General features: G+C 35.9%; 9 protein-coding genes across 12 annotated transcripts; 5 read left to right on the top strand and 4 right to left on the bottom strand.

The window, feature by feature from the left end:
- Nucleotides 1-3,672: 3,672 nt before the first annotated feature.
- LOC124538410 (serine/arginine repetitive matrix protein 1-like) lies at nucleotides 3,673-4,697 on the bottom strand. The gene has a single exon (XM_047115460.1). It carries the CDS (start codon nucleotides 4,603-4,605, stop codon nucleotides 4,177-4,179), a length of 429 nt encoding a protein of 142 aa, XP_046971416.1. The 5' UTR covers nucleotides 4,606-4,697; the 3' UTR covers nucleotides 3,673-4,176.
- Nucleotides 4,698-4,992: 295 nt separating this feature from the next.
- Nucleotides 4,993-12,045, bottom strand: LOC124538408 (zinc finger protein 585B-like). Of its 3 annotated transcripts, none has more exons than XM_047115456.1 (7): nucleotides 11,742-12,045; nucleotides 10,995-11,201; nucleotides 10,376-10,525; nucleotides 8,854-8,981; nucleotides 8,555-8,713; nucleotides 7,238-7,293; nucleotides 4,993-6,095 (listed from the first exon to the last, which is right to left on the bottom strand). In XM_047115456.1, the coding sequence occupies exons 1-7, from the start codon at nucleotides 11,800-11,802 to the stop codon at nucleotides 5,069-5,071; spliced, it is 1,788 nt and encodes a 595-aa protein (XP_046971412.1). In that variant the 5' UTR covers nucleotides 11,803-12,045; the 3' UTR covers nucleotides 4,993-5,068. The 3 variants fall into 3 exon arrangements, with proteins under 3 accessions (XP_046971412.1, XP_046971411.1, XP_046971413.1); XM_047115455.1 differs by having other exon boundaries at nucleotides 5,826-7,171; XM_047115457.1 differs by lacking the exons at nucleotides 10,376-10,525; nucleotides 10,995-11,201; nucleotides 11,742-12,045 and adding an exon at nucleotides 9,254-9,473 and having other exon boundaries at nucleotides 5,826-7,171.
- Nucleotides 12,046-14,455: 2,410 nt separating this feature from the next.
- LOC124538409 lies at nucleotides 14,456-16,431 on the bottom strand. The gene is made up of 3 exons (XM_047115459.1): nucleotides 15,161-16,431; nucleotides 14,775-14,944; nucleotides 14,456-14,593 (listed from the first exon to the last, which is right to left on the bottom strand). Exons 1-3 carry the CDS (start codon nucleotides 16,386-16,388, stop codon nucleotides 14,495-14,497), a joined length of 1,497 nt encoding a protein of 498 aa, XP_046971415.1. The 5' UTR covers nucleotides 16,389-16,431; the 3' UTR covers nucleotides 14,456-14,494.
- A 6,317-nt stretch (nucleotides 16,432-22,748) lies between these two features.
- Nucleotides 22,749-111,794, bottom strand: LOC124538509 (serine/threonine-protein kinase D1). Of its 2 annotated transcripts, none has more exons than XM_047115592.1 (15): nucleotides 111,585-111,794; nucleotides 30,981-31,128; nucleotides 30,217-30,361; nucleotides 29,993-30,133; nucleotides 29,569-29,756; nucleotides 27,778-28,015; nucleotides 27,537-27,661; nucleotides 27,089-27,168; nucleotides 26,722-26,851; nucleotides 26,254-26,386; nucleotides 25,849-26,165; nucleotides 25,545-25,775; nucleotides 24,664-24,847; nucleotides 23,351-23,533; nucleotides 22,749-23,266 (listed from the first exon to the last, which is right to left on the bottom strand). In XM_047115592.1, the coding sequence occupies exons 2-15, from the start codon at nucleotides 31,101-31,103 to the stop codon at nucleotides 23,076-23,078; spliced, it is 2,409 nt and encodes an 802-aa protein (XP_046971548.1). In that variant the 5' UTR covers nucleotides 31,104-31,128; nucleotides 111,585-111,794; the 3' UTR covers nucleotides 22,749-23,075. The 2 variants fall into 2 exon arrangements, with proteins under 2 accessions (XP_046971548.1, XP_046971549.1); XM_047115593.1 differs by having other exon boundaries at nucleotides 27,089-27,165.
- LOC124538510 (juvenile hormone esterase-like) lies at nucleotides 56,675-67,496 on the top strand. The gene is made up of 6 exons (XM_047115594.1): nucleotides 56,675-56,763; nucleotides 61,950-62,119; nucleotides 62,343-62,704; nucleotides 64,605-64,817; nucleotides 65,093-65,896; nucleotides 66,167-67,496. Exons 1-6 carry the CDS (start codon nucleotides 56,715-56,717, stop codon nucleotides 66,336-66,338), a joined length of 1,770 nt encoding a protein of 589 aa, XP_046971550.1. The 5' UTR covers nucleotides 56,675-56,714; the 3' UTR covers nucleotides 66,339-67,496.
- On the top strand, nucleotides 68,797-70,983 carry LOC124538512 (carboxylesterase 5A-like). Its single transcript, XM_047115596.1, has 5 exons — nucleotides 68,797-69,104; nucleotides 69,306-69,520; nucleotides 69,607-70,308; nucleotides 70,398-70,652; nucleotides 70,783-70,983. Exons 1-5 carry the CDS (start codon nucleotides 68,928-68,930, stop codon nucleotides 70,961-70,963), a joined length of 1,530 nt encoding a protein of 509 aa, XP_046971552.1. The 5' UTR covers nucleotides 68,797-68,927; the 3' UTR covers nucleotides 70,964-70,983.
- Nucleotides 77,674-92,251, top strand: LOC124538532. The gene is made up of 12 exons (XM_047115619.1): nucleotides 77,674-77,739; nucleotides 81,114-81,283; nucleotides 81,507-81,820; nucleotides 83,688-83,900; nucleotides 84,145-84,948; nucleotides 85,278-85,444; nucleotides 89,645-89,648; nucleotides 89,934-90,204; nucleotides 90,414-90,628; nucleotides 90,815-91,516; nucleotides 91,606-91,860; nucleotides 91,990-92,251. Exons 1-12 carry the CDS (start codon nucleotides 77,691-77,693, stop codon nucleotides 92,168-92,170), a joined length of 3,345 nt encoding a protein of 1,114 aa, XP_046971575.1. The 5' UTR covers nucleotides 77,674-77,690; the 3' UTR covers nucleotides 92,171-92,251.
- LOC124538511 (neuroligin-4, X-linked-like) lies at nucleotides 97,435-99,515 on the top strand. The gene is made up of 3 exons (XM_047115595.1): nucleotides 97,435-97,797; nucleotides 97,871-99,057; nucleotides 99,140-99,515. Exons 1-3 carry the CDS (start codon nucleotides 97,537-97,539, stop codon nucleotides 99,390-99,392), a joined length of 1,701 nt encoding a protein of 566 aa, XP_046971551.1. The 5' UTR covers nucleotides 97,435-97,536; the 3' UTR covers nucleotides 99,393-99,515.
- LOC124538531 (esterase FE4-like) lies at nucleotides 99,804-103,640 on the top strand. The gene is made up of 4 exons (XM_047115618.1): nucleotides 99,804-100,001; nucleotides 100,909-101,084; nucleotides 101,802-102,815; nucleotides 103,439-103,640. The coding sequence occupies exons 1-4, from the start codon at nucleotides 99,804-99,806 to the stop codon at nucleotides 103,638-103,640; spliced, it is 1,590 nt and encodes a 529-aa protein (XP_046971574.1).
- Nucleotides 111,795-112,733: the final 939 nt, after the last annotated feature.

Genomic DNA, 112,733 nt, shown 5'->3' with positions numbered 1-112,733 from the left:
ACCCGCATTCCAGCACCAGCGTGTCGTCCGCGTAGCAGATGACGCTGACGCCAGCGAGGAGTTCGACACGCAGAACTGCGTTGTACGCGAGACTCCACAGGAAGGGTCTTAGAACCGATCCCTGTGGAATCCCCACAGTACACTCCGGGTCCTCGCACCGTCCTGGCCCACGTACAAAATCTACCTGTCGCGCAAGTAGTTCCCGACGATCGCCTGTAGGTAGGGACGGTGTACCACCGCGTGCGGTGGTACACCAGGGCCTCCCTGATGGCGATCCAGGGGAAGGTATTAAAGGCATTGACGATATCGAGGCTTATCGCTAACGCCACGCCACCCCACGCCACCGCCTGCTCTGTCAGGGACTGGATGCGCATGATCGCGTCAACGGTCGAACGGCCCGCAACACCGGGGCCTTGTAGGTGCGTTGCGGGCCTTTAAGGAAGAAGTACGCTTTTTTTTTATGAGCGACGACACAAATTCACGGCCCCCAATTCTCGGTAATCGTACTATTCCTGGCCACGGTACCGGCTATAGTAACGGTGCGATGGGGGGTGCTAAGAATCCCCGGGCTTCGGCAGGGTACCACAAACGGCCATTGTTTCTGGCCACGTATAATGGACGCTCTCTGCGGCTGGACGAACACCTGACGGAATTGGAAGTAGAGTTAAGTCGTATTAACTGGGATATAGTAGGTCTATCAGAATTCCGAAGACAGGGCGAGGACACGATGACACTAGATTCCGGTCACTTACTCTACTTCCGAGAAGGACACCAACCATCCCAAGGTGGCGTCGGCTTTTTGATCCACAAGTCACTCAGAAGCAATGTCGTGGAGGTTGGCAGTGTGTCGGCAAGGGTGGCATACCTTGTCTTAAAGATAACCGAGAGGTATGCCTTGAAGGTAATACAAGTGTATGCCCCAACGTCTACATACACTGACGAAGAGGTCGAAGCCATGTACGAAGACATAGTGAAAGCTATGTCTCGTACCAGTACCTTCTACACAATTGTTATGGGTGTCTTCAATGCCAAAGTGGGAGTACGAGAAGATGGTGAATCGAGGGTAGGAAAATTCGGCTATGCGCACAGGAATCATCGGGGGCAAATGCTGGTAAACTTCCTTGAGGCTCAGGGATTATTTCTGATGAATCCATTTTCCAGAAAAAGCCCCAAAGGAAGTGGACCTGGCGAAGCCCCGATAACACAGCGATGAATGAGATCGACTTCATTTTATCCAATGAGCGCCAAATATTCAGGGATGTCTCCGTGATCAACAGGGTAAACACTGGAAGTGATCACCGCCTGGTAAGAGGCACCCTGAATATTAACACTAAAATCGAACGATCGCGGTTAATGAAGTCGACTCTTAGACCAACTCAGCCCCAAGTCGAAGCTGGTTGCGAAATCTTCCAGTTGGAACTACAGAACCGATTTGCCATGTTGGAAACCAGGCAGGACATTGACGACGCCACCAATAGTCTGGTGCGTGTCATCCGCGAAGTGGGCCAAAATTCCTTTCGACAAAAGAGCAATGGACGTAAGTCGAAGCTCTCAGGCGAGACTCTGAACGAGATGACGAGGAGACGAGAACAGCAGAATATGACGCCATCTGAGTGTCAGGCACTTAACAGGAAGGTTAAAAAACTAATAAGGCGTGACACAAGACGAGCTAATACCCGGAATATTGAAGATGCCATAGCACTCAATAGGGGCTCAAAGGTTCTTGCAAAGTCACATACCTCCTGTTGTCACCTGACAAAACTCAGAACCACACGAGGCACAACCGTCACCTCAAAACCAGAGATTCTCGCTGAAGTCGAAAAGTACTATGGCGATTTATACTCATCACGAGTACCTCCACCTGAGTCCCACAGTGCGGATGACCCACGAGCCAGACTGACACGCCACATATCAGACGATCTTCCCGACATCGATTTGGGCGAGATTAGGATTGCTCTCGGACAACTTGGAAACAAAAAGGCTCCAGGAGATGACGGAATTACCTCAGAGCTTCTTAAAGCAGGAGGCACACCAGTTCTGAGAGAGCTGGCTAACATCTTCAATTCCGTCCTCCATAATGGTACTACACCGATGACATGGAGCAGAAGTGTGGTGGTTCTGTTTTTCAAGAGGGGTGATAAAGCTCTTCTGAAGAACTACCGCCCCATTTCACTTTTAAGCCATGTTTACAAGTTGTTTGCGAGGGTAATCACAAATCTTCTTGCCCGGAAATTCGATGACTTCCAACCCGTTGAGCAGGCTGGGTTTCGAAAAGGCTTCAGTACCGTAGACCACATACACACTTAGGCAAATAATACAGAAGACCGAGGAATATAATCAGCCTCTATGCCTAGCATTTGTGGACTACGAAAAAGCCTTCGATACCATTGATACCTGGGCTGTTCTGGAATCCATGCAGAGGTGCCTTATTGACTATGGGTATATCCAGGTGTTGAAGTGTTTGTACGAAGCCCCAACCATGACCGTCCAAGTACAAAATCAGAGCACAAGACCAATCCAATTGCATCGCGGGGTAAGACAGGGGGATGTAATCTCCCCAAAACTTTTTACTAATGCATTGGAGGACGTCTTCAAAACGCTCGATTGGAACGGATGCGGCATTAATATCAATGGCCAACACATTACACATCTGCGATTTGCCGACGACATTGTCATCATGGCGGAGACTCTGCAGGATTTGGAAGAGATGCTAAACAGCCTGAGCGATTCTTCGAGACGAGTAGGTCTCGGGATGAACATTGAAAAGACAAAAATTATGGCAAACAATCATGTATCCCCGGGACCAGTGGTCGTAAATGGCTCTCCACTTGAAGTTGTGCAGGAATATATCTACCTGGGCCAAACTATACAACTTGGACGGCACAACTTTGAGAAGGAGGCTAAAAGAAGAATACGTTTGGTCTGGGCGGCATTCGGGAAGTTGCGTCATATTTTTGAATCGTCGATCCCACAGTCGCTTAAGACCAGGGTCTTTAATCAGTGCGTCCTGCCTGTAATGACTTACGGTGCCGAAACGTTGTCCACGTTTCTCACCGTATTGTTCTCACCGTAGGACTGGTCCACAAATTTAAGGTCGCTCAGCGAGCGATGGAACGCGCGATGCTTGGGGTTTCTCTGGGCGATAGAATCCGAAATAAGGACATTCACCAGAGAACTAAAGTCACCGACATCGCGCGGAGAATTAGGTCGCTGAAGTGGAAGTGGGCTGGTCATGTCTCCAGACGCATTGATGGCCGATGGAGCCGACACGTGTTAGAGTGGACACCGAGCTTAGGCAAACGTAGTGTAGGGCGCCCTGTGACAAGATGGACCGACGATTTGAAGAAGGTGGCGGGCACGGGATGGATGCGGACTGCCCAAGATCGGGATGGTTGGCGTTCTATGGGGGAGGCTTTCGTCCAGCTGTGGACGGCAAAAGGCTGAAAAAAAAAGACCTGTTGCCCTTAAAAGAGCCGAGATAGCCCAGTGGTTAGAACGCGTGAATATATCAACTTTCCTTAACTTGGCGAAAAATTTTGTTTGAACCCCCAAAACCCCCCCTGCCTACGGCCTGTATTTAACGAGGTCGTGAATGTACTGTCGTTTTTTTTTCATGTTTGCATACTAAAAGATATGGCATTTTACGAAACAGGCACAAATCAAATTCATAAGTTTAATGTTATATTTTATTTCTCGTTTCAATAGAATCAACTTCAACTTATACTCTAATAAACGCATAATCGATACGGCAGTGTTACACCGGTAACAAATACAGCGATATCGGTTATGCACAGCTGTCGCTCAACACATGCGCGCAGATAAGGGATGACATTACTGACACACGATACGATTGTTATATTGCAACATATAAATTTTTTCTTTATTTTTTACAATTTACGCATACGATTTGTATGGGCGTCCGGTCCTGTCTGGGGCGACCAATTTACAGCGACAGCAGGCCGTGTCTGTGCAGCGGGTCATGGGTGGAATACTCGGTCGGGAAGGTCGGTCAGCAATCGCTCGCTGGACAGTTGACAAATGGCAGCCGGTTGTGTTCATTTTGAGTTGTATTATTGTGATATGTGCTGTACATATGCATATATAATATATTCAGTACTGCTGAGTTGTCGTCTGTCGAGACGTGATCACATAACATGGCGTCCTTTTTTATGCAGATTATTTGGGCATCGCATCTCTACGAATGCGCAAATAGTAATCGTCCCTCTCAGAATTGGTTCCGTGACCTAGCGGGGCTCGGCTGCGGGCGGTCAGCTGGGCGCGGCGGGTGCGGGTGCGGCGGCGTGGCGGCGCGCGTGCGCGGCGAGCTGGCTGCGCAGGCGGAAGGCCTTGCCGCAGGCGCACACGTGGTCGCGCCGGCCCGTGTGCACGGACTCGTGCGCGCGCAGCTGGGCGCGGCGCTTGAAGGCGGCGCCGCAGCGCGCGCAGGCGTGGCGCGGCGCCGCGTCGTGCGTGCGGCGGTGCATGCGCAGCGCGGCGCGCGACTTGGACGCCTTGCCGCACACGTCGCACACGTGCTCGCGCCGGCCCGAGTGCGCGTCCACGTGGTCGCGCAGGTGGCCGGCGCGCGAGAAGCGGCGCGCGCATAGCGGGCACGCGTGCGGGCGCAGGCGCCGGTGCAGCGCGCGCAGGTGGCGCGCCAGGTTGGCGGCGTCGGCGAAGGCGCGGCCGCACGCGGGGCAGCGCAGGCGCGCGGCGCCGTGCGAGCGCGCGTGGCGCCGCCAGCCCGCCGTGCGCACGCGCTTGCCGCACACGCCGCACTCGCCGTAGCGCTTGCCGCCCTCCACCACGATCGCCCTCGGCCTCGCGGCGCTCGCCTCGTCCTCCGGCGCCTCGACCTCCGGCACCTCGTCGCGTTTCGAGGTGCCTACCGCGCTGAAAAGCAAATTGAGAGTACGCTCCCTGTAGTTCCGATCCGAGAGTAGCTTGTCCGATATGGAATACGTAGCGGGGGGGTCGAAATAACGAGAAATATTTACGGAAATACTTTATATTTATTCGACTGCGTCTGGTACGGTTCGGTCCTGTCAGTGGCGGTGAGACGCTCGCGTCACTCGTAGTGTCCCGCGTGGCCGTAGACCATGTGCGCGGCGTCCCCGGCGTGGGGCTCGTGCAGGCGGCGGCAGTGGTGGCGCAGCGCGCGCCGCTGGCGGAAGGCGGTGCCGCAGAGGGCGCAGGCGTGCGGCTTGGCGTCGGAGTGCGTGAGCGCGTGGCTGGCGAGCTCGTGCCGCTGGCGGAAGGCCTTCCCGCAGAGCGCGCAGGCGTGCGGGCGCTCCCCCGTGTGCTTGAGGCGGTGGCGCGCGAGGCCGGCGCGCAGGCGGAACTTGGCGCCGCACTCGGCGCAGCGGTGCGGGAAGTGCTCGCTGTGCGTCTTGAGGTGCACGTGCAGCGAGCCGCTCTGCGTGAAGCGCTTGCCGCAGTGCGCGCACACGAAGGGCCGCTCGCCCGTGTGGATCCTCATGTGCTGTTTGAGGTTCTGCGAGTTGGCGAAGTTCTTGTGGCACATGACGCAGATGTACCGGCGCTGCTTCTCGTGGGTCTCGGTCAGGTGCCTCTGCAGTCCGTTGGGCGTGCGGAACTGCTTCCCGCAGATGTGGCACACGCACGGCCGCTCGCCCGTGTGTATGCGTTTGTGGAATATGTAGGTGTGCGTCGAGCTGAGGTTCTTGCCGCACGTCGCGCACGTGAAGTACACCTTCCCGTTGATCTTGGTTTGCGCCTGGCTGAGCTCGAGCCGCGTCTCTTCGTCCATCTTGTCCTTGCGCATGTTGCTGTGCGTCAAGTCGTCGAAGCTGTTTAAACTCTCCTGCGTCCCCGTCTCCTCGTCATCAGTCGTGCTGGAATCCGAGAAGTCGGAATAGGTGTGGCCGTCGTGTTCCGTCGTGAAATGATTTCGAAAGTTTACAAGGGCGGCATACAGTTTTTGGTAAAGATCTGTTTTGGCATTTTTGGTCGCTATGCTCGCGAGAGGCCGGTCGTCATCAGAGGCGCCGCCCGCGGTCTCGTCCGAGTCGCGTTCCTTTACTCTCCGTTCACTAAATATGACGATATTCGGAACGTCGCAGCTGGGCGTCAATCTGCAACAAATATAACGCCAGTTATTCACTTCTTCCTTTCGTGTGTTTTTAAATGGTAGTCGAGGTGGGTTCTCTTCCTGAACTTCTTGGGGCACAGGTGGCACTCGTAGTTCCGTATATTCAGGTGCATGTCTATGTGTCGACTGAGGGTGTTCTGGGCGCGATAAGACTTGTTGCAGTAATCGCAAGTGAACGGCTTCGCCCCCGTGTGGATGCGCGCGTGTGTGTCTCTGGCCGTGCGCGACGGAAACGCCTCCCCACACATGGAGCACAGAAACGGAAGTACCCCTTCGTGGACCACTCTCTGGTGATACGTGAGGCTGCCGCGGCTCTTGTAGGTTTTGTTACACTTGATGCACATGAATTTGCTGGTGGAGAGTTCACTGGTGTGGGTCTTCATGTGAGTGAGCATGTTGTATTTGTTAGAGAACGACTTGTTGCACTCCGGGCACACGGCCGGAATGAACTTCTGGCATCGGAGGTTCGGTTCCGTCTTCTTCTTTCGCTCCTCGACGTCCGCGTGTCGCTCGATTACGTGAGCTGCCAAGGCGTCGTGATCTTTCTCGATTAAACCGCAAGTTTTGCAAATCAGAGCTCCCTCTGTCGATCTGTTCACGTGTTTTTCTTGCAAATGTGTGACGAAAGATTTCTTATCGGCATACAGACGGTCGCAGCAGAGAACTCCATCGTCGATGCTCACTTCGATGTGTCGGTTTAAGTGGCACACGAGGCGCGTGGGCGATGAGAACGCACTCTCGCAAAAGGGACAAAAATAATTCGGTATTTCTGCCACTTGATCCTCCAGCTCGTCGTCGATGACGGCGTCATTTGCCAGAACTTCCTCGAATGTAATGTTTTCTTTGATAAACGCTTCCACAGATGTCATATCATTAAGCTCTTTGTGATTTGCTATCAGATGCTCACACAGGCTGTGTACTGACGTTGAAGCAGCTTTGTCGGGGCACATTTGGCAGACATACATTAAGTCAGAGTTTTCTTCATCCATATTCATTATCTTGAAGTATACATTGTTCAGGACTTCTTTTATTATTAAAATTAAACAAGGGGCTGATAACCTGAAAGATCACATGCCAACTTTGTGAAAGTTATAACAGAGGTAAGGGTGTAATTTATGCACATACCTTTCACGAGCCTCTCCATGTGTAGCGGCTGAAGAACTACCTGCTTGTACATTGTTCTGTAAGGAAACCAATAAATTAGACATTAAAACAATTAAAGAAAACTACTAAGTACCGGTGGTAGAGCTTTGTGTAAGCCCGTCTGGGTAGGTACCACTCACTCAACAGTTATTCTACCGCCAAACAACAGTACGCAGTATTGTTGTGTTCCGGTTTGAAGGGTGCGTGAGCCAGTGTAACTACAGGCACAAGGGACATAATATCTTAGTTCCCAAGGTTGGTGGCGCATTGACGATTTAAGGAATAGTTAATATTTCTTACAGCGTCATTGTCTATGGGTAATGGTGACGAATTACCATCAGATGGCCCATATGCTCGTCCCTTAACCTATACCATAAAAAAAAACTACATAAATGGAGTCAGTGGCCAAACAGTTAGAACGCGTGCACCTTAGCCGATGATTGCGAGTTCAAACCCACCACGCACCACTGAATATTCATGTGCTAAATTTGTGTCTATTTTAAAACTAATTTTTAATTAACAGTGTGTTTAATTCATCATATGCTCGGCGACGAAGGAAAACCTTTAGAGGAAACCTGTATGTGTCTAATTTTATAGAAATTCTACCACATGAGTATTCCACCAACCCACATTGGAACAGCGTGGTGGAATATGTTAGGAACCTTCTCCTCAAAGATTGAGAAGGTATACGCTAAGCAGTGGGAAATTTACAGGCTGTTAATGTAATGTAAAATGTATTTACATAAATAAAAACAAATAGTTAACCTGAGATAGCTTTGGGATTGTCCAACGCTATTTGAATCAAGGATTGCAGGTTATTCATGTAAGTTATAACTTATCTAGTGCTCAGCAGTGAACAATGAAAAAGTTGGTTTACAAGTATATGACCAACCAGCACCGGAGCAGCATAGTGGAATCAACTTGACACCCTCTCCTTTAAAGTAATTAATCAAATATTAATCAGGTAATAATACTGAACTTCTTCTCGGTAGAACTACTACTACTACTTTCCGAACCGGTGGTAGCTTCACTTAATCGTTCAATGACGATTCAAGAGTGCTTGTAAAAGCCCACTTGAATAAAGTATACTTTGATTTTGATTTTTGATTTTTGAACTAAGGACTACTAAATTTTTATTTTACTAGTACTGTACACTAACCCAATAATGTGTCAGAATGGTCCTTTCATGGCTTGTTTCTTAAATTAATTGATTTATTGCATTAAAAATGTCCTCTCTACTTATTTATATAATAGGTTAATATATTTGACTATTCATTAGACTATAATCCGAAAACTCACTTGGTGTCCACTGCATTTGTCAGGCTGTGTGCTCGCCTTCAGCTTTGAAGTCAGTTCTTTTTCAGTCTTAATACAGCATTGTGCCAGTTCATGCCAGTTCAGCACTGTGCTAGCACAGTTTTGGCATATTCCCAGGGGATAACTGTCTTGTTCGCACACCTGTTACAACCAAATTTAGATTTTGTAGCATCTTTTTGTCTATATTACTGAATTTCTAGTTTAAAAAACTATGAAAAGATACATTGAAACGTTAAATTGAAGTTTTTGTAACAAATGCATATACTGAAGGTCACACTTACCGTTATTGGTAAATATTTATTTATTTTCTGGACAAGTTCATTTTTCTGTGCGTCCTCGCCAAACAACGGTATGAGAGATACATTAATAACCCCGCAAATACGACAGATGTTTGATAAATCGTCCATTGCTGAAACAATATAACAAGTTCTTAGTATGTAATATTTTTGAATATCAAATAATTAATTGAATATAAGTGTAAGAATAGAATTTGTATTAAGTATTTAGTCCGAATATTCTATTATTGTCAGTTGTTTTTCATTAGTTTTTTTTTGTTTTGTTTAATAAGTTCTGCAATGGAAGACGCGTAACTTTAATTAATACGCGCTAGAAAACGTAATTACAATGTGTTTAATAACTTAATTTAAATATCGAATCTGTTTATTGTTCTAAAATACTTGCCATTTAGACTTGGTGACAGATAGGATTTGGGTGCCGTTTCATATATCATATTTGATGATTGGAAGAGTTGAGAAGTCATGGCTTATAATAACGATATATTTATTAACAGAATGTGAGCGTAACTAATAAATTTTGTATTTTGTTTCTAATCAATACTCGGCGCAGTGTCCATCATAGATTATACGTATAGACATTAGACTGAAGTCTGAAATGGATGCGACACTGACGTTTCACTTGTTTACTATGCTCCCGCCCTTTCCGCTAGATGGCGTTAGTTTCTTAGTGTGTGTATGTGTATGAATATATTTACATTTTACATGAAACTACAATTCATTTAAATTTTCGTCGGTTGTGTAAATGTTAGAAAAATATTTCATTGTCTTTTCTGGTTTAGTAGAATTTTACTTGTTGTATAAGATAATTTTAGCATAAACAATGGTAAAAAGTTAGAATTAAAGAATGGAAAATGGTACATTAATATAAAATAATCAAAAGTTGCTTTTAACAATTAGGAATAAAATGCTTATTCAATTCTTCAACTAAGAGTGGCCTCATTCATCTGTCTTCTATCTTAATAGCATATAATTTTTGTCAGATCCCTGGCACGGTACTATTTTAAAAGCGTGCTGTAGTTTAAATTACTGCTATTTTTTACGCACTTACATAACAAGCCATAAGTTACGTTTTTGCGACAACCTCATTGGGTTACTTAAAATCATGGTGTGTCCGGAGCACCATACTTGCCCATACAATTACGAAAATCACATTATTTATGATTACATAAAGTACTTAAATACACAAATTGGTAATAGTTTATTACTTAATTAAAAATATAAATAAATAATAAATTATAATGGTACAGTATGTAGTATACATAGACGAATATAGAAAACATAAGCTATAATTAATTTTTAGCAATGATCTTTCCATTTATAAAAAAACAGTCATGTGTGTTTGTGTTAGTTACTGATATATCTAAACACTGTTACTGATAGACAGTTTTTATTTTTTCACGCTAGATAAGAAATAGCAGGAATATAATTTAATTTTATCTTTATTGCGCCAATATTTTTTGGCATGTGTTTAAAACAGATAGAGAAATTATTAATCCTTTGAACCAACCTGGCACATATATTTGTTGTATGTCAAATTTAGTAATTTCTATAGCAGCCTCATCCATCAGAACTTGAAAACCGTTGAGATTGGTACCGCAGGTATCAATATCAACAGAATTTTCTGTGGATATTGATTGACTAATAGACATAATATCATCTGTAACAAGAATTATGTTATAATTTTTCTCTACAAGTAACATGGTGCATTGAGAAATAAAAATTGTCTTGCATATATAGCAATATCTCGTAACACTTTTATGTGGGTGGTTTCATATTCGCAACAATGAACTGCCTATATTTTAATAATGGTTATAAGCTATCTTTGTGTCAAATGTCATGCAAATCCCTTCCAAACAAAAATACAAATCTTTAGTCTTTATAATATTAATTTGGATAATTAAGAAGAGGTACAAATAAACCACTGAAAGTACTGTAATCTTCTGTACTCTTCATCTTGTGTAACATGCATTTGAAGTTATATATATGTCATATATATTTACACTTCTATTGCTGAGATTAATGAAGGTTTTGTATGAAGTTAAATTAATAATTTATTCTGATTCTCTAAATGTATTAATGAGTTACTGCATAAAATGTTATTTAAAAGTATGTCAACCAACTCTCACCTTTCTTAATACACAGAGTTGGAATAGCATTTCTTGTTAGCCTGTTGCTTGGTAATACATAATAATTTTCGAAATGCTTATTGCATAACCGCAGTTGGTTATAGATGTAAGTGTTTCCTTTTTCTTTAGCGTCATTCTCCAACACTGCCTTCCAGGTTTCAAACCTTTCTACATCTCTTTCAGGCACAGGGAAATGATGTAATGGGCCTGGTATTAAATATAAATATTTTTTATTATATCAGAAAGTTTAGTTAAACATGAAAAATGTAAAAAGATAAAAATTAAAAAAACAAATATACGATAAAATGTTTAATGGAAAACTAATTTTTGGCCGTTATGTAGTTATTTATTTATTTATTTGAGCAAAAGGCAGGCTTAAAGCTATATAGCCTTATCTACCAGCCAAACTTTAGCACGTGCAAGAAAGAGCGTACAGTAGATGCATAAAACCATCCTTATATTGAATTACATTATACAAATCCACACATACATAAATATATATATATATATATATATATATATATATATATATATATAAACATACACACACTTACATAAATATATATTATAATTGTTATTAGTATATACAAACTAATTTAGAATGAAATATTGACTAAACATGAGACCGAATGTAAGAGTTTGGAAAAACAAGTGTTGTACCGAAAGAAAATGGACTTGTAATTTTTATATAAAATGAGGAACAACAGCAGTCGTCCTATGTGTTAATAATTTTAATGTATTACTTACCAGCAACTTTACACCCGAAATAACAGGTATGTCGTGAGTTTTTCGGTAAATCCGCCGTCATCACATCTAAAATTGTTGCCGGGGTTGGTCAAGTAAGGAGTATGATATGATAATATCCTTAAAAAAAACAGCCAAATATACTTGAAAAAAGCACTAATAGAGTCCGTAAAACACGCAAAGGTCAAAATTAATGTAAATAAGGTATTAATTAATAGAGAAAACAACGAATGTACAACACACGGAACGAATTCGACAAGAGTTTTTCAAACTTTTCTAATTTCTATGTTTACAGTTTATGTTTATAACTTAACTTCGACTTAACTTCACACAGTACTGCCATTGCAAAATTGTGATGTTGAATAAATTTCATCATATAATAAACGTACAAATTATCTGATTTTACTTTCTAAATAACATTTAAAATGTGATTTTAGCAATTTGGATATTTAAAATTAAAAAAATAAGGAATTAAAGATTGTGCTCTGTAGCGACATCTAGGTAGTGTCATTCAAAGGGTTTTGTGTGTCTTAGATGACTCGTCCTCTTTGTAAGATGGTACACGGAAAGTAATGTAAGTTTCCGTGTAAATATTTTTTACAGTCACTTGTACTAGCATGTCACCCCCATGCCCATTACATTGTACATTTTATAGGCTGCACAGAGTACGCTGTACAAAAAACAACGAATACGTACCAGGTTTTATTTGTAACTTATTTCTTTTAAAATAAACTATATTTATTTGTACTGCTTGCAAATTTCAACAGGGAGGATGCGATATTTTTATTTTTGTGTTTATTTTAAAGAACTCTATATAGAATAGACCACAAGTATATTAAAAATTTAAAACACTGTAATTTACTCCAAAAAATATGGTTTCAAAATGTCAATTTAAATTTTCGCGCGAAAACGGAACTATATGTCGTGTAAGATTTTATTAAATTAACATGGTTATTTTTATCATTAAAGTTATTAATTTCGGGATATTTACCATGTTTTTTATTTTTGTTCGGTGGAGCTCGATATTTCGACATTGTCTACGAATGTCTTGTTCACGAGATTGAAGTTTGCGGGTAGATGTTGATAATGTTAGAAGTGTCCGTATCGAACTACCTCCTTTAGCAAACGTACGAGCGTTTGCTGCGTAAACACCGGTCCCCACTACTATTGTCACTTTCACCCCTACCATTGTCACTAGTTGAATTTATTTTATGTACACTCGACACTCGATTTTTGCAGTGTTTTGCAGACGAAACTCACCGTATCGATTCGCGAATTTTTTATTTCATTTTTATTTTGCGAGGGTTTGCATAATGTTATTATTGGATTCGGGTCGGCATTAGAAATTCGCATTCCGAATTTGATGATAGTAGGGGTTGTTTCTTAAAGGGGTTGTTCCCCTCTCTCGAAATTTACCACTACCAAACCGCGGAAACCCATAGTTTTTTTAAATGTGCGTTTAAAGTTACGTGTAACGGATCGATATTTTACATTATAATTAACCTTAAATCATTATTTTTATGTTTATTAGCTTTTTTCTGTATTATATTTTAACAAATACTATATTAATTTATAGTAAAAAAAACGTGTAAAAATTTAATTTAATTTTGTAGTGTAGTGATTCTTTTGTAAAGAAAATAATAATCACCCAGAAGATTTTACGAACATGATAATAGAATACAATATAACATAAAATATAAAAAAAGATCCATTTATCGCGTTATTAAATGTAGTCAAGTATATATACAGATAAATGGTTATTATAAATTTCTAAAATATACCTATTGTTGTTTCTATTTTTCACCCAAAATTAACAGCACAGGAGTGGCGAAGCCACTACGGCAACAAAAATAGTAGATAGTTATAGTAGTTAAGGATAGGTTAGGTTAGGTTAGATTTTATGACCAAACGCTGCGCAAGCCGAGCGAGCGAAGCGAGCGTGCAGCGGTAGCGGCCGGCGCAGCGCCAGAAATCACAATGTATACCAATAATTGGAATTTTATATCTCTCCCCTTCCAAAATTTAACTAACAGTACGAATTTTGATGATTTTAGTATTGAAATTTAAAAATTGAAAAAAAAAACTAATGATTTCCGCGCGGGGGGAGTGGTGGTAGTACCTAACTACACCACCCCCCCTTACCCAACCTTAAATTCGGGATGCGAATTTGTAATGCAATCCCTTGGATTCCATAATCTCGACAGTTGAAACCCAAAAAAAACATGGTAAATATCCCGAAATTATTAAGTTTAATATATGTCGTGTGACGTCACTCTTGTCTGTCACTGGCCCTCGATAGTACTTATCGCCATTGGCTTTCATACTTATGCATTTTTTCAAATTAATTGTGTTTTACCTTGATCTTCTGATACAAAACTGAGACAAAAGTGGTTTCAAACTGTGAAGAGGAATTTGAAGTCTTCTTTGACAAACCCAATGTCTAAGAATTTGTTTTTCCTTTTACTTTAGGAATGTTAGACTGATAAGAAGTCTCACCCCCAACCCTCTTTCCTAGGATTTTTCAACTGCTATTGATACTGAATACTAAAGTTTACCCTTAAATTCATAAAGGCTTCTCATCGTTTAATTCCTTGGTAAATCTTATATCAGTTGTACTTAAGAAATTTTTTACAAAGTTTTTTGTTTTCTTCCATACTGACACGATTATGAAGAAGATTCACTAAAAAGTGTTATTTATACATAAGGGGCATATTGAAATGAATGATAAAATTAGAATATATCACATTTAATCAACATTAGTTTTGTTTTCGAATGGCAGCTGCTGCGCGTCCTACCGCTGCAAATACCGCTGGGGCAACCATCATCGTTTTATTCTTGTACGTGTGGATTACTTGCTGAAACCATTATACAATAATATGTAAATTATAAACGAATAACGTTGGGACGACTTTCATATTTAGAGCACGATGTATTAATTGTTATCTTCATTAATAAAAACATTATACTTAACTATTTTGTCTTATATGCTCTTATGTTTAGCATATTAAACATTTGAGAAATATGTCAATTTCTTACCAAAACCAACTTTATGAGGAAAACCGCAAACGTGAGAAACGATATGGTCATGAGTGTACTCTCGGACGAGGGGAACTCGACGTGGCCGCGCGCCCCATCAGAACGCGCTCGTCGTTTTCTGGAACCTCGATGTTCTATGTCATCAGGCCAAATATTCTCGACTTGTTCCTCTGTTGGATAAATACAGTCACATAATTAGCTGTTATATTAAATCTCAATCAAATTTCTTTATATAAAATCTTCTGTCAAAAAAACTTTAATCGGTATAGGATTTATTACTTGTCATTTTAAATGCTAAAATAGCCTGTACTGGTCACTCACTGGTGGTGGCTCACACGATTATTTCATATGCATATTTAGTTTAAAAATGGTGTGGAACGTCTTACCTATGCTTGTTAGTATAGTAGTCTTTAAACCCTCCAGGTATTTAATCTTACTCTTGAAGGTTCTCTGTGTATTTTTATAGATAGTCTCTGTAACAACTTTCATTAGCTTCCACATTCCACGCAAAGTCTCTGCCTTGGGCACTATATGGTCGTTATCAATTATATTTTCTTCTTCATTAGCCATCGATTTTTCAGGAGCATTGTTTTTTAAATCAATTATTTTTAATTTAGGTGAAGATGTAGAATCTACTTTAGTTATCTGATCATCGGTATTTTTAAAATGTATTTTGTTTAGTCTTGTGTTATAAAAATTTGGTGTCGTCGTAATCGAGTCATTAGAAAACTTATAATCATTCAAAGAGACTCCTTTAAACTCGTCTTCATCGAAATTTTCTATAGTGTGGAAATGTTTTGTATTGTCTGTACGGAATATATCACCTGTTCTTGTTACTTTTGGAATAGAAGTATTACTAAAAATATGAGTTTCTCTCAAGTTGTTTACGAAATTAAATTTATTGTGTCCATTGTGAGGTATTCTTTGAAAATTTCTGATAATTTTCACGTTACCGACGTGGAGATTACTGTCTTCGATAGCTGTATCGTCTTCGTCAAATTCTTCTTCGCTTTCTTGATCCCTGTAGATTTTATTTACACCAGATTCCTTAATTGGAGAGTTGTTAAGATTTTCTATGACAATTTTCCTGTGGTTTGAAGGAACTTTCGAAGATTTCACTAGATTTTTAACATTACTGTTATCTATTACATGCGAATGCTTTACAAGTTCTTTGTTACTTGATTTTGTGATAAGATCTCTATGTGTTGCTTCGATCCTTTTTGTTTCTTCAACTTGAAGTGGACTATATATCGAGACGCGCGGTAGTTCAGAATTAATATTATGACGATTAATTAAGTCTATTTTATCACTGGATGTCTTATGGAGTACATTTTCGGTGGGTCTCATCTTTATCGATGGTGTTTTAACACTTGGATCTTGTACGCGTTTTATGTTACCTACGTTAGTCACTCTATCGATTATAGCTTTGTTCCATGGATTTTGAATAAGCGAATGGTTTTTGCGATCAAGTCTGCTGTCTTGGGGTTTATCTTCATATCGAACGTTAACTGCTTGTTGCACGGCTCTTAGGGGAGGTTCCTTCCTGTAATTATTCTGGGATATCTCCACCCAGTCGCAAGATATTTGAGATATGAGAAGTAAGACTACTAGCATGTTTGCGCGATGCACTGTGTGTAGTCGCGTTATTATTTTCTCATCTGTGAGCCTAGTGGAACGAAGTTCAAGGTGCGTAGCGATGACTCTGATAGGGCTGTCTATTCTTTAATATTATTTATTCACCGACTTAAAAAATCATATCATTTTAAGCACTTTATTATATTTAAAATGTATTATTTAGTACAGATATAAAAGAACGCCAGAGTGAACTAATAATAAATAGAAAAGCCCTACGAAGGAAACCTTTTCAGATTTTTTTTCGGAACTGATGAATCTTCAAGCAATCAATATGTATTTTATTTAAAAAGATATTATTATTGCAAAACTCTGTCGTTTTAAATCATAACTTAGCGATCCAATACAGTAATAATTTCGATCTGTGTCATAAAATAACTCGGCGGAGAATTAGAATAAAAAAAGTATTTGATGTATAATATGTTGCAAAAACAAATAATTTTTTAATAATAATTTTTTATTCAACTATCAGCAACTTATGTGGCTTATAAAAGTTTGGTTATACAGCCCTGTGCCTCGATATATAGCTCAGCGCTCACGTTCAAAGAACCATGAAGTTAACAGCGCTGTAAGCACGCGACAAACTGCTCGACTATTAACGGCGCTGTGTTCAAATAAATTCGTGTTAAACTTCCAAGTTAACAACTATAGATAAATACGTCACTGCTCTCAATCAAGAACTGTTACAGCATCTTCATTACTTTTCAACCGACTTCAAAAAGGAGGAGGTTATCAATTCATCTGTATTTTTTTTCTTTACACTACAATTAGATGGAACTTTTTAATAAGTTGAAGTTATGTTTTTTATTTGGCAAGTGATGTATTTAATTTCAAAATAAATGCCAATGCGCCATCATCCTTGGAAGCTCAGATGAAGGGTCCCTTGTGCCTGTAATGTACAGGGTCACTGGGTCACTTACCTTTCAAACCTGACCACAATGATACAGAGCTCTTTGGCGGCAAATACATATATTATAACTATATGTGATGAGTGCTACTTACCCAGACGGGCTTGCACAGACCACTTTTTAAAGTAATAGATCATGTAAACTTATATCAAAACGGTTGCAGTAATTTATTGCTCCAATATACTGTTTCAATTAATATTTAAAGGATAAAAAAACAACGTATAATTTAAAACAGTATTTATTATGAAATTATTAATATACTCCTTTTACACTTATTAAAGTTATCAATAGAGTTGCCATATAAAATATTTTAACATTTTTATACTTAATAAAATACAAAATATATCAAACGATTACATAACAGAAATATTAATTAATATTATGAAGCTGTTTTATTTTTATTTTGCATATATACGTAGGTATGCTTGAGCTGCATTCTTCGTTCGGATTCTTGGTGTTGAAATAAAAACGGTATAATATTATGTCCGGCGAGACACGCGTTTTGATCACATATACATAAAGGTGAGTCTAGACTAGAGCATTACTTTACGTTACGAATTTACTTCGAAAGCAACGCTCGACGTATTGATATGCCCTGGTTTTAAAGACCATTGAGTTCAAAACAAGATGGAAAAACATTACCGATAAACGCTAACTTGCCATGAGTATAACGCCAAACGCAGCGTCGAACATTAGCAAAAACGCTAAATTACATAGAAATGCTCGAGAAATTGCTCTAATTTATACTCCCCTTCAAATTTAACAGAAATAAAATTGTCGTCATAAACATTGCTAGTTTTATTAAATAAGGTAAAATATACTTAAATGTTTCCAATTATGAAATATTGCGGATTGGCACTGATTCCAAGTTCAGAAATTGAATCTCTTTAAAAAAATAGATTTATCGACTATCACGTTTCATCGCATGCTTTAAATTTAAATTCTTATTTTTAAACTAGCATCGTTAGCGCAAACGAACAATAATCAAGGATTTGACTATGTGTGAGTGTAGTGGAGCCATAATATTTTTGTTTTTTCTAACGAAGTTGACACATTAACTTTGTTATTAATTAATAAACATTAATCTCTATGATTACCAACCGTAAAAAATTAAATACTTTATACAAAAAAATGTATAATATATACAAAAATAAAATATATGTTATCTGTGTTCTTTTTGTTTTTACTTATAAAATCTTTTAATAATATTTTGCCACTGGTTAACGTATTTGCCACTGAATTTGAACTGTTATTAAAAAAAAACATTATATAAAGAAGACGTATTACATTTAATATTTAGTATAATTAAAAATAAGTAATAAATGTGATGCACAGATAATAAATACTATAGTCGGAATGAGTTAAAGCTATTAGAATTAATAAAAGTGTCGTCGGCGCGAGCTCATTGTTTTAGAGCCAACAATTACTCACAGTCACAAAAACTATATAGAAAAAACGATTTGTCCTGTTGTTCACAGCCGTCTAATGAAAATTTATTATTTTACTGTTAGTACAAAATAAAAACATCTATACAATATATAATTTGCATGTAACTTACATTAGTGTCTATGTACTTACATCATTTATAATTCTACTGGATTTATGTAAACTAAATTGTAATTAAAAAAGATCGATAAACAAAAAATATAAAAAAAAATACTTAAAAGTTATATATCAAAAAGTCAGAGATCACAGAAAATGGAAGTTGCATTGTTCAAAGAACTATCGAAGAAATTTAAATAAAATCTCAGTTCTTTTATAAATATTTAAATTACACTAACGTAAATATCTGTAGCGAATTACAAACTTATTCCCTGCTCTAGTAACACCATTCATATTAATATTTGACACCGAATAAGGTCCTGTACACATTTGCAAGACGTAAACTTTCCGCCTTTAAAATTATAAGTTATGTGCAAGCAGCCAGAAATTACTTTTTAAATAAAGCCTATTATAAATTATACTATACCTCGCTACCATAAGTATTAGAAAATCATTAGTAAAATCATATAATATGTATTGTAAAAAAATTTAAAAGTAAGGAGTAGTACACAGCAGCGCACCGCGAGCGAATACTATAGACGATATTTTATAAAGCTAGAATCACACCTCTGAAGCCAACTAATTTGTCACTTGTATATGATTGTAGCCTGACAAGTAGCGCGTCACTAGTGGTCACGCTGGTGTGTGCAATCCCTTAAACAAGAGTGTAGAGGTACGTTGAGGGATACTTGTGTATAAACATCGTCCCTGTATGTAATCAATTTAGATATCGCTGAAGCAAGAAGGTGGAATCTGAAGGAACGCGCAAACACCTCGTAGAGTAGATTTATAAAAAATAAAGTTAGACATACGTTAAAAAACGTTCTTTAAATTATTCTATTAATCATATCAAATCTATAAATCACAAACAAGCGCATATTTGTTAGGCAATACCTTCTTAGTACAGTAGCGCCATTTCGGCAATTTATGGAACCCTTGTACATCAGTAGCCATTTTTTTCGTATGATATACTTCCTCTTACCTCTACACTCCATAATAAAGTAATATTAACGTAACTAAACTGAAATCAATCTTTTAGCTGTTGGCACAGATTAAAAATCGGTAAATGGAAGATACGTTTTATATTTTATTATCTAATGGTTATATTCGTCTTATTAAAATACGTTACAACATTAAACTTACTTAGGCCGTTGTACGAGACGCGAGTCCCTTTACTTATCTATACGAGAGGAAATTATTACAAGTGGCTTATAACTATAATATAGACGTGGTGTTTGTATTCTAGACATGATTAAACGTTTACTACTTCTGTGATTGAGTTACGTTTATTGTCGCCCGTTGAGTTGTAGATATATTATATGATAAACGCAAATCTACGAATAGTTTGTGACTTTAATGCAATCGATTCGAAACGTAGTTGCGTTGCGATGATCGAATTCGAATCGGAAACTAATCGTAAATTTGTAGTCTGTGGCTCGCAATGTGACAGATTATGAATATTTCAGCAAAGAAGATCAGTTGAAAAAAATGATACGTGCTCTTAATATACGACAAAAATAAATTCAAGCTGTTTAAAAAATAAAATTTTGCTAATTAATTGCTGATTTCACTTATTCGCTTATTATTTCGTACATTAAAAGATTACGTTCGGATACATTAGGCGTTTAGCTGCTAAGTGTCGAAATATATATAAGTGTAATATAAGGGGATTTAGACAACATAACATTTATCTTTTTACTATTACAAGATAAGTGAAATACAACTACTTATTTTAACCTATTGAGGCCAATCACAGGTCATCCTGATCACATTTGAGCTAAATCTCTGTAAGCGATGTCGATGTGAATATAACATACGGACGGAATCTAAAACGCCGTAAGTACCAAAACAAACCTGTTGTGTTCGTTTTGCATCTAAAAACTGTTTAAGCTGTTTGGTGTGTTCCCTTGTGAAGAGATCCGAAAAAAAAATTTAAGATGTGTTAATCGCGATTTCGATTTATTGGCGATAGTAGAGCACTACCTACCTAAAGGCCGGCAACGAAACTATGCAGATTAGTGTTGCACATCGATAGTCCACTATCGATATACTATCGATAGATTATCGATAATTGAGGTTTTAGCGATTGTATCGATTTTCTTTCGATTGTATTGTCACGTGTCAATACTATCGATACTATCGATAGTATTGGTCAAAACGATACTATCGATAGTACTATCTGAATATAATATAACCTGAATAGTTTTCGAGGTAAACTATCGATAATCAAACTATCAATAGTTGACCTCGAAAACACAGATGCAGATATACGTGCGTAGGTAGCCATCGGTGAGGCCTCTTATATTCTGGCTCCATATCCAATACAAGAAAACTTCCCTTCGGGTGCAAGGTGTGCCATAATTATATCTTGTCATACGCACAACATCTGACATGTTGTGCGTTCGTCAATTTATTGCAACTTGAAACTGTTTTAATATTAACTAAGTCAAACATTTTCTATATAAAATGCTTTCGTCTCACAGGCATGTACATTGCATGCCTTCTTTTCCAATATAACTACGTTCTAGGCGTGTGTTCGATATATTGTCCGAAACGAAAGCGGATGTTGTCGGAACATCAGATATCATCGATTTAATGTTCACGAGTAACCGTTTCCACCGCATCTAAACAACTATGATTATCGTTCGGGTACATCAAAGCGTCCAAAGTACAATAATATTCGCCCTATCTCCCTTTAACTTAACTGTAACCCATCTGTTAGAAAGAGATGAAGCGACTGTTAAACCGATTTCGATATCACATCCGTTTGATCTCTTTCTCACATATCGTACAATGTTAAGTTAAACAAAGACAGGGCAATATCCGAAAACAGATGCCAACACCGATATTCAATCCAAATATCCTATACACAACCGACGTCCCATGCCTAGTACACTCAAGTACCCGAAGGTCTCTAACTGACCATACATTGCGCGCATATTGTGTTGCCATTTAATTATATACTTAGATATAAACACCACTTTATTGACGTTACATGTCTCTCTCGTCTTGAGGTATACCATTTGTTAACGATTAGACCACTCACATCACGTTACGCACGCTACACACACACACATACATTTAAAAACATTTTAATTCATATAATTTGTCACTCATTTCATATATCTTTATAATTTCTATTTAACAATTCTCATTTAATAATTTTAGAATAAAATTTTATTATTATATTTTAATGATTGAATTCAACTAACGACTCGGCGCCGTGTGTTGCGGTATCTTTATAAAGCTACGACCGCATCGCCTACGTTGGGTCATCTAGTCGCTATTCTAATATCACCTGGGCGTAATGTGTGACTGTAGCTTTATAATATTTAAGTATTTCCTCTTGATTTGACGTCACATAATTAACGACTAACTTAAAATAATTAAATTAATATTAAATGCAAGTTATTGTTATTACGACATTTTTTACATCTGTTGATTTTAATTTCATTTTACTCTATGATAATAATAATAATATCTTACATTATATAAACACATAATATAAGCGTATAAATAAACGCATCTTAAACTATAATTAATTGTAAATAAATTAGAATCTCATGTTCATTGAAATACTTAATTATATTAAGCAGCTATAGCGGTAGGAATGCTGTGTTATATCAAATAAATACTCTGAGGGTATAACGCTTTGTTCGTTCGTATAGTTCATGCGTTGTTACATAGTTAATGCAAATTTGATAAAATAAAACAATGTGTTAAGGGAAGCTTGTAGCCCACTCCTAACCGACGCGACAAATTCCTACAGACTGCCAAAAAATATATAGTTCGATGTCATTTAACGATTATTGAATATTATTTCAGCGGTTTTTTAAAATAATAATTATATTAAAAAAAAAACCGATGAAAAGATATTCGTTTATAATATTAGTAAAATTGAATTATTTTTAAATTATAATTAGATTAAATAAAATTAGGCTGTATAGTTGATTCTTTTGTCATATGACAAACGTCACTGCATTAAGTAGGAAACATTTTACTGGCGGGAAAAATGCAACATGGCGGCAATGTGTCAATGTCAGGGAGAAATTACTTTTGCAAAAAGATTATAATGTACTGCGTTACCGACGGGGGGCGGCTTCTGAAGCGAGTCAAAACACTTTCAGGGCCCTCAAATTGTCTGTACAAGCTTAGAACCGTGAAACAAACGATAGTGTCGCAGGGAGGAGATTCGGGTAGAGTCGGGTGCGGGCGGCGGTCAGCGCTCGGCGCGCTCGTAGCGCGCGTCGTCGCTGGCGTGCGTGAGGTAGCGCGCGCGCACGCGGCGCTCGAGCGCGCGCAGGTCGCGCCACGCCTCGGCCGTCTGCAGCCACGCGTGCGCCGCGCACTTGTCCACCGACAGCCGCTTGCGCTGCTTCACTTGCAGCAGGTTGTTGATCAGGTCGATGGCTGCGGGCGGAACGGGCTGTAGTGGGCACGCACACACGCACGCACGCACTCGCAGGGGGGGGGATGGTCTCTACACACACTTACCCTCAGCGGAGATCTCCCTCCAGGGCGTCGGCGGGTACATGAAGGCGGCGTTCTGGATCTGCTCGTTGATGTCCTCGTCCTCGTTGAACGGGAACGTTCCGGACAGCGACACGTACACGATGACGCCGACCGACCACATGTCCAGCGAGCGGTTGTAGCCCTTGTTGCGGAGCACCTCGGGCGCTGCAGGGCACACCGTTAACAAAAAGAAAAGTTATAAAGTTTTCAAAACACAAACGTTACGTATGATAAATGATTAATTATTATTATACTGTTACGATCACTTTATTTTCTAAATACTCAAATTAATTAACAACAACAAAAACAAATGAAAATCACACAAATTCCTAATTTGAATTTGGAAGTGCCTTCTTTAAAATTAAAACTTTATAATGATACCAAAACCAGCCAGATACAAATGGTATAGCCAAAGAGATTTTATAACAAGTTCATATATACTATATGCGAAAAGACTTTTCCCCCAACCTAGTATTAAACAGATATGGTAGGATATGTTCAGTGGAATGGAGTGAATACAAGTTCAGATAGAGCTAGAAGATATGGGAAAGACAGAGCTTAGTACGGAAATCAGAAATGGATTATAACAGTTTATAAATATGCTACTCGTTTTGTGTAACGCCTTTGCAACGCCTAATGGAAATAGTTTGGTAAGACTACTTGGAGACGTTTGTCTAGACTATCTTGATGATATTATCGTAAGCGGTCGATGCTTTAAGGTAAATATCTAGAAAACACGGAGAACATTTTTGTACCTAGTTTATTTATTTTTGATAACAAACCTTGTTCTTAACTTCACATAGGTCAAAATGTAATTTTAGTCAAAATTAAGATGTAGTCTGCTTGCTTTTAAATTGTTTTTTCTACGACTAAATAATAGTCTACCGATCAGTTAACGTTAACAGTAGAACTTTTTTTTCTGAAAATTGTATCGACATTCAAACGATGAGCTGAGATGGCCCAGTGGTTAGAACACGTGCATCTTAACCGATGATTGCGGGTTCAAACCCAGGCAAGCACCACTATATATATATGTGCTTAATTGTGTTTATAATTCATCTCGTGCTCGGCGGTGAAGGAAAACATCGTGAGGAAACCTGCATGTGTCTAATTTCATCGAAATTCTGTCACATGTGCATTCCACCAACCCGCATTGGAACAGCGTGGTGTATGTTCCAATCTCTCTCCTTAATGGCCTTATCTCAGCAGTGGGAAATTTACAGGCTGTTACTTTACTTTTTACTTTATTCAAACGATCGTTATCTTTTGAGCGATCGTTATCGTGTGGCACTCACCCAGGTAGGCGGGCGTGCCGACGACGGAGCGGCGGAAGGACTTCTCGCCGATGATGCGCGCGAAGCCGAAGTCGCAAAGCTTCACCTGCGGGAACGCCTCGTCCGACGACAGCAGCACATTCTCCGGCTTCAGGTCGCAGTGCACGATGTTCTTCTCGTGCAAGTGCTTTAGCGCCACCAGGATCTGCCGTTGGTGATCGTAAACGCACATGAGCAATTATCATTAGTTGAGACGCGCGATGTCTAAAGCTAAAGCTATCAAAAAAACCACCAACATCAAATATACTTAGTAACATATTAACAATTATAAATGATCACAATAATTATTATTATTTTCGGTCTAGGAAAAACAGATATGTTTGCGAACAAACAATAAATTATTAAGTAAATATATGTTAATCTCATATTTCTTACCTCCGCGATATGTTGAGTCATTAATGTAAATGAGAAAGATAAATGGACCAAGAAAGTATCCCTCAAGAATCCTTTATTTACTGGATCCCCGAGAGATAATTTGCTCATTATTTAGCTCATTACATCTACACTCTACAATCAATTTTATAATAAGATATAAAATTTGGAGATTGAGACCTTTGATTGTTGAGTACCGTAGTCTCATAGTTTTCTGACTAGTGTTTCATATTGCAGAGAATAGAAGGCCTTAGGTAAGTCTAATATATTCAATATGCTCCATGCGTAAATACTTGATTACATTGTTTGTTAGTAAATCGGAAGTATAAAATGTAAATTTAATTTATTAATTACTTTTTCACTGTTCGTGCTAAAAGTTATTACAAACATATGAGTTTAATTATTTTGCTCTGAGTTCTCTAAGAACATAAGTTTGCCACTGAAGTGACGCGGCAGTTGGGCACTCATACCTGTGCGACGAGGAACTTCGTGATGCGCTCAGTGAGCCGGCCCTTCTCGTGCGACAGGATCATCTCGAGCATGTCGCCCTTCAGCTTCTCCATGACCACGAAGATCCGCTCCGGCGTCTCGAACATCCGCTCCAGGTTGACGACGCCCGGGTGCGACAGGTTCTGAAGGATCGCCACCTCGTTCTTCAGCTGCGCCTCCTGCTTGGTCGGGAACCGCAGCTTGTCGATGACCTGCCGAGGGCGGGCGGTGAGTGGCGGGGGCGAGGGGGCGTGGGGAATGGGGGCGGGGGCGGGCGGCACGCACCTTGATGGCGACGGGGCGCGCCGTGGCGCGGTGCAGGCCGCCGTACACGATGCCGAACTGGCCGGAGCCCAGCACCTCGTCGGGGTGGATGCGGTAGAGCTGCGCCATCTCGGCGCCGCGCTCGGGCGCGCCGGGCGGCTCGGCGCGCGGGTGCGGCAGCAGCGCGTGGCGCAGCGCCGTCTCCCACGAGCGCGCCAGGTAGGCGCCCACGCCCGACTCGGGCGGCGGCAGCGGCGCCGCGCCGCCCTGCCACGCGGGGTCCACGCCCACCAGGTAGTCCACGTTGGCCGTGCGCAGCTCGAAGCAGTGCATCACGTCTGCGGTCGAGCTCGCGTTATTAGCGGCTCGGTAGCGTCGAAGACGAGGAGCCGCCCGGTACCAGAGGATAATTAATCTTTGACGTACCCGACTGAGGAGTCCTCGCAGTGTCGACGGCCAAAATCTCGTTGAGAGGAATCTCCTTGTAGTACTTGGTGCCCTGTTCTGATGTGAACAGCGTGATGGACTGGCTGTCCAGTCGCCAGTAGTGGCGTTTGATCTTTAAAGATTGATATTTGATGTCATTACTAGTTTATTCCAATGTTTTAGAATTCGTGGATAGTATGTTCATTACTTTGTATGGAATAGTCTATGATCGATAACACTACTATTTGCTAGTCTACTTACCTACTTTCGTTGTTTTTTTTACTATGAATGTCTACTCAGCTTGTCTTAAGACATGCGCGCCATCAATGGTACGAAATGGTAAAAAACACCAGTAATATCGACGCACATATCAGCAACGACTGCGCAAAGTTACCGCGCGGCTCGTACATCTAATGATTCACTAATGAATGGACTCCAGGCAATGAGCCGCGCCGGCCACCACCTCACCGTCTTGTCCTTGTTGGTGAAGTGCACGAGCCAGCCCTCCTTGAGCCACTGGCCGTCGCGCTTCTTGGTGTGCTTGACGGACTGCACGATGCGCATCAGCGGGATGTTGGCGCTCGGCGACGACGACGAGCTGAAAGCGACACGCGCCACATATGATACTCTCTCGAAAAGAAATCTGCAGTGTAAAGTCAAACTTATTTAGCCAATTATGATACTCTCTCGAAAACCAATCTGTACTGTAAAGTCACTTTGTTTTAGTCTTATTTAACTGACATTTATAGATTGACTCGAGGGCAAATGTTGTATGTGAGAGTGAAGGAACAGAAAGACATCTCTAAAAAGCATTGTGGCCGATCTGTAGACGTACCTGCTAGGTCTGCTGGCGGAGTGTTCGGGGATGGTGTCACGCTGAGGCTCCTCGTCTTCGTCTTGTCGGTTCTCTCCCTGCTTCAAAGCCAATCGGTGTATTGTTGACATAACAATGTAATCGAACCATTTAAGTCTTAAATATATCGTAACAGAATCTTTAATTATTAGCATTTGTGACAAATATCGAAAAAAAAAAATTGTAAAGAGCAATTCATCTATCACAAAAACTTGTAAAACAATGGAGATTAAAAATGTTCAACAAAATATTTGTCTTAATATTATTCAAGAGTTATAAGGAACATGAAAATTCGAGGATACACTTCCAAACCACTTTTAAATAGAAATGCCCAAATTATGACTGAAATGGACCGTCTTCTTGGGCACCTTTGCTTATGACATATGGCCCACTGCTGGGCACCTCGCACCCAGGGCGCGGCGCACAGTACCTCGTGGTCGTGGTGGTTGTGGTTGTGCGCGGCGTGGTCGTGGTCGCCGTCGTCCGAGTCGTCGTCGTGCGCGGCGCGGGGCTCGCTGATCTCACTGCTGGTGCTGCAACTGTCCTGGTTTTCTCCTGTTACCGTAATCAATACCTGTTATTGAAGGCACAATATTCCAGATTCTCTGGAATGAACTAGTAATCTGCATTAATTGTAAAAAAAAATATAGTTCGATTTTGGAAAACTTTACCGTGATGATCTCTGATCTCTCCGCCGCAGTCTTTGGGCACGAATGGAAGACACTTGCGATGCGCATTGTAATGACAGTCACCACACTGCAGGCCTTGCTTGAACAACCCTCGCAGCAGCTTCTTACACAGGCGGCACACTGTTGGTCGGGTGTAGGTGTGCACTTGGAAGGTGTGGGGTATACCCAGAGAGGACGCCCAGGCGCCTGCTGACCGTTTGGGACCTGTTCCTGCACCGACCTAATAAACCAATCTTCTTTAGATTGGATAATTTATAAAACTAAAAGGAAATTATTTATGATCTCAAATTGTACTGTACTTTTTAATATAATTTTAATTCAAAAGACTAATCCTCCATCAACATATTAATAACTATTTTAAAATACGAGTTCAGAGGAATGTAATTATAAGGAACAATTTCGACCTACTATCATGAGTATTTTAGCTAATATAATTCGCGTATTGAAATGGATGTAGGTAGTTATTTTATCTGTCATGAGTAATTGCTATTTGTGCAAATATTTAACTCAAGGTCCTTATATTAATTAAAAGTACGAATCCAAGAGATTACAATACAATTGAGATTTATTATGATTCGAGAGTACTTCATTAGGGTTTTTTTGGTACCAGTGTCAGTTAATTTTATGAATTTCGATGGAATCAAGACAATTCACCCAGCTAGGGTTAATTGCCAAACAGTGGACTTCAATGTTAAGTAATTTTATATATTAATTCAATAAAATATACGCATAAAATTGTCAGCGCGGCACCGGATGATGGGTAACATGGGGTTGGAAATAAAACTCAAAGATAGAGAACATAGTTTATTACATATACAAGCGTTACATACCTCCAATGCTACCCACCACCCATTTGTAGCGTTTGTTACAAAAACTAACCTAAAATACTACATTTTACAAGTAATTGTATATAATTCAATACAATTTAAACGAACTACAGTAAACCTTAGTCGCATGTACGGAACACATTCTTAGATTGATTCATTTATTTTGAAAATATTTTATTAATATTTATAGGTTTTAAATTATTTTGTCAATTACGGAAAGATCATATCCAATTAATGTTATATGGTATATTAGCGAACATTCTTTTTGTTGATATAATTAATAAAAAAATAGTTGACTGATATTTCATTTCAAGTTAACATTATGACGTCACAAAGATATCAACCAATCATGGTCCGTTTTATAAAATTTTATCTTGTTGATTTACGTGTCGTGTTAATGTAATATTAAATAACTATTTGTATATTTATATTTATCATAATACTATAAAGTAAATATATTTGTGTAAAATAATTGTAAATGCTTAAAATATAATTGTATAAAATAAAATCAATTATTTAGTGGACGGATTACAAAACACGTAATTGTTAATAATACTTCGTAATTGTTAGTATATAATATGCTATGGAATGTAAACGTGGAAAAATTGTATAAAAGAGACGATTGTGTAAAACATTACTATAAAGAGATTCTTAATACTTGTGCTTATTTTCAATTGTTTAAACAACATATAAATTATAAATGTCATTATGATAATTTTGGAACCTTGTCTTTTATCTTTGTATTGTGTATAATTTCAACAAATAGCAAATGAGAGTTCCTAAAAAGTATTGATAGCTATTATGATATTATTTTGGCCGTCAGATCAAAGTTAGTCGGGGAGTCCTCGAGGATACGAGATCTCTTCGAGAGGCGCGTCAGTGACAGGTCGAGAGTGGGCTAGGGGGTGGAGCTGTTCCCGGTGACGAGGTGCGCGAGCCTCCTTACCAGCGAGTCGTCGTGCGAGGCGTGCGAGGCGTGCGAGGCGTGCGAGGCGTGGCTGTGCGCCGACGAGCGCGACGGACTGCGCGGCGCGGCGGACTGGCGGCGGCTGCCCGGCGCCGCGCTGCTGGCCGGCGACTCGCAGTTGGACGGCACCTTCACCGCGCAGCGCTTGTGGTAGTTGAGGCCGCAACCTGCGCGCCAACGGCTCCGAGATGAGTTGGGGGTTGCCGGCCACAGGCAGATAGAGCAATTAGCGGTAAACGCTGTGATGCTTCACTATGACTTTCATACTAAATGTAAAATCTCCTGCATGGCTTGGTCAAAAATTTTTCTCAAAGTCTCTGAGATGTCTATGTAAGGCTAATATTGTTTTGAATGAATACAAATCAATCAGGCAATGCTTTGGATTTTATACATCTAGTCTTACCTTCACACTTGAGGCCCTGTCGCACGAGGCCGAAGAGCATCTCTCCACAGAAGTCGCAGAAGGTTGGCGCCTTATAGGAGTGCACCGCCAGTGCGTGCGGGCGCGGCGCCGGGGCGCTGTCGGCGCCATCGCAGAGGAGAGCTGACGAGTACACCGGCAGTTATACAAGTTGTTAAATATTTACGAACACGGACGTTGAGCCGGTGGTGTTACGCAGCACTTACGATTGGCGGTGAGGACGATCTCGACGAGGGTTTCGTCGGTGACGTCTGTTGCCGAATTGATGATTTGCAGCACGTTGGGCGAGCAGTAATCGTGACGGAAGAGCAAGATGCGGTCGGACAGCCGATTGAGACCATTGTCCGGTATCTGTCGAGGGAACACGAATACGTTTTAAATATCTTGATAAAATTCAGAATACACGTGGGATCTCTGCAAGCCGATTACATAGACAAAGGCAAATTGGTCTGATAAAATCAATAATCCATATAATCTTTATTCAAGGATGCTCGAAAACCTTTTGAGTTGTCACGTCATAGTATTAAATTAAATGTTTATCTCCTATCGGGACAAACAGTAGAACAAAGTCAACCGTCAAGCCTTCCATTGTCCACCATTTTTATGCCAGAGTTTATGTTATACGCAGTACAATTGCATTTATACGTGTCATACCTACCAAACATGGGATCCAAGATGGTATGCCTATATGACAAATGATATGTATCGTTGGAATTAATAAGCAACATCAACGTCACGTCACACAAATTAAAAAAAAGGCGAAACATTTGCTTCTGCCACATTTTGGGTCGCCATTATGATTATTACTGTGTAGTGTGATTATTGAGGTTAGCCTACTTCCTACTTCTGGTTCTATAAGTATATATATGAATGGCATGGCGTCTTTCACTCTATATACCAGATTAATATTGAGAAAATCTTTCTTTTTCATCTTTCGTCTTTCGTGTTTATAAGTTTTTATCAAGCTTACCTTTTCTTGGACGAATTTGACAGCCAGTTCCTTCAGATGTGCGAGCGTCAGTATGTTGACGGGCGCCGAGACCGCGTCACGCAGCACTCCCATCTGGAACAGGAACGTCACCTCGTCCTCCATCGTGTGTACAGCCTGCAGCTACCACCTGGAAACAAAACAAATAATTTTAACGCTGTTTTGATTTACAATGCAATAAACTTTTGTAAACGAAGTTTGTATGGAAAATTGTTGGAGCAGTTAATTAAAAATAAAATTAGTAATTTATTTAATTTTGTCGTTTATTTTTAAGGTTCGTAAAGTAACATCTCCTCGAGCATAATATTTCGTATTGTGTTCATTTATAAAATGAATATTGTGAACATAATTTTACTTAACTTAAATGGCTTAAATTAAATTAAACAAAAACGATGTTTTCTTCATACCGGGACAACAAATTCACAATCGAACATTATTATTGAAAAGTTTGTTTAAAAATATTACAACAGTTTTATAATTAACAATCATATTATGAATATCGTACGGGTTTCGATAGATTGATTTTTTTAAGCAGTCTTAATTAACTCGACCCGGATTTAGGGTGAGCCTTTCCTTATATAATCGACTGACGAATATAATTATGTATTTATAAAGGTGAATCGAACTAATCTGAGCTCAGGTTAAACGGCCATTGCGATTCTTTAACGTCGCTCCGATAACAATATCACATACTGCGTACGTACGTATGTGTATTCGAGAATATATTGCTATGAAAGTGGAATCTAGGCTCACAAACATGTAGAGATGATGCAAGCGTGCGGTGACACTGCTAGTACTATGATTTATTTGGTGGTATGCAAGTAATGAGAGCCGATATAGCTCAGTGGTTAGAGCGCGTACATCTTAACCGATGAATGCAGCTTCGAACCCAGACACTGAATTTTTATGACTTTCATTTATATTATAATTCGTCTCGAGCTCGGCGGTCAAGGAAAACATCGCGAGGAAACCCGCATCGGATCAGCGTGGTGATGCTCCTAACCTCATCTCAACCTCAAAGGAAGAGCTGTTACTATACTGTACTATGCAAGCTTGTCTGGTTAGGTGGCATCCACACATCAAGAATGAGTACGCTAGTGTACGCAGACACAAGGATATAAGGAAGTTTTATAGGGCGCAAACGTATTTTTTTTTATAGTATACGTTGGCGGACGAGCATATGGGCCACCTGATGGTAAGTGGTCACCATCACCCATAGACAATGACGCTGTAAGAAATATTAACTATTCCTTACATCGTCAATGTGCCACCAACCTTGGGAACTAAGATTTTATGTCCCTTGTGCCTGTAGTTACACGGGCTCACTCACCCTTCAAACCGGAAAACAACAATACTGAGTACTGTTGTTTGGCGGTAGAATAACTGGTGAGTGGGTGGTACCTACCCAGACGGGCTTGCACAAAGCCCTACCACCAAGATGTGGACAGTTGACAAATTATATCATATAATCCGTCTGAATGTCTTTTCTAACCAGTTTTCACATTATATTCATATAACTGTTCATAGATACGTTATGAATATGGAATTGGATGTATTTTTTTTAAATCGGCTAATTCTGAGCGAAGACGAATTATGATGATTGGTATAAAACGCGAATATTGACGCCCTTTGGCCGATGTCGGTGGGTCACGACAAGTCACGTGTTAGTAGTTTAAGGGCAATCGTACTAAGGCACGAGACGATCCCAGACTCCAGTTCCAAAACAACATGGCGGTCACGGGGATTATCGTTTTATGCAATAAAATTAATCGCAATATTGACGTGAACCTTCCGATAAGCGAAGTATTTCGAGAACGGGTCTTGGCCAACAGTTACGTCGATATTTATAAATAAACTTCACTTTAATCAAAAAACAAATACTCCAATAATTAAGGCATTACCAGTAATGGAAATTTCTAGACGTTTAATTTTATATTTTTAGTTAAGTTTATCATTTAATCATCAACAAGTTTTGACAAAGTAAACTAGTAATAACTAAGTTGGAGGGTAGGTGTAAAAAAATACCAATAATTGAAATATTGACCAAAAATTATGCTACTTGAGTTATAAAGATTACATTAACAGCCTGTAAATTTCCCACTGCTGGTCTAAGATTTCCTTTACCTTTGAGGAGAAGGTTTGGAACATATTTCACCACGCTGTTTCAATGCAGCTGGGTGGAATACAAATAAACACAAATTAAGCACACGAATATTCAGTGGCGCTTGCCTGGGTTTGAACCCGCTATCATCTATCAAGATGCAAGCGTTTTAACCACTGGGCCATCTCAGCTCGCTGAGTTATAGAGATAAAATATATTAATGTCTGTGATAAGATATAATAATGTAGGTGCAGTGATTCCATTGCATTGGTACATAAAATATGCGACAGTTCAATAGATTATCACATCTATTAGAGCTGCTGTAACTATAGCACTGTATTTCAATTTATTTTGTCTTCTGCATGTCACGTGAGTCTAAGTTGTACAGTAATTGAAATAGTCTCATCTTATCACGACTTATCTTAGACTGGACTGATTCACAGTGCATGGCTGGAAAATATTACGAAAAATCTTGCATATATTGTTTGAATTCGGCCACATGTATATTCAATTGGTGTGGAGGAATAAGCTTCTAATCTTGTCCACAAATGCAGAAGCCTAAGCCCAGCAGTGGGTCATTTGTCAAGAATAAACAGAAAATGACCTACCCATATATATAAATAATGTTTCTTTAATAAATCACCATTTGTTTAATAAAAAATAAATCCGAAACTTTATTGACGAGTTTCCGGGTTTTGGGTGCGAGATCTCAACATCTTCGGGCAAAGGTTACAAGTTCAACCCAATGGCTAATCTGAATTAAAAGCCACTCGTGAATCAGTAATAAACAAATTGACATAAATCTCGACTAAGCGTGCGATTTAGCCGGTAACAACCGGATTAGTTGAATCAGAGCTTGATTCTTGGACCAGAGCGCAATTCAACACCACGGAAGATTAACTCGTCGCGACGTTGTAATCAGACCTTGCGGGTCTTCGTCTGGGCGTCCGTGTTATTCGTTACCTTGATGCCCCTCGATTAGTGATTCGGACGAGGTTTACCATCGTAAAATTAAAATTCGCTTAACGGTACGGTGTCCTGTAACAGATTGCGCGAAATATTCGTACTGTGCAATTGTGCTTGTTGTGACCATTGTTCGTTTAACATGGATTAATTATAAAGACAATCTCTAAAATTTATTTTAAGGTATTACAGGTCTATCAAACAACCATTTTTGTGAGCAAAGTGATAGAATGTCACGATAACACAACAAAGCACGGACAGCAAGCCTGAAGAGATCAAAACAAAGAATATATTACTGCAAGTTAAAACTAAACAAGTAATAATAGAGTGTACAAGTATGAGCGTGAATAAATAAGCACTCAGTATCTCTTAGTGTCATAATATAATGAGATAATCTGACACAATAGTTCGATCGACGGATAGTTTTAGCGCAAGACCAATAACTAACATGCAGCTTCTGCCGACATCCCAATTCCGGCCACTGCTGAGGATTTTTGAAAATTACCTTTATTTGATTAAGGCAAGAATGTACGATAATATCAGGAAAATGAGATCTCATTAATAAAATAGTAGAATTGCATATGTTTTGGTATCATTGTCTTTGATTAGCATATTTTAGTATGTGCAGAATAGCTATTTAATACGTGTACATATAGACACATAATAAATTAGAAGATAAACAATATTTTATAACTTAATAGTGATAACAGTACCTATATAAAGAACGCCAAATATCATACTAACGACAAAAGGCAAATGTTTACGTTAAATATAACGTAATACGACTGTACAGAATACTTTTTATTTAGTATGAAAATAATGCAAATAATATATTTGAGAAATGCAGACTCATTTCGCTTTGCAGCGTCAGTTCTAATTTATAAAGCCATTTTATTAATTCAAAACGTGCAAAACAAAACTCAAGAACAAAACGACCTCTGCCGTCATGGGACATAGACAAAAAAATGTTTAAGTATCAATTTAGCGTGTTCGCGTTAAGTTGGTTTCAAGTACTTTTTTCGGAGTTCATTGACGAAGTTCATTCTTATATAAAGTTACACGTGTGCGAGTATATATAATAAATAAATAAAAATAAAATAAAAAGCCTTTAATTTCTTGTTACAAATACAGATCTAGGTTAAATAAAGATTAACAGTTTAAAAGAAAAAGAAAAGAAAAGAAAATATATATATATATATATATATACATATACACGAAACAGTTTGCATGCATTAATTAATTATGTGCGAGTATATATACATATACTTAAATTGCTTACTAACTTTGATATGTTTATATATATTGCAACAACAACAACAATAGCCTGTAAATTCCCACTGCTGGGCTAAAGGCCTCCTCACTTTTTGAGGAGAAGGTTTGGAACTTATTCCACCACGCTGTTCCAATGCGGGTTGGTGGAATAGACATGTGGCAGAATTTCTATGAAATTTGTCACATGCAGATTCCTCACAATGTTTTCCTTCACCGCTGAGCACGAGATGAATTATAAAGACAAATTAAGCACATGAATCAGCGGTGCTTGCCTGGGTTTGAACCCGCAATCGTCGGTTAAGATGCACGCGTTCTAACCACTGAGCCATCTCGACTCTTATATTTTGTATTATATATATTGGATATATTTTATATTACATATATTGGAAAATGACGAATCAAAGGTTAAGAATAAGGGACTTATAAAAGTGTTTAAAGCCCAGTTACTATGATGTATGCACAAGGGAGTTTGTTTGTTTCTTCATTACATTCCTATAAAGCGACCAACGGACAATTTTGCCCAAACGTTGGCATAGGCACAGAAAACAAAAAAAGTGTAACTAGCGCTCATACGCAGACTTAATTTCGAAAATGATCATAAACCATAAAAAAAATGTAATTGGTTAAATGCAGTAGCGGGCGGGACGACCAATGAGACTAGTAAACGAATTAAAAAATAATTCGAACGCGCACGAAGACACGAGCACAGCTAGTGTAAAAATAATTATGTACAAGTACATGTATTAACATTACATAATTTTCGAAGAATATAAATTACACATGTACCTATCTACTGGTATTGTTTTGTGTCTGCTCGTCTGTGCACCTACCGCGTAATTATCTGTGTCGCTCTACACGTGTCATTGTTTCCTTCGTCTGAGTTCTCACGGTGGGTGACGCGCCGACAGTAGAAACAGTTAAACATTAGCCCAATGCATAACATTAGAGAATTAGACACAAAATGTTATTTTTGGTACTAATGAGAAACTATTAATATTTGCTGCGACTTCAAGCGCGTTGGAATTTAACAAAAAACTTTGATTTGACTTTATCTTATTAATTCTGTATTCAATGTAAAACGAAAAATAAGTATAATACTAAGATAACAGCCTTGATTGTTGTCTTCAACGACAAAATAAGTGAGATCTAAATGGGTGCCAAGTACAGTGGCCAGTCCTGAATGTATTTATAACTACATAAAACATAATTTATATCCATAACTTAGGATAATATACTGTAGTCTAAGGTTTGACTTGGCTAGTTCTCCTATGTAGGGTAGGGTAGTTTCTACCGGTAAGCCAAATCTTGGAAATAATAAAATGAGAACCAATAAGTTACAGAATAAGATCTTGGTACAGACGATGCTGCTCGCCAATACTGTTAATAGTACTTGGCTTTTTCGCGCTGCCGCGTGTCTAGATTGGGCAGCTTTTGTTATATTAAGTGTCGACGACAAGAATAACTAAAAACTCCTCTCTCAAAAACTTTGTTGTCTTCGATGAGAAATCATATCTCCGAGGGTCACATAATTGAAACTGCAGCGCTATTACATTTGAAAAATCCAAAATCTTTTTAAGATGATTCGGAGCAATGAAAACGCGGCGAGTCTTTCCAATTGTTTTTGAAGTTATTTTCAAAATCACCCGTAACGTGTTAATATCCTTGAGCTATACTTACTTTTGTTTTGAATATGTTAATGTTAGTAAAACTGTTAATTATTTACTTATCAATATTAAAGGATAAACGCTAATGTTTTCTGTCAAATAATATCTTGTTTTAATTAACCTCATATTACAAACAAGCAGTTTTAATCGTATTCAAACATGTGGATTTATCAACACGGAGGAGATCCCGCGGGATTGATATTTTGAACCCCGCGGGATCTCAAATTTACAATCTCTGCGGGATTGCATTCCCTAGTATTTAGGTCAACATTCATAATATGTAATTATAAAAGGAATAAACAATAATAATAAGAAATAAATTATGTCTTACCTAAAGTTTATCACGATATTAAAATGCACGACAATATCTGACATATATGTACATATATATCCACAGTATGTATACCCTACGTTTCATAAAAAACTTGAAAGTTAGTTCATTATCAAAGTCGGAATTAAAAAAAAATCGGATCGTCAGCCCAAATTCGACTGCTATGTCATGTACATATAGATATAATATATATTTTTTCACCATCGCGAGTGACGTTAACGAAGGCAGTGACCCTCAACCCAATTGTATTGTCGGAGGCGTACACGTGCCGCCGCCGCCTTGACCTCTTGTTTCTTGTTTATGCTTTCGATAAACACGAGCTTCTGCGAGCCGACCGATGAATAATCTCCAAAAAAGTATAAAGCTTAAAAATCGAGACAAGTCAGAAGCTTTTGAGTTAAGAAAGACTAAGAACAATCATTAATACTTTCAACGTCTGACTGACATACACATGATCTAACTCCAATCAAATCAAAAGAAACTTTATTCAAGTAGGCTTTTACAAGCATCGTCATTTTACAATTAAGTGAAGCTATCACCGGCTCGGATAGTAGATTCTACCGAGAAGAACCGGCAAGAAATTCAGTACTTACTCTTTTTCAACTAATGGAATTCGTCTTGGAACGAGGTGGTAGATTCACTTAATGCAGTTATAAAATGATTTTCCTAAAGTGCTTGTGAAAGGCTACTCGAACTGAGTGTATATATGTATATATGTATATTTGTTTTTATTGTTTTTTGGGTCTATTGTCTTGCACAGGTACATCAGGCCCATTATAAAGGGATAGTTTGATTTTGATTTTTGATCGTCTGAGAGCCCACGAAAAGATTTTGCAAACTCCACCTAAGGTTAAAGATGAGTGGGGGTGGTTTCTAATTTCGAACCGGAACACAACAATACCGAGTATTGTTACCCTACCACTATCTAACTTAACTATAACATTTTTGCTAACATTTTTATTATTAGTGGATACAAGCGATACCTTATAAGTTTAACATATAACATACTAGATGTCGCGAATGGCTTCTCTCGCTTTTGAGGGGGTTGATTGTCATGTTTGTGGAAAAAAAATAGCCCACGTCCTTCTTTGGACTTCATGTTTGCTTCATACGAAATTTCATCAAATTCGGTTCAGTTCAGTGGTTTGATCGTGAAAGAGCGACAGATAGACATAGTTATTTTCACATTTATAATATCATAATACGTTCATGTATTGTAGGCGTACTTAACAATTTCCATGTTACATAATGTTTCAGCTAAGGCTAAACGATACGCACCGTTCGTAATCTTTCGACAGCTTACAATCCGTCAAGATTTACGATAAACTAGCGACCCTTACAATTTTACGGTTGTATATACATAAAACTGTTTATTGTCGTATCATTACAGTGATTGATTAATATTCATTGTCAATTGATAACATTTTTAATGGTGTATCTTATCGTGTACTGTGTGTACTTCTATAACGAGTTGGGTTGACCCCCGAGGCTACTGGTTCCTTAGTGTGTTTGTATTTAATTCAGGGATTTTCGCTATTGGCCTTTTCTCAGTATAGATGAAGCTAGCCAAACGATAATAATAAAGTATTGTTACAAATAAAAAAAAAACGAAAAAGAAAGAAAAGTTTTCTTTCATTCTGGGTCATAAAGCCACATGGTAACATCAAAGTATTGTGCAAAGTTTATACCCAATGAGCCACGCTGACTGATTTCATCCACGTTAAGTTCCGTGTTGTAAGATTACAGCACTAGTGTGTTTATACCTTAAAAATGCATAACTTAACCAAAGTAATTAATAAGCCGAATAGGCTATACTATTCTCCGGTACCGGAGTTGTTAATATTTACATATAAACATACATTGCTATGAATCGTACCATATCATCTTAAAAGTACTTTCGTCAGTCTGCCGGTTAGAGACTAACCTCTAACTGCCTTTTATTGCTTGATTAATTTCATGCTTATAGTTACAACCTGTAAACATCCCATTGCTGGGCTAAGGCCTCATCTCCCTTTGAGAAGAAGTTTAGGAGCATATTCCACCACGCTGCCCCGATGCAGGGTTTTTCACGATGTTTTACTTGACCGCCGAGCCCGAGATGAATTATAAACACAAATTAAGTACATGAAAATTCAGTGACGTTTTGCCTGGGTTTGAACCCGCTATCATTGGTTAAGATGTACGCGCTTTAACCGAATAATCTACACTAATTCAATGTAAGTTAAGTAGCTACAGCGGATGTTGATGCGAGGATGATGTCATCGCTGTCTGTTTGTTTACCTTCGTGCTAATTGGATCGAAACAGGCGTCGAACATTCGAATCAGACTTGACTATACTTCGAGGAAAAGCTACTTCAAAGTGTAACACAATGTTACAATTTCTTATCTCCAGACACAATTAGGTATGTTTTCAGAAGTGAAATTATTACTAAGCGTAAATTAATTTTATCATAACTTTTCATTAAATATTAACTTTCATCCGAGTTTTAGGAGAAGAGGTTAGATTAGGTCGTCAGATGTCAGGGCGTATCATACGAAAACGAACCCGAGGCGCCCACAGAAGAGACGGAGAGGGTACCGCTGGTATTTCAGTGGTTATTTCGGTGTACCAGGGCGCACTCGGCGTCCAGGCCAACCTATGAGTCCCACATACTCACTGGAGATACGTTTAACGCGTTTTACAACTCGACAAATATACTATAAATTAATAAATACATTGTATAGTATTGAACTATTTAAAAGCCCCTTGAAACATTATTTTCTCTCACAAGCTAACCCTTCATCTTAAAGATACTTCTTCCCCATGTTTTTTCTATTTTATTTCGTATAATAAATTAACATCGATTTGTAAATATGTATTTATATAGTATATATTGTTGAAATAAACAAGCAACATCAGCGTCAAGTCATACAACTTCCCTATTAAAAAAAAAAGGCGGGAGATTTGTAGTTGACACATTGAGAATTGCAATTATATATTTTTATTATTATATATAATTATAATTATTACGGTGTAATGCGATTATTGATGGTTATTTGTGTTGTAGACTAAATGTTTTTCTTTTGTGGTAGATTGATTGTTAATATAAATTAAAGATAATTGTTTTAGAGGTTAACCTACTTCCTACTTCTGGTTCTAAAAATATGTATAAATAATATACGTAGTATGTGTATTGTATTTTTATGTATTATATTTTTATTTATGTAAGTATTTATATTTCCATATTTTTCTATATATTTTCTACACTACGGTCTGCACTATTTTGTCCGCTACATCACCCTGTCACTCACCTCCACAGGTTGACTGGAAGAAATCTCTTTTAGAGATAAGTCCACCTCTGCCTGTACATATATTACTGTACCATCATTGTAAAATATTTTAGTGCAATAAAGAATATAATAAATATCATACAAAAAGTGCGCTTATTTTGTAAATAATTATCTAATAGACAATTTTTGTAAATTCTAGGTAACAGCGTCTGTTGAGATGCGTTTATATATTAAGTGAATACTGAATTGTATGTACTTCAATATACAAAAATAAACAACTACACGTGATACTTCAAAATCACGTAAGATGGTATGAAACTATAGTATATATACATTTTACATACTTAAAGAAGCTTTCTTTGTACTTTGTTTAAAGGCAGAGGCCAGTACAGTGAATGAATATGGATGGGTGTATTGCGAATATTCCCTCGTCAATTTTTACACGGGGATGCTCCTCAGAGTATAATAAAGATTCTTATTTAAATATAATAATACCTATAGACCGAGAACCACGTGGCGCGAACCGCGATAACCCTCAGTAGGAAGTGGCGCGCTGATTGGCTGGCGAGCGATAGGTATCGCGGTACATGAATCAGAGTAACTAGACAGTTATAAATGTTTCTTGATATCGTAAAACTTATAATATAATCAGGATCGTTCAATCACAAGAAAACTTTTAGTGGATGTCAAAATCTCAAGTAATAGTTTGAACCCCGATGGTAACATAGTATATGTAGGTCTTCGCGACTTTATTTCTTATAATTTATTTTTGTAAAATTAATAATAATTCTTTCAGCGACAGTTTTTTAATATCCTCTCTCTCTCTCTTTTTCAAAATTGCAACATAATGCTTTCTTTGATTCTATAGGGCATTGGTACAAAAGGTTGTATCCTATTAAAATCCAAGTTTGATGCGCTTAAGTTATATAAACACTTGACTTCAGTAGCTTATGGCAAAAGTATGTATAGCAGTGTTTATGAAAAAATTGTAATCTGTCTCGTTAATTATCAGGTCTTTAAGAAATTTAAATGAGATCTTGTTTGAGAGTTTGGAAAAAAACGAAAATATTATGTCAAAACATTTATGTGCCTAATCGCATTTTTTTGTTATTATATATAGTTGTTATTTGGACACATAATCACGTTTATTTCACTATGTTTCTTTTTACCGCCAAGCGCGATATAAAAAAAACCTACATAAATTAACTTTTGGCGCTTACGAGTAGCTGAACCCGCGACCTCCGGTTACGACTCATGAGAAAAAGTATTACAAGAGTTCCGACTTTCGGTGTTGCGTTTGTGACTTTGCCGATGTCAAGTAACGATGAGGTAACTTAGCGGGTTAACTATTACAAGTTCTGGATTGTCGCAAGATACGATGGCATTGTTTTAACGCTGAGAGCTACCGGATTTCTAATATTTTAAATAACGTATGCAAAGCACCGACTAAAACCATGCCCAAATCCGATGATTTATAGGATAAAATATAATGTACAGCAACAAAAAAATCAGCATGTAATTTTTCCACTAATAGGCTAAGGCCTCCTCTCCCTTTGAGGAGAAAGACTGGAACATATTCCAATGCGGGTCGTTGTAACACACATGTGGCAGAATTTCTATGAAGTGAGTCTACTCATGCAGATTTCCTCATGACATTTTCCTTAACCGACGAGCGCGAGGAGAATTATAAACACAAATTAAGCACATGACGATCAGTGTTGCTCGCCTGGGTGTGAACCCGCAATCATCGGTTAAGATGCACGCCTTCTAACCACTGGGTCATCTCGGCTGATATTATGATTTAGAGGGTAAGAATACAAATTACAGCATTGCAACAAAATTCAAATACAAAAAGTCCAAAAGTACTAAAGTATTAATCGAGTACGGTCATAGATATAATGATCATAATTGTACCCATGGGTGCGCGTGTTGCAACACCAAGGACCACTAAATAGGTTCCAGGCTATTAACTCGTCATATAAATTATACACTGCGAGATCTCGTTACGGGTTCCTGTTTACGCTAACGAAGTTATTTGCTGCCAGTGTTAATTTAATCATAGCTTATTATAGTGAATGATAATGTTATTGTTACGGATAGGATACCTATCTGACTCGTATATGGCTGCAGGTCATGAGGTCCTAAGTTCAAATTCTATGTCAAACCCATAAAAAGTTCGGTTAACTGGTTCAGTCTTGGAAGAAAATCCATTCCTTCAATGAAAAGCAAAGTTTTAATTTAATTTGATTTAATTTAAGTTTTAAAAAAGAACTTCACAATGAAGCGTCTTTGAATTGTCGATAGTTAATTACTACCACGCTAAAAAGCTTGTAGCGAAACGGCAAGAAACTCGCATAGTTGCTCTTTTCAAATAGATTTAATATATTCTTATATAATAATGCTATTCTTTACAATAATAATAATTAGTGTCCTGTGATGAAATCCGAGCAAAACCCAAGGGTTTTTTGTTCTAAAAAGTATTCTTTTAATGAATAATAAGATTTATTTATGAATTAAGTCTTAATGAACTGATAAATCTTCTTATTTTTCTCTCTTCATTCGTTTTTGATTATATCTCGTCAAAAGTATGAAAGTAAGGCACCCAGACACACAGTTACCTATGTTGGTACACCAATGTATATAATAATATTTCCTTACTATTACCTAGGATATATTTAGCCGTCTCAACGGACTGATCGCTTGAATAGATCTTAAGCTTTAACTGTACTTACTGCTGTGATGAAACTTTTGCTAACTGTTTATCAATGGTAACATTAAACGCTATGACGCTATAACATGACGAAAGCTCGGAAAGGTCAGACTGGGAGCCACACACGAATTACTTATCAGTCGTCCTACGAATGACGTGTGAAGCGTACTATTAGCAATTTAAGAAAAATAATAACACTACTTCTTCGTTCAGGTCAATGGCAGATAACAATTTTGTATGTTTATTTATTAAATATACATAACGTAAATTACACGCTAATATTGTGTATAACTTTGTTGGGTGTCGCCGTGATCAGAATTTGAAACTGGTTTCAATTCTTGGCATTCATAAATTTTAAATTTTAAGTATTATAACATATAGTATTTCATATAGCAATGAAGTTTTTTCTTTAAATTTGTTACGTATCCAAACACACACTCGCAGTTGTGTAACTCCGGAACAGATTTGTCCAATGATGGGTCGATGACATTGTCGAATTCGCAACGCACGAGTCAAATGTCACAATAGGACATGTGACATTGACAATAATAATTAAACAAATGGATACACGTGTCAAAATAGCATATGATTATAATGTTACGTGAAATGTTGGCAACTTAAAATAATATCCAATATTGTAATTAGCGCAACTTCCCGATCTACTTTATTTCTCTTGCTCTTCGACAATTATTACCCTTTGCTTTTGATGTTATTGTACAATAGCAAGCCACACCGGCTTTGCAAGGGCGCAATACTTATACCGAATATACTACTGAATTTATTTATTTATTTTTATTAGAAACTTCTAAAATTGACAGTGTTTCTTTACTACACTGTCCATGTGTTATATACAAAAACCTTCCTCTCGAATAATTATATCTATTAAAAAAAACCGCATCAAAGTCCGTGGTGTAAGTGAAAGGTCTAACCATACATAGGAAAAGACAGCAGTAAGCGACTTTGTTTTATACTGTGTAATGATAATGAAGTACATCATATCATATACAGTGGCAGAATCCAAAAGATTTGAAATACCGATACCATGTTTCCACTTATTACTCACCGAGTAAGAATACAAGTGAGGTCACTGACTTTACATTACCTATTCTGAAGGTCGTGACCCCGCACCGACTAAGAAACCATTTAATATTTAGACACACGATAAATTCGCGAGATTTATGAAAAAACGCAAATATAATTTATCTAATGTTTCTTGGGTGCGACAGCGCGCAATTAACGTTCGAACGACGCGACGGTAATAAATTCAAATTTTAATTATTTTATCATAATATAGAAGCATTACACCTATTTATTTATTGACAATTTATTTAAAACCAACACCAGTTAAGAAAGGAACATATCCTGAGAAGAACCAACGAAAGAACTGAGCAGGTTCTATTGTCTGTTTATAAACAGCCAGGGGTCGATCCCTTCATGAACTCACTTTAAAGAAACCTTTTGCACACAAACATTCTCTTAAATTGTTTTGAAATTCCACTGCGGTGCAATAAAATTATTCGGCAGTCGTAGACGAGACAGAAGCTCCTGTTCTGTGACACACTCACATTCTTTGAAAAATTTATAAGTAATTTAAATTACCTTTCATTTGTTTGATTCAACTATTTATTGAAAAAGAAAATGTTTTCGTATATAAATAGTATATCGTCGGAATTAAGATTCTTCCGTGGATGATCGTCAATAACTTATCATTAGAATTTTAAATGCATGCAAATCACATGTTTTTTTTTCAATTACATATAAAATTAGTAAATATTCTACTAGTTCAGAGTTTGTTCACCCATACTGCAGCAGTTGGGATTGACGGTTCGAATATATCCACCAGTTACTACGTTATTGAATAACAATATCAAAACGAACTTAAAACTCGGTGGCAAGTCCGTTTGGGTACCTCCCATTCATCAGATATTCTGCAGTCATACGTTTACTTTATATCATTGTATTCCTGTTTCCAGTGTAACTACAGACCATGGGCCGTAACATTTTAGTTCTCAATATCGGTGGCACATTGTCGATGTAGAGCGCGAATGCCTATGTGTCTAAAACGGCATAATAAAGCTAAATTACTGAGACACGGTTTTCTACACATGATCAACTAAGGGAAGGCAAATATGGGTGTAATAGTGTTGTTTCCTAAGAACTAATTTCCTAACTCACCAGCTACGTAGTATTGCGCTATTTTGACGCGCGTTTCCTGACGTCCACGATGAGATACGAAGCACGATACGTTGATACGGATACAGTTATCATTTGATTTGATCCAATCGCAAATATTTTATAATTATTATAGGTATTATTAATACGCGTAAAAATTATTTTGCACATAATTTTTAAGAATATTGCACGGAGAAATGTAATAATCCAAGATAATGCTGACTCGATGAGTTAGCAAATAATCAAACTTTTACTTGGTGGTGGGCTTTGTGCAAGCCCGTCTGGGTAGGTACCACCCACTCATCAGTTATTCTACCGCCAAATAGCAGTACTCAGTATTGTTGTGTTCCGGTTTGAAGGGTGAGTGAGCCAGTGTAACTACAGGCACAAGGGACATAACATCTTAGTTACCAAGGTTGGTGGCACATTGACGATGTAAGGAATAGTTAATATTTCTTACAGCGTCATTGTCTATGGGTGATGGTGCCCACTTACCATCAGGTGGCCCATATGCTCGCCCGCCTACCTATAACATAAAAAAAAATCAAAATAAACTTTACTCAAGTAGGCTTTTACAAGCACTTTTGAATCGTCATCTAACAAACTGTATTAAGTTTAGATACCACCGGTTCGGAGTGTAGATTCCACCGAGAAGTACCGTCAAGAAACTCAGTAGTTGGTCTATTTCAACATTTGAAAATAAAAAGTCAACTCCGACTCGAAGACATGACGTGCCTTTCTTCCGTCTTACATATTATTAACTTAACAAACAAATGTTATCTTTATTTATTATGTGCGCATTACATTCTTTTAATCATTACTGTTGTTATTTTATATTAAGTTGATGGTATATTGGATATTTATGGATATTTATATCTTTATTTAGTGTGTATTTATTTACAAGTACATTATATGAAATAAAATAAAACATTCATACTTTTTCATAATAATGATAAGAAGTAACTTACAAATCAATAACGCGTTTATTGACATTTATTTGTTTTTTTTTATTGTAATAATAGAAAGGTATTGTTCAGCTGAGCCTCATTTTTTCTACATTTCGAATCACTGTATCTTATATTTACAGTCAGCTTCGTTCTGGATTTGCACGGGTGTAATGCTGATACTAAATATGCTACAAAATGTCGTGCACAGTTTTTCAATCATTAAATCGCTCATAGTTAACAATGTAAGCGCCTAAAATGTGTTTATTTACGACATCAGATTCGATTCTTCTAAAATTGTCAGTGATTCTTTACTAAATTGTCCATGTTTTATAAAAACTTTCCTCTCGAATCACTCTATCTATTAAAAAAAAACCGCATCAAAATCCGTTGCGTAATTTAAAGATCTGCATACATAAGGACAGATAGCAGTAAGCGACGTGATATAACATGTAATTAAAATCAAAATAAACTTTATTCAAGTGGTCTTTTACAAGCACTTTTTAATCGTCAATTAACAATTAAGTGAAGCTACCACCGGTTCGGAAAGTAGATTCTAACGAGAAGAACCGGCAAGAAATTCAATAGTTACTCTTTTTCAACATTTAAAAAATACAAAGTCATGTTAGTTAATACAATTATTTAAATTAATATATCCTAATGATAATGATGATGATGCACTATTTTCGGACAAATCAGTTTGTACTTAAGGAATAGCAACTGATAGCAAATAGCTCTAATCACGTAGGGTGGAACCGTTCTCAGCCTCTTTGGTGTGAAAGTTCATACGTTTACATAAAAGCTGGGCTATCAGTACCAAGTTATAGTGACGCACGTCAGTTTCATGATAAGTGTGAATTAATCGTCGCCAACTGTTGTTTTCGAAAACAATAAGAAAGTGCAATAAGGCATAAAATATATTATCTATAAACAAACATCGAAGCTTATGTAAGTTGTATGAAAGATGAGGTAAATATGTGACGTCATTCGATTATTATGAATTATATTGGTAATTTAGATAATACTCATTGTATGTATTGGAATTCAATTCACATTACACGGCGCGTGTATCGTTGAAAAATATGTCCCGAATCCTCTATTTCATATAACAAGACAGGACATACTTTAGACACATATTTTGACAGAAGCTCTTTGTGCAAGCCCGTCTAGACATTCATATTCAATAAATATTCTTCCGCCAAGAAATAAAACTTAGGATTAATATGTTACGTTTTGAAGGATGAGCGAGCAAGTATGAGCACTTTATGTCCTCATGCCTTTAGTTATAAAGGCATGAGGACATAAAGTCGTAGTTCCCAAGGATGGTGGCGCATTGGCGATGTAAGGCACAGTAATATTTCTGATATCGTAAATATCTAGCGATGGTCACAACTCACCACCACGTAGGTTGGCGGGCGGAAAACAGAGCTACCTCTTTTCCATCCGCCAACTTACGTTGTAAAAAGCAATTAGTTAGTTATGTTGGCGAATATAAATGTATTCTTGAGGCAATGGATTCGATTTTAATGTTTCAAATTGTATGAAAAATTAATTATCATTAATAGTTTTCTACTTTACTGTGAAATAAGTTCTCTAACCTCCGCATATTCACAATTTCTTTAGGGAAAGACAAGCCCTTCGCCTGTTTTTGTACAATCGTAGCTTCGAGTGTTTCCCCTTAACCCTATAAAAGGTATCGTCCGGTCAAGAGACGAGTTACTTCTGAGTGCAGACCGCTGATTCGGTTGCTTGCGACTTCGCATTGCGAGTTCAAGGGGTTTGTGAACTGCATTTGAAGTTAGCTTTCTCACGACCTTTTTTGTCTGTTCTCTGTTGTTTACCCTGCGATCAATTCTTCCAACACTCGATGGTAAGCGGTCGCCAAGCGTAATAAATTAGTAAGTGACAATTTGAGTGAGGAACCGATGTAATAGACTGTGAGGAATTATGGGTGTTTATATATTTTTTTGTAAATTCGAATTTAACTACGACTAATATTTTTTATTCGAAATATATATATGTTTTGGAGGAGGACAACGGAACTCCTCCAAAAATGTCAGCAGATAAGCCATGATTGTTGCTATATTATTCTTTGTTGAAAAATATTGTACCTATAAAAAAATATACAAATTTATTTTTATTAAGTTATATTGTATGCTGTAGCGACTAGCCCATGGTCACAACACTTTCTAGACAAACCATGACGCCCCTATCCTTCACTTGGAACTGAATTTGTTACGGAGGCTCTTCGTAATTTCGCTTTTATTTTAATGGACAAAAGTATATAATTATAATTAAAGTTATTACTATTACGAGTTTCAATTATAATATATATTACATCGATAAGTTTATAAGTATGTATCTTGCGATGCGCAGTAGGATGGCCTTAATAGTGGATTTGGTATGACATCACAAATAAAAAAAGACAGAAATTTAATTCAACAAAAGAGAAGTATTTATAAATAGGCAGCTGCTGATACAATCGGTGTTTGGTTTGTTTGCACAAGTTTTTTATATAATTATAACTCTCCTCAGCTGCGTCGTATGTAGAAAATTAATAAAAAAAATTGAGTCTCGACGTTACTCAGGAGCGACGTACGATCGAGTGGGAACAATGCGCCGAGTCTGCAGTTTGTGACGCGATGGACTGACGGCCGAGTTCAAGAGGTGTGCATCATCGATCTGTATGTTTACGGGCGGACTTGGCTGTGAGATTGTGCTGGGAGACACGTGTCTTCTCTATCACCATTACTAGACGGATGATTACATTTGAAGGTCGAACTTCGATGGCAGCCAATAAAAGCCGATCAAAATCGAAATATACTTCATTCAAGTGGGTGCCTACGAGTACAATTGAATCTCATTTTACAAGATTATATTAAATGTGAATCAAACCTTGTGTTCACCAATTATCAAACTTGAGTGCCTATGTTGAATACGATTAAATATATTAAAAATACTTCCTTAACGTAACGATGTTGTATTATTTTTTAGTGTAGACAAAACTTACTTGTTCATAATGAATTATAATGGCAATGTCAGGTGATGGTCACATTAATGATAAGGTTTATGCCTACGTGTATCAAATAATTAATTATTTGCAGATGCCGAATCTATGTCCTATCACTGTGCCAAATTTCATTAATTTATAATATTAATAATCTACCATACCTAAATTATATGTATTTTTTTTACAATTCGAAATTCAAAATTAAACATAATACAAAATAGTTTTTTTAATATTATAATGCTATAATAAGTATTCACGTGAAAAATTATATCAATTATAGTGATGTTACGCGATCGTTTAAAAGAGCAGATCTGCGTTAATCTCTTATCAGACTGCAGTCCGGCCCGGTATAGTCGACCGCATAACTAGATATTTAGCACGTGTAGGTTGTTATTGCAGGCAGGTTGGTAAACATAGCACAGCCGTGACCTAGACAAAGATGAGCGTCATCACACGTTTTCAAAACAATAGTTAAACATTTCCACGCCTCGATACACCGATCTTATTCATATGTTTTGTTCTGACTTCAAGGCAATGCATTTATTTATGTTATAAATTACGTGTAATCAATGCACCGGCGATTGGTTCTCAAACAAAATAATGCTAATTTCGACGTTGAAGTCAGTGTGAAATAGCTGTTATTTTTTTCTATCTTGGGTATAAGTAAGCATTAGCGATACTGTAATTACCCTTGTCCACAAATGAAATACAACAGGCATTTTTATTTTATATTTTATTATATATTCCGTCTAAAAACAAACAAGTATACTCATATATGATCATATATTAAGATTTGTATTTTATACTGTTAATATTTCAATAAATTTATTAAATATATGTAAACTGTAAATATACTCATATTGAATAATTGTATTTTTTTTAAATAGGTAATGTTGTAGTGAAACCGTTCTCGAGTGTGCAACACGTGGAGCTTTATTGAAGGCGTTGTTAAGCCTCACAAAGCCTTCAAACCCTACAGAGTTGTCTTGTGCAAACATAATATAAACATTCATGTAATTAATTTAATATTACCTCGTATTTTTTTTCACCAACGTGTAACAGACATGTAATCAGCCAAACATTGGATTATTCACAAAAAAGAGTAAGAGAAAAAGTCGATCATATACAGGCATGTAACTTAACTGGTTGCAACACATACCGTCCAATATATAGTTTTCGACATATATATTATATTATTCACAGTTAACTTCAAGTCTGACACAGAATATTATAACTTCAGCGATTTTATATTTATATGTTATATATACCTCTACAATAACACCTGGGTGATTCGAACGAGAAAATATGTTTACGATCGACGTGTATCATTAAATGCAATTATCGGAGTCCAACAGTTAAATTATTAAAATCAAAACGACCCCTGCGCCCGCGCAGATAACTTTATCGCGCGAAACTTGCTCCAATTATAGTTGCTCAGGAGATCCGTTGAGGAAAATTAACGGATATTTAAATGAACTATGAAACAAATTTATAACCATGTGAGTTTTACTTATTCGTTCCATGGCCATGGAAACTGTATGTTCCAAAACAGTTGATGAAATTTGCTATGAAGCAAACTTGAATTCCAAGAAAGGACGGAGGCTACTTTATCTGCATAACACATGATAATCAACACCCTAAAACTCCAGCGAATTTGCGTCTTCAAAATTATATCTGACAAATTATAATCTATACTTATTAAAGCGTTCATCCTGCCTGACTATTAAAGCCCAACCATAACTGCTAAGTCGGGTAAGATGTAATTTAAAACAGGGGTTTGTTTTATAACGTAAACGACCGCTATGCTGTTGAAAAATAGTCATAATAATACTAAAATCTTTATTTAACAAATCCAATACTATCATTACTTATTCACTTCTCGCATAACAAAGCATACTATACTTTTTAAATATGATTTTACGTGTATCACCGTAAAATTGGAAATAATTTTAGATTATAATCTATCTCGAGCAATTGTAAGCTGTCGAAAGATTGTAAACATTTTTTCAATTTAAAAACAAATATATCCAATTTAGACAGTTAAGAGTTTTTACAGTGAGTTTTTATAATTTAAGTGAAATTTACTTCGATAGATTATAAACTACCGAATAATAATGCGTTAAATTGTAAGCAGTATGTTACGGTTCACAGTCTTTCGACGGTTCAAAACCTCGCGAGATAAACAAACATAAACTCAAATTCCTTTTCAATGTAGCATTACACTTACTTATTGATGGTCAAATTAAACACAACCACCGGTTCGGAAAAAGAAAACACCCTGACCTGAGAAGAACAGGCGAAAGAAACTAAGCGGGTCATATTTTATACATATGTAGATTATAATCTAATGTAAAATAATGTATATACAATTTTACGGTGACATATACACGGTCATCACCTTTGAAGCAAAGGGACATACTTGGCAGGCATATGTTTGGCAATACTTAGTATTAATAATAATAATGTTTCTATGTAATCTAAAATATAGTTGTGTTCCCGTTTCCAGTTTGAAGTGAGAGTGAACAGTGTAATAACAAGGGACCCATTAATATTATATATTTGTCTCCTTATTATTATATATTTGTTTAGATTAACTAATATATCAATATACATACATATGTATACACTGCTTTTTTAATTGTAAAATATTTGTGTCTCAAAAATTTTCCTTATATGATCCATGAATCCGGGGCGTGTGGCTAGTCTCGATTCAAAAGATGATTATGCAATTTCATCGGCCGGACCACGATTTCGCCCAGCCGATCACTCTTGGCGGAATGCACAATTCCGTATGGATACAGCCGATACGGGGGTCACAGATTCGGGTCAGAATTCAGGCAAACAGTGCACTGATTGTGAGATTACGAAATATTATGTAAACAATTATTTCGATTTGACATACATATATAAATTTTAATTATAAAACATTTGCGTCATTAGGACATTTTATGTGTTTGTTACTTTGAGCTTATATTGTGTATGTTATTTATTATATATATCCCATTCGAAGGTTATACATCGTCGTTACGAATCGAGTAATTAAAGTCATACTTGCCAAAATAGAGTTTTTTACCCTAGAACTTTAGCAGAATATTGAAATTCGAATACAATGTTTTGTGAATAACTCCCTTAAAACCCAGATAAGCATCATCAATATATCATCTATTGCAAGACGGTAAAGCATGAGGATATTTGCAGTCTGCCATAAATAGAATTCTTATTTCTTCAGGACGAAATCGTTACAGCCAGCTATACCAATATATTATTAAGATTATTTCTTAAAAATTAATATAACATACGATTTATGACAATTATGTTCGGGATCTAAGATAAGCTCACTCTTCAAAATTATTTTTTGACGGCAGTTTTGCAGTCTCTTTGACTGATTTGGTCGGATGGAATAGGTCCACTTTTTTTCTTTTGCAAAATAAATCTGAAAAATCGATGCTTGCAAAAGCATCTATTGCTATTCGCATCGTCTGTATCGGTGAAGCTCTTTTCAATGTTACTCTTAAGGAACATAGCCAACCGAACTGTTCACGGGGTGAGTTGCACAAAGTTATATAATTCTATTATTTTCTATAAGAAGAACAGTAATGTGACGATGAACTGTATCCTTTTAAAAAATCCTTTCTTTTTTGGGCTATACCCAATTTTATAAATAATCCGAAAACATTGCGGAAGCCATGAGCAAACCTCAATATCGATGTAGTTCGCACATGGTGATAATAATCTAATAAAATAAATACTGTTTGTTTGCCTCGCTCATTGAACGGACGGACTCGTGTCGGTAATAAAATTTTATTACTAACTACACTCGACACCCGACTTCGTCCGTGTTCAATGATTCACAACAAGAGCGGCAGATAAGTCCTCACTGGTTTTCCTGATTGAACGGATGGATAGACTAAAGATTTGATTGGAGTACAAGACCAGAACTTTCATTGGTGATTATAAAGTATCAGTACCTATACTTTATTAAATAACTTTAAATATGAGCTATTATGGATTATGGGTAATTTCTTGAACAGCCATAGATAGAAGCCATAGCTAAATATTTGAAGTAGCAATTTAAAGATAAACACATTATCTATAATTCTTATTTAACATAATCGAAGTGATTATTATTCCTACAGCTAATTGTGTTATTTGATTCACGCAAAGTGTAATTATAAACCCGATTTAATTATCAATACTATCGATTCTTAATTAATTTTTTTGCTGACTATACCTGATTATACGATGTAGATATTCAAACACACAGTGAGTACGAGGGAGTTGTTTTAAATTGCTCAGCGAAACTATAAAATAAAATACGCAAAAAAAAAAAAAAAATAAGGCCGAACTGATAACCTCCTTATTTTTTAATTGAACTATTATAGAGGGAAATTAAACTTTTATCGTTAATAAGTTAAGCTATAGATATGTACAATATATAATGTATGAATTTAATTAAAAACAAAATGGTTTATTTCGATTTTAATATGCACAAAGATAATTCTGGATAGACCTCGATGACCAAAGTCTCCGAAAACGCATTGATCGGTTTCCTCCTTTATGCTTGTTGTTAAAATTGTTTTAGACTAACTTCGCAGAAGGCAGTGACCCAGGGTAACACGAGGGACATAACGTCTGAGGTCCTAAGGTTGATGGGGCATTTGATTTTTAAAACTGATTAAAGCCCATTTACCTTGTTCAGTCTACCGATGGCGTATAAAAATCTAAGTTTATACATATATTAAATGTTAACTTTTGTTTTCGATTAATTAAAATTTAAAATAAATTGAATAACAGGTTAAACATAAGCGCTGTCTGTACTTGTAGGTAAAAGTGAGTTCAGCTGGCTCTGTGGATAAAACCTCAAAGAATCACAAAAGCTGCAGGATGAAATTCTGCCACATGTAACCCCACTAATCCGAATCGAACATCGTAATGGAATAAAGACTAAAACTACTTCGCAATATGGGCCTTAACCCAGCCATAGGACATATACACTACATATATTTAAGAAAAGTTTGGTTATTTAGATATATCAAATATATGCTAACTCGGCGTTTTCACACACACACACACACACACATGTATTGTAATGTGTGTTAATCAGGCATCGACTTTTTAATCTTTTTTATTAATTATAATACAGACGCACCTCGTAAAGATAAAAATACGATTATTAAACAAGAACTTGAATTCCGTAAATTTGTTTGTATAAAAAAAAAAAACTAGTCCGAGACTATGATCTTTTCAAAACCAGTTTTATTTTTGATTTAATTTATTACTCGACGCGGACAGTTCAGGAAGCTTGTGTAGGAATCGAGTCTTTTCGTATGCATGTTACACGGAAGATTAATATTACAAAGAGGTAACATTTGTTCGTTTGTTTGTAGATTCTTAACCCGGTATAACTGGTCAAAAAAAGGCACTATATAAATAACTGTACATGTAATATGTGTGTTGCTTCTCAATAATAGTAATAAAAAACGTTTTATGTTCCTGCATTTTTAATACACGAAGACAAATAACATATTTTTTGATACTACATTATTAGGTCACATATCTTTTGATATTTGACAACGCGACTCACAGAGAATTCTTTAATAAATGTATTTGTTTTTTTAAATCGTCATGGGCAAAGCCTCGTCGTGTAATGCTAGTCTACAGAGACACGTGTAAGGATTAATTAAGATTGTATAACACAACGATTACACTTTATGAGAGCGTGAAAGACGAAAAAACAGATAAACTTTATAGATTGACGTTTTTGTACAACATAACGTTAGTCACAACCGCCATACAATGATACACGGTACAATCGTGTTCCGGTTGGAAGTGTGAGTGAGCCAGTGTAACTAAAGTCAAGACTTGAAGTGTTAGGCTTAGGGCCGTAGGTTTTCGCGTATCGGTTATGTAAAAAATGGTTATACCTACGCCGCAAATGTTTATGGTCAGCGGTAAAAGTTTAAAACTGTATCTATATAGTATTAGCTAGGAGCACTTTGTATTGCCGTCGAGCGCGTGCGCATCTAAGGTGTACACTCTTAATTCGACGATAGACGACATAAATCCGACGGGAAAGCCATCCTCATATTATATTAAAATTATAAATATTGGACATCACATACATTACTCTGATCCCAATGTAAGTAACTAAAGCACTTGTGTTATGGAAAATCAGAAGTAACGACGGTACGACAAACACCCAGACCCAAGACAACATAGAAAACTTATGAATTTTCTACATCGACTCGGCCGGGAATCGAAACCGGGACCTCGTAGTAGCGTACCCATGAAAACCGGTGTACACACTACTCGACCACGGAGGTCGTCCTCAGACACGAAACAGGTAAGACCAGAAGCTATAGCAAAGGCTTTCCATGCTTTGTGAACCGGGGCCAGCTACTCAACTAGTTTAATTATACCGAAAAATAAAAAAATAATTCATCCGTACCGCGATTATAATTGAGACATTCATACCTGTAGCTTTACAAGATATGAAATACATCAACAAGGTAGTCGGTTAAAAGTAATATACACACATATAGATGAAGTAACCGGACAGAAGCGACACGCGCCGTCACAATAGATATACAAAAGGTAGGTAGGTAACCTACCCCAGGTTTTATAACAAACTGGGCCTTAAAATAGTTTCATTAACACGACTATATTCATTAGAAATAAATATTTAAATCACGAAACAGGATATATGTTATTTAATCATGTTCATAATTATCTGTTATGATCTGGTTCTGACGCTCGTAACTTAATAATAATCATGTTAATATACATTTTTCGCCTTTACACTAAATACATATATAATTAAGTTCAATACATACATGTATGATATTTCTATGATCAACATATACAGTCATAATAGTATGGAAGTATTTCGTAGAAATCAAATCAATAAAATATTATTTGTGAAATAGTAATTTTGTTACAAAAACTGATAATTAACGTAAAAAATAAAACACAATAAAACGTAGAACTTAAATTATTTTATAAATTATTTTCAAAACAATTGTAACAAAAATGTATATCAACTGTTTCCTGTGAAATTAACAGACTGATTCAAACAAGTATTACTTAATATCGGAAGATTACTATGTATTGTTTAAAGCTAATGAAAATATATCATAACATAAATCTATATTTGAAAATGGAATTGTCTCTCGGAGTAAAGGCGATCGGTCGTATTAACGTCTGAGATGGCGCGTCGCGATACTCGCTTATAAGGCTGGCGTGGCGGCTCAGCGCGACAGTTTGTGGACGATCGTCAAGCATGGCGCGGGCACTGGCGACTGTTTGCGCTTTGCTACTCGTTTCGTACGGTGAGTGACACGAAATATGAAAAAAATACACATTCAACGGCTATCTGTGTACGTTCAAGTGATCAATTCGCGGTTATTTTTTTAAATATTTTAACGCGTAAGTTTGGCAAGTGTATAATCGAATCAAGATTACAGTATAGTTTTATCGGTAAAGTATAAAATTGGACGAATTATAAGTCTTGAATAACTACAAGACATTTTTAAATCGATAAATATTTTATGATAAATTTAAATCAGTGTTTTCGTTCCATCTTCGTACGATTAAATATATACAAAGTTACAGCTCGCACTTTTCAACTTGATTTTTTTTCTTCGTGAGTGTCTAAGTCGCGAAATGAGTAACTATGCTAAGTTTCGGATATCCTGTGATGAGAATTAATTGGTATTTCGCTTATATACATACTATGTACATAAATAAAAGTAAATAGGGTAAACAGAAAATTAATATTGTAGTCGTTTCGCGGTGTTTTTTTCTCAACCATAAATTGTTTCAAATATATATTTTATTTCGTTTAACATTCTGTGATAATATAAAAATACTATTTACTTCTAGAAGTTCTGTAAGCGATTGCATTAAGACTTAATTTTTGCATTTTAATTATGAAATTACGATTGAAGATAATAATTATATTTCAATCAACATATTTTGATACCAACTTAAATTGAAAATATATCTTATCTTAGTAAAGTACTGTACCGATATAAAACAACTTTCACATAGAATATATACATATATTGCCTCTTGGCATTCGGTATGTTTTAAAAGTAATATGTTTGTTAATTTTGTAAAATAACTTACTCATTAGATTTGAAAAAGAGAAACTCATCATTTAAATAATTTGAATAACTGTTATTTTTCGTAAATAGGTAGATGTGCCATCATCCTTGAGGACTAAGGTGTTATATTCCTTGGGCCTGTAGTGAATGTGGCTCAAACACCTTAAATCTGTGAAATATGTATATTGATATAGTCTAGCTACGCGGTTTCACCCATGTGTAAGCTTATGCCGACCCCATATGTTAATAACATAAGTGCGCTAGTAATTTATAGAATTGTAATTCTGGCGATAACGTTTGGGTGACTACCATCCACTTACCATTAACCTACCACCAAACACCGATACTGGTGTTTTGTTTGAAGAGCGAGTAAGCCAGCGTAATTTTTGACACAAGACATAACAAAACATTTCGTATCGGTGCATTAAAGTCCATTGGAAGGCGACCGCATACCATCAGGCTAATTCGATTTCGTACAGTTATTCTTGGATCTAAAGTTTTCTGATCGAACCGCTGGTTTGACTGTCAATAACATAGTACTTCTAATAATTTTATGCTCAATAAACTTTTTAAATAAGAATTAATTTTAAAAAAAGATACACAATGTGTGTGCACATGTGAAATCGTGGACGATGTGCAAGCTTTTTGGATATTGACTTACAGACAAAATAAAACGAGTCGGACAACGGGTCGCAGGTATATCTGGGCCAGGCCAAAATAAAAGAATCGCCGTTTTTTAGTTATATGCAGACATAGGACTGCAGCGTTCTGTGATCATATACACGTCGGTACGGATGCACTTTTGACTTTAAAAAATACTTATCGTATTTTATTATTAAAAACGACCATAATATCCGATAACGAAAATATTATATTTTCTGCATATACATACAAAAAACAATAGCGTCGTTTTTTATAAATCAGAGTGTTTATAATATTCTTATTATTATATAATTTATCGTTACACGTTGTTGGTTACCGAAGATTAGACGATACGACCCGAGCGATCGTCGCCACGGTGGTTCTTATCGACAGAGTGTAACTTCTACTGGTCAGGGATTATGCATAGTGCACAAGTCACCAATTACATAATCCGATGGAACGACAACCCACAGTCAGAGCCAGTTCAGGCGCAACAATATAGTGCTTTCTGAGGCACGGGAGAGGAATAATCGCCAACGATCATTTTTTTACTGGCCAGCGTCGCTTTTTAACTCAGAACTTCGGGATCTGAAGCCTTATAGCCTTATATAGATTAACTGTCTGATCAAAGAATAGGTAGTAGGTGTTAGAATAGAAGAATAGGTATAGGTAGTAGGTGTTGGGAAGACTGCGACTTTTTCTCTCCTTAAATATGAGAACTGGTCTTAGCCTTAATGTGTGGCTTATGTGAATGTGGCCGCTATCATCACAAAAAAATAATAACAACTAAAGGTTCCTTATGGGCGTAGTGGGCGAGCTAGTTTTTAATTGGTATCAATTTTTAATTTGATTTAACGAATTTTAGTGAACTTCTTAAATATTACTTGATAGACAAATACATTTCAGTATGAAATCCAAACTCATATCCAATAATGAAATTCCCGCGTCAGGTAAGGGTCGCTAATGGTGCAAGTTTAGCGGGTTAAGCGCGAGTGCGAGTAATGCAAATGAATATCATTACCCTCCTCGACTCAGTAAGGTAATATTAATATCAACAATCAGCTCGGCTAACGACAGCACCGATGAACTTAAGTCACCATAATCGCGTTTTAATCGCTAATGTCACGACACTTGTATACTTTATAAATATAATTACAGCAAGACATTCGGCTCGTGCAGCGCCCAGACTTACCTATAGTCTGCAACTTTACAATTTGTACAAAATGTAATTCGAGCAACTCATTTCTCCGATAGTGTTTCTTATAATCGGCCACTAATGCAAATATTTTGTAACAGTTATAATACAATGGAACATATCCATTTATTCCGATGGTATAGTTAGTAAAAGTCAGTGGGTTTTCCTGTCGTAAAATTCTCAGTCCACGGCCCATAGCCTGAAAATTGGAAGTTTGTTGGAAAGTACTTGCGCCATCACATCGAATACTGAAAGTAGACCTGAGTTAGCGCACAAACTTGTGCAGTATAATATGTTAAGCATTGGTGGTTGGTCCCGTCAGTTTGGCTATGGTTTCAAGACAAGTTCATAAAGTTTTAGATCCCGAATAGACTCCGTAAAGAGTTATTGAAATTCTCAGAAGCAGCGCAGTGTTCAACTCACGTGTTTCGATAACCACGTAAAGCTAATCAATTTTTAGTATAGCTGTGTTCCATTTAAGGTTGAATTTTCCAGTTTAATAGGCGTGAGTTACATATTTTGCTACGGCGCGTTCCTACCATTAGTGGCGCGTTGACCATTTGATAAATGGCTGATATATTTTATAGTATTAATGTCTGTGGATTCCGGTGCTTAACTCTCTTCCAATTGTAAATAAATAAAAAAAGCAGTAACAGCGATACCGATAGTATATTGTGTGGTTAAGCGGTTGCATTTAATCTGACAATCAATAAGTATGCTCTTACAATGAATAAAGGCATTAGACTTTTGTTACAAGTTGCACAAAAGTGTGCAACACGAGCATATTCCACCCAATAATTTCATTCTTTATATTTTAGCTAGTAAGGGATAGTAACTTAACTCAAACGCCGTTTTACTTTTTTTGCAAAGAAAAGGTCCTGCCGTGAAAAGGTTTCGTCGTATTTCGTTGACCCTATAGTTTACCGAAAGAGTACACTGAACCCATTTTCGCTTCACTCTCGTTCAAAGGAGACTTTAGCCTTACGCTTCATGAAGGTACATTCAACTTTAATATCCTTTTTAAAATCAATGTATGTAGGCGAGCTGGCAAATGGTTAATCTTAAGTGGTCACCATCATCCATAGACATAGACATATCTTGTGCCTGTGCTTAAACTTAAAAATGGAACAAAACTGTACTACAGTTTGGTGGTAGAATATGACTATATTATTACTCAGGCGAGCTTGAACAAAGCCTCAGCCTGGTTTTAACAAGGTTTGTTATCAATATGCTGCTCGTCGTTGAGCATTGTTGTTGCGTGCGTAAAATATCTAAATTGAACCCAAAAACCTGCAAGTTCACTGACAAAGTTCACCTCCATCACTGAGCACGAGGTGAATACATATCTGTAACCAGTACATAGAAAATACGGAAATAATTAGTGTAGCTAATGTCGAATATCACTTTCCATAATGCCACGATCGTGTTCTGCGGTGAGTTTCGACTTCGTTATCACGGAATAACTGCACAGATCACGCAATAAATAGCTATCAACGCACATATTGTTGCTACGGCACATTACTACTATTTATAACTACTACGTATTATTACATATAAATACATTTGTATTTATTATAAAAATACAATGGTCGTCATAAGACCATTTAGCAATTAATAATATTAATCGTAAACAATAATAAAATTATCACCGATTGATATATCTAAATCGATTATGATAAAGCTTTGTTGACCTCGCATTCTAACGTTAAGATACACGTGTTCTTGTTTAGGTAGGTATTTAGCCGACTTCAAAAAGGAGGAGGTTATCAGTTTGGCCTTTTTTTGTTTATGTTCCGCGATAGCTCGATTGTTAAACGATTATAATATTTTTTGTTCGATCGGTTTAAATATTATTTATTAACTAAAAGTTAGTAGTTAGTCTACATTTTTTTAATAATATTTCGACAATGTTTAAATGAAAACGATGAATGAAAATTAAATAAAGCTTTTATTTTTGTACACGAGTTGTATCCAAGAAAATACATGTTCATATCACAATACGTAAAACGATTGATCTGTGTATGTAATATAAATTATACTTTTGGTTTACGCAATCGCAATGTCTACAATGATGAAATGTTTGTAGACGGAATCCCGTTACATTTGAAATCCCCTAGTATGCCAGACAAACAGTACGAGTAATCATTAATTCTAAACAGTAAACGTCCGTATCACATGCATCACACGGAACGCATACTTTCAATACCGATTTGGAACATATCGGCCGATACGTTGTCTGCATCTAGATTCCGTAGCGCGTGCTACGCGACGCTACGCGAGCTACGGTGTTCCTATGTCCCGTACAAGTAGCGACTAAAATAAATTCTCAATTACTCGTGAAATTACGAGGTAGAATGAATACTTTCATAAATGTACTTTATAATAAATTTTACGAGTCACGAAACCTTGTGTAACTTGTGTTATAAATAAAACTAAAACATTTCGAAGACCGATTTATTATATACAAATGAGTCTCACGTGTGAGGAAGTAGCCGTGACTACAGTATCTCTAATCTGGCCTAATAACGTGCGTCAGCTATTCAACATGCAAATAAGTAATTTAACTTTGCAGTGCGGGGTGCGCCTCGGGCACTGCGAGACGGCTCCGATTGCGAGGTGCGCGCCCAGCTGCAGTCTGGGTGGGTGTGCGGCGTGCGTCGCGTCGCCAACAACCGGACGCACTTCGCTAGCTTCCTGGGTGTGCCTTACGCAGCACAGCCTCTAGGCGAACGGCGGTTTCGAGTAAGTAAACCTATCAATAAATCCGCATTATGTGATGTTGATACTATGATGTTTTGTTTTATCAAGATTGAGGCGTATACATAAGATTATAGACATTTGCATTGTATGTTTTTATTCAATGCGCCTCCAACCATGGGCTTTAAGACGTACGACGTAAATTCAAATCAGCACCACTAAAACGTAGGACTCTCGCGTTACTTAAATTGTTCTCATTATCTTTCAGGAGTTAGAGCCTGTGAAGCCATGGGATGGCTTTTATGACGCATCTAACGAAGGACCTATTTGTCCTCAACACGACGTATTTTATGGACCCCTCTTGGGCTCTACCAACATGAGCGAAGCTTGCATATACGCCAACATCCATGTACCTTTGAATGCTCTACCTGGGTACAAGACACCGAAACCAGCTCAGGAACTTCTACCTCCTTACGAAGCAGGTCTCTCTGAAAAAGAGGAGGACCCTGGTCTACCGATCTTAGTATTCATTCACGGAGGTGGCTTCGCTTTCGGTTCTGGAGCAACGAGTCTTCATGGTCCAGAGTATCTCATGCAGAGAGACGTCATCGTCATCACTTTTAACTACAGGTAAGATAGCAACTGTAACGAGACTACTCGTTTGAATTACCAGTTTGTAAAATTTTCCAGTTGAAAAAACTTTATTCGTTTATTTTTATTATATATATTTATTGGTCAAATTAGAATTTCTTTCAAAGAATCATTTGATATATGAAGTTAACATATCTCATTTTTGCTTCTTATAAATTTTAAACGTAGATTCTAAGCTTGAAGTGGTTATTAGAGGCACATATACCTTGATCCACATAAGTGACATGGACATAATAGCAATAACTAAGTGACCACATAATTACCTGCTTCTTTTATCATACATCACACAATAACCCATAAACATATAACATACTTGCCAAGCATTAAGCTTAATTGAATATACATAGCTCTAATAATCATTTTAACTTAATTTAACTTCTTAGTTATGACATACAATAAGATACATTGTGAAGTCGTCTTCTTAGTTTCCAATATAATAGTGTATACGTAGATTACTACAAATTATATTTGAGATAGATTAACTTTTGAATTCGTTGCCTCTTTTTTCTCATATGTCTCAACAGAATCTTACTATATGCCTAATCGATTAAAGAATATTTTCATAAAATAAGGAACACTTACATTATAGCCCTCTATCCTTATCATCGTAGCGATTGTAGATATTTAGTCGTGATGAGTAAAAAAATTGACAAATAAAATTAATATTCATAACATTTGTCTAATATAATAAAATGTATTTTGTTTACCTTTTTTACTATCGTGATAAAACTAGAACCGATCGATAGCTCGGAACATTCGGTAACAGTTGAAAACACGTGTCCGAATAAAACAAGGTCATTGTCAAAATTCTCATGGTACGAATAAAAACGAAACAAAAATGTCAACCGGTTTGAAGTTATTTTATTCATACTCTAATAATAATGAGGAAAAAACCGACAAATATAAATGTTGCGTAATGTTGACCGCTAGCGACGTACATATTTATTTATTTTTATATGAAGGTTAAGACGAAATAAAATTACTAAATATAATATTTTTTATAGAACCAGCTTGAACGGATTAGTTTGTATATAATTATATTAGTATTTATTTATATTTTAGATTGAATGTGTTGATGTGAAAATTGACGCAAAGTGTAAAGTCTAATATAAAATATATAATATAAGGACTTTACATTTCGAGGAAAATATCTCGGGCGCACAGGCGGCGGATTTAGGAGATAATAACAAATTTTATTTTTTATAACATTGAAAATACTTTTCTGTAGAATTACTGACAAAACATACAGGTAGCTTAATTTTGTAAGATCTGTTCATGGTCCATTATCAAAGCTTAGATTATTATGTAAATAAACCCATCATCAAACATCAAGTTTCAGTAAGGAGAGAGATGTATAAAAACACGCAGACCTAAAATATTTCTTTTTTACAATTCTCTAATACTTTAATAACACATGAAAGCTGACGGAGAACACGGACATAGAATTATGTATATAGATTTCGATCGCGCGCAGACAGATTTTATCTTAACTCCAAATTATAACAAAAATTAACGTTTATTACTACATATACAATTATACATAAATAGTTTATTTTTTTATTTCCGTTTTTAATTAAATATGGGCTATTTTTAACTTGATAAGCAAGTTTCATATTGTATATGAATATAATGTACACTGTATTAAAATAATGTTTGTGTAATATATTGTAGACTAAAATTTGGAGGTCGTCCTCATATTCTTATTCTCCATCCTCGTATTTAAGAAGGCAGTATTCGAATACTACTATATTAAATACTTAATAATATCATAAGTTATCTGCAAAGCTTTCTCTATAGATAATTTGGTCCAACTTTCGTAGCGAAGTCTCAAACAGATACCTAGACCTAATTTTATAACTTTATCGAACTCGTTTTTCAGGTTAAATGTCTTCGGCTTCCTATCTCTGAACTCGTCGAGCATCCCCGGTAACAACGGTCTGCGTGATATGGTAACCCTGCTGAGATGGGTGCAGGCCAACGCCCGCTCGTTCGGCGGAGACCCCAACGACGTGACGCTGGCGGGGCAGAGTGCCGGAGCCAGCTGTGCACACTTACTGTCTTTGTCCAAAGCCGCTGATGGTTTATTCCAGAGGTAATTTTGTTTATTTTTTAATTTTTTTCACAAACAACTGAAGGCGTTTCTGATCAACGTTTTTGGGAAAAACTACAATTATGAGTTTGAAAAATTTCAGTTTCAACGTATAGGCAATTCATTGTAATTTTTTTTAGAATGTTGTTACATATAGTTTTATTTTATTTAAATGATTCATAATCCCTTATTATTCAATTACAAGTTTTTAGAAATGTTTTTTTTTTTTACCATTTATAGAGATAAAAACTTTATCCAGTAAATCTCTGTTATTGCAGACTAATATTGATGAGCGGTACCGGTATGCCTAGCTTTTTTACAACTTCTCCAGTATATGCTGAATCCGTGGCGAATCTATTTTTATTCAACCTCGGTATCAACGTCACAGACCCAGAGGACATCCATCGACAGCTGATAGACACGCCGCTCCAAGATATCATGAAAGCCAATAAGCAAATTCAGGATCAATTTGGACTCATAGCTTTTCTACCCGTTGTCGAATCTTCATTCCCAGGCGTCACCACGATTTTGGACAACGACCCTGATGTTTTGATATCAAAAGGATGCGGAAAAAATATACCGCTAATAGTTGGTTTTACGACAGCAGAGTGCGAAGCATTCCGTCCGAATTTTGAGAAATTTGACATATTGAGTCGCATAAAAGAGAATCCACTTCTAATTTTGTCGCCCAATCTTATTTACAAAGTGCCGATTAAGGTCGCGTTGGATTTGGCACAGAGAGTCGAAAAGAGGTATTTCGATGGAACACCAACCATGGATAAATACATTAGGAGTTGCTCGGATACCTTTTATGTTTATCCCGCTATGAAATTAGCAGAGAGACGAGTTTTAATGCAAGGAGCTCCGGTGTTCTTGTACCAATTCTCTTATGAGGCGGATTTCAGCGTAATGAAGGCGGCCAGAGGGATTTCGTACAAGGGCGCTACCCATGTAGAAGATCTGACGTTCGTCTTCCGAGCGAATGCCATGGATGGCGTAAAAGGCTTTTCGCCTCCTTCGCGCAAAGATGAACTTATGGCAAACTGGATGACAATGTTCGTTAAAAACTTTATGTATTGCAAGTAAGTACAAACGAATAATTGTTTATAATTTTATAATAATAACAGTTTTATGACAAATATTCGCACAATTTTTTGTAATTTACAATTTATATCTAGTTATAGATGTTGCTTACACAAGAAAAAAAGGTTTAATCATTTTTTATTTAACACCGTATGCAATACAAAATTATACTTCAATACTGACAAACGTGGAATTAGTGTCTTTTGATGACACTTAATCTAAATCTTAATTAAGGAGCAGTTTTTGATTCACCAAATTTTCGTTTTCAGCGACCCGACTTGCAATCAGCGTCCACTGTCAAACTGGCCGGCAGTCGAGGAGCCGTTGCCTGTGCAGTACCAGAACATCAACATGCCCATGTTATTCAGGTTCACGGAGCTGACCGATGAACAACAAGACATGGTGCAGTTCTTTGACAGTTTACAGAACAGGACCAGTTAAATAAGGGACATTATACATGTGGTGTGTTACTTGTGTACCGTGTGTGATCGTGTGACTATTTATTTTCTAATTAAGGTCAAGATTGAACCGTCCACAATGATTGGATTTAACTGTACCTGAAATAATTCATTTATAGATTTGTAACCTTTTAATTTCTGTTACTAGGTTAGTGTGTGCTATTATTATGATTACATTTTAGATTTTGCTTTTTTATAGCTAAATTTAATTTAGCGATAGGTTTTATTTTCTGTAATTTTAATGAACTACGACTAAAACTGAAATTATCAGTGCATGACTGAAGCCAAACAATTGCATCTATTTGAGTATGTATAATGAGTTATAACAGACAGTGATTATATTTCTATCCTCAATTTTTAATAATGGACATATTTTTTTAAATTTGATTATTTAAGTTGATATTTTTAAAAATTTGTAAGGTTTCTATGCAAATTAAGAATAGAAATGACTCTACAGTCCCTACAGACTGAGCATACATACATACATAGCCTCAGCAAGATACATATAACAGACCAACCATGATAGAGATTACTCTCTTGGTGTTAATTAATCATAAAAATTGCATCGACCAAGTCTATATTTATATAATAATTTTTATTATAATGTATGATATAAATGGTATTTTTAATACACTTAATTTGATTGCTATTCTATTTATAGTAATGAACTTTAAAAATTGTGACAGAAATATCAGCAATACAATTTAATTATGACGATTTATGAAACGATTTATGATTTATGAATTATTTAAAAAACTAAACATTCAATTTACTATTGAGTTCAGCTTTCTAATAGTTTCAGTCCAGTGTTGTGGACGAGTTGACATGAACGTATTACTAAGATTAAGCTAGTTTTAAGATTTTTAGGTACTGACTCTGTCGTAAGTTGTGTGTAAAGTGAAATAATTTGATAGGCAAACAATATGATTGTAACTTGGATGAGTTTTTGTTAAGCTGAACATATCTTTGTACTGCAGCTTGTAGTCTTATGAAGTTAATTTAGTTTACAGAAAGTGTACAGCATAATCGGTAATAATAGTTATAAGTTTAGTTTGTAAACAGTTTTTCACATAATGTACTTAAGATTTTGAATAAAATATTATGTATAAAAACTGAATAAAATATTTCATTTTTGATAGAATCTCGTGGTGTTTTATTAAATTTAGAAATGGATTATTGATGACCCGAATTATAATAATAAGAAGTCCTGTACTCTAGAACCTCTCGAGGCGTTGGTACTGGAACAGGTCTGAATGCGGTTCCCAACTATGGGATATAAGAAGTTACATTTCTTTTGGCTTTTATCACACCGCTCCTGTCATCACTTCAGCAAACAAAATAAAGTATTGATTCGTGGCGGCAGATTAATTGATAAATATACATATAAATCTTTACTGGGTATAAGATGACATATATCAAAGGCATTTACTATCGTCATTTTATTTAAAAAATATAAAACACAATTGTTTATCTATCGATTTAAACAAAGATCTACTTTGTTAAAAGTCAATTATTTTAAAGATTTAATTAAGTAATATTGAATCATAACGCGGAAGAAATTAGTCCAAACAGCGACGCGACACAATGACTTCATCATTAAACAAGCAATAATACGCGGCAATTTTGAATTTCAATAGCGAATATTACGATTCAATAGTAAAAGGTAAAAGTGCATTGTGCTGGAAACGAGGTACATTCGCAGGATCCGTCGGATGCTCAATGTAGTCACGTCAATTGAATGAAAGAAATATGGATATGAATATTTCAATCGAAGCATTTTATTAATGCTTTTGCAAATGGATTCTTTATTTAGATTAGATCTATAGGATATAGGCCAACAAAACTGGTAAATTACTCGACTATCTTAGGTTATTTTACAAATGACAAAATTCTTGCTTGCTTCCATTGTAACGAATATACTCTGTAACGTTTGATCAATATAAAAAACAAAGTAAGTATATTTTGCTGGGCATAAAAAAAAATGAAAGAAGAACCTGAACCAAATGAAATTTCAAATTCACAATAATTCGATACGAGCAGACAAAATACTATATCCATCTTCGCCACATCTCTATAAAATTACGTACTTACCGCTTCGATGAACGAGCATGAACTTTAAGCATTTCAGGACCAATACTACCAATACTGATAAGATAAATCTCACACTTCGAAGCATTTCCTGAGATAAATAAATACATTTTTCGTATCGACCGATCGGAATTAAGTCATTTATTTACTTTGATTGGAATAAAATGAGACAAAGATCATATACTGCAAATAAAATATTAAATTGCTACACCTCAGTCCACAATATTCTAACGCACGAGACTTGATGAAAATCGTAATTCACCAAAGCGCGAACTCGTATCATCGGCACGCGATTGATGTTTTACAGTCAAAGCGCGATAACACCGCACTGATACCTTATGAACGAGCGGACGGCTTACACGGCTGGCCGTATTGATAAAGCGTAAACCCTCACAATATCAACCAACGAGATATCTGGGAAAGAAACGGTACCACAAACAAAAACAGGATATATCTTCCAAAGGAACAACAAGTTCGGAAATTAATGATGGCGACGTATACAATCATTGTCATCTCTTTAAAGTTGCTTTTAACACGGATCTCCGCGCAGGACGTGATAAACACAGCTCAGGGGAAGATCCGCGGCGCCCATAGAGATGGCTTCGTTTCCTATCAAGGAATTCCGTACGGGTCGATAGGTGGAGACAATGGAAGATTTAAGGTAAGTTGAGGATTTCCCCGTGTTTGAAATTTGCAAATATGTTGTATTTGTTTTGACACTATAACGTACACTTGATACTTATATTATCAAGTGAGTTTCTCCGTTGTGTTACGTATCCTAAGCAAGCAGTCTTAATGGCAGTCTTGCCAATGTTTATGACATATCTATGACACTTGCGACATATACATTGTTTTATTACAGCACGCTGGCCTAGCGCCGACGTGGACAGACGTCAGGGAATCGAACGAGATCCATTGCTACACAAGTTCCCCAGTCGAGGATTGCTTACAATTAGACGTCCACGTCCCGCCCGGGTCCAACCTGCCGGTCTTGGCCTGGGTGACTGGGGGCAGTGGTCGGTATAACCCCTCGTTGTTGGTGAAGCAAGGCATCGTCGTAGTGACTATTAGACACAGGTGAATACCTTCTTCATCACTGACTAAACGGTGAACCAAATCAAGCGTTAGTCTTTATACTTTATAAATTAACTCTTGGTTGGCAGGTTGGGAGCAGTAGGTTTCTTATGTTTAGGCGAAGATAAAATCCCAGGCAATGCAGGTTTGAAGGATGTGGTACTGGCTTTGCGCTGGGTTAGAGACAACATTATCGCTTTTCATGGAAACCCAGACAAAGTGATAGTAGCTGGACAAAGCTTTGGAGCCGCTTTAGTAGAATCCTTGATGCTGACACCAATGGCTACCGGGCTGTTCCATGGGGCAATTCTGCAAAGCGGTACAGTTTTGGCCCCTTGGGCTTTCAACTACGACGCAGAAAATCGAGCAAAGTTCTTAAAAATGAACTTCGACGAAAGTAAGGACATGCACTTTTTAAACAAAGTTGGGATTGCAGATCTAGCCGGCAGATCTGAAGATCTCGAGGTTCCTTACTTGCCATTCGGTGTCTGCATAGAAAAACCCCTAAAGAGTCAGGAAAGGTTATTGTCTCAGGCTCCTTTCGACATAATGTCGACTGGCAACATGTCTAAGGTCCCCATGATAGTGGGGTACACCAACAATGAGGCGTACGTGTTTGCTTCGATGCTGAAAAGCGCAAAAGCTTTAGCCAAAATGTCTAAGGGAATGGAATTCTTGCTTCCGAGTGAATTGCAAACCAACAAAAGAGATGTACCACAACTAGTCAACAAAGTCCACGATATGTACTTCGAAGGGAACATGACGATGGCATCGTTGTTAGCTTACCACAGGTAATTAAATAACAAATCATTAGAAATACCTTTCAGAACCTAAGATGCTGACGTTTAAAATATATTTCAAATATGATATTCTTTTACAGAGACGCCTACTTCTTAGGTCACATTCACAGGAGCGTACGCCTACACGCTTCGTTCAGCGACTCCGTGTATTACTATCAGTTCTCCTACTTGGGGAATGTGGGCGTGGAAGGTGAACCAGGCGTGATCAAGACCGGGGCAGCGCATTCGGATGAACTGGCATACTTGTTCCCAGCGAAGGGTGAGAAATTAGAGGATGAAGACGGAATTGTACAAGAGAACATTGTACGACTTTGGACAAATTTCGTGAAGCATTTGTAAGTTTTTTCAACGAGTAGGTACATTGACTGTAAACTGTGTATTTTTTTTCTGTAATAAAACGACCATTGCAAAGATGTTGAGATTATGAATGACTATTGAAATATAAACAAAGTATTTCGCTTCCAGGAATCCAACGCCGGAAAGCGAACACTTCCTGTGGGAGCCCGTAAACCCCCACGATGTTCGGCTCTTGGATATTAACGTGGATCTGAACATGATAGACTTTCCTCACAAAAGGAAAACGCAGATGTGGAAAGACATTTACGAGAAATATTACTTCGAAAACAGACGGAGCAGCGCCCAGTAATCTTAAAACGCTCAATAATCTGTAAACACGTATTGGAACACAAATATTAAAATATTTTATATACACTATATTTTATTTAAACATACAGATATATGAGCTACCTACGCAACCGACTTCGTGCGGGTGAAATAAGAAAATTATTTACTATGTGATCGCATCGCCATCTGTCGTGTCTAATCAAAACCATGTATCAAGTTTCATCAAAATCGCTCCGTTTGTGAGGAGTCTTACTGTTCAACGATCAGCTGACTTGTTACAACATAATGCAGGCATAATGTCAAAAAGCACTCACCAAACAGATCTGTTCTTGCAATATTTCGTTGAGAAATGTTGAGGGTACCGGTAGGGCAGATTCACATTCTTTAAACGAATAACTAACAATGTGATCTTAGATTCACTCACCTGAAACAAAAAAAAATCGTTTTTAAATCTGTTCGCAACATCATGACAGTTTCTATGCGGATATCCGCCGGATATCGTTAGCTAACACATGTTTACTGTATTGTATATTTCATAAAATTAATTACGATATTTTTCATATACTATAACTTGACATAAAAATATCGATCAAACCATTTCAATCAAAATATGTTTTATTCATCAATCGCCATGTATTGTGTTGGTTAGTGTTGGTTTACATGTAAAGTTACCACCCGTTCGTTAAGTAGATTCTACTGAGAAAAAAGGCAAGAAACTTGAAATTTTAATTACTGCGTACTGACATACTCAAAGATAATAAATAGACGATAAAGATATAGGTACCTAATAATACTTTTATATAGCGCATGAACTTTGTATTATTTGTTTTATGAAATTTATACAAAGTCCACGCTTTAATAATATAATCTTGTATTAGATAATATTGTTGTTTATCTATGTCTTTAATTGTACTTCTTATTTTGTTAATAGGCCAAGTTATAAATAATTGTCGAATCTTATTATAGAAACCAATACCTTGCCTCCAAAAAGGCATTAATTTTGCGGAGTCGGAGACCAGATATTATTAGTTTACCTTTCCTCCTCGAGTCCATACAACTTGTTGTTGATGAACAATAAATAACACTGAGTGAATTGACTTCCTCTTTTGAGTGCCATGAGCTCCCGTGCCAGAAGAAGTCGGTCTTCCTTAACATACTCATACTTAAGTTCAAAGTTATAAGATAAAACAAGCTAAGAATTACAAAAATATATATAATAGTTAAAGGTAGAACGCGTGCGTGTGTCTCTCTCTCTGTGTGTGTGTGTGTGTGTGTGTGTGAATTGTTGAAAATGAAACAAATTGTTACAATTATATTTCGAAAAATTATTTACATATTATAGTTAATTTACGAGTATATAATATTGTTGTAAACATATTGGGAAGCAACTGTGAGTATAATCGAATGCTTTACATAAATCACAGAATACGCCAATCTGTGGGTCAGTCAGTTCTCCCATGCATCGTAAATAATATATATGTCTAAATACTGCCATTTCAACACCGGTTGTTGAGCCATCTCTAGTAAAGTCGAATTGTTCACTATGACAAATAATATTTATTTCCCATCTCGGCTACGCACGGATGCAACGCATACGTTACGTTATATAACCACAGAATGTCTTTATATATGTCACCTTAAGATTACAAAATTCGTTAGATTACAATCTGATATAGATTGTAATCTGTCGAAAATTTATGAAGTGTAAAAAATGATTGCAATTTAACGCATTATTTTTCGCTACATTGTAATCTATCGAAGTTAAGCTGTTAGATTACAATCTATCCCGAGTCAAATTGGCAAATGTCATTCTGATAGCTCGGTCTTATTGTAAAAGCGACGAGTTATATGTCACCGTTTTTATTCGGTAGTTTACATTATCGAAGTAAATTTCAGTTCTGTATGTTAGTGATAATAATCAATTAGTTTTTAAAATTAATATATTGGTGCAGTAGCTTTAATATTTATAAATTGATATCCTACGGCGATATATATATTCGATACAAGATTTGGTGCTGATATCGGTTATTTCTAATATGTCCACGTCAGCCCTAGTGTGGCAAGCTACTCTAAATTTACATGTGCTTAATTAGCTTTTATAATTCGCTCATGCTTTAAAAGACAAATAAATTACTCCATCAAAATTAAATTAAATTAATAAATAAATAATTTACATTATTGGTGTCAAAGAAAACAATCTATATTAATATCATAAATGTGAAAGTAACTCTGTTTGTCTGTCTGTCTGTCGCTCTTTCACGACGAATCCGCTGAACCGAATTTGATACAATTTGGTATGAAACAAACTTTCTTAAAATTCAATCCAAGAACGAACATATGCTACTGTTGTTGTGTACTACTACATGTTGTCTAACACATGACAAACAACACCCTGTAACGTGAGCAAAGCTGCGGGCGACTCATAGTTCAACATAATTAAGTATAGAACCAACCACCGGTTTGGAAAAATAAATTCACATTCACTCCTTCATTTCATAGGCCTGGACCTGTAAAGAAACTCAGCGATACAGAACATACCTCTGATGACTGTCTGTAAGTCTATATATAAGAGTTATTTTGTATTTTTTTATTCCGTTATACGAATATCTAAACATAGAAAAAGCTGTGTTTATCGCAGCTGCAAGTGGTGTAATAATAATTGATAAAAGTGCTCATATAGATAGTAAATTAAGCTTGTATCGTCGCGAGGAAAAGTGTCAACAGATTTAACGAGTAAGGTTTTAAGCTTTATTTATTAATTTACAATAGACAGACATTCACACATATGAAACAATACTTATTTGAGGAGTGAGTGAGCTAGTGTAACTACGGGCACATGGAATATAACAAAGTTTGAAGTTGACCCAAGTTTGGTGATTGACGTGCGCTGTTGTCTATGAGCAATGGTGACCCCTTACCAATTGCGCGTTCGACTAATTACATCATAAAAAATAATTGTATACTAATTTCTATGTAAGCAACAATATTTCCAATGACACCAAAGGTGATCGATCTTGTATCACTTTTAACTTCGAGTGTACCACTCCTTATTAAAAGCAGTTTTCAGCCCAATATAAGGCTGAGGGTTCGTCACCATGACACACATATAGAAATCTAATATAATTCAGTATATTTGAAACTAAAAATGTGGGCTTTCATATTTTTCGTAGCGATCGGCGCTTCTTACATTGCAGCCGACGTAACTGATGAAAGTGTAGGAGTGGCTGGGAATATTTCCAACGTAAATAACGCCACGGGCCCTCGGCGAGCTGAAAGGATTGAGGAAGTCACTGAAATTCTCGTCGAAACGGAATACGGGCCGGTGCGCGGATTTAAAGTTCATCAAATACTACCCGTATCCGTTTTCCGTGTGGAAATCCCTCAGAATTTCGTCCAAGTCACCATCCAAAGGAATAACTCTTAAACTTGGTGTATGTTTTGTAAGTTGTCCTTATAAATAAATAAATAAATAAACATTAATGGGAGCTACTCGGGGTCTACTATTGAAGCCATGTATCGAAAACGATACCGGTTTGCTCACTGAATCGCCGTGGAATACTTTCAACAATGAAGTGTTGAGAATATCAATAATGACGGGATCAGCAAATCAAGCCGCGATGGAAATGGCACTAGCCCACACTGAAGAGAGTTTGTCTCAGTTAAATAAAGATTTCTCTCAGTTACTACCGAGTGACCTTAAATTTGATAATGTGGAGGAAAAAAAAACGAATCGGGCAACAAGTAAAATCAGAATACTTTGGAGAGAATAACATCACAATGAACGATAGTTCATAATATTTCGGTTAGGTTAGAGTTTTTACAATTTGATTGAAATCGACTTCGATAGATTGTTAGCTACCGAATAATAACGGGGAAATATGATTGGGCGCTCTTATAATAAGACCGACCTATCAGCAAGAGCTTTCGACAGTCGGCAATTTGACGCGTGACAGATTGTAATCTAACAGTTCAACTTCGATGCAATTTAACGCATCATTTTTAGCTACATAATAGGTTAGGGAAAAAGTTTCTTCGTAATTTATATGAAAATTCAAAAAGTTTTTTTTATAGTTTATTTACATTTGACTAAAGTATGTAGGTGCCATTTTGTTCCATAACTTTTTGCCATCTTGTTGGTAGTGACATGATCCCATTGCTGTAAAAATTTTGGGGCTTCTGTACGAAAAACTGCGACAAGTGGTTTTGGCAGTCCTCTCGTGATGTTAACCTGACACTGTCTAAGGAATTCTGCAGAGACCGAAACAGATGAAAATCTGAAGGTGCAAGGTCAGGACTATACGGCGGATGCATTAATACCTCCCAGCCAAACTCTCGTAATTTTTGTTGAGTGGCTAAAGATGTGTGAGGTCTAGCGTTGTCATGGTGAAAAACCACACCCCTTCTGCTGATCAATTCTGGCTGTTTTCTCTCAATTTCTTGCTTCAATCTCATCAATTGTTCGCAATACAGTTCTGAATCGATGGTCCTGCCGGGCGGTAACAGCTCATAATGAATGATGCCTTTCCAATCCCACCATACACACAGCATTGCCTTGTTGCGAGGTAATCCGGGTTTTGCCACAGTCTGTGAAGCTTGACCGGCCTTTGACCACGATCTTTTTCGCACGTTCTTGTCGTATGTGATCCACTTTTCATCACCAGTTATCAGCTTCTTCAAAAATGGTTCGGTTTCATTACGTCGTAATAAAGAATCACAAATTAGTACACGGTTCATTAGTATCATTCTTCGTATTCGTATCATTCTTTCAGTGAGTTCATGAGGCACCCATATATCGAGCTTTTTTGTGTAACCAGCTTTATTCAAATGAGTCAAAACCGTTTTGTGGTCAATTGCCAGTTCTTCAGCTACATCGTAACTACTAATATGCCGATCTTGCTCCACTTTTTCAAAAATGGCATCTATTTTGTCCGTAACAGGGCGACCAGAGCGAGATGCATCTTTGATATCAAAATTTCCGGCTTGAAAACGCTTAAACCAAACTTGCGCTACTCTCACAGATACTGCATTAGGTCCATAAACATCACAAAGTTTTTTCGCGGCTTGAGTTGCATTTTTACCTTTTTTATAGTAAAATTTTAAAATGTATCAAATTTCTTCTTTAGATTCACTCAACCTAATATTATATATTGTAAACTAGAATGTAGCGAAAAATAATTTCGTTTACAGTTTACAATCTGACTAGATAGATGGTAATCTAACGATGTTTGTGGCATATCCATTAGTGAGTTCACAGTAGCAGATAAATTCAGGAACTATCACAAGCTCACTTAAAACATTGACACTTCAGATTGCTTAAGTATGATTTAGTGGTAGCTTCACTTCATTGTAAAATGACGATTCAAAAGTACTTATAAAAGCCTACTTGAATAAAGTTTATTTTGATTTTTTTAATGGTTTGGCCGAGATCCGACGGTCGGGTAGCTCGAGGCATGATTAGTAAAGTGCTCATAGTCCACCTGTTGTCAGGCGGGTTTGTCTGTCACATTCCACCAAGTGCACTGGCGCGGTCCAGGGATGTGATAACGACTCAGGGCATAGTGCGGGGGTCCTATGCGCCCCGCCCACAGTACTAAACCTACCTAGGCTAACTACCCTACAGCTGGCTGCTCAAGCGTTACAACAATTTTTTCGTGTCATGATACATGTAAATCTAATTTGCGCATCTGTTAGATTTTATCAGTTGGGTGAGTTAATTGGCAAATAATGTTTGTTTGATAATTATTATGTTTAATTGATGAAAAGCCACATAGTTACGAGATTACAATTTATTGTCGGATAAGCTTTTTTCAAATAATCTAATTAATGATAGACAATATTTTCGGTTTAATGATAATGTTTTCCTTGTTTGTACCGCTTCTACAATTATATCATACATATACTCTATGACCCGAAAGGAAATTTTCGGTAAAAGTTTACGAGGACAGGCAATGTATATATGTAATTATGGTATTATGGAAGTTTTTCACAAAACTTATATTGTTTCTGAAAGAGTAATTATGGTACAAAAACTGACAATTGTGTTGAATAATTGAAGCACATCTGTTGAACTTGAAACAATTCAAAAGTTACTTTCAAAACAATTATACGAAAATATAAAATGAAATTATATTAAAGCTGTTCCCTGTAAATGCCAATAAATTTATATCCAGGTAAAATTGTATTAGAATCAGCTCAGTAATGATTGTCTCATCAAGCGATAAAATACGCTGATTTAAACAAGTATTATTTTAAAAAAGAAGTTAACTATCTATTGAGAACATACAAAAACAACAGCAGCCTGTAAATTCCCACTGCTGGGCTAAAGGCCTCCTCTCCCTTTGAGGAGAAGGTTTGGAACATATTCCACCACGCTGTTCCAATGCGGGTTGGTGGAATACACATGTGGCAGAATTTTTATGAAATTTGTCACATGCAGGTTTCCTCATGATATTTTCCTTTACCGCTGAGCACGAGATGAATTATAAAGACAAATTAAGCACATGAATCAGCGGTGCTTGCCCGGGTTTGAACCCGCAATTATCGGTTAAGATGCACGCGTTCTAACCACTGGGCCATCTCGGCTCTTGAGAACATATGTATATCATAACATAAATCTATATTTGAAAATCGGACTGTCTCTCGGAGTAAAGGCGATCGGTCGTATTAACGTCTGAGATGGCGCGTCGTGATGCTCGCTTATAAGGCTGGCGTGGCGGCTCAGCGCGACAGTTTGTGGACGATCGTCAAGCATGGCGCGGGTACTGGGGACTGTTTGCGCTTTGCTACTCGTATCGTATGGTGAGTATACGAAATATACAATATCTCTGTACATTTTAGTGATTTATTGGCGGCTTTTTTCAATTTATGCCCCTCGGTCCCGTGGGTGTTGCAAGAGGCGACTTAGGTATATCTAAGCGGCCATCTGCTCATCTGGTGGTAGAATATTAAAATCCTGCCTGAATTTAATTATATTATCCCGCCAAAAAGGGAGACCCGATATTCGGTTTTAACGGTAGGCTCCCGTTCTAAAGTCCGGGGCCCAAGCATGCCTTACCAATCGCTTTTCCACTCGCAACACTTATTTGTACTTCGATCATATCTAACATAGCAAATCAAAATGGTAGCGCATTTAAGAAAGAACCGTCGTTCAGTGATGGGCGGCTCCACCATAATTACGCCGTTGGGGTCTAGTCCTCTGTTATAAGTAGACTCCAAGCAAACCTTAAAGCTGTCCAGCATCATTTAAGACAGCATGGCCAGCAATGGCGTTTCTGGAGTGTACTTTTTCGTCAGGCCGGTTATTAGTTGTCACCGACTGCGCTTTTTGAAGGATTCCTTCTTTAGTTAGGCGTTACTTGGGAACTTCCACTGTCAGAGTCGAGTTTACGTGCAAAATTACAAATGCCACAATGATGACTTGAAGACAAGTCCATTGTTTGAAAATATGATTTGGATGGCAGTCTTTGCATAAGAGCAGTTTCTTAACGTGGAATTAATGTTTCTCATCATGAATCATGGTTGAACGCCTACAAAAGAGACCATGTTTGAAGCACTACTCATCCATTCACTCTTATAACTGGACTCAACTGGTTAGTCAGTGAACCAGGATCCCAGATAGATAGATATTCAAGCGTCGATTAAAATCGGGTTTGGTACTATTAGTCAGCGGATTGGGCCAGTATGCACGATGAATTTGCATCAGTTCCTCGGAAAGAAAGTTGCAATTTAGTGCCGCTGCTGTTGCTGGTGAAATCCAGATGAGAATGGAATACTACAACTCTTAACTCTGATTTCATCGTACGCGTAAGCATTGCTTCGCTCATTGATGGTAAAATTAGCCAGCTTAATAGGCGTGAGGCGTCTGACCATGTAAGAAATGACTGATATTTTTTATAGTATAATGCAAATGGGCGGTAGTGGCCGTCTGCCATACATTTGTTAAAAAAGGGAAATAAAGCAATAGAATGCCGATTATTATCAGCGTATATATTATGCAATTTAATTTATTCTTTGAAGTTGTAATACTGCGTAGGCGAACGCAAGTGAGCAGATACCGTTTACTAAGTTTAGCTCAGAACTCATAAGTCGTTTCCATTTTTGACACTGATGATTTATAAAAAAAATAATAGATTCGACCGCCTGCCCTAGAAATGTTTAGCCGAAATTTGTTGATACTATTATTTTGCCAAAAGAGAAAACTGACCACCCCATTTTTGTGGTACTCTTGTTCTAAGGTGACTTTAGCGTTAAGGTTCAGTACTTTCTAATCACTAGACAATTTTTAATTCATGTACACCTGATGTTTAGTAGTTACCATCACCCATAGATCTCACCCGGCACTATGGAAAATATTAACTATTCCAAACAAAGTCAAAGTACCTTGGAAGTTATGGCTAGCTACGTACTTTGGCGGTTGAATATTTTATGAGTTTGGATTACTTACGCAGATGGGCTTGCACAAGGCCCTACCACCGAAGCCAATTGTACCTTCATATGTATTTAACTTTTCACTTAATCTTCCTTTGTTTCAAAAAGGTTGGGCTATATCAACACACTGCTCGCAGTCGAGCAGGGTTGTTACTTAAACTAGTACTCGTAATATAATTGAAAGCAACACAAACTGTAAGTTTATTCACGACGTGAATCTGACTTTATCACCATGAATGTGAACGTCGTTACGGTGAAGCACGAGGTCACCATATAACATAGATTAACTAGGAACATGGAGAATTTACAGAATAATAATTATTGCCAATGTCAAATATAACCTTCTGTCATGTTTTGGTAGGGCTTTTTGCAAGCCCGTCTGGGTAGATACCACCCACTCATCAGTTATTCTAGCGCCAAATAACAGTACTCAGTATTGTTGTGTTCCGGTTTGAAGGGTGAGTGAGCCAGTGTAAAAACAGGCACAAGGGTCATAACATCTTAGTTCCCAAGGTTGGTAGCAAATTGACGATGTAGGAATGGTTAATATTTCTTACAGTTTCATTGTCTATGGGTGATGGTGACCACTTACCATCAGGTGACCCGTATGCTCATCCGCCAACCTATATCATAAAAAAAATGTCACGATCGTGTTCTGCGGTTCGACTTGATTCTTACGGAATAGTTGTACCGATCACTCAAAAGCTTGTTAGCATTGTAATTGTTGCAACGGCATATTAATTTATATCTGCACATCATATTATTACATATACAGATGTGTAAACTAATTATAAAAATAGGATAGTCATCATAAGATTATTGAACAATTAATAATGTTAATCGTATTCGATAACAAAATTATCACTGATTGATATATCTAAATCGATTTTGATCGATTCAAGATATCGCTTCAAGTGTTACTGTTTGGGTAAGTATTGAGCATATTGAATAAAAAGAGGTGGTCATGAGTTTCACCTTTTTTTTTGTTTAGCTCGCTTATAAAACAATACTGATAAAAGTTTATTTTTCGAAAAGTTTAAATGTTAGTTATAAGCTTAAAGTGTAAGTCAGTATGCAGCTAAAATATTAGGTATAACTTGTTTTGTTGTATATATAAAGAATAATTGTAATTGATACGAATGTTGACATTTTCGACATAATTTCTCTGGCAAAGAACCCATGTTTTTATTAATTTGAAATTATAATTCATCTCGTAGCGGTTATGTTGTAAGTGGAATTAGCATTAAAATGATCAACCTGATTTCCAGCATTTATATTTTTGGTGTTAATTTTTATTTATTTATTACTACATTCATCACAAGAAACGCATACTTTCGATATCGATTAAGAACATATCGGCCGATACGTTGTCTACATCTCGATTACGTAGCGCGTGCTACGCGACGCTACGCGAGCTACAGTGTTCCTTAACAACAAGCTTATCAATTAATCGTGAAATTTTAAAGTTGATTAAGTGTTTTATATATCTCTTTATAAATGAGCAAATGAATACTTTTTATTTCTGTGTATAACAATAATTTAGCTTGTAAATGTATTTTATATAATGAATTATAGTAGAAACGAAACCTTGTAATAAATAAATATAAAACATTTCGAAGAACGTTGTGTCATATACAAATGAGTCTGACATAAGAGGAAGTATCCGTTACTAAAATATCTCTTAGTTTAGGCCTAATAACGTGCGTCAGCTATTCAACATGCAAATAATTAATTTAACTTTGCAGTGCGGGGTGCGCCTCGGGCACTGCGAGACGGCTCCGATTGCGAGGTGCGCGCCCAGCTGCAGTCTGGGTGGGTGTGCGGCGTGCATCGCGTCGCCGACAACCGGACGCACTTCGCTAGCTTCCTGGGTGTGCCTTACGCAGCACAGCCTCTAGGCGAACGGCGGTTTCGAGTAAGTAAACCTATCAATAAATCCGCATCATGTGATGTTGATACTATGATGTTTTGTTTTATCAAGATTGAGGCGTATACATAAGATTATAGACATTTGCATTGTATGTTTTTATTCAATGCGCCTCCAACCATGGGCTTTAAGACGTACGACGTAAATTCAAATCAGCACCACTAAAACGTAGGACTCTCGCGTTACTTAAATTGTTCTCATTATCTTTCAGGAGTTAGAGCCTGTGAAGCCATGGGATGGCTTTTATGACGCATCTAACGAAGGACCTATTTGTCCTCAATACGACGTATTTTATGGACCCCTGCTGGACACGACCAACATGAGCGAAGCTTGCATTTACGCCAACGTCCATGTACCTTTGGATGCACTACCGAAGCCGGATCAGAAACTTAAACCTGCCTCTGGTCTACCGATCTTAGTCTTCATTCACGGAGGTGGCTTCGCTTTCGGGTCTGGAGGAAAGAGTCTTCATGGTCCAGAGTATCTCATGCAGAGAGACCTCATCGTCATCACATTTAACTATAGGTAAGATACTACTAACTGTAACGTAAAATTTTACTCGTTAGAATTATTGCCAAGAACCCATATAATATACTTGTGAAGCATTACGCTAAATTGAATATAACTCTCATACTAACTTTAACTTCACTTTTTAAGTTTTGACAAACAATAAAATATATATCACAGGAAATATAACTGTGTATAGATTACTAAATTCTATTTGAGATAAACAAATACAGAATATTTTAAGCAAAAAAGAAGTATTTTAAATTTATGTTTATGTATGTTGAGGATTATTTATCCGTTACATATCAATGGATTAGTAAAATATATTTTTTGTTTGCAATAGGTTTCAAATTTCGTATACTAGACAATTAATTTTGGAGACAGATAACGATACTCTTCAATAAATGGCAGCATACTGGTCACAACTTTTTATCAGGATAAATCAGAACGATTTATAAGCCTATTCGAGTAAAGTATATTTAGTTAAATGAACAGATATGTACATATATCATAGGCCTCTATTAGGATAGAACCTCTATTAGGATAGAACCTCTGCAATCCATGGACCATGATAGGATCATGGTCGCGATTGCAGAGGTTTTGTCATGATGAGCTAAAAAGCTAATAAATATATAGATAGAACTAGATATTCATAATATTTGGCTAATTCAATAAATAAAATACATTTATCTTTTCTATTTTATGTATCTTCATATCGTGATAAAACAATAGATTCGGTCGATAACTCGAAAACATTCACTAACAATTGAAAACACGTGCCCGAATAAGACAAGGTCATTGGTCATTTTTTGTAATGCGCATTTTGACAAAATTCTCATAATTGCAAAAAAAGAAACAATCATTTCAACCGGTCTGAAGTCATTTTATTCATACCATAATAATAAGGAAATACTGACAATAAACAATGTTGCGTAATTTTGAAAGATTTAACGTTTTTGTACGAAGTGGAGAGTAAGTGGTTCTTAATGAAGTTCCATCACTATACGGTAGTCGTATTAGATATAAAAATTTACATCAAATCTTTTTTTTGTCTGAACTGCCTTGCCTTTCACAGTTATCACCCTGCACAATACTTCTTACACAGGCCTGAGTTTTGAATTATAATCATCAGGACTATCCTAATCAAACATGGAAAAGTAGATGTGAGCCTTAATTTAGCCCTTATTTGGCTCTATAACAACGATTAATTTTCCATCTAGGCGTTCCACTAGAAACCATATTAGGTCTCACACTATTTCTAGTTTTCATCAACGATTTATGCAATCTCGTAATTCTAAATACTACAGTTTTATCCTTTGAAAACGATAATGTTATAATTTTCGTTGCGGATTTCTTGTCTTAGCTTGAACACAATGTGTCTTACACTTAACCATATACTGGTTAATTCCCGTACACTATCCTCCATTATCAACAAAACTAATTTTATTACCTATTCGATCATTTCTGATTTGCAATCAAACTGATTTTGATCTGATCTTGATCCCTCGATTACAATTGATATATACACAAACATTTTGTCAATAACCTAAGATAATGCCTGAAAATAGTATACAGTACCTTTATTATCTTAGATAAGAATCACAATTTCAAGGCACACCCGAACCTAATTATTAATATCATGAATTTTAAATTTATTTTTATACATTGTTTTATCTTTTTTTTTTATATCCGTGAGGAATGGAATATACTCTATTTGTAATGAATTGGAGTGGAGTATATTTTATTTTTATGAATTACTGAATACCCATTACGTTCCTAATTTCACGTCATCGTCAAACGAGACGGGTCAGCTGATCTCAAGCCAAGCCAATTTTGGTACATGTACGTTAAAATAACTGATTAACGTTAGCGCGTCGTTTTTCAGGTTAAATGTCTTCGGTTTCCTCTCGTTGAACTCGTCGAGCATCCCCGGTAACAACGGTCTGCGTGATATGGTAACCCTACTGAGATGGGTTCAGACTAACGCCCAATCGTTCGGCGGAGATCCCAACAACGTGACGCTGGCGGGACAGAGTGCCGGAGCCAGCTGTGCACATCTACTGTCTATGTCCAAAGTCACCGATGGATTGTTCCATAGGTTATTTTATATAGTTATTACATTATTTTACGATAAAATTGCGATAATTTGATAATTTTTCTTATATACATATACTAATCAACGGTTTTAGAAAAAACCGCAATTAAGAGTTCATAAAATAAACAGTCAGTTTCAATACAATTTCAAATCACCGTTATGTCATAACGTTTTTTAGAATTTTGTCATAGTTTTTGTTTTTAAATATAAATAAAAAGTTTTATTGAGTATTTCTGTGTTATTGCAGACTGATATTGATGAGCGGTACCGGCACCAGTTACTTTACAACTTCTCCAGCGTATGCTGAGACCGTGAAGAATCTATTATTATCCAACCTTGGTATCAACGCCACTGACCCTGAGGAAATCCATCGACAGCTGATAGACACGCCGCTCCAAGATATAATGGAAGCCAATAAGATAATTCAAGATCAAAACGGCGTCGTAGCTTTTCTACCGGTCGTCGAATCCTCATTCCCAGGCGTCACCACGATTTTGGACGATGACCCTGATGTTTTAATATCAAATGGTTTCGGAAAGGATTTACCGCTAATTATTGGTTTTACGACAGCAGAGTGCGAAGCATTCCGTCCTAATTTCGAGGCAATTGACATATTAAGTCGTATAAAAGAAAGTCCACAGCTAATTTTATCTCCAAATCTAATTTACAAAGTTCCAACCGATGTTGCATTAGAATTGGGACAGAGAGTAGAAAACAGATATTTGAATGGAACACCGACTATGGATAAGTATCTAAAGAGTTGCTCTGATTCAGCTTATATATATCCCGCAATGAAATTAGCAGAGAAACGAGCTTTACTGCAAGGAGGAGCTCCGGTGTTCTTGTACCAATTTTCTTATGAGGCCGATTTCAATGTGATTAAAGAGGCCAAAGGACTTACGTTCAATGGCACTACCCATGTAGAAGATCTGACATTCGTCTTCCGAGCGAGTGCCATGGATGGCGTAGAAGGTTTTTCGCCTCCCACGCGCAAGGATCAACTTATGACAAACTGGATGACAATGTTCATTAAAAACTTTACGTATTGCAAGTAAGTTCTAATAAACAATTCAATACTATACTTGTAATAATAGTTACGGTTTCCAGGACGAAAATTAGAAAAACTTAAAGTAATTTATAATAAATACAAAATTATAGATGTTGATAGGCGTTTTAAAAAAAAATTAAGACTATATGCAATTCATCAGCAATTATATCGTCTAGAATAAGGTAAACTTTAATGATACTGACAATAATGAGCATTAAATTAATATAATGTCTTCAGGTAGTCCACTTTTTAAGACAACTCTCGAATAAGGCATAATTTAGCTTTTTTTTCATTTATAAATTGTTTTATAATTTATTTATTAACGTTTTCAGCGACCCGACTTGCAATCAGCGTCCACGGTCAAACTGGCCGGCAGTCGAGGAGCCGTTGCCTGTGCAGTACCAGAACATCAATATGCCCTTGACCTATAGCTTCACGAAGCTGACTGATGAACAGCAAGCCATGGTGCAGTTCTTCGACAGTTTAGAGAGCAGCAGCAGTTAAATATGAGATATTATTTTTGTGGTGTGTTACTTGTGTGCCGTTTGCGATCGAGTAATTATTTATTTTCTAATCAAATTGAAGATTAAACCGTAGACGACAATTGTTTGTTTTTGCCTGTACTTTAAGTATTTCATTATTGAATAAATGTTTCGATTTGTTAATATTTAATTGGTTTTTCTAGTATGTAGAGTGTGCCTATTATTACGATTAGAATTTAGATTCTGCTTTTATATAACTCAAATTAATGTAACGTTATGTTGTACTGTTTTTTAACGCATCTATTTGAGTATGAAATATTGTGAGTTTTCTTATATTATATACACCGCAAAAGCTCTTTCATTACATTTTAAATAAGGGCTATATTTAAAAAAACAGTAATGCACTTAACATTTCCAGCGCAAAGTATTATTTAATTACGATTAACCTAAAAGTATAAAATGCACATATCGATGACCAAAGTCAGGTTAATCAAGGGCCAATTAGCATTCATATTTAATGAGCACATCTAACGTCGTTCATCACTTTGGTTTTTGGTGATCAGTTTTCTGCTGGCCATAGAACATTCGATGCGATACCAGACCTATCGTTGGTCTGGATCCTTTTGTTAGCATTTCTTTAGCGTTAGAGACGATAATTGATCACTCCACTGAAGTTTAGAATCCAACGCTATTTCTAAAGCACCATAGTGTGGGATATATCAAGACCAGTGGTGGATTTACCAATAAGCTAAGTAGGCCGGAGCCTAGGGCGGCAGATTTAGAGGGGCGGCAAATTTAACCCAAATTTGTTATTATCTTACAGAAATAAAAATAAAAAAACTTATAATTATATGTATTACGTCCGTAATCCTTATACTCGTCACTACATAGCGGGTTGGAAAAATAATCTAGTAACTGACAGAAATATCGCCTAGTTTATAATCATACTAATGACGGAAAAAAACCGATGTAATGAGGACGATGGAACACAAATCATAAATATTGCAAAAAAAGTAGGGGCGACAAAAATTTAATAGCCTAGTAGCGGCAGATTTGTATCCGCCATTGATCAAGACTAATAAGCTATCGTTTAATGATATATTACAATAATAATGTAAAAACTACATATTATGTTTTTTGAGCGATAAAACACTGCTTGCGACGTCATAATTTTTTTCAACCTTAAAAATCAGTAAATTATCACCAGCAAGCAATATCGCAATTATCTTGAAAATTGAAAGATTCATTTATACAGGATTAATGGGAATTCGACGTATTCCCGTTAGGAGATGATAGAGGTGACTATTTGCAAAAATTTTAACCCGCGTATGCATACTCCAAAAGTGAACCATTTTTGAGTTATCACGTGCTTTAGGATTTTTCAAAATTTTTTGTTTTTCAAAAATGCTACTTCAAAAATTTATTTAGAAAAAACCCCAATAAAAATTTATTATTTCCTTCTGATTTATAAAAATGAATAAACACTGGATAATTGTCAATATTTAAACAATCATTATCGCCCCAATTTTAAAAATGGGAGACTTTTTTTCTCAGAAATGTCTTAAAAACTAAAAAAATCATTATGAAACTTGTTTTAAATCATTATAAAAACTAGGAAATTATTTCAAAGCAGCCGAAATAAAATGACCAGAAAGCACGCTGGTGGGAATTCGTATTCGAAAATGAATGAATTTGTAGTAAAAGACGCACTTTAAAATTCCCACAATATCCAATGTAAAAAATGTTACTTACTTACTTAATACAAGTTTAAAATAAAATTTAAATACAAAAACAGTTCAATAGAAATGTTATAGTCATTTTGTAATATAGGCTAAATAAAGTTTTAATAAGCTAGTCCTCTCTAAAAAACTAAAACTCTCTGTAACAGAACACAGTATGTTCTACAGTGCATCATGCGGGATTCTATTCTTATCAATAACCCTGTATATACTAGAAATAGAAAAAGAACCCAAAATGGATCCTTGTGGAACACCTATTTTTTTGACGTTAATGCAGATGATTTTATTTTATTAATGAAAATTTGTTGGAATCGTTGACCTACTCCAATAGCGTTCATTGATTCCACACTATTTAAATTTTTGCTTTATACGGAGCAATACCATACATCGTTAATAAAAGCTCCGTAATTCGTATTTTTTCAATATTCCTTCGTCTTCTTTTAATATTGAGGATTTTAAATATTTTTATAATATATAATAGTTTAACTGAAAAATCATTCTACAATCAATTCTACTTTTATGTATACCAATTAGTAGCCCAGTCACTAAACTTTAATTTTATAATATATTATAATAAGATTTTATTTTTAATAAAGTGTTAATATATGTATTTTAATAAGTTCGTTTGGATCCTGTTCTGCTTTAAAGAAGACTTAATTAGATAAGTTACACGCATTCATTTATATCTTTAAGCCAATATTTTTTTATCTAATTGATCTATTTAAGTCTTCAAAGTAAACGAAAATCATTAATGAATAATTTCTACAAATCACTTCCACGTCAGCATATTAAGCTTTAACCGAAGTTAAGTTTCGACTTATTTATTTCTTCGAATAATTATAATGTCACTTAAAAATCTACAATGAATGCAAATCGAAGCATGGTGTGTGGGATTCAACGAGAAAACTTCGATTGATAAAATAATAAGATATCAGTGGTTAACTTCTGTATTCATAATATAGTCATAAAAATACTTAAATATAAATAAAGCAAAGTTGCATGACGGCGGAATACGATTTGTTGCGTTTTATTTCGTGCAGGCGCTTAAACAAATGTGTGTAATACATGAACAATATAGTAAATACTGATAAGAAAATTTGTAGGTTTCCGAAGTGATGTCGTAAAAAGCACATTCTATAGTATATTTAATATCAGCATTGCAGCCGTTCGAAGCCGAGGGCGGGTCGCTAATAAGTATAAACAACTGTCGAAATCGAAAACTCGATGTAATCGATTTAAACTTTTATCTAATGAGCCTCTCTCATGTAATCAATTACTTTAAAAACTTAATTAAGTCATATTGAATCATAACGCGGAAGAAATTAGTCCAAACAGCGACGCGACACAATGACTTCATCATTAAACAAGCAATAATACGAGGCAATTTTGATTTTCAATAGCGAATATTACGATTCAATAGTAAAAGGTAAAAGTGCATTGTGCTGGAAACGAGGTACATTCGCGGAATCCGTCGGATGCTCAATGTAGTCACGTCAATTGAATGACAGAAATATGGATTTATTTTTATTGAACTTTATTAATATATTTGTGAATGGATTCGTTTTATTGATTGATTTATAGTTGGTATTTCTTCGTATATACCAAATAGGCCAGATGATTAGTGGCTTCCATTACCCAAAGACACATGGCGTCGATCAGATATATAACATTCCTGTTACATGCAGTGTTAATGGCACCCAAAATTGGAACTATTGGGTTGGAAACTAAGTGATTGCCGATTTTGTGGATAGGTGGACTTTAGGCTTTTTTTTGTTTTGTGGAAGTGGTCAAAGCACCTAACTTATATTTTTTTCTAATTGTTTAGACTTCTCACTTTAATTTGGTAAAAAAATATATATCGATTAGTGCCTTAGTTTTGTTTTTATCCCAATTAAAAAATAGAAGAACAGGACGTGCACTTCAAACATATTTTATTGTATTACTTCCGAAAAGGCAAGAACGCCTCGCAAGCAAAATAAGCTATTTGCCGTATATGGAGAAGAAGCCTTGAAAGAAAGGCAGTGTCGAAATAGGTTTGCCAGAATTCGTTCTGGTGATTTTTCATCGGAAAATGCTTAACGATCTGGCTGCCCAGTCGAAGTCGATGGTACCCATATCAGGGCCATTATCGATTCAGATTGCACAACACGTCGTGATATTGCACAGAAACTCAATGTATCGCACACATGCATTAAAAATGTTTGGATATATCAAAAACTCGTTTTATGGAAAAATTTCAAATTTTCCTTCTTGTTTGAAATCGGCAATCACTTAGTTGCCAACCCTATAAATTATGTACATTGTGATCGTAATACACTGGTGGCGAATTATAGATGATTGTGAGACACTAAAACAAGACTTTTAGAGCTCAATTTATTAATAATTAAAACCTTATTATAAACCTCACAATCTAAATGAAAGATAAATCTCACATTTAGTATTTCCTGAGATTAATAAATATATTTTTCGTATCAAAAGGTCTGTTGGTTTATTATTAGCTGCGAGACCGACAGACATTAAGTCATATTGAATTACTTTGATTGTAATAAAACGAGACGGAGAGTGTATACTGCAAATAAAATATTAAATTGCTACACGTCAGTCCACAACATTCTAACGCACGAGACTTGATGAAAATCGTAATTCACCAGAGCGCGAACTCGTATCATCGGCACGCGATTGATGTTTTGCAGTCAAAGCGCGATAACACCGCACTGATACCTTATGAACGAGCGGACGGCTTACACGGCTGGCCGTATTGGTAAAGCGTAAACCCTCACAAAAACAACCACCGAGATACGTGGCAAAGAAACGACACCACAAATAAAAATAGGATATATCTTCCAAAGAAACTGACATTAATGATGGCGAAGTATGCAATCATTGTCATCTCTTTAAAGTTGCTTTTAACACGAATCTCCGCGCAGGACGTGATAAACACAGCCCAGGGGAAGATCCGCGGCGTCCATAGAGATGGCTTCGTTTCCTATCAAGGTATTCCGTACGGGTCGATAGGTGGAGACAATGGAAGATTTAAGGTAAGTTGAGGATTTCCCCGTGTTTAAAATTTGTAAATATGTTGTGTTTGTTTTGACACTATAACGTACACTTGATACTTATATTATCGAGTGAGTTTCTCCGTTGTGTTACGTATCCTAAGCAAGCAGCCTTAATGGCATTCGTGGCGTCTTGCCGAAGTCTATGACATATCTATGACACTTGCGACATATACATTGTTTTATTACAGCACGCTGGCCTAGCGCCGACGTGGACAGACGTCAGGGAATCGAACGAGATCCATTGCTACACAAGTTCCCCAGTCGAGGATTGCTTACAATTAGACGTCCACGTTCCGCCCGGGTCCAACCTGCCGGTCTTGGCCTGGGTGACTGGGGGCAGTGGTCGGTATAACCCCACGTTGCTGGTGAAGCAAGGCATCGTCGTAGTGACTATTAGACACAGGTGAAACCTTCTTCATCACTACCCAAACGGTTTATCTTTTCAAAATTTACACGTCGAATAAATATTTGCTTTATTTATCGTTTTGTTGTAATAAACTCATCACTCATCAATTCATCAATTGAGAAAAAAATAATAAATATACCATTTTGTACCTATCAACATTGTTAAGAATTTCTTCGTTGGCAGGTTGGGACCAGTAGGTTTCTTATGTTTAGGCGAAGATAAAATCCCAGGCAATGCAGGTTTGAAGGACGTGGTACTGGCTTTGCGCTGGGTTAGAGACAACATTATCGCTTTTCATGGAAACCCAGACAAAGTGATAGTAGCTGGACAAAGCTTTGGAGCCGCTTTAGTAGAATCCTTGATGCTGACACCAATGGCTACCGGGCTGTTCCACGGGGCTATTCTGCAAAGCGGTACAGTTTTGGCCCCTTGGGCTTTCAACTACGACGCAGAAAATCGAGCAAAGTTCTTAAAAATGAACTTCGACGAAAGTAAGGACATGAACTTTTTAAACAAAGTTGGGATTGCAGATCTAGCAGGCAGATCTGAAGATCTCGAGGTTCCTTACTTGCCATTCGGTGTCTGCATAGAAAAACCCCTAAAGAGTCAGGAAAGGTTATTGTCTCAGTCGCCTTTCGACATCATGTCGACTGGCAACATGTCTAAGGTCCCCATGATAGTGGGGTACACCAACAATGAGGCGTACGTGTTTGCTTCGATGCTGAAAAGCGCAAAAGCTTTAGCCAAAATGTCTAAGGGAATGGAATTCTTGCTTCCGAGTGAATTGCAAACCAACAAAAGAGATGTACCACAACTAGTCAACAAAGTCCACGATATGTACTTCGACGGGAACATGACGATGGCATCGCTGTTAGCTTACCACAGGTAATTAAATAACAAATCATTAGAAATTCCTTTCAGAACCTAAGATGCTGACGTTTAAAATATATTTCAAATATGATATTCTTTTACAGAGACGCCTACTTCTTAGGTCACATTCACAGGAGCGTACGCCTGCACGCTTCGTTCAGCGACTCCGTGTATTACTATCAGTTCTCCTACTTGGGGAATGTGGGCGTGGAAGGTGAACCAGGCGTGATCAAGACAGGGGCAGCGCATTCGGATGAACTGGCATACTTGTTCCCAGCGAAGGGTGAGAAATTAGAGGATGAAGACGGAATTGTACAAGAGAACATTGTACGACTTTGGACAAATTTCGTGAAGCATTTGTAAGTTTTTTCAACGAGTAGGTACATTGACTGTAAACTGTGTATTTTTTTCTGTAATAAAACGACCATTGCAAAGATGTTGAGATTATGAATGACTATTGAAATATAAACAAAGTATTTCGCTTCCAGGAATCCAACGCCGGAAAGCGAACACTTCCTGTGGGAGCCCGTAAACCCGCACGATGTTCGGCTCTTGGATATTAACGTGGATCTGAACATGATAGACTTTCCTCACAAAAGGAAAACGCAGATGTGGAAAGACATTTACGAGAAATATTACTTCGAAAACAGACGGAGCAGCGCCCAGTAATCTTATAAAGTTGTCATATATATGTATTATATTATATTTAAATAAACACATCTAATATTTTTGTTCTGTAAGTTTGAATATATATTGTTTTCGGAGCAGAAGCAACAGTATTTAAAATAATTTGCAGGACTAGTTTGATAATTTTTTGTTTTTAAGGCATTGTTGTGGAAAAATTCAAAAAAAAATACTGAAATAACATAGTTTGTTTTAATATTAAACAACAACCAGTGTTTAATCGTTTTTATAAACGAGCAGAAAAAATAAATTTACTTTTTTAAAATAAATTTTTGAAATTGCACTTTTCTCTTATTTTGAAAAAAAAACTTCAAAAACGTTATAATTCAAAAATAGTTTATATAAGCACATCGTTTATATCGCAAATAGTTACTCCTATTACCACGTAACGGGAATACGTCGAATTACCAATAACCCTATGTATATACGATGTAGTAACATCTAATATTAACTAACAACGAAAAACGATAAACGAATATATGTTAGTTGCCCGCCCTGAATTCATCCGATTGAGATAACAAAATTTGTATACTTTCCGATCGCAGCGCCACCTACCGGGTTCAATGCAAGGCATCCATCTCAGGACGGCTTCGGTACCATACACAAGTACAAAACATTCACATACGTAATTGTATATAGTCTTCCAAAGTTAGATATTATTAGTTTTTATTTACTTATTCAATAAAACATACATCTATTCAGTATTTTTACATTTTCAGATGCTAATTAACAATTCTTTGTCGTATATATCAGCCTATAAAGGAAGATACTTCGGACTCAAAACGGAGTATTCTTAAAACTAAACCGTCTGTTTGTCTACATCAGCATCTTAATAACTAATTGCTAGCCAGATAATATTGATTTCATCAATCATAATTTTGAGCCCGTAGTGCGACGCGCTGCCAGTTCTTGTCGAATCTTAAAAGCACAATGCAGGTGTAATATCAAAAATGAAAACTCACCAAACAAGAGATCAATTCTTGCAATATTTCCTTGACAAATGTTGAGGGTATCGGTAGGCAGATTCACGTTTTTAAAACGAATAACCAACAATGTACACACCTGAAACAAAAATATATATTGTTTTTAAATCTGTTCGCAACATCTTGACGGTTCCAATGCGGATATCCGCCGGATATCCCTTGCTAAGACATGTTTATTATATGTTATATTTCATACAATAATTATGTTTACTTTTCATACATTAAACAGTCGGTGTAACTTAAAATAAAACATATGATACTGTTCAAATAGTATTTGGTTTAAAATAAAAATGTCGATGGAATTGCTACATATGACAAACTATATATTTGACATAATCAGGTGTATCCATTATTGGAGCAGGTAGGCGAGGGGCTTCCAAAAATACTCTCCGATAAAAGAAGTGGGGATATTTATTCGTAGGACACTAACTGGGCCTCGTTCCTTATTTTATATTATCATATAAGATAAATAAATCATTCCATCGAAATTACAATTTTAAAAATTCTGAAAATAGTGTTATCATCGACAAAGATATAATTCTTTCAAAATACTCCGTGTAACAGGAAAACTTAGTAGTATTGTTTTCCAAGACCGTTGTTGAAGACCGAGCCCGTGTAAACACGGTGACAAGAGAAATAACTTCTTAACATAGTGAAGGAATGATTAGTATTTGTCACAACCCCAATGTTTATGGTCAATGGTGACCACATAGAAGCGACAACTCGCCTAAAAAAATAAAAAAATTTCAAATTTAAAATCCCTTAAAAATGGAAGCAGTAACTATTAGCTTAAATTAAATTTTTAAGCATTGCACTTATTGATACTCAAATTAAAAAGTACAACCAGTACGGGAAAACAAATACCCTGACTTGTGAAGAAACTCAGCGATACAAAACATACCTCTGATGATTCTCAGTAAGTCTTGTTATAAGAGTTATTATGTATGTTTTCATTTCGTTATAACAACGAAAAACCTAAACATACAAAAAGCTGTGTTTATCGCAGCTGCAAGTGGTGTGATAATAATTGATAAAAGTGCTCATATAGATAGTAAATTAAGCTTGTATCGTCGCGAGGAAAAGTCTCGACAGATTTAACGAGTAAGGTTTTAATGGGGTTGTAGTAAGCTTTGGGTTACAATAGTAAAGAATCAAAGTGTATAAAATCGCGCAATGCCAGTTGATCGAGCTAAATTTAAACTGAGACATTCGCACACACGAGACAAGGTATCAAATCTTCAAATATTTTACCTCCAAACAGAAGAAATAGCAGTTGTAATAGCAGTGTAGCAATGTTTGTTTTGTTGTGTACTTTTTTGAGGGATGAGTGAGTGAGTGTAACTCCAAATTCGAGGGGCATAATATCTTAGTTCCCTACTTCGTTAATCACTAGATTAACGAGGTAGGGCATGGTTAATATTTAACTATACCTTTCATCGTCATCGCCATATGGTAAAAGTAACGTACGGCTGCCACGCACACGCGGTCGAAGCTACGGGTGGTAGCTAGCCGACTATGAACAATTATAACGGCTAAGATAGCTATACCTACTGCCCACAATATAGGCATAGAATTACAATTTGTTCATTCTATGCGCAGCAACTCGAGACTAATTTCTGGCTGGACAGCTTACTTTGAGCGTAAAGAAAATATCGTTAAAATTTTTTTTTTAGTTTTTATAACGTGCCAGGATCCTTGTTTTATTTCTCCACAGATGAGGGACAGAAGAATGCAACTTGCTGACTTGAAATCTACAAATTTCTTCTTACAAATTTTGGTACTCGATAAAAACAAATCCTCATCCGAAATCTTTGACCAAGTGAACTAGTTAAGCTTACCGATGAATCTTGCATATGAAACCAGCGTTGATTTTGGTAAACGATCGATACATCGAACGAGTCGACGGCATTATTATAAAACATGCGCACCTAAAACTACATGAATAAATAATTGTAGTAACTCTATTCGGACTTTCCCGTAATCAATAAATAATCATATCCATAATTAAAAAGTCTAAGACGTCGTATATTAATACAAGTTGGGGTAAAAATGCATGTGGGAACGATAGCTTGTATACACGAATACTCGTCAGACTTTCCTGTGAGCGACCAGACGAAAGCCACGAGTGTTTAAATCTGTTACAACCAATTAAGGAAACGTTCACAGCTTCGATAACAAACTATTGTTGCTCCGTTGTTATCTAATTGTTTCCATTTCACTCTGAGACTTGTAGCGTAGTAGTAAGTTGATTGTAAAACAATATATGTGCTGACGTCAAGATACAGACTATCTTGATCTTTAACATTGACAGATAAGACAATCAAATCACGTTCATATTCAATAACTAACATCTTATGAACTAATAAGAATATATCGCGGATTAGTGATTTTTTTGTAATTATTGCATTGCCGGAAAACCTTTCACAGTGAACAGGTAAATATAAAGAGCTCCACAAGTTCTCCTGTGAAAAGCATTTCCATCTAAATTTAATGCTAACGGTAGTATCGTGACTCCTTTAAATGATTGCTGGTCCCATGGTCTCGGCTTTTAAACTGGTAACCACGGCAGATATTCGAACAGGACATTAATGTTATATAAGGAAGAAGAGAATAATTGCTTTGGTGTATTTAAAAGCTCTCAACCACAGGAGTGTGCACCTAAGTGGCTTTTAATGACATTAAAGTATAAGCACTATTTAAAGAGAGTGCGCAGTCACTCCTCAATCCATTACGGCAATCTTCCTCATGACGTTGATATAACATTAAACAAATAACGAAGGCTTCTGTTAATTGCTTTTAAAAGCCAATTATGGTATAGACTTATTGATTTAAATGACATGTAAACGTGTTTTAGTCCATGGAAATGCTTTTATAATAAATGCTAAAATATCAGTATTCCTAAAATTTTGGGAATTTGTATTTCAGAAATATCTGAAACATAGGATCACCGCCAGTCAATGGTTGTGACATCTAAGTAAAAGTAAATTGGTGTTTATGTACTGGACCGAGTCTTTCAAATGTTATATGAAATCTAAACTATTAGATATCCATATAATCTAAAAACAGTCAAGTATATTTAGCTAATTTCAATATTTTGGGTGTATGCTCACCGTTCTTACAATCGGTGAATACGTTAGGTTGAAATTATTGCACCCAATTCCACTCCGAAGAGGGAGAAAACAAAAAAACAACCATAGATTTACATATTCAATGGGGTTTGTTAGCTTTGCTTATAATATTATGCCATAAAAACCGGTCTCGATTCATATTTCTGTAAGAAGTTTATATTTCACTTCCAAACTTCTGCTAATAACTTTGCCGAGATTCAAAACGCAAATTTTTCGGAAATAGAAAACAAGAATTATAGATTATTCTAGATCTCCACCGATAATATCGCAACAATGCAAAATCGAAGTTATATAGTTATATATACATATAAGTATTTGTCTTTACAGCTCTTGTGGTTGGCATAGATAATACGAACTTCAAACTTTACGTAAATCCATTTGTAAAACAATTTGGTACACATTTTTTAAACATTAGGGAACTCCCAATTATACTTGGAGTACGTCAGCAGAGTAATTATAACGCTGTAAACGACTATTTCACAGCAAAGGGGTTTAATTAGAAATCGTCGGACCGTTCTTGATGAAATGGACGCAATTAAATCTATAATAATTGTTACTACGGTATAATTGAATAGACAGCTATGCAGCGCTGTTTTAATAACAGAAATGTATTGCAATTCTTAGTTCTATACTTAATATACTACGAATATTTATATTTAATAATTTAAGAAAAATATTAAATAAAATACCATGTATGGTACAAAAGGAGTACTTAATGTTTTGAGGAGTAATCACCGTATGATTTTGCTATGATATGAGCTACAACAGTCCACAATATTGTTATTAATTTTAAATCTGGTTTCATCCATCCATGATGAAGAGAATCATATTTTTTGAGACATACTTTTTGAGAATGCTGGATTCAAAATCACAATATGAGTAACGTAATTATAATATAAATTACAACATTATTATAATAAGCATAATTTATACAATTAAGGCTACGAATGTACATTTCAAACTTACTTATTACAGTTTTTTTTATTTAAAATAGTAAGGCAAACTGCCAATTTGGCTACCTGAATTAACCTGAAAGGAATTGTAATTTATTTATTTCTAAATATATATGTAAGCAATAGTCTCTCCAATTATACCAAAAGTGATCGATCTTGTGTCACTTTTAGCTTCGAGTGTACCACTCTTTATTAAAAGCAGTTTTCGGTCCAATATAAGGCTGAGGGTTCGTCACCATGACACACATATAGAAATCTAATATAATTCAGAATATTTGAAACTAAAAATGTGGGCTTTCATATTTTTCGTAGCGATCGGCGCTACTTGCATTGCAGCCGACGTAACTGATAAAAGTGTAGGAGTGGCTGGGAATATTTCCAACGAAACTAACGCCACGGGCCCTCGGCGAGCTGAAAGAATTGAGGAAGTCACTGAAATTCTCGTCGAAACGGAATACGGGCCTGTGCGCGGATTTAAAAATGACAACGAAATCGTGGGATTTTTTGATATACCATACGGGAGTTTTAGTGAAGGAAAACCATTCGAGGTAATCGCTTATAACTCCATTTTATATTATTTATTTTAATTAAACTGGGTTCCTTATGTGATTTAATTTCTAGGCACCGTCTGCACCTAAAACCTGGAGTACTGTTCTTGAAAACACTGAGCATAAATCCAAATGCCCTCAAATTGATTCGGAAAACAACTACATTGGCAGCGTCAATTGTCTCACGTTAAGTATTTTTCTACAAAGAAATACTAAAAACGCCGATGTTCTTTTCCACATACACGATGGTTCATCAAATACGGGTAGTGGAGATCCTTTAGAATTTCATCCAAGACACCTGGTTTCCAAAGGAATAATTCTAGTTCTGCCAAACTACAGAATTGGACCGTTAGGATTTTTGTGTTTGCAAAATGAAACTGCACCTGGAAATGCCGGTCTTAAAGATTTGAACCTAGCGCTGCGATGGACGAAGAAGAATATCGGAGCCTTTGGAGGTAACGATTCCAACATTGTGATAAGCGGCTCCGGCGGTGCGGGAGCACTTGTCGAGTATTTAATTTTATCGAATCAATCACGTTCTTTGATTTCGAAAGCAATAACGGAAAGTGGGTCTGCTTTGTCTCCATGGGCCTTAGACCGTAATCCGTTAGAAACAGCGAAAAATTTAATACAGAAAATAGAAGAAAGTGAAAATAATGTTGAATCCGAAAACCGTCTTGATACTTTCGATGCGGTAAACGTAGAAACATTAATGAGAGCTGCTCGGGGTCTACTATTGAAGCCATGTATTGAAAACGATACCGGTTTGCTCACTGAATCGCCGTGGAATACTTTCAACAATGAAGTGTTGAGAATATCAATAATGACGGGATCAGCAAATCAAGCCGCTATGGAAATGGCACTAGCCCACACTGAAGAGAGTTTGTCTCAGTTAAATAAAGATTTCTCTCAGTTACTACCGAGTGACCTTAAATTTGATAATGTGGAGGAAAAAAAACGAATCGGGCGACAAGTAAAATCAGAATACTTTGGAGAGAATAACATCACAATGAACGATATGGAGAAGCTTTCGCAGTGCTTTACCGATAGCCAGTATTTGTATCCCGCGATAAGAGGAGCGAGGCTGCTAGTAAAAGGAGGAGCTATAGTTTATTTTTATGAGTTTTCTTACGGAACTCACAATGACGTTAAGGGATCTGCAAAAGGCGATTCTCTAAATTACGTATTCAGCAAAGATGAAGAAGAAAGCACATTACAGAAAGTAATGTTGGATCTATGGGTCAGTTTTATCAGCTCTGGGTAAGAACAAAGTTACATATATACAAAATTACAGCACGATTGAAATAAGTGAAATTTATATTTATTGATATATTTTTTTAAGGAAACCAACAGCTGAAAGAATCGAATGGAATAACTTGGAGGCCGTCGAAGAAACCGAGGAAGTGTGGCTGTCAATTGGGGAAACAGTGGTCGTGGAGAAAGGGTTTCATCATACGCGGTTAAAACACTGGGACGAAATATACGACAAGTACTTTGTCGAGCACAATGTGGCAATTAAATTGAATTCCGCAGTGTACGCAACAATTCTTGGCTCAATACTTTTGACGGACATAACTAGCTTTTTAAATTTTTAATATTTATAGAATACCACTTATTATTAATTACTTAAACATGACCATTAATTAATTTACTTTTTATGATATATATTATATGCGATGTACTTATCTACTCTTATATTATAAGTGGTATATTAAACAATATTCTGAAGCACAATATTTTGTTTTACATTGCACTTTACAACACGATTTAAATCGACGCGAAATGGATGTTTTGGACAGTTTAATGGTTTGTTATGATAATAACAGCACATAGATGGCGTAATTGTTATTGTATCCATAACCGAATTCACTGTAGGAGAATAAGGACTCACCGATAATTCAGGAAGTATCACAAAACCACAAGCTCACTTAAAACATTCACACTTCTGTTAGTGTTAGTATGATGTAATGGTCTGAACGTCACCCGATGGTCGAGTAGCTCGAGGCATGATTAGTAAAGTGCTCATAGTCCACCTGTTGGCATGCGGGGTTGTCGGTCGCACTCCACCAAACCCACTGGCGCGGTACAGGGACGTGATGACGACACAGGGCATAGTGCGGGGGTACTATGCACCCCACCCACCGCACTACGCCTACCTCGGCATACCCTACGCCCGCCCGCCCACGCGTTACGACAGGTTTAAGGTCAGTTGTTTCGTTTGATGATACACGCAAATCTAATTTGCGGAGCTGTTAGATTGTATCAGCTGGGTAAGTTAATTGGGAAATAATGTTTACGCGCGTAATCTAATAATAATAATGTTTAATTAATTAAAAACCTACATTACAGTAAAGTTGTCTGATAAGACTTCCAAATAATCTCGTTAATGATACAATATTTCTGGTTCATTGTGAATGTACGTTCCTTATTAGTACCGGTTCTACGATTGTATCTATACTCATGAACCATAAATCATACAATGAAATTTTTTAGGCAAAGGTTTACGATAGCAGACGCAATATATCGCTAAAGTGACAAGAAGTGGGATTAATGGCTAATTGATTTTGAAATCTTGGCATCCAGATTAACTTTAAACGAATTAAAAGAAAGAGTTAGCCACAGTATAATTAATATGGGTAAAAACTTAATGTATTCCATAATTATTATTTATGTTAAACAGTTTAACGTACTCATTGTGGATAGATGAAATGTATTTACATGGAAACAATTTATAAAAATCCAACTTCATATAAAATAGTTCAAGGTCCAAAAGAATCGCATTTAATAATTTATTAGTATTTGTATACTAGGGATTTACCAGGTTCCAATTAATTGTAAAACTAACATTTACAAATTAAGATTTCTTATTATAAATGGTACTTATGCATATTTTTAATGAAGAATATAATACTATACATTGTGATAAGTCGGTCGTGCCTTCAGAGCTTCAGGCTTGCACACATCCTACCACGAATTAGATTAATACGTATATTAGTGTACATAGAGAGGACAACATAAGGCGGTCTTTTCCAAAAAATATATATCGTAGACAACGTTTTTACATGAGGATAGATATGAGCGCATTCATGTTTATTTAAGTAAAATTCTCAGGCACCGAAGCCAACATTACCCTGGAGTGGTATATTCGAAGCCACGCACCGAGTCAAGTGCCCCCAACCGGACGGCTCCGGAGATGAGAACTGCCTGGTGGTGAATGTATTCACGCCAGAGAACGCTACGTCACTTCCTGTCATTGTACACTTCCATGATGGTGTTTTTCAAAAAGGGTACGTCTTCATTAAACTTTACAAACAAGTCAAATGCGTTAGAAAAACTGCGGTTTAACAAATGGGGCACCTCCTGATGGTATGTGCTCATTACTGATTATACTTTAGCGTATTAAGCAAATTCAATTATTAATTACATGCCAATATACCAGTAACCTTGGGAACTATGATGTTATGTCTCTTGTTACTGTAGTTGCACTGGCTCCTTACTCATCAAATAAATTAGTGAAAAATATTGTCGTGATAATTTTGCAGCAAATGAAGTGTTAAAGAAACATACAATATATTTTATTTTATAAACGTCAAACCTATACACTTACCTAGCCTATAAACTTTTAAAATTAATAATAAATTTATTTCTTTCTTCTGTTAACTAATTATTCAAAGTTCAGAATTTTTTATAATCAAATAAGTAATGAGAACGTATTAGTAATTATACGAAAACTTTGCTAAAGCGATCAAATTAATTATGAAATATTCGTATAAGTTATTTGACATATGTATAATTCTATCAGTAATAAATTATTATTCAGTGAGATAAATATCTAGTTGAAATCGTCGTCGTCTAAAACTCCGTATGATAAATTGAAAATAGATTTTAACGTAATTCTAATTTATCAGTAAATATGATAATCCCATAACTTTGAGCCGGTCTGCAGCAACCAGGAATGTGTTTCTTTAGTTAATACAGTTTTACAAACAGCAAATTGTTTTCAGGTGGGGTTCTTTCAAGGGTCCTTTAAAACTACTTGAACGAAGATTTGTGTTTGTTAGTTTCAATTACAGACTCGGTGTTCTTGGATTTTTATGTTTAAGAACTGAGGCTGCACCCGGGAACGCCGGTTTGAAAGACCAAGTAGCGGCATTGTATTGGGTCCAGAGAAACATCGCGAAATTTGGCGGTAATCCGTTGGACGTCACTGTTTACGGAACCGGGACGGGCGCTGCCTCCATAGAAATACTTTTGCTATCTGGTTTAACAGCTGACCTCTTCCAAAAGGCTATAATAGAATCTGGATCAGTTTTATCACCGACCACAATAACACACGACCCGATCACAGACGTAATTAATTTGGCAAAAAGTTTGGGAATTGAAAATGCCAGCGTGGACACTTTCAAAGACTTCTATCAGCTTCCTGTGAAGAAACTCGTGAATTCTTCTAAGATGTTCTTACCTTGCGTGGAAAAAGAACTACGTTTATCTCACAGCATAATAGATAAAGATCCAAGAGATGTATTGCAAAGTAAGCACTATCAGCATATTCCAATGATGATTGTCTATACAAATGCTGAAGAAGTAAGAATAATAACCGGTGATGATGAAAGGTTTCAGAATATACCAGAGGACTTTCAGGCTCTACTTCCAAACGATTTAGTTTTTGAAGACGAGGTCACGAAGAGCAAAATTGCAAAACTAGTCAAAGACTTCTATTTTGCAGAAGTAGAATTAACAGATAGTATCATTCATAGCTACTTGGACTTTATTAATGATGTCTTCTTGGAATATCCTGTAGTTAAATCAGCTGCAAGCTATGCCAGTAATGGTAATCCGGTTTTCTTGATGAAATTTGTGTACAAAGGAAGCATCAGTAGAAACAAGAACGTCAAAATTGCCGGTGCTAGCCCCGGAGACATATTTATGTATTTTAATCATAATGATTTTAGAGATGATCATGATGAAGTTGTTACGGAGAGACTAGTCACACTATGGACAAATTTTATTAAACTTGGGTAAGTTGCAATTATTTAACTCAGCATTATTATTAATAGCAAATTAATAATGAAAGATTCAGTTTAAAAGCGTGTTTTTATTTACTTAAATTGAAAAAATATGCCACATGACAGAAAATTATAATAATCAACTTTAGACATCTCTCACTTTCTAAATTTCATCAGTACATTACCAGTGCACCACCAATTTTAGGCATTTAAATTACATAACTTTGTGCCTGTAGTTATACCAACTCACCTGTCAATCAACACACAGTACCAAGTAGAGTTATTAGGTGGTATAACATCTAATAAATAGGTGATAGCCCTGGCAGGCTTACACACAGACCTACTAAGTAAATATTTTCACTTGTAAAGTAAAAACTTGCTTTGGTCATCATGTAATGTTTTAATATATACTTTATATTTTATTGTACACCACCAGGGCACAAATAAATAATAACATGGAAACAGCCTAAATAAAAGTGGCCTTAAATTTTTATTTGATAAATTACCTAAAACAATCATAAAAATAAAATAGTTACACTTTATTTTACATGATGTCAATGAATATAATATTTACTCGGAAATTGCTAATAATTGAATATTCTCTAATATATAACAAATGAATTTTCTAATTTTAGCGATCCCACTCCTCTAACTACACCTCTCATACCGGAAATTTGGCAGCCGGTGGTCACTCACACCGTGGATGGTACCATCATCCTGCGCAACATACCTTGCCTCGTCTTCAACAGAAACATGAGAAGTGAAGAATTAACAGGCCAGCAGTATACTTTCTGGGATCGGATTTACAACAAGTTTTATACTCATACTTTTGAATGATGCAATAACTTGAATTTAAGCAATTCATTCACTTATAACTTAGTATATATATGCATATTTAATATTTAGAGGTTATATCAGTTATATTTCCAATAATTGTGGTACTGTTAGTGGATATCCGAGTGTGTATTGTGAGCAAAAATACATAAATCCCATTTTTCATATATAAAGAGAGCTAGGTGAGCAATAAAAAAATATATATAATATTATCGTGTAATGTTTAAATTTTGAAGGGGGGCCAATTGTAATATATAATTGGCTAAAAATAAATTTAAATTTAAAAAATGTTAATTTTCTTCGAGGCAAACTAAAAATGCGGTAGAGCTGGACAAGGTTTTTAAATTAAACAAATCCTCGAAAGAAAGTGCACCGGAAGTCAGTTAAATAACCCTTCAACATTACAAGTAGATTTACAGAAAAGGCAAATCTATGTTCCAAATTAATTTATTCAAAAGAATATATCAAAATAATTTTAACAATTAAAAAGTCTTAAAGTAACAGCAGTAACAAAATCGGGCGCCTGGATGTTTACATCCATTTAAATTCACTAATCTTAATTAAATATTTACTTATTGTAAATGTTTTAAAGTTAGCAAAAATATTTTAAAGTTAGACTAAGTTATGTAATAAAAGTTACAAACAAGTCAAAAATGAAGTTTAAATAACGTTACAATAATGTATAAATATCCTTAAAAAAAAATGTTTGAATGCCAAATTTTCATAAAGTTATAAAAATGTATACTAAATCCCACGAAGTTCCAAAATTGCGGTAAAAATAAATATGTAAAAATTACATACCGAAATCCAGAAGTTAAATAAATGTTATAAAGTTTTCACTTCCTTTACGGTGTACGGTTTCTAAAATTTAATCTTCAAAATATCCAAAGAAATAAAGTTCATGAGTTCTTCGAAAAGCGTTGAAAATAATCCACTCGAAGATACAGCCAAAGAGAATAATTCGAGGAATCATCCACGATAATAAAGTTGTAGAAAATAACTGCAGAAAATAAATTTCGAAAATAACTGGTGAAAATAACCATTGAAAATAATTGTCGAAAATAATGGTTGAAAATAACTGCAAAAGAGAAACAATTCTAATTAGAACCTAACACGAATTTCGAAAATCTATAGTTTCACTTTAATAATTCAACCAACTTACCCGGTCAATCCCGGTTATTTTCCAAAAATAATAAAATGCATCATGGGAAATATTCTAAAGATTCCCTGTAAAGAACCACAATCGTTGTTACGAAACCGAACAATTGAAATAAATTGAAATTTCGAAGAAAGTTTTTCGACTTACCACGAGGCGACAAATATCCAAATTAATTTTTGTAATCCGACGTGGATTTACTTCCAATTATTTAAATTAAGACATATCGTGCCTTAAAACTTCAATTTTCAACAATATTCAATAGTTTAAACCAAATAAAAGTTACAAAAACTTTGAAAATAATTTAGCGTCACATTTCGACTTAAAAGGCGGAAGGAAAGTGAGGTCTTAGACAAATGTCAAAGATCATCTCAAAGATAATATAAAGATAATAAATCACAATTAGGTCAGGAACGCATAATGCATAAAAAGTGCATTTTTATTTTAAATGTCAAATTTAGCGGTATTTTTAAATTACGCATAAACATAGCCTTAGAAATGGTTGTCAAAGTCAAATGACAGATGACATCCGATAACCTATGTTAGAAATTTAGTATTTTATGTTGAAATTATTTAAAAAATGGATGAAACATGTAACGTGCGCCACAATTACGTTACATTACCCCCCAACCAAAAAATAAAAGAGGAGCTCAACCTGAGAGACTCTTTTATTCGACTCTACGAAAGAGGTAGAGACCGACTCTATCAATCAAAATATTAGAGTGACATAACAAATAGTAACTCTACAAAAGTTAGTAAAATATGGAAAACAATAATCCATACCAAACTGTAACAAAAGTTATTTCTAAACAATTCTAAACAAAAGTAATCGTTAGACAGTACCCTAGAGATGAGAACTTTAATGTAGTCTCACTCGAAAGCAAAAAGTTGTCTAACTTAACTCTATTCAGCAAATGTGATAAGTAAAAGTAATTATCAAACACCTTAACCTTGGAGATGAGCACTCAATATAGCCTCACTCGAAAGCAATGAGCTGTCTAATAAAACTTGTTTCATTTAGAGTAGGAAATTATGAAGTATTACCTTACTCGAAAGATGGAAAATATTTTTTTTTTTTTTTTTTAATAAAATGTTGGGTCTACGCAATATACACTAATTGGCATAACAAGAACACCAACCTCAAAATGGTTTCAATTAAAAACAAAAGATATGACTAACGTGGCCGACGCAACTCAATACGACTTTCCGAACACGAGAGCATACAAAAAATAGTTCTAACTGTGACCGACTCTACACCATCAGCTTTTCGAACACAGTTAAACAAAACTTCCAAAAAATGGGTGTCTGTGACCGGCTCAACACCACCAGTTTCCCGAGCACAGAACAAAGTTACCAAAAAATATGTCTGTGACCGGCTCAACTCCACCAGCTTTCCGAGCACAGAACAAAACAACAAACAATTGTTCCAAAAAAAATGTTATTGGAAAATTCACAAAATCGGAATATCCAAAACAAAACCAAGCTGGACTAAAGTCATAGGCAATAATCCAATATGAAGGATTATTTCTATAAAACTTCAACCAAAAATAACTTATTACTAAAATATGTAATAAGGTTCTACACAAATATCAAAAATGTAATGTACAAAATACACAAACAAAATGTTATATACAAAAGTATAAACACAAAAATATTGCAAAAACAATATTCAAAAAATATTACAAAAAATGTATAAGATCTTATGAGTCAAAAGAAATATTCGGAAATATTTTAATGAGAATCTAAAATGTCCTAAGTATACTTTAGTAAAATACATTTGTAGAAAGGATATTCAAATAGGAATCCTATCACTCAATCTACTCACAAGTTCAGGGCTAACTCTGTCATACTTCTCGCTCATTCTTCTCTAACAATGCCCTTTTTATTCCAAATCCAAATATAAATCTACAAATTATTTTAGAATTAATCCAAAACTATATTTTAATAATATCTTTAATATGATAACGACCAACAGTACCTTTCTCTAAATCTTTTAATATATAAACATTATTAGAAATCTTCTCTATTATTTGAGATTTTATAAACTTAGGAGCAAGTTTAGCCGAAAAATATTGAGAGGCATTAGACAAAATGAAATTTCTTCTCCAAACTATATCACCTGACTCATAGGAAATGACTTTCCTTCCTTTATTATAATATAAAGCATTCTTTTTATAAGCTTTAAATAAAGATTTGGTTACTAAATCAAAAATTGAACTTAAGGAATCTAAACTTTGTGCATAAGTTCTACGATTACCAAATTCGACTTCATTTAAATTTGTAAATGAATTACTGAAACGATGTAATGAAGCATCAATTATGACTTCACGACCAAACATAAGAAAATTGGGAGTAAATTCAGTAGCTAAATGAATACTGCTATTCAAAGCTAATTGAATATGGCATAAAAATTTTGACCAAGTTCTATGATCATCATGAACAAAACATGCTATGCAAGTTTCTAACGTTTTATGATAACGTTCAACTGGATTATTCTGAGGTGTATATAAAGTGTTATAAAATATTTTATTTATATTAAAGCTTTTCAAAAATTGTACAAAATGTTTAGAAGTAAATTGAGCACCATTATCACAAATTATGATTTTTGGACAACCAAATTTAAGAAAAATATCCTTTTCTAAAAATCTACATATGGATTTTGTGGTAGCATTACATAATGGATTTAACCAACAATACTTAGAAAATACATCTAATACTGTGCAAATATATCTGTGTCCAGAATATGATTTTATGCTTAGTTAAATATGTTAAACTTAAACCTTTCTTTTCATAAGAAATTTCTTCAAACAGTTTTATAATATTATTTAATTGTTCTTTTTCAGAAGAAGAAAGTTGAACTACAGAAGTTACAGAATTTATAATTATTGAATTCTTATTTTCAAAAGTTATGTTTTTAAATAATTCATGAGCTAAATTAAATGCGAGCCAAAAATCGAATCCTAGAATTATTTCTGGATTTAGTGAGGGAACTACCATGAATTCTACAATGCGAGTTACATTGTCACAAGTAATTGGAATATCTATAGTACCTAAAACGTCTTGTGAACTACCATCAGCAGTACAAGCTTTATAACTACTAGTCTTAAGTTTGAATCCTAAATTTAGAAATTGCAAGTGACTATTACAACCTAGTACGCTTTTATTAGCACCACTATCCAATAAACCTGTAAATGATTTACCACAAACTTGAAATTTTAAAAATGGACGTGTGTCGCTATTTTTAGTAAACAAAACGGGAGCAAATTTATTCATTGAGAAAAATAGTTTTAAATAATTACACCAATTAGAGAAATCTTCACGAATTTCAGAAGCATTGGGTCTAGAAATTTTAATATTTGTCAGATCAACTGATTCTTTATTAAGGACCTGTGTCTGACAAAACCTTACTCGTTTTTTGGAAGGGTACAATTATTGCAAAATTTAGTGATAACATTTAATTTACCACATTTAAAACATATAGTGCCTGGAATCTTTTTACACTTTTTATAAGTATGTCCAATTTCTTTACATTTTAAACAAGTTAATGTTTGAACTGAATTAATATGCTTAGTCTTGAAATCTGAGTTATTATAACTATGTTTATTATTTAATATTCGAAATTCATCAATCTGTTTTGAAAGTTTTACTAAATCATCAATATAATTTATTGAACGACCTACCAAATGAATAGAGTAGCTAGGCAGCATGTTATGTTTCAATATTTCCAATAAAGTATGCTCAGATAAAGGATAAGTTAGTCTATTTGACATATCTACAATTTCAATAATAAAATCTGATAAAGTTTCATTTTGTTTCTGTTTTCTAATTCTTAAATTATATTCAAGTTGATAATCAAAATCTAGTTTGTCAAAACGCTTTAGTAATTCTAGTTTAAGATGTTTCCAAGAATTAAGTGAACCACGAATAGATCTAAACCACTTGAGAGCAATGTCAGTTACTACTTCAGTAAAGCATGGCAATATTTGGTCATCACTAATATCTCGACTCACACAGTATTCTTCAAACGTTAACAAAAATTCACGTACGCACATTTTACCATTAAATTTATATTTAAACTTAGACAAATCTACTCGTTTATAGTATTGAGGTTGTTTATTATTCATAGATAAAGTGTTACTAAAAAATTGTGGCAAGTCTGCCGACAAGTCTACTAAATCATTAGAAGCAGAAGGCTTCGCCTGAGAAATGTTCGTCTCTAACATCTGAGAATGTTCTACATTAATAATATTAGGAGTTAAATTTTTGTCACCACTATCATCAATAGATGGTTTAAGAGTTAATTCATCTCTGTCAGTCATGGTTATGTCCTAGAATATAATCGAATATAATGGAACGAAAAGCTTTACTTCAAAACATAAAAAAGTTATAAACTTGGCATTCAAATTACATAAATACTTAACATTAGTATTTAGTACAAAATTATTTTAACAAAAATTATACATATGTAAATACATAGTACATATTCAATACTTTACAAGAGCTTTAATTGTAATTCAGGTCCCTGTTCGGGCGCCAATTGTAATGTTTAAATTTTGAAGGGGGGCCAATTGTAATATATAATTGGCTAAAAATAAATTTAAATTTAAAAAATGTTAATTTTCTTCGAGGCAAACTAAAAATGCGGTAGAGCTGGACAAGGTTTTTAAATTAAACAAATCCTCGAAAGAAAGTGCACCGGAAGTCAGTTAAATAACCCTTCAACATTACAAGTAGATTTACAGAAAAGGCAAATCTATGTTCCAAATTAATTTATTCAAAAGAATATATCAAAATAATTTTAACAATTAAAAAGTCTTAAAGTAACAGCAGTAACAAAATCGGGCGCCTGGATGTTTACATCCATTTAAATTCACTAATCTTAATTAAATATTTACTTATTGTAAATGTTTTAAAGTTAGCAAAAATATTTTAAAGTTAGACTAAGTTATGTAATAAAAGTTACAAACAAGTCAAAAATGAAGTTTAAATAACGTTACAATAATGTATAAATATCCTTAAAAAAAAATGTTTGAATGCCAAATTTTCATAAAGTTATAAAAATGTATACTAAATCCCACGAAGTTCCAAAATTGCGGTAAAAATAAATATGTAAAAATTACATACCGAAATCCAGAAGTTAAATAAATGTTATAAAGTTTTCACTTCCTTTACGGTGTACGGTTTCTAAAATTTAATCTTCAAAATATCCAAAGAAATAAAGTTCATGAGTTCTTCGAAAAGCGTTGAAAATAATCCACTCGAAGATACAGCCAAAGAGAATAATTCGAGGAATCATCCACGATAATAAAGTTGTAGAAAATAACTGCAGAAAATAAATTTCGAAAATAACTGGTGAAAATAACCATTGAAAATAATTGTCGAAAATAATGGTTGAAAATAACTGCAAAAGAGAAACAATTCTAATTAGAACCTAACACGAATTTCGAAAATCTATAGTTTCACTTTAATAATTCAACCAACTTACCCGGTCAATCCCGGTTATTTTCCAAAAATAATAAAATGCATCATGGGAAATATTCTAAAGATTCCCTGTAAAGAACCACAATCGTTGTTACGAAACCGAACAATTGAAATAAATTGAAATTTCGAAGAAAGTTTTTCGACTTACCACGAGGCGACAAATATCCAAATTAATTTTTGTAATCCGACGTGGATTTACTTCCAATTATTTAAATTAAGACATATCGTGCCTTAAAACTTCAATTTTCAACAATATTCAATAGTTTAAACCAAATAAAAGTTACAAAAACTTTGAAAATAATTTAGCGTCACATTTCGACTTAAAAGGCGGAAGGAAAGTGAGGTCTTAGACAAATGTCAAAGATCATCTCAAAGATAATATAAAGATAATAAATCACAATTAGGTCAGGAACGCATAATGCATAAAAAGTGCATTTTTATTTTAAATGTCAAATTTAGCGGTATTTTTAAATTACGCATAAACATAGCCTTAGAAATGGTTGTCAAAGTCAAATGACAGATGACATCCGATAACCTATGTTAGAAATTTAGTATTTTATGTTGAAATTATTTAAAAAATGGATGAAACATGTAACGTGCGCCACAATTACGTTACAATCGAAATTCCATATTAGTGTTTAAGTCCTAATCCAATTTAAATTCTCATAAAATCTATACATACTTCCTTACGGATAATCAACCCATTGTTTCTTTGGTTTTCATCTTTTTTATCACAAATGTTATGTTTATGTTCACATTGCATTAATAAATGAACGTGCAACTGAATTGAAATTTGAGCTAGACTCACTATGTCACGATTGTAATTTGTATTTTTTGTTATCAAATAAGTAGTGATAGCGCTTTGTAACAAAAACTATATATTCGCTTGCATTAATAAATATTAATGATCTCTATTTAAATAAATAGAATAGCATAAGATTAGATCATAAATTTAAATATATAAATGTTTATTAAAACAGAATATATCACTCTCATTCAAGATTCAAGTTATTGCTCAATTTTATGGTAAATTACATTGTTAAGCTGCCAAGGCAAGAATTGTGACTTGGTGTTAACTTAATTTGCTAAATGCATGGGTTTTTTGCGATTACATGACGAATGTGGTAACAACGTGCATCCGCGTCTGGTTCTGCCGATTTTTTATCAAACTTTATACCTTCAATAAGATTTACTTGAAGTTTCTTTGCATTTCTTCATTCTATTTTCAAATATAAATAGTATAATAATTGTATTTAAAAACGTTCGTATGAAAACATGTTAACTACGTCCTCAAAAACAAATCCCGTTACCTGAACAGTCAACGCCCGGAGATGGAAAACGTTGGGTCCAATCCACAGCATCCACTCACAACACTATATCATAATTAACTAAGTAACTGAATAGTCAATTTTCACTCATTTGTCGTAAGGTTTAATTAATAAAATCAACAAGTAACATACAAAAGACAAAACATGCACCACCCGTCACATTCTCTTCACTGACATAACCATAACATGACGTGAGATCCGTTCAGAAATATATTTTTGATATTTCACTTTATTTTTTTATCCTTAGAAAAAAAATGACATACATAAGTATTAATTGTTTTTGTTTTTACACGTTCTGCTCAAGTATTAAAGAAATATACATTCAACCCTATTTAAATTATTATTTTAAATCATATATTTAAGATCAAAACAATTTCTGAAGAGCAAATGAAAAGAGGTTTACGCATAAGCAGATTTATTGAAACTACGTATAAGAAATTATTAAGATTCCTTAAAGATGAACTTGCGAACATTGATAAGAATTTAAATAACGGTAATTTAAAACATTATCGTCTGAAACAGTCACGGATGGGTTTCTGCATGGTCGTGTAAAGTTCTACAAACTGATCTACTTTGAACTTTCTGTTTACCTCTTCACAACAATATTATTTAGTGCAAAGTAGGTAGATGTGCTATAACTCAAAAGTATTCACTATCTACCTACTTGTATATTAATTGCTATAATGAGTTTCCTTAGGTAGTCGTATTTTTATTAAGCTTTTTGTAATTGCAGTTGCATGTTAATCTTTTATTTGGATGATTTAACTCGTTGCATGCGTTTTTTCTGCATGCAGAATCTATTGTAATGGAAGTAGGAATAAATATGGCGTTTTGTTAATAACTTAGCTGTATTGGTATTATAAATAAATATATATTAATCATAAACTCTATGTAAGGCATAGAGTTTATGATTAATATATATTTATTTATAATACAACACTAATACATTTCCACTTTAATTTACTTTCATTACTTCCAAAAAGATTCGTCGACGTTCAAAATGAAAATTATATCACAAATACAGCGTGAAAATTATAGATCAATGTTCTCATCCAATGAGATCGCGTCAATTTGTTGTCAAATTTTATTTATTTAAGTTTCCTCCTCTCAGGGTTGGAATATAGTTATTAT

The sequence above is a fragment of the Vanessa cardui genome, chromosome 20 (genome assembly GCF_905220365.1).
Source record: "Vanessa cardui chromosome 20, ilVanCard2.1, whole genome shotgun sequence".
NCBI lineage: Eukaryota > Metazoa > Arthropoda > Insecta > Lepidoptera > Nymphalidae > Vanessa > Vanessa cardui.
The sequence above is the reverse complement of the archived record's forward strand: the minus strand, read 5'-3'. Positions and strand labels throughout refer to the sequence as shown.

Excerpts from the sequence above, each read along its gene's own strand:
- LOC124538410 (XM_047115460.1), bottom strand. The coding sequence starts at position 4,605 with ATGCGCGCGCCGCTTCTCGCGCGCCGGCCACCTGCGCGACCACGTGGA.
- LOC124538408 (XM_047115455.1), bottom strand. The coding sequence starts at position 11,802 with ATGACGGCGGATTTACCGAAAAACTCACGACATACCTGTTATTTCGGG. Across the intron at positions 8,982-10,375 it reads ACAACAAATATATGTGCCAG|CAATGGACGATTTATCAAAC; the intron begins GTTGGTTCAAAG and ends ATATTGTTTCAG. Across the intron at positions 7,172-7,237 it reads CATGGAGAGGCTCGTGAAAG|GTTATCAGCCCCTTGTTTAA; the intron begins GTATGTGCATAA and ends GTGATCTTTCAG.
- LOC124538409 (XM_047115459.1), bottom strand. The coding sequence starts at position 16,388 with ATGCTAGTAGTCTTACTTCTCATATCTCAAATATCTTGCGACTGGGTG. Across the intron at positions 14,945-15,160 it reads TACTATACTAACAAGCATAG|AGGAACAAGTCGAGAATATT; the intron begins GTAAGACGTTCC and ends TTTATCCAACAG. Across the intron at positions 14,594-14,774 it reads TCCTCATAAAGTTGGTTTTG|CAAGTAATCCACACGTACAA; the intron begins GTAAGAAATTGA and ends TAATGGTTTCAG.
- LOC124538509 (XM_047115592.1), bottom strand. The coding sequence starts at position 31,103 with ATGGAGGACGAGGTGACGTTCCTGTTCCAGATGGGAGTGCTGCGTGAC. Across the intron at positions 30,362-30,980 it reads TCAAATTCGTCCAAGAAAAG|ATACCGGACAATGGTCTCAA; the intron begins GTAAGCTTGATA and ends TTCCCTCGACAG. Across the intron at positions 28,016-29,568 it reads CCTCGCACGACGACTCGCTG|GTCGGTGCAGGAACAGGTCC; the intron begins GTAAGGAGGCTC and ends TTGGTTTATTAG.
- LOC124538510 (XM_047115594.1), top strand. The coding sequence starts at position 56,715 with ATGGCGCGGGCACTGGCGACTGTTTGCGCTTTGCTACTCGTTTCGTAC. Across the intron at positions 56,764-61,949 it reads TTTGCTACTCGTTTCGTACG|TGCGGGGTGCGCCTCGGGCA; the intron begins GTGAGTGACACG and ends TTAACTTTGCAG. Across the intron at positions 64,818-65,092 it reads GCTGATGGTTTATTCCAGAG|ACTAATATTGATGAGCGGTA; the intron begins GTAATTTTGTTT and ends CTGTTATTGCAG.
- LOC124538512 (XM_047115596.1), top strand. The coding sequence starts at position 68,928 with ATGATGGCGACGTATACAATCATTGTCATCTCTTTAAAGTTGCTTTTA. Across the intron at positions 69,521-69,606 it reads GTAGTGACTATTAGACACAG|GTTGGGAGCAGTAGGTTTCT; the intron begins GTGAATACCTTC and ends CTTGGTTGGCAG. Across the intron at positions 70,309-70,397 it reads TCGTTGTTAGCTTACCACAG|AGACGCCTACTTCTTAGGTC; the intron begins GTAATTAAATAA and ends ATTCTTTTACAG.
- LOC124538532 (XM_047115619.1), top strand. The coding sequence starts at position 77,691 with ATGGCGCGGGTACTGGGGACTGTTTGCGCTTTGCTACTCGTATCGTAT. Across the intron at positions 77,740-81,113 it reads TTTGCTACTCGTATCGTATG|TGCGGGGTGCGCCTCGGGCA; the intron begins GTGAGTATACGA and ends TTAACTTTGCAG. Across the intron at positions 81,284-81,506 it reads TAGGCGAACGGCGGTTTCGA|GAGTTAGAGCCTGTGAAGCC; the intron begins GTAAGTAAACCT and ends ATTATCTTTCAG.
- LOC124538511 (XM_047115595.1), top strand. The coding sequence starts at position 97,537 with ATGTGGGCTTTCATATTTTTCGTAGCGATCGGCGCTACTTGCATTGCA. Across the intron at positions 97,798-97,870 it reads GTGAAGGAAAACCATTCGAG|GCACCGTCTGCACCTAAAAC; the intron begins GTAATCGCTTAT and ends TTTAATTTCTAG. Across the intron at positions 99,058-99,139 it reads GTCAGTTTTATCAGCTCTGG|GAAACCAACAGCTGAAAGAA; the intron begins GTAAGAACAAAG and ends TATTTTTTTAAG.
- LOC124538531 (XM_047115618.1), top strand. The coding sequence starts at position 99,804 with ATGATTAGTAAAGTGCTCATAGTCCACCTGTTGGCATGCGGGGTTGTC. Across the intron at positions 100,002-100,908 it reads CGCGTTACGACAGGTTTAAG|GCACCGAAGCCAACATTACC; the intron begins GTCAGTTGTTTC and ends TAAAATTCTCAG. Across the intron at positions 102,816-103,438 it reads ACAAATTTTATTAAACTTGG|CGATCCCACTCCTCTAACTA; the intron begins GTAAGTTGCAAT and ends TTCTAATTTTAG.